The sequence below is a fragment of the Malus domestica genome, chromosome 15 (assembly GCF_042453785.1).
Source record: "Malus domestica chromosome 15, GDT2T_hap1".
NCBI lineage: Eukaryota > Viridiplantae > Streptophyta > Magnoliopsida > Rosales > Rosaceae > Malus > Malus domestica.
In genome coordinates this window covers 6110227-6230515 of record NC_091675.1, presented here as the reverse complement: position 1 = coordinate 6230515, position 120289 = coordinate 6110227, and the positions used below count along the sequence as shown (strand labels likewise).

Genomic DNA, 120289 nt, shown 5'->3' with positions numbered 1-120289 from the left:
TTTCTTTCCCCCCGATAATACCTCTGTAAACAAGCTATACTAGAGCAAGAATATCTCATATCATCAGGGTTAAAAGCAAGAATATCCCATATCATGCTTTTTCCCTGTCTTTTCCTTTGACCTTGTTCTTACCTGCAAGACAAGGAGAAAGAGAGCAATCAGTCAGCACTTGGAATCAAGCTTCCAGCCAGGAACTGACTGCCTGGAACCCCTTACCTGATTACTTACCTGGCATTGCTCTCGAGTACTCATCTTCAACATCTTATGCTTCAAGGGAAGATACCGCATCTGCCTGAGGAACAGATAGGGCAAGTGAGAAGGATACAAGGAAGCATGTGGAGACAAGCGTAACAGCACACGTGCCGATACATCCACTACTCTGTCAAAAGCAAAAGTATCCCATATCAGTAGGGTCGAACGTACTCTAGATTTGATGGACTTGTTTTGACCCTCAAATTCTTCAGTCGGCCTTATACTCTGGAGGAAACCAGAAAACCCTCCAGCCCGGTTCAAGAATAAGCATGTGGAAAGTTACTTCTTCAAAAGCAAAAGTATCCCATATCATCTCTTCTTATTTTTCTTCTCTTCATCCTTCATGCTGCCTGCAAGATAGGGAGAATGTGAACAATCAGCCGGAGCTCTAATTGCTTACCTTGTCTGTCACCTCTTTTAGCAGATCCCCTAGCCCGGCGACTTGGGGGACTCCTACTACATGGTTTGTATCGCGCTTGACCAAGCCTGAAACTACAAGTAAGCTTCAAGTGAAATTGATACATTACCTTGTGCATCTCCACCAGTTACAGATACCACCCCTGGATGGAGGAAGAGTACTTCCAGAGAAGATGCCACATTTACCTATGAGACAGATAAGGCAAGTCAAGACGATACCACACTCCGGTACTTAGAAGTTTCGTGGTTACGAGATCATTCTCCCACAATATTTCCTAATGTCATTTGTACTAAATCATTCACTTGTACTCACTAAAGGAGAGCTTGAACCTATGTACTTGTGTAAACCTTTCACAATTAATGAGAACTCCTCTATTTCGTGGACGTAGCCAATCTGGGTGAACCACGTACATCTTGTGTTTGCTTTCCTATCTCTATCCATTTATATATTTATCCACACTAATGACCGGAGCAATCTAGCGAAGATCACAAAAATTGACCGTTTTCGCTACCTAGGATCTATCTTGCAAGAGAACGGAGAATTAGATGGAGATCTCAACCATAGAATACAAGCTGGATGGATGAAGTGTAAGAGTGCATCCGGCGTGTTGTGTGACCGTCGTAGGCCACTGAAGCTCAAGGGAAAATTTTATAGGACGGCAATAAGGCCAGCGATGTTGTATGGCACAGAATGTTGGGCGGTGAAGCATCAACACGTACACAAAATGGGTGTAGCGGAGATGAGGATGCTTCGTGGGATGTATGGGCACACGATAAAGGATAAGATTGGGAATGAGGATATCCGAGGTAAAGTAGGAGTAGCCAAAATTGAAGGAAATATGAGAGAAAATCGGTTCCGGTGGTTTGGACATGTGCAAAGAAGGCCTACTGACGCTCCGATTCGAAAATGTGACTACGGGACAGAGGTTCAGGGCTGAAGGGGTAGAGGAAGATCTAGGAAAACTTTGGAAGAGACCCTAAGAAAAGACTTGAGTACTTGGATCTAACGGAGGACATGACACAAAACCGAGCGCAATGGCGTTCTAGGATTCATATAGCCGATCCCACTTAGTGGGAAAAGGCTTTGTTGTTGTTGTTGTTGTTGCTTGACAAGCCAAACTCTCCGATGAATAATAGAATAGAGTTCGTAAATGCTCTGCTTCATATAGTGCTTCTGGAATTCTAATTTCCCCATATGTATAAACTATAGATGAGTGTCGAATTTCTGATGGATAAAGTGGTGGAGTATCTCCTTCGAGTGTCACAAACTCTTGTCCAGCAACATGTCGTGCAAGATCATGAATCACATCAACCATTCTGTATCCAACTACGCCATCAGTATCAGAAATCTCTACTTCCTGAAAGAAAGACATCCACAATAAGTCGTCGAAGTACTCGTCACCAATGTCTTCTAGTCGCTTGCTCCCTTCTTGTAGAACGAAGCCTTCTGCCATCCATAGATGGATCAGCTTTTCCTTCTTGAATTCATAATATTTGGGAAATAATGAGCAAAAGGCAAAGCATTGTCTAAGATGCGATGGCAGATGAAGATAACTCAACATCAAGGCAGGGAATACTCTTTGTTGGCATACATCTAATTGCCAAAGTTCACTATTCTGCATAAACAACCAATGTGCTTCCTCTCATTTAAAGCGCAGTACACTTCCCAAGCTTTTTACTGCTAATGGCAACCCTCCACATTTTTTGACAATCTGCTTCCCAATCAGAACAAGGTGTGGATACTTTTCTTCTTCTCCTCTTCCAAAAGCCCTTTGATTAAACAAAGCCAAGCAATCACCAAACGGTAAACCGTTCAACTGATACTGAATTGAGCTGCCCATCATCAACGGGATCTTTCTGCTGCGAGTGGTGACAACGATCTTGCATCCATCAACTCCCTCTCTAAACAAAGGTGTTAGCTTTTCCCAATCATCCGGATCTTCAGTCCATACATCATCTAACACGAGGAGAAATTTTTTCTTGTGCAGGGAATTCCAAACCTGAGACTGAAGTTCGTCAATCCCGGTGATCTCACACTTACTCTTTGTTACAGATTCAATAATTCCTTTCATGATCTTTGTGATGTTGAAGTCAACAGAAACAAAAATCCACATCCTAACATCAAAGTGTTGCACTACCCTCTTATCATTGTATGCAAATTGAGCGAGAGTCGTCTTACCAATTCCTCCATGACCAATTATCGAAACGCAAGCTGCGTATCCTCCTTCAACCTGCTTAGCATCAGAAGATATCAACAGCTTGACTAACTCCTCCCCTTCTTCTTTCCTCCCATGTATTTCTGTGTCCTTAACAAAAGAGCTAGTCTCCCTTTTCATAGACCCTCGATCTACGATACTAGGCAGCAGCTGGGTAGGCTCTCTGATATTGAACATACGAAATCCCTCAGTTACAGTCCTTTCCAACTGCTGGAGCATCTTCCTGAGTTTTTCAGGTTTTATACTTGCATCATCTATTCCTGAAATACTAAAAGGACGAATCTTGAAGGTTTCGCGAGCGGCAAAGAAGTCGAGAACGTCCTGAGCATCGCAAACTGCCTTCTTGAGGTCCAACAACCACAGCTTAGCAGCTTTGTTGGTGAACTGCTGTTCTTCTGCAACTTCAAGGGTAGCTTGAGCTCGCACCAACGCATGCTGCAGGCTCTGGAAGTTGTCGTCGTAACCAAAGAGATCAGAAGCCTTTTGTAGGAGCGGTGACGCTAATCTGTCAAAGAGCACTTGCAAAGCCGGGGACAAAACAATGCCCGCAGCTGCTTCCATATCTGGGAGATCGCAGACAGTATACTAATTCAATTTGGTAGATGAGATTTGGAAGTGGAATGGATCTGCAGAAAGATCAATTTAGTCGATGGTCGATCAAACTTTGAAGGGTAGCTAGAGGGAAATTCTCAGATCCAGAATGTATGGTTCAAATTGAATCAACGTCCAGGTCTTTCATCTATAGTACTGGTCGTCACCATGGAAGTATGCATTCCAAACTACCAAGTTTGCTAAATGGCCGAATCGGATAAATGATCATCTGGTCATAAGTATTCGGAAGATAGTCCATGTGCTAAAAAAAACTCAAGATTTAAATCTTTGTGGTGTATTTCATTAGCAAATTTAGTCCAAAATGATATTTTTGTTAACTATCTGTTAATATATGGGTAAAATTGTACTTTGACGTGTAAATCCTATTATTTACCCTATTAAAAAAAAAAACCAAACAAACAAACAATAGGGTTTACACGTCAAAGTACAACTGTACCCATGTATTAACAAATAGTTAACGGAAATATCACTTTTGGATTAAATTTGCTAACAGAGTACACCACAGGAGTTTAAATTCGAGTTTTTTTTAGCACAGTGCTATCTTCCGAATACCTTATGACCACATGGATCATTTATCCGATTTGGCCTTACTAAATTACTAGTTGAATCCCTCTATGGAAAATTAGTATCTGATGGTGAAGTAAGATAATTTGTCTCTTAGTATTTATCTTACTTGTATTCTACGTTATTGCGTTTTGATTTGTTTCCTAGTCTTATTGTTCTCCTACAAATTCCTTCAAGTTGGAGAAGAGTAACATATTATGAATTATGTGAGATTCAGGTAGAGTTTTGAAAGTTAACCCCAAAACTTTTATTCTTAGAATTAGAGTATCCAATGGATGAAATTCCCATGAGGAAGAATCAGCGGAGCGGCTTTTCTGTCCAACCCAAAACGTTCGTTTGGAATTTTTTTCTTTTGTGATCGGAATACGGATGGTACACCACGTGCTTTTATACAAGATGTGAGAAATTGTATTTTTTAAGTTATTAACTTTTTAACACATATATCCTACTATTTGTATAATGACACGTGGTGTACCACCTCGTGTTCCCGTCACACTGAAAAATCTCTCGTTGGAGAGGATCAAAATTTTCCCGTTTTAATTAAATAGGTTTCCTAGTTGCTTGATTGAGGTTTTGATCCCATTGTTTGGGGCCTTTGTGCCTTCTATTAAAATTTCATGTAACATGAAAGCAGCCCTAACGTTGGATTTGAAACGTCAAGCCAGAAGTTCAACATTCAAAAAATACTTAAAAATTACAAAACAATGTACAAAAGAACAACATGATAAAGTTCAGATTTCTTGCAAATAAAAAATTGGGTTGATTTTAACGTAAAACCAATAAAACATAAAACATTATCATTACCTTAATCATTTTACTATTCGGAATCTCTCAATGTGAGTCAAAGGGAGACTCTTCGACATCTGTAATGTAGAGTATGGATACTAGCAAGAAACTTTATTGCGGTACAGCGTCGATTATTACAGTACATGTTACTGTATTAGTGTAATATCATTGCCGTCCCCGACTATCCAAAAGCCCTTCCTTCTGTTCGAGATTTCGAATATCTTGAGGGTGATCGGAGAGTGCGGTTAATCTGGCACCCTTTTCTTCATTTGGGTCTTCCAATATAGGTATGCAAGCAGGACACAAATTAAGGCAAAAGTATTGTTAATTAAGGCTCTATGCAAATATTACATGTTCAAACAAAACTGTAGTCCTAGCAAAATGCGGATTTGAAAGGTAAATATCACAACTAAGTAGATGCGTAATTTTGTTTATTTCTTATAACTATGCATATATAAGTTGTTCCGTCATTAGAGATATATACATCTCTAATGGCGAAACCAAGATTTTATGACAATGAAAGCGTAACAAAATTCTCATTTATATATTAATTGTTCACATTCACATATACTTTCAGTCATATACGCATGTCTGACAAAAATATATTTTTTTATCTCAAATTTAGTTTCATATATATCTGAGCCATCTTCCGATGCTTTTATATCCAATGTTTAATGTTGAAAGAAGTCAATTTTGAATCACGGCCTCACTGATTGAAAACAAAATTCTAGGTGCTCTAATTGATGTTAATTAATGTGCGTACCTAATTATTTGCAAAATAGTACCAAATGCACATGAGTTGTTGTTGGCCCTAAAAACTACCAAGCATACGTGGCGCGCAGGCCGAATAATTAATGAGCTAACTACGTCATTCGGTTGTATGCGGGTGTGCCAACTCGTCGGCCGAGCTCGGCTGAGGAGTAAAATGAGTTGATGTTGCGTTGAGGGCGTTACTGACTTCTAAATCTCGCGACGGCGGCTGAGAAAAGAACACACCTCGGCCTTCGGATTCTAGAGCCTGAAGACAAGGCTGCTAGTTCTACAAAGTTCAATATCAAATTCGGCTTTCAATGTGCCGAATGTAGTAACTTGTAACACCTTACCTCGCCAAAAAGGCTAATGAGATGACCTCTGCCAATAAGGATTCGAAAATCCTTCTCGATCGAAACTTAGATAGATAACCAGTCGGCCTCGACGCAGTGCTGTTTATCCAAACTGAATGTGCTCCGCAGTCGGTTGATTCTACGGCAACAGTGTTGTTTATCCAAACTAAAGATGTTCGTCGGTTGCCTTCACAGTGCTGTTTATCCAAACTGAAGATGTGTCGGCGAAAGAAGCAAAAAAAATCTCTAGGTTGTTGAGAGGTTTCGCGAAAGCGAGGGTTTGCACATGGCAGTTTGTGTGTTGAATTGGAGGTGGCCTCAACGCTGCTGATGCTCTTGTATTTATAGCAGTGCAGTCTGTTTGATGGCTTTGTAAAACTATTCACTGTGTAAATTGCCAATAATATTCTTATGAATATTACCTTCTGACCATCCGATTTGCATGCAATCCCATCTTTCGTGCTTGAAAGTCTCCTTATCCCGTCAGTCCACCCTTGCGGTATAATCCTATTTTAAATAGGACATCATTAATCTGGCTCTTGGATTCGATACTTATCTCGTTATTCAAACCACCCAACAATTTCATGTGGACCTCCCAGACATTTCAAGTTGCATTATCATCGTCACCATCCAAAAAGTCCACGTGTAGGCATGCATGGAAGGTAGTCTTCCACCAAATATCTTGTCAAACTCCATCCATCAGACTTTACAATTAGATAGGGGAGTATATGGCCCAAACACAATTCAACTAGAACTCATTTTCTTTTCAACCAACGCAGCTGGCACCAAATTAACCAAAAAACATGGCTAATCCTTCACGTTGGACTCCCCCTTATCTTCATACAATAAAGATTGCAGTGTGGTTTAGAGGAATAATCTCCAATCAATAAAAATCGTTCGCCATCACGTGTTAGGACTCTTCACATAATGCTCTGATGCTCCAATCCATACGTCTAAATGCGTCAAGATAATTCATTATTAAAATATAATTTTTATGATTAAAAACCATAATATTATCTCTTAACCATAACAAAATTATCTTAACTTTCTTATTTGACAGTTAAGAATCATGCTCACTCAACGGCCTTGATTACTCGGGTTGATGGTCTCAAATCGGGTCCAAACAGTTGTATTATCATGTGTATGAATTTCTTAGGGTCCGATATTAAAATTTAGTGGTATCTAAAGCATCCCGTTTGGGTTAGAGGCACCCACCTCCGTAATGCATATATTATGTATGTTTGTGTGTGTAGATATTGTATTTATGTAAATCCATTTTATGGAGTGTTTAAGATCGATATCGACGGAAATATCGATATGCAAATTTGTGGAAATATCAATGGATATATCGTGTCACATCCCAGTCTTGACTCCACTGTAGCACGATATTGGGCGCTTTGGGCTTACCATTCTCTCACAGTTTTGTTTCTGGGAACTCACGAGCAACTTCCCAGTGGATCACCCATCCTAAGATTGCTCTCACCCAAACTCGCTTAACTTCGGAGTTCCGATGGAATTTGAAGCCAGTGAGTTCCCTTTTTGTGCTATAGGGAGGAGAGTATCATATAAGGCACGTCACCCCCTCTCCGTTGGTCGATGTGGAATCTCACATATCGGATATCGATTTTGATATTAGTTGCTTTCAATGGAAATTCAAAATGAAACTTTAGGGATTGTCAAATATTGGTTTAGACGAAATATAAGAGTTTTTCCAATATTTAACAAATGTGTCAAAAATAACGATGATATCTGTCAATTTCAGCCTAAACTTAAAGAGTTTTTCTGATATGAGATGAAGTTTAGACTTCAACCCCCATTTTCATATCTTCTGATTTTTTGGATATTTCCATGAAATTAAATATCAATTGTATTAAAGAAATTTTAAACACTTATGTAAGCCTTTCTCCTGATTTAGATAGGCTTAAAATTCTGATCATATATTTAATATATAGTGAAAATGTTAATCACAACTGGGTGCATTCAAGAGTGGACATAAATATTTGGCCTTTCCTAATTACCTTACATGTTTCTATGACAAGGCTCAGCGTTAGACCTGAAGGAATTATTTTGTAAAACATGTTCATTTGAGCAACATCATATAGCATGCAATTAACAATTAAAGGCGGAATCATGCTTGCATGCACTCAAAAACAAAACATTACCATGAAATTCAAAGCCTAGTAGATTGGTGAACCAATAATCAACTCAAAACAAAGTGAGTTGAAATTAATACCTTTGTAGATTCCTCTTTGCATAAGCAAAGGCTAATCACCCAAAGAGATAGGGCCTTCATTCCTTGCTTCTTAGATCCATGGATTTGGATGGAAGAATAGGTTGCTCCAAGTTCCCAAAATAGGGAACCTCTAAGTCTCTTCACCAAGGTTTGATTGTAGAAGAAATGAGTGACCTTGAAGTAGTAGGATTGCTAGATGTACCCTCCAAGGTGTTGGCCTCTTTAGAGAGAAAATGGAGAGACAATTCTCACCCATTTTCACCCAAAATAAACCCTTAATCACCTTAATGAATATTTGGCTATAAAGTCCTTTATATAGTCCCTTCAAATAAGTGACCTAAAGAACAAAAACCCTAATTCATCTACATGGCAAGCCTACCTTAGGATTTTTGGGCTTTTGGGCCTTTGTAAATCTTTATTCATTAAGTTGTCATACAACTTAAGTCAATGGGCTTGACATTCGAAGCCCATTGGGCCTTAAGGTCCAAAATTATCCCGAGGTCTTTAACGAACTTATTCGTTTGATTAATTAACATATTAATTAATCCATGCCATAAATAAATGATTAAACCATTTAATCATTCTTACTCATTTCCGTTTAATCTTCAATCTCCACCTTTTATGGTGTGCGATCCATTAGGTTCCTTTTAGCGAGGCAGTGGGCGATTAAAATCATTTTACATCGATTGTGAATTGAAACTATTTTTCAATTCCCCCTTTAGTGATTACACACATTTAGGGCTTCCACAAACCATGAGTGACACCTAGCAGCATATCATGGTTACCCAAGCTAATCAGAAGAGGATAGAGAACCTATTCAGTTCGGGATTACAAATGCAATACGGTCCTTCTCTAATCTAATACTCTTGACCACATTGTTTGGTATGATAGTTTATTTACTCATGTCTACTATCCAATGTGAATCGTTTGCTTATATGATTTCCTTGAATGTGATTTGGAACGCATTCCACAATCTCATTCATACTCTGGCCAGAGATTCCAAATCATATCATAGAGTATTCTCCCTCAACTGTTTGAAGGTTAGAGATCCCTTGTTGCGCATTCACTTGTCTCCATAGCTAAGTGGCTTAACCCCAACGATGCCGTGAACACCCCGAGGGGGTGACTTAGACATAATCAAAGATTAAGGACTTAACCACAAGACAACTGTGATGCCTCAGGTCAAAGGACTACTTTGCATTATCCCAACCATGAGTTCTCATGTGACATGGAATATAAGAACTCTTCGTTGATCACGTTCAGTGAACTCATTCTCTTATTGAGCACCTATGTACTTGTCTTGATGTCACACACACCAATGACTCGAGACTAGTCACTCTCCCTGAGAGAAGACACAGTACGTACTGATCTTAACGGACTGTCAATGCCCAATTGGTAATCCTATGATCAGGAACATTTAGGATGTGTCTACGAAAGAATGGTCTCATTAATCTAACTTCATTAGATTGCATTCTCCCAATCACATATTCCTTGGACTTTATCGTTTAAGCATATAACATTTATATGAGACGGCTCAAACAATAATCTTTGCCCTTTATATGTTAAACTAGATTAGTTTAACATTTGAAATGTCCGTAAAGTATCATCATATGATTGGTTTTAGGGCACATTTCCAACAAGACCTGGTATTTTTCACCCGATCCGTTAACCCGATCTGATCCGACCTGTTAAAATTAGTATTCAGGTGGGTGATATATAAACGGGTCGGGTGGTTAATGGGTCATTTTGGGTGAACCCACGAAACCCGTTAACCATCCGTTAAGACCCGTTATTGAGGACTTTTGTGTAATTTCAACAGTTCTAATAGAAAACCCTCAGGTTCCTCATGTCTCTCTCTCGCACCATCACACAGCTTTGCTCTCCGCAAGTGTTGCCATTGTCGTCGGTACTAGCAATTCCTCCCCACGTTCTTCAAAACTTTAACCCCACAGCTCCTTTTCCATTTCTTCCCCACCTCTCTCTCTCTCTCTCCTCTCTCTCTCCCTCTCCCTACAAAACCTTCATCTTCGACGTTTCTGCTAATCAGTTCATGTTATTTCTAATATCAGGTAAGTCTCTCTCTATCTCTCATTTCTTTGCTTTAGAGTTCTTATGGAAGATTGTTGCAATTTTCGGTAGACCCTTATTGTTTTCTGGATTTTGTAGGCCATTTTGTGTATGAATCAATGAGGTTCCATTATTTGCTAATATGGGTTGATTTGTTTTGTCGTAAATATGTTGAATTGCAGTCTCATTTGTTATGTATGAGCTTAAAGGGAGCTTCTTTCCCCTTCCCAACCGCTCGCTTTGAATTTGTCAAAATGTTAATTTCGAAATGTTAGCCATAAATGTTTCGATTTGGGTTTGTTTTGGTTATTTGTTTATCCTTTATGCGATGAGGATACACTTCAAAAGTTATGAAAATTTGAAAATTGTAGTCATATTGTAGTTTCGAAGTATGAATTTTCTCGATTTTTCTGAAATATTGAAAGGGAGTTGGTTTTCCAGGTTCCAAAATAAAATGTAATTGATCCATTTGGATGAAATGTGTGAAAAAAAAAGGTTAACAGATGAAAAGGGTTGAAACGGGTGACCCGTTAGCTTAACGGGTTGGGTTCAGATGACCCGTTAAGCTTAACGGGTTGGATTCAGGTGACCCGCTAGCTTAACGGGCCGGGTTGAACCCGACCCAAACCCAATAAACCTGACCCGTTTACAGGTCTACTCAGTGTTACTATAACGCCTCCCTCCATCCGGCCTCCAAAAAGGATATGAATTTATGATTCCATGCAAAATTTGGTAGTCAATTAATACTTAGTTAAATCCAAAACATGATGCATTTAAAAAAATACTCATTTCCCAAAAACTGTGTGAAAGGAAGAGCTTCCGTAGGCAGTCATGGTGATCAGCACTACCAGTGTGATTGACCATGAATTTCAGAATGAATTATGTGAAAATGGTTTCAATCCTCCCAAAAATGTGGAAGAAGATTTAGCGATGACGGAAAATCGAAAAGAACTGGTATGCCCTTCTCTGCCATTTTTTTAAATCTCTTTTTCTCTATTTACTTGGCTTACATTCATTTTTTTCTTCAATTTGTCTCCTTTAATAAAATTAATCTCTTTTCTCCTTTAATAAAATTTCTGTACATTTTTTTTTCCTTTCAATCTTTGGGCTGTGGAGGACTGGGTGGAAACTGGCAATTATATATAAGAACTCCATTGAAATCAGAACTACCTAGAAGCAACAGTTCAGAATTATTTTTTTTTTTTAAAGTCTAGATTATTGCATCATTTTGCTGACAAAAAAATGAATTTTTTTCCATTTTCTTTAGGAGCAATTTAAATATTTACATGAAGTATTAAACTTATGATCAAACTAACACCATTTTGATTTAAAGATATTGTTTCCAGATATGCAATTTCAAGTATGTCTTGACTCTTGAACAATTTTAATTTCTAAGAAAAAGATGGTAAAAAAAAAACCTTGGAGTATCAATAATATACAGTCATTTTTTTCGCGGTCAACTGAAATATGGCTAATGCAACAAACTTCCTTTGGATACTACTATAATCGTCGGATTCTGTTTTTGTTTGAAAATAAAAATTAAATAACTCGCCTTTAGAATGTGTAATAATACGTGGATTAGGTTGCTTGGCTTGCGTTATACGGTTGCACCCAAGTTTAAAAATTTTTATCCGTTGATTAGAGTAGGTTAGAATTATAGATTTATCAAAAGATATTAATCTTCTTTTTATGTGACATATTTGCAGGGACAGTGTGGACTGCTTGTGCGCACATAATCACAACATCAGTTGGTGCTGGAGTGCTCTCTCTGGCATGGGCAATGGCTCAACTTGGCTGGCTTGGTGGCATTTCCATTCTCTTGTTTTGCACATTTGGTGCACTTTATGCTGCCACTCTCTTAGCAGATTGCTACAGATTTCCAGACCCAGTCACTGGCAAGAGAAATTACTCTTACATGGAGGCTGTCAAAGCCTATTTAGGTAAAATAATCATATGATTTGTAAACTCTCATGCAAATTTACCCAATTATTTTTGGGAAATGCTCTCCTCTACCACCATTACTATTCTTTAACCTTTTAGGTGGAACAATTTACAAGTTCTGTGGATGGATGATATATTTAAATCTTGCTACCATTGGAGTTGGCTTTACAATAACTACGGTAAAGAGCATGATGTAAGTTTTTCTTTATTTGTGGAGGAGGAATCGGGACATTAATATCACTAGACTAATAGCTAATATGAATTTTTACATGAATTTGAGTAATCAGTGCCATATAGAAACCGAATTGCCATCGCAAAAATGGTGGTGATGACCCATGCAAGTTCTCCAACATTCCTCATGTGATTGGATTTGGAATTGTAGAAATTTTCTTATCACAACTCCCAAACTTTCACAAGCTCTCTGGGCTCTCAAAGGTTGCAGCAATTATGTCTTTTGGGTATGCCTTTATCGGAATTGGACTTTCCATGACAAAAATCATATCGGGTAAGTAACTCCTTTCCACAAAATCTGAAACCTCACCTCCCAAAATGAAAAATGAGAACGACATGGAAAGGTATCGAACAATGGAGAAATTCTTATGCATGGACGTTCGTATAATGCACCATTCACACAAAAGGTGGGCTCCTTTGCATGCATGTTGGTTCCATTTGATCCCACTTTTTGTGTCAATAGTGCCGCTTACTGACGAACATAAGAATTCTCCACACTAGGTTTAAAGTATGATTTAAAATAAGAAAAAAAAAAATTTGCTTGAGCAGGGCATGGAGGAAAAACCTCTCTTGCAGGAGTGGACCTGCCTTTATCTGAAAAAAATTGGAGGATGTTTGCAGCAGCTGGAGACATGGCCTTTGCTTGCTCATATGCCCTAGTACTTTTGGATATCCAAGTAAGACATCCCAATTTCCAAGTCAATTAGTTCTTGCTTTTCTTACTTGTGGAAGTATATTGAGGGTTTTCTATTTTGTTTTAGTTTTAGACATCATATTGCATTTTACTAATTTTCAGGACACTCTAAAGTCATCGCCACCAGAAAACAAAGTGATGAAGAAGGCTGTGTCAATAAGGGGTTTGGTTATGTTAATATTATTCATGATGTGTGTGGTCCGTTGGGATATGCTGCATTTGGAGATAAGACCCCAGAAAACCTAATGGCTGGCGGTTTTGGAGATGATATAGCCTTCTGGCTCGTTGATACGTACGGCTAATGTTTTTATTGTGGTGCACATAGTTGGTGCATATCAGGTACATATGTTTACCTTTTCACCCAAATCATGCTTCTTAAGTCTGCTCAAACACTAAGACAACAATATCACATTAGAAGATTTTGTTTTTTTAGATAGTCTGACATGTTACGTTCTCGAACTGACGATCTAAACTCACTATAAAAATACATCTCAATAGTTTAGTGGCATAGAATGAAGCTGGTAAAAGCGCTTTAAGTGCCTAATAATAACATGCATGATTATCATTGACTAAAAGCTTTAACCACCTCATTATCCTATTCAACTTATATGTTAGTGACTGTTGACGGTGTTTTATTGACTATTGATTAAAATCTTGTATAAATATGTAGTCCAAAATTAACAATATGATAGCATAACGCATCATACTATTATAGTATAAAATATAACATCAGTTGTTATTCCTCATGAGCTAAGTGAAGCATTATCTAAATATGTTGTTTGAATTGATAGTCTAACAACATAAGATGTCAAACGTAAGGTCGGATGTTATTACTTCATTTGAGCAGGTACTTTGCCAACCAGTGTTTCGAGTTATTGAACTATTGGCTAGAAGGAGGTGGCCCAAGTCCAAGTTCATAAACAGGGAGATCCCAATCAGACTTGGGAAGGTAAAGTTGAACATGAACATGTTTAGGCTGTCATGGAGGACAGCCTATGGAGTGTTGGTCTCATTTCTTGCCATAGCTCTGCCATTCTTCTCCGACATGCTGGGCCTTCTTGGAGCCCTAGGTTACTGGCCACTCATAGTTTACATTCCAGTGGAGATGCACATTGTGCAAAACAAGATTGCAAAAGGTACAATTAGATGGTTTGAGCTCCAATTGCTGAGCCTTTTGTGCTTGATTCTTTCTTTGGCTGCAGCATCTGGTGCCATTCATGGTCTGTATAAGGGTCTCAAAGCCTACAAGGCCTTCCAAATTAAAGAGTGAAGTGACCCGAAAGTTAGCATATGCTTCGATATCGGCATATAGCTTATGTGTATTAGATAAAAGGATTTTGCTAAAAAAAAAAAAAAAAAAAAAGACATTTGCCTTCGCGAGTTACAATTGACTTAAGTGTTGTTAGTGGATACAATTTGAGAGACTTGTAAGAACAATCTCATTAGGCTCGTATATATGGTGTTCAAATTAACAATTATTTTCTTATTTTTAGTACATGGGAGACTTAATTATGCAGCCTTCATTTTCTACATTCACATATGCTTTTTTTCAAAGGTATTCTGCTTTTCTTCTTCTCTCTTCTTAAGCATTTCAAACTTTTAAAAGTGGTAGACTAGTACACTTGAGTTCCGTGACACACCCCGACCTAAATCGAGGCGTGATGGCCGTCACGTGAGGGTGATATAGCCAAGTGACAATGATATGAAAATGTGAGTAAATAAAAACCAAAACTAACTTACACTAGACAAATATATAAGTGCGAGTGAAGGTATTTAAAGTGTAGATACAAATAGCCAGAGCATAGGTAACCTAGATGCAGTCCAGCCAGCTAAATATTAATTATACAAGACATGAAAGAAATTCCTACATTATTTGAAGTCTGTCAGAACCGCCGTAGAATCCTCGTAAGCCACCAACATGAACATCTAACTAGAACCTAGAGGGGTGCAAAACAGAAAACATGAGTGGGCAAAAACAAAGCATTTTAAAACCATTTCTCTTTCCAAAAATAATAACTCCTCATCGTAAAACCCGTATAATTTCCCAGAAAATAGTAATACATACGTATGTAGAAATCATGCTAGAGAGTAATGAAAACCAAGTATATGCCATGTCAAGTATCTCAGCAATGAAATGAGTAAGCTAGGTGAAATAAATCAATGTAAACTGATATGTCAGCCGAAGTCACCTAACGTGACCTATACGACTAAGCCTATAGCTCATCTACCAATTCCTACACACGAGTCAGAACCACCTAATGTGGTCTGTACGATAGGTTAGGTGTAAATAAGTACGCTTAAGTGCTATGATCACATGAAGGCTATGCGAAGTATCGCAAGTCACCTACGAGTCAAAACCACCTAATGTGGTTTGTACGACAGGCTGACACCTACCTTGGATCCAAGGTGAGCGTGTGGTGCGGGAAGTGAACGATCACGTGAAGGCTGGGCCCTGGCCTCGGACAGAGCACTAACACCGGGGTGCAGGATAATGAACACTAAATGCATCTAAACATAACCATACACATTGTAATCACAATCATCAATATGCACTCACCTGAAGCTTACATGGGCGTCTGCAGCATCATGTAATAATATGCATATCTATGCTAATGCATATACTAAAATCTAATGCAATTGATATGGCATTTAAAAAACGTAAATCCATTTAAAACCATTTCTGGGAAAATGGAAAACATATATACATATATATAGAAAACCAAAAGCCCACTCACTGGTATGTAGCAGGGTCGTAACCCCCAAGTCTCGCCTGGCTACGCTCGTCCTCCGGAAACGTCTCACCTATATGTGAAACAACTAATTTAACATTAATTTGAAAGTACATAACCAAAATCGTATAATAACTTCTTATACGTTGCTCAATTGGGGTGTTTGAATATACCATTGTGGCCTACTCAACACCACAAGCATCCCCATATTTTTAGAAAAACTTTCTGGTGTCGCACGCGCCGGCCACGTGCTTGGCAGCGTTAGGGAATATTCCGTTAAATAGAAGCATGTTCCGTTAAATTTACCTGACACCGTTAGTATATCCGTCAAAGTTGACGGAATATTCTCTGTCTTCTCCAGTGGTCTTCGCCGGAGCCGCCGCCGGCCGCCGTCTGCAACGCCGGATTCTGGAAAATCTTAAAACCTTTGTTTTTACTTTGTTTTTCAACCAAATTTCACAAATCTTATATAGATTTGAAGCTCTCAACAAGGAGAACATAATCTTACCTATTTGGGGACCTAAAACCTTCAGGAACTGGTCGGAAAATAGCTCAACACAAACGGCCAAAATTGGAACTTGACAAACCCGAGTATACCGACGTTCGAAGCACTCCAAAACTAGCCTAGGATCCTTATAGAGTTGATTAAGACCCTTTTTTAGCCTTATAATCTCGTGAAATGTCCACGATCACGTTTGAGTAGCAGAGTACCTCGCCGGAGCCTATGGTTCTTCACGATTCCAACGTCCTTTCTTCTAACAAAGGGTATGGTTAGGCTTGCTAGCTTGCAAGGAACTCGAGGATGGTCCTTAGAAGTTCGATCTGTGAGGTTTTGATAGTGTTTGAAGATTGGAGGGTTCGGGTCGTACGGACGAGAAGGAAAGATAGTGAAGAGAAGAGAAGAGAGAAGAGGGTTGCACGTGTGTGTGTGTGTGTGTGTGTGGTCACGGGTTGGCCAAAAGAAGAACAAATCTCAGGCCCTAATTGGGCTATAGAATTTAGGGCTTAAGCAATTGAGTCCAAATGGAAATAAAACCAATCCCAATTCTACTTATTCATTTGTAACATTTCCGTTACGAACCCAATTTGGCCCTAACTCGCGTCAACACGCTCGTGATGACGCGTACAATTTAATTACGTCATCGAGAAAAATAATATAAAACTATACGCATACATCCACGTCACTAAGCCTCGAGGGCATTATCGTCACTTTACACTCTCGGGGAGGAAATATATACAATAATTTGGGACGGGTCGTCATATTCCGTCTCACCATTGTAAACAATGCAATTTTGTATAGGATCTACAAATCAATGTGGAAGCCCACTTAGGCACTTGCATCTCTTGTTCGAAATTTTAATATTATTATTATATATTAAAATTTTATTAATTGAATATTAGAAGTGGTATTTTTTTTAGTGGAGAGATGTGTCGGTCCTAATATGAGCAATTGTAATTTTTTACTTTTCATGAATACATACTTTCTAAAGAGGTATCTCAATTTCTATAAATAGGCTGTAACAAGAACATGATTGTTATATTCTGTGAGACAAACGCCGATCAACCATATCGTAATAAGGCGTAAACTTGTCTTAAGGATAAAATGTCTAAACATTTCGACCGTAATTTCAGGTTTTTTAATCCAATTTTCAAGTGTATTAGCACTGTGTTTTTATGAGTGTGCATTAAATAGTTTATATATTTGCATAAATAATTTCTTGTTTTTATATGTGTATGCATTAAATAGTTTATTTATTTGCGTAAATAATTTCTTGTTTTTTTATATGTGATTAACCCGATTTTTTCCACCATGTCAATGTGCCTATTATCAATGTTATCTGAGGTATCACCAGTGTAGTGACTTCTATTCATGAAGCATTACAGCAAATTCGAGTACAAAATTAGGCACCCATATCAAGTGCTCTAGTCTAAGATCTAAAGACATGCGTGATATATAATATATTCCAAATTTTTTTATAACATCACAAGGATCATCTAGTCTAGCAACACTTAGTAGTTCTGTTTTGTTAGGAAAAGTGCTGAGTTGAAATCTTATAGGGGACAAATTTTAATAAAAATGAAAAACTTTTATAGCTATCAAATGCGATAATTTAGACGACATTCTTCTGATTTGCCATCTCAACTTTCACGTGTCAATTAACCTCTGCATACTATTGTTTTGGTTATTCTAATATTTTAAATTCTCCCCATAAAAAAACAATATCAACCTATGACACAACAATGTTAGCTAGAGTGCAAGAGATTCCATAAGGTGATGCATGCTGCAACCAACTAATATATGTAAATGTTATATATAAAGGAAACCTGTATATGAAGCGCACGATGTTTGTTCTTTACCTCACCAACCAAATAAGTGCATCATTCCTTCTAGATGCATGGCCCATCATGTTTCTTTCTCTAAAGTATATGCTAAAAATTCGACCGTTTTGTTCAAGCGCTGTTTCTTTAAGACTATTCTGGGGGTACGGGGATATGGGTATGGGTAGGGGATTTGGTTTTCTAAACCGACTGAAAACTACATTATCAGCCGTCAAAAGAACATTCATTTTCTTCCGACTCGCCTAACCCACTGTTTATTATGTTGTACATAATTAGCTTGATATACGCTGTTAATTTACATGTTAACAGTCTTAAAAGTTCGGATTTCAGTTATTGTATCACTCGAAAAAGTTTTAGCTTTTAAGTTTTATATGTTTTTAGTCCATCTTGTTAAAGTGATTGGATCTTTGATTTCCCCACTCAACTGACTGACTGTCTGTTGAATGCAACAGTAGCATATATAGGCGGCCTACTGGAATGCCGACGAGTGTGTTCAAAAGTTGCGAAGTCCTTAACCTTTATGAAGTTCTTTTGAAAAGCGAGTATTAGGATTTGACTAACAGGCATATTAGTCAATGACCAGACCATATTATGATTTTAATACACAGATATTAGTATAAATACAGACGAATTATTACCAACTACGAAATTTCTGCTCACCTACCGTTATCTGGTTCGTGCCATTTGTACTCTTACTGACTTTTGTACTTAAAAACATAAACTGCAGTCACATAATATTATGGTTTAGTGGTATTTAAAATTGAGAGGTCTTAAGAGAATTTGAATCACATTATTGTTAGTTTTGAGGTTAAACTCACCTCGTCTACTTTAGTGTGCACATTATTGCTAACTCGTTGTTCAAAAATAAATAAACTGAATGAAGACATTGAAAATCTTTAATTTACAAAAATTAATATACATAATGGGATAATCTAATTAGAAATGCTTGATAACAAAACAATAAAGCAAAGGCCCATGTTCTTCACATATTCACAAATAGGGGTGTGATATTCACACACTATTTATTAATTTTTATCATTTAATTTTCTTCAATTTATTAGATCCGATAGTCAAGAATTAAAGTATGTGAAAAGTAAAAGGAGTGTAGCACACCCCTCACAAATATGCCCTCAATCACTTTCTGCAAGCTCGGGGATTATGGCTGAAAAGAATATTGCCACTCAGCTAATGACCATCACACTAAAAAGTTTCTCAGAAATGGCAAATTAATTCCTCCCTGTAAATTCTGATCGTGGAAGATGTGCACACGCTTGCTTCAAAGTTGTAGGATGTCCAATTTTGTTACATTCCTCGAGTTTGTAACGGCTCACCAATTAGCTCAACTGAGCTCATTTGAAAGTGTTTTAAAATGATTGTAAAAGCTTTCATTGAAAATATTTTTAAAATCATTCCTTAGTGAAAATGCAAGTAAATTTTGAAAGAAAAAAAAAATACTTGAAGTGCTTCCTGCAATAAGAACATAATAAAAATGCTTTCAAACATTTTAAAAACGCCTCCAAACAAACCATAAGGATGGTTTATCAATTAAAAGCTATTTAGTATGGTTTGAGGATCCTCCTGATGCAGTACGAGATATCCTCTACCAAAACTTATCTTTGTAAAACAGTTGCTTTTATCAATAATATATCGATTCCTTTCAAAAACTAAATTATGAATGTCTTATTTCAACATGTAAAATAAGCGATATTTCTAATATATTTCAAATTAAATGTCTTATTTCACCATGATTTAGGTTAATACATAAAATTTAAATGAAAAAGTCTACTGACATGCACACAACATGCTCACTCCCATGCCAAGAGACTAGTAAGACCCACTTCTAAAAACACCAAAACAAAGGCCGCAATCATGCAAACAAACCCACATAGGCAGTTTAGCATGAGTTCATTAATATTAGACTTTAAGTTTTGTAATCTATATTTCACAATCTACTAGTAACCGCCTTAGATCACCAAAATATTCAACCAAACACTTGTAATTAGAATATTCCTCAAAGTCTTAGATTATAATTAAATCTAACTGGATATAGATTAGCATCCCCTAGATTTTTATTTTTTTATTGCTTAATACTGTTAAACAATCCATATTTTCTTTAAACACAGAGATAAGAAAATGAAAACAAGAACATATTAAATAATTATGGACTCATTTGTAAGTGCTTTTAGTTAAATGTTATTGGAATTAATCATAATAAAAATGCAAATGAACTCTGAAAAACACTAACGATGCTTCTTAAATAAAGCATTTCATATGCTTTTAAAATCCATAAACATTTTCTTTAAAATCGTTCTTTAGTCATTTTCAAAACAATTCCAACGGGTTCTATTTTTCTCGATTTTCTACCTAAACTCGTGCTTTATTGGCTCCGGTTGATGCGTGTCAAAATAAACCTCTAAGTTGACAAAACGACAAATGCCATGGCTGCATCACTTTCAGTGGCACAATGTAATTTGGAGAAATTTTGGTGGTACTTTGACAATCAGAAACGCATATAATCCCAAACCAACCAAGTTTGAATGGCAGCCGTTACTTCTCCCGCGTTTCCCGGTAAAATATCCCAACCGGAGCAGACGAACCACATGAAATGTCGAAAACACCACCTCCACTCCGACTTTCCCTTCTCCTCTTCGTCCTCATCTCCCTACCCTTGATCGTAATTTCACAATCCACAGACCAGTCAATCCTCCTCAAGCTCAAAGCACAGTGGGGCAATCCACCGTCCATCCAATCCTGGAACCCCTCATCCTCACCGTGTGACTGGCCGGAGATCAACTGCACGAACGGTGCGGTCACGGGACTCTCCCTCCGCAATATGAACATAACGAAGAGAATCCCGGCGACCCTCTGCGAGCTCTTGAGCCTCACGGAGCTCGACCTCTCTTGGAATTACATTCCAGGCGGGTTCCCGAGCTTTCTCTACAACTGCTCGAATCTCAAAGTTCTTGACCTCTCGCAGAACTACTTTGTGGGCCCAATTCCGGCAGACATCGACCGGATGTCGCCTTCTCTAAAGTATTTGGACCTAGGAGGAAACAACTTCTCCGGCGACATTCCGGCGGCGATCGGACGGCTGACGGAGCTGAGGACAATCAGGCTTTATATGAACCTGTTCGATGGGAGTGTTCCTAGGGAGATTGGGAACTTATCAAATCTCGAAATATTCGAAATGCCTTATAACGGAAAACTGGCGGCGGCCAGAATCCCAACGGAGTTCGGGAATTTGAAGAATCTGAAAGGCTTGTGGATGACACAGACGAACTTGATCGGAGAGATCCCGGAGAGTTTTTCAGGTCTTTCGAGCCTCGAGCACTTGAATCTTGCGAGGAACAATCTGGAAGGGAAGATTCCAGGTGGGTTGTTTTTGTTGAAGAATTTGAGCGAGTTGTTTTTATTTCACAACAACTTTTCAGGGGAGATTCCAAAAGCCGTAGAGGCTTTGAGTTTGTCTCAGATTGATCTGGCTATGAACAATTTGAGCGGCTCTATCCCACAAGATTTTGGAAAGTTGAAGAATTTGACTGTTTTAAACCTGTATTCGAATCGATTAACCGGTGGGATTCCGCAGAGTTTAGGCCTAATTCCGGCGATGAGGGAATTTCGGGTTTTTAAGAACCTGTTAAACGGGAGTTTGCCGCCGGAATTAGGCCTTCACTCGGAGGTCGAAGCGTTCGAGGTCTCAGAGAATCAGCTGAGCGGCTCTCTGCCGGAACATTTGTGCAGCAGAGGAGTTTTGCAGGGAGCTGTTGCGTTCTCTAACAATCTAACCGGCGTGTTGCCGAAAGGGCTTGGAAATTGTGACTCTTTGAGGACTCTGCAGGTCTACAACAACCAATTTTCGGGTGAGGTCCCCTTCGGAGTTTGGACCGGGCTAAGTCTGTCGAGTTTGATGCTGAGTGACAATTCGTTTTCGGGTCAGCTTCCCGCCAGCAAGTTGGCCTGGAATCTGTCCAGGCTGGAAATTAGCAACAACAGATTTTCCGGTGACATTCCGGTTCAAGTTTCATCCTGGGAACGTATGGTTGTTTTTAAGGCGAGCGGGAATCTGTTCTCCGGGAAAATCCCAGTTGAACTAACTAATCTTTCTCGGCTGAACACTCTATTGCTTGACGGAAATCAACTTTCCGGTGACTTGCCATCTCAGATCATGTCATGGGAATCGCTGAATACTTTGAATCTCTCGAGAAACACGCTTTCGGGCTACATTCCTGCAGCGATTGGTTCTTTGCCGGACCTGCTTTACTTGGACTTGTCGGGGAACCAATTCACAGGCGAAATCCCAGCTGAGTTTGGCCGCTTGAGGCTCACTTCACTCAACTTGTCTTCCAACAAGCTTTCCGGAAAAATCCCAGATGTGTTCGATAATCTTGCGTTTGAAAACAGTTTCTTGAACAATCCGAATCTATGCGCAAGCACACAAATTCTAAACCTTCCCAGTTGTTACACCAACATGAGTGCATCCCACAAGCTGTCCTCGAAAGTGCTTGCCATGATTTTAGTCCTTTCGATCGCTGTGTTTGTTGTTATTGTTTTACTGACCTTTTTCATCGCCAGAGACTACCGTAGGAGAAAGTGCTGTCAGGACTTGTCAACATGGAAGCTCACCTCATTCCAGAGAATGGATCTCACACAATTCAGCTTGCTGGCGAATTTGACCGATAACAATCTCATTGGAAGTGGGGGATCGGGGAAAGTTTATCAGGTTAGCACCAACTGCCCAGGTGAATTTGTCGCGGTGAAGAGGATTTGGAACACCAACAAATTGGATGAGAGGCTTGAGAAAGAATTCGTTGCTGAGGTTGAGATACTAGGAACAATACGCCATTCCAACATTGTTAAGTTGCTGTGCTGCATATCAAGTGACAAATCGAAGCTTCTTGTGTATGAGTACATGGCGAATCAGAGCCTCGATAAGTGGCTACATGGGAAGAGGAGAAGGCTAGCAAAGGGCATGGGCATGGCTCATCATGTTGTTTTGGACTGGCCGACGAGGTTGCAGATTGCGATAGGGGCTGCACAAGGCTTGTGCTACATGCACCATGACTGCTTTCCGCCGATAATTCATAGAGATGTAAAGTCCAGCAATATATTGTTGGATTCTGAATTCAAGGCTCGGATAGCGGATTTTGGATTGGCGAAGATCTTGGCCAAGGTGGGAGATCAGCACACAATGTCCGCTATCGCAGGCTCCATCGGCTACATGGCACCAGGTAAGAGCTTAAGTTTGTCTGTTATTTTTTTTATTTTTTTTTTAACAAATGATATTATCTACACTAAATGGAAGGGGTGGGCTTAAACTCACAATGGGCTATCAATAATATGGTTCAAATTCGTCTTTGGCGATAATCGAACCTAAGACCTCTCACTTACAAGTAAAGAGGAATACCACTATATCGTAATAATAAGTGGCTAAATTTCTCTGTTTTGCATTCAATTTTGGTGCTGCATTCATATTTCGGGGACATTACTTTGACACATTGAATGATATTTTGCTTTTCAGAGTATTCTTATACAACGAAAATCAATGAAAAGATCGATGTCTACAGCTTCGGGGTAGTACTCCTGGAACTAACAACCGGGAGAGAACCCAACTGCGGAGATGAGCATACAGGCCTAGCAGAATGGGCGTGGCGGCTATACAGCGAGGGAAAGACCATAACTGATGCCCTCGATGAGGAGATAACAGAACCGTGTTACCTGGAAGAGATGGCTACCGTGCTAAAACTAGGACTCATTTGCACCAGCACGCTGCCTTCAACTCGGCCTTCAATGAAGGAAGTTCTGCACATTCTTCGCGGCTATGGTCCTTCGGAAGGTTTTGAAGTGAAAAAGGTGGGAAGAGACTTTGATATTTCTCCCCTCCTCGGCGCTGCCACCTACCTTTCTAGTTACAAACGCAGTAAAAAGGTGGACGATAGCTTAGTTTACAGTGTGTAATGTATATAATAATTGAGACGCAATCCAGCCGCGATTATACGCCGGCCGCAAAGCGTCGGTAGGGGTTCCATATAGATTTTCTAACTAGTTTTCAACTTTCAAGATCAGTATAGCTTTATGCATGAGAGACGGGAAGCATTGTAAACACTTTTGGAGTAAATGCTCAATTTGTTCTAGTGTTTCGATATAACATGTTTCGATATCGCAACCGAAACGAGCTCGTTTCTAGTGTGAGAGAGAGTAAATTGCTTAAAAACTGTTTTACAATGGAGGGATGTACAAACTACTAAAAGTTTGATTAGTGTTTATACAGAGGCATAATAAGAAAGCAAACCCGTCACAGCCTGCTCAGTTCAACTCTTGCTGAACTCTTTGCCCCGATTAAAGTGTCTTCCATGCAAATCTATACAGCTCAAATAATAGGGTTCTTGGCGACTGCAAAGGACACTCGTACTCTTCCATGAATTCATGATGCTTAAAACTTAGCAGGCCATTTTGAAGCCAAACATCCTGTGCCGACGCACCAAACCATGCGGAGTTCTTTGCATGGATGGAACTCCCCCGCCACTTTGCAAAGGCATCACATACAGGTCACACCTTGAAACCGTAATGAAATCCAGCAGTTAAAATGGCACTTACCCTTGTGCGAGCTCTTTTACTTGTGAAAGTGAGATTCCACCTATTCATCAGCGAAAGCTGAAAGGTTACACCATCGACCACCTGTCAGTCACCAAAGAGCCACCAAACCGGCCAGTATAAAGATATAATGATTTGGTTAAAAAACATATGAGTTTCAAACGCATGCCTTACTGTTGGCCTCTGCATAGATCCTGATTCCTGCCCTAGCTACATCTTCCAAATTGACAGTATCCCTGGTTGTGACAGTTGGCTCTACAATACAAGATCAAGGATAAAGACTTGTCAGGTTCCTAAAATTGTATTGGAGAAAAGAGACGAGATAGCCATGAAGGGTACACAAAACTAGCAAGGTATTAAGCACAGTTACTGGGAACAAATCACGTATAGTGGAGCAGAACCTGCCACCACAACATGCACCAGTTAGCACATTGTCTGTGCAAGAAAGGAAAGCATACAGAAAACATGTGTAAGAGAGTTTATGTTCAAAACCATAACCTCTTCTGACAAGGCATTTTGAAATACCCTATTCGCGTTTATAGAGCCATTTTTCCCAAGCGACTCTGGCAATACCAAAAGTGAATCATCCGGCAAATATCCCCTCTCACCATCTCCTCCAAGAACTTTCAGTTTTCTCACTTCCATCTGGTACAATTCCTAATCCAGAGTTCTAAAATGGAGAGTAACTCACTTTGCAATTTTCTGACTGCTAGAAGTGGATCCATCTCAATGCACAATCAGCATTCTCCACCCCCATCTTCCGACTACATGGTTTGACTAGTTATTGATCAACATCAATAGCATCTGCTGTCCAATTCAGTAGTCTCCCAGTAGAGTTGGCCTCCATATTCTGCAGTTCAGCCAACGTCACATTTCCAACTCTGTCCTTACTTACGCCATCTCACATGTTTCCTTGGACTCTGAGATAGATGCTGCGCATGGAATTACCAGCTCCTTCAAGGAAAGAGGTTTCTCCAACTGTTCAGATGGCTTTACGTCATGATCCTCTTGTGAAGGATTGACCTCATTTCTGACTCTAGGGATTTCAGGAACATGCATAGACGTGCACTCATTTGCAGTATTGGATTCATGCGCAATATTATCAACCATTCTCACGTCTCCAACACTTCCTTTTCACTCTCAAACTGTCCAACAGACAATCTATGATCAGATTTCTTTTCTGCATCTCCAGTTGCCAGACACTCTAATCTAATGCCATTACTGAAGCTGGTATCAGGTGCTCCACCTGTACTACTTTCTGGGGCCACAGACTCCATCAATTGTGAACTAACAGACGTCTGCTTCTCTAGTGTAGCTGGCCTCATATCCTCTGTTTTATGATCAATTTTCCTCCTGGTATGTCTTTCCACAGATCCAGAACTACAACCTGCAGAATCTTCATAGGTTCTTTCGTCCTGCTGACTTACATGCCTCGATAATCGAGGACGCTTACACCCATCAGGGAAAACAAAGGGAGGAAGCTGCCTCCGGCGAACATGAGAAACATATATATCCATCCCGGGTTTCCAGAACATGTACATGTTTATTCCTTCCCTGAACTCATCAACTGTTCCACGTATATCAAATTGCTGACCTTCTTTACCTCTCAATCCCTCTTTTCTCTGCAAACCCATAAAGAAAGCGCAGTGTGGGCATGGCTTGGTTACGTCAACATATTCCTTAGGATATGGATGGCACTGCAGCATCCCTTTTGTGTCTCGCTCTATCTGCACGGAGATAAAATGCAAAATGTAAACAGGAAAAACATTATAAGGCCTCATTTATTAGAGAGGATTGGCTTGGATAGGACTATTCACTACATTAAAGGCATTTTGAAGGAAAAAATGAATGACAACTTTCATATTTTGTTCAAGTTGAAGCTCATTCATGAAGAAAAGATATCCCTATTAATCCCCACAAAAATGGTAGGACTAAAAGGGACAACGTTTCTTCATGGTAACCTTCAACTTGTACAAAATAAGGAAGTTATCAGCCATTTATTACTTCGAAATGCCTTCAATATAGTGAATCTTTTCTAACAAATGAGTCATAAAAGCTTTCAAAACAACTATGGAAGAAACGTTTACCTTCAAGGTAAGCTGTCTAAACCGGGATTCCACCCATCCCTTCCAAGTTAGCAAGTCATCAACATCAGCTGCAACTATGTCCACTTGTAGATAATTTTTGTATGCCTCAAAGAAGAGATAAGGTTCAAAGAGAGCACTCCACTGGGCCTTATTCAGCTCAATCTCCTTTAATAAAACCAAAGGGGAAAACCCGTCAATAATGAAATAAAGCCTGCAAACACAGAAAAAAAAAAATTTATGCTCTCACCTGACATATCCTATTACCATGGTCGAACTGCTCTGCCATAACTCGTAAAGTACTTACTGAGACATTGTAACTAGAGTTCATGCAAGGGTATGCAGGAGTTATTATTGGCATATGATGAAGGCGGTCCCGAGGGTTTCTACGAGGGTCCCATGTATGGAACCCAAGTTCATTCTCTTCAATTGAACGTAGAATTACAGGATTTGGCCAACGCCACTGAGTATACACTCTGAAAAATCTGGAAACCAACATGCTAGGAATTGCATTGGGATAAAGCTGGCATATCCGAGCAACTAAGATAGCCCAATTCACACCACCAAGGAATCCAGTAACCTACACAGAATAGAAAAAAAATAAAGGAAATGTCATTTCGTAAGTGTAAAATTAATGAGTTAATAACAATGAAGATTCTGAACAGCTTTGAACACTGCCAAACTTACATTTGAATAAACACCACGTCTTTTAGCCCAAAACTTCAAACATCTGAGTGTCGTCCGGAAGTGCTACAGTTAAATAGAGTGTCACAAGTTGAGTCAATTCAACCTAGAAATAAACCAGGGTGAGAGATAAGACATGATCAACCTCAACATTGGGGACAAGTTTAAGAATTTGATCTGCAACCCTGCAGCCGTTCAGACTTCGAACAGTTTGCTCATCAACATCATATAGCACAGATCCATGTGAGATATCCAGATCCTGTTGACAAGCATGTTCCAACACCACATCAATATCAAAAAGGACACCAGGACCACATTTGTTGTCTCTATAATGATAGCAGCTTATGCATCTTCAAATGTTAGTAGTAAACCAATTTTCCACACTACTAATACCAGAACCTTAGATGGCCCAGCTGACAAAACAAGTGAGGAAGGAAGCAAGACAAAATTACATGGGCTTGGAAATGGCTCTTCATATATGGTCATATGATCACGAAACACAATGAAATGGATAAAAAGAACAAAAAGCAATAGATTTCAAGAAAATGAGTTTTGTACTCACATCTGGAACAACCAAAAGAGATATGCTTGCATACAAAAGATCTATTGATATTCCCTGGAACTTGAATTTCATGACGGGGACATGAGCATCAGGAACTGGTTGAAGTTCGGTAACCTCTTCCAATTCATCCAGGATATCATGCAATATAATAAAGAAATCTTCCTGCAGAACGAGTCAATTGTGAGGTAGAGCTGCAGGTTACAATTCTGGTCGAACAAATTAAGAAAGAATCGGGATTATATATATGAATGTGTGTGCATAAATCACCTCTCGATTCACATATGATGGCCCAACACACAAAGTGTCTATGTCAGCTCCAGGCCCATGAACCTGTCACAGAAAAACATAACATTTATAATACAGGTACGATGGCCATAATGCTACGGGGAACAAGTAGCGTAAATAGTTCTGGATTCAGTAGTTGGACCAAACAATCAAAGTAAGAACAACATCCAATCCTTTGTTAAGGTAAATTTGACTAAACAATCAAAACAGCAGCAAATTCTACAATAAGACTGATGACATAGGAGTGGTTATAAGACTGATGACATAGGAGTGGTTCACCGTTGTGGAACTAACTGTTCTCATAGACTGAAGCATTGATGATCCTCAGATGTTATAAATGTTGGCATGATCACATCCAATGGCAATGGCATCGGTTTCAAAGAACAAAGTCCAAATAAGGGCTTGTTATTCTTATCAGGTTTCATCATAAATGTGAACCATTCAGTTGGTTTTAATATCAGCTTATCCTTGGCTAATGGACATGTACCAGTTTTTTCATTGCAAAGCATGGATCCTTGCTTGCCATATCCAAGCATAAGAGTAGCAAATCAAATCACTAGAAACGGATAGCATACCATTCTGGATCATAACCCAAATCTGTTCGTGAAACTCCAGATGATGAAATTATCCCCCACCATATAACAGTAACATGGGTTAGAGGGTATAACTTGTAAACAGAGTTAAATAGAGAGAAAAATATGCAACTGTAGATCCACTTGCAAGTTCCAACAGAACATACCTACAACAATGATAATAGAAAGCAAAAGAAATTGATGGTGCACCACCACTAGAAGTAATCGTTGGAACTGATATTTACCCCAAGACGATAAGACCCAAAAGTAAAAATGACAGCATTCGCATCCTCCACCATCTGATCTGTGTAGCCTCTTCGACTTGTCAATTGCTTCACCCAGCCTTTCACAATCTACAGTAAAAATAAACTCAGTATTACCAATTACCTCATTGAACGAAAGTACCATGCAACCAAAGGGAAATGCAAGACTTCAAATGCATGGCGTATAAATGACGACAACAATGGTAAACATAAGCTAGGAGTCCAAAAGGAACCGACTTATTTTACTTTAGGTCACAGTTACACACAACTGACAGTAAGCACAGAACAACACCACATTGGTAATGCTTTAAACCAACCCGCTAATTGCGATAAAATTCTTAGTCATTTCCAATATCATCACATTACTGATTTTTCTCACAGCCTACAATAGAACAATGAACTATATATCTATACCTGATCAATGCGGCCAAGAACCTCTTCTCTCTTCGCAGCCTCGTCTTTGTTCTCATAAAGCCCCGAATCAATCAAGAACTACCAAAATCAATACAAAACAGATAAAATCAGCAACTTGCAAATCAAGCCAACCAAAAATAACCAATCTTTGACATCATAAAGCAGATTTATGCACGCATCCGTGTACCTTTTCGAGTTCGACATTTCGTTGAAGATCGTACTCGGTGGGACCCGAAAGGAAGATCGGCTTCGTGATGCCGTAGTGCTTTGGCGGCTGTTCAGCCGGGGAGGATGCATTTGGATCCTCGGAACTCGCCATTTCAGCACTCGACCTAGTGGGATTGACTATTTATCGAACCTAATTGAAGAAACTGTTTTGGAAAATGGGGATTAGAAGGCAATTCGAGTTGAGAGTGCGGGTTACTGAGACGATCGGAACCCTAATTCGTCGGCGGAGGAGAATCGGAAACTGAATTAATTGGCGGAGGAGGCTGGGAGAGACTGAGAGCGATCTGAATTGGGCTGTGGAAGAGAGAGAGAGAGAGAGAGAGAGAGAGGTCAGAAGAGGCGGTAGAGACGGTTAGGTTCTAGGTTTCCTTGTAGGCTGAACCGGATTGGATCAGACTGCGGACTCGATTAAATTAAAAGACCCAGTGCACGTTAAGTCCAGCTGGTCTTTTCCGTTTTCTAAAATTACATATAACTCCCCAAACTTTGATTTATTTTACTTTATGCACAAAAAGGTTTTGGAAAAATTGTAGAATTGGCATCCAATTTACCACTTCTTTGAAGTTATTGAACTAAAAGCTTTTGACATTTTACCACGCAAGCTTCGCAACTTGTTTGGCGCCTTGGTCCACATCCGTCTATTTATTATCAAATCATATAGCATGTGCCAAGCACGCGAGACTTGTCATTAGTGTTTTAGTAGTGTTTGAAAAATCGCTAAGCGGTAATCAGACGGCGCGTAAGGGCCTAGAGCTAAGAGGCCTAGTGCCTAAGGCCACGGAAGTTTTTTTATTTTATTTAAAATAAGTGTCTATTTATATTTAAAAATAATACATAATTATATAAAGAAACATAAATTGCAAAATAGAATGATAAATAAATTATAAAATACTATAACATATTAAAAAAATGGGAAACAAACATATAACAAATGTTCATTCAAATATTCAACAATTTTTTTACAATTGATTAATATCATAAATGTAAAATGGAAGTTATTTATTTTTGTCTAAGAGAAAGAGAATTGCAATCCTAAGCCATTTTCTTAAAAAAAAAAATTGAAGCAAAAAATGTCACAAATCGCCAGCTCGCCTAGATGGCTAGCCAGGTGCCTAGATCCGCCTAGAAGCCTTTTTTCCCTAAATACTTAAGAATTAATCGCATCGATGATTAGTCACCCAAGTGGAGCCTCTTAAAACACCTAGGCGGAGCCTCTTAAAACACTATGTTTTAGAGAAAATTACTACGCTATTTGGGGGAAAGAGCCAGCACATAAACACATATCTTGGGGGTAAATGATTCTAGTTACTATAGCCACGAGAATGACTTTGAAACAAGACCGTTGTATATTTTAGGTGGTTAATTGTCATAAACAATTAATTTAGCCACTAATTGTATAAAAGTGAACATATTTGGGTGACATCTGAAAATTTTCAAAAGTTTGTGGAGAATAAAAATCCTTCTAGCAGGTAACGTCACTGTCACTGTCCGTTTGCTACTCGCAAACCGCGAGGCAACCAACCAACCAATCCACTCACATTGCGAGCTCCGAAGGTCTACATGCTCCTCCACCTATCCTCCTCCTCCTCCGCCACTCAAATGGCGCGTTACATCCCACGCGCCGCCCTAATTTCCAGCCCATTGTTTCCATCTGCGCCGGGTTTAATCTCCCATCCGAAAGCGCACCTCTTTCAGGCCTCCGTGTCAACGGTATTCGTCCGCGGACTTCACGCGACGCGCGGAGACAGATGGAGATGTGCAGTCAGACCGCAACTGATCCGGGGGCGAATCTGCAGTTCGCAGAAGGGTGAAAGGAAGGTGAGGCGGCAATCCACGAAAATCAAGGAGAAGGAGCTGGAGCTCGATGTCAGTATTTCTATCGAAGAAGCATTGAACAGTCCCGAAATCTTGGTATGTAACAATCGCCAACTGTTTGTATAAATGTCTCTTCTGTAATACCAGTATAGCTGGTTTGATTGGCTGAAGTGAAATGGAGTTTGAAAATTGCAGAGAATTGCGGAATTGCTCCGGCTGGATGCTCCGGTGGCGGTGAAGCTAGCGTTTGATGGGCTGAAAGATTCAGTGTATAAAACAAGGGACAATGCTATAGGCGGTGTTGCGGGATATGAAAGCGTGGAGCTTTCGGTGCTTCTTTGCGACGACAAGTTTATCCGAAAACTCAACAAGGAATGGAGAGGAGAGGACCATGCTACTGATGTTATTTCCATGTCCCAGCATGTCCCTGATCTTAAGCTTCCCATGGTACTAGCTCGTTCGGTTTTATCTATCATTTTCTTCATTAGACTATAAGTAAAGGATGTAATTTTGGTGATATATGTTCGATGGCCATTGCATGTTTGCAGCTTATGTTGGGGGACATTGTGATTTCTGTTGAGACAGCGGCAAGACAAGCGGAGCAAAGAGGCCATACGCTTCTTGACGAGATGCGCATTCTCATGGTTGGTTTTAGAATATGATTATTAGTGTTTTATATGTTTTGAAGAGATAAGTGTTCTCTATGATGAATATTATTTGTCTGGAAGATGTGTGAACACTTATAAAAAGTAAAAAGGCATATTCAATTGAATGTGTTTTCTTCAAGTGTTACAGAGTTCCTATTTGTAATTCTCTACTGTAATTTGTTAACTTTAGTCACTGGACCTTTGTGTAGGTACATGGGTTGTTACATTTGTTAGGATTTGATCATGAAGTTAGCAAAGACGCTGAAGTAGAAATGGAGAAGGAGGAGGATCTTCTCTTAAAGAGTCTTGGGTGGAAGGTAAAAGGATTAATTCAGAGCGCATATGATGCTGAAACCCGTTCCGATGGGGTCAAACTAGATGGTAAATTTTATCTTCTTTTTTGTTCAGTTTCACTTTCACTTCTGTCTTCTATGGACCTTATTTTGATTTGTTAATCGTTTAAATTCTTCATTCAATCTGTAGCTGCGATTCACTTGGTTAAATTTGAACTTTGCAATGATATAATCTTACATCTGAGTTGTTAAAAGACAGGAAGAAAGAAGGCAGCCCTCAATACTATAAGCAAAAGTTCAGATATATCTTCTGTGATATGGATGGTAAGTTTGGCTTATTGTGTCTTACGCCTGTACTTTATTTTATTTAGCTTGTAGGTTATAGCCTTGTGTGGACTGTTTTTATATGTTTTTTTTTCTTGATACACAAGGCACCCTTCTCAACAGCAAAAGCCAACTGAGCTCCACGAACATCCAGGCTCTGAAAGAGGCCTCATCAAGGGGTGTGAAAATAGTGATAGCAACCGGAAAAGTGAGAACCTCTTTTTCTGTTCATTCTCAGGAGACATTATACTCAGAAATGTGTTATACTTTTTACTTATTCTTGTGTTCTACTGCTGGCCCGTGTTACCTCTTACATGATTTCTTGATTATTGAATAGGGTTGATTCAAAAAAGTTTCTGATTGTTGACAGCTCTTTGGAACAGGCTCGGCCAGCTGTGATTCGCATTTTTAAGGAGGTAGATTTAACTGGAAAAGACGGCATTGTTTCAGAATTTTCTCCTGGGGTTTTCTTGCAGGTTCTCTTTTTTCCTTTGAAAATTTCATCTAAGATTGTTGCCAAGTTACATGTGATGAACATGGAACTGCCTTCACTAAGATACATGATTACTCTTCTGTCCAGAGAGCTGCTATCTTAACATTTTAAGTTGCTTTGGGTAAATCTCATCTCATGGAAAAAATTTCTCACGTTTATCTGCCCTCGATCTACATGTGATACTCCCTGTTGTGAGCTTGATAAGGACAATAGAGGGAACCGCGATATCCACTCGTGTTCCCTCTTAAACATTTTCATGCTCTTTGTCACCGAACTTTTATGTAAATTCCCACCACCTCAAGTATGTAATGAGCGACTTGACCTCTGTAATGCTTGGTCAAACTTGTAAGAAACAGAATTCTCAGTGCTTGTTACATATATCATCTCTCCCTCTTACTCTTAGGATGATTTTTTTGTCCATCTCGAGTTGATAGTAGTACCTCTTGTCCTTATTGTCTGCCTCTGCTTGATTCCAGGGATTGCTTGTTTATGGTACACAAGGTCGGGAAATTTTTAGAATGAATTTGGATACAGATGTGTGCAGAGAGGTAATAGTTTGGTGAGCCATGCGTGAATATATTATTCATGGGCATGTAATGAAATAAATGACCAGATGGTCTTTATGTGCAGGCATGTCGCTACTCTCTGGAGAATGAGGTTCCTCTTATTGCATTCACCGAGGATCGTTGCTTATCTCTATATGATCACCCACTTGTCGATTCCATGCATACTGTATATCACGAGCAAAAGGTGCAAGTAGATTAATCTTTCATCATGGTCATAAATATTCTTTACTGCCTGAGGTTTCTTTTTGCGCCATTTTATATATAACCTACATGTAAAATATTTACAGGCAGAGATCATGCCTTCAGTTGAGCATCTTGTGGCTGCTGCTGGCATACAGGTACGCCCCTCAAGGAGGAACAATACTCTCCCCATCCCCCTGTAACAAAGAGAAGAAAAAAATGTTAAGCTTAGGGCTTTGCTATTAATTTCTGTTGATTCATAGAAGAATGAGGTTTCTGTCGGAAGGCCATTGTGTAGCGTCTCCGATTCATACCATTTGGTCTCATATGTAAAATATGATTGAGTTAACGTATTATCCTATAATTCTTGCTCCTTTTGGTTCTTGTAATGACGCACACCTTATCGATATACAGAAACTTGTCTTCATGGACACTGCTGAGGGAGTGACAACTGCTTTGAGGCCATACTGGTCCGAAGCAACTGGAGATAGTGCCACAGTTGTCCAAACCGTGCCCGACATGCTGGAAATTGTTCCCCCCGGAACCTCAAAAGGGAGTGGAGTAAACATGCTGCTTGATCATTTGGGAATCACTCTAAAGGAGGTATGGACAACAAAACTATTCTCCTATCTCGTTGTTTAATGGGCGTTTGATATTTCCCTGCAAATATAAGCATACATCGTGAAGGTTAAAAATTGGAGTCGTTCTTATTATGTTATAAGCAGCATTCGTTGTTCCAAGAATAGTTCAAATAGTATGTTTAACCGTCCGAATCCACAACTTAGCGATGTTGGCAGATGATAAGGCCACTGTCATTGACTTTCTGTACTTGTTGCATACAAATACCGATGTTATTCCTGATTGATTCTCTTAACTTATTTTTCAGATCATGGCTATTGGCGATGGGGAAAATGATATCGAGATGCTTGAGCTGGCTTCTTTAGGCATTGCTCTTAGCAACGGAGCAGAGAAGGCGAAAGCTGTGGCTAACGTAATTGGTCTCAGCAACGATGAAGATGGCGTAGCTGATGCAATCTACCGGTACGCATTGTGAGCTTCTCTTCAAGACAAAGAATAAGTAGAATACAGACAGCTTAATAACTATGAGTTTCTTTACCGATACAAAATTGATTGCAGAACTGCTGCCGAACTTAGCGAAAGAGCTGAAAATTGCCATTTTTACACAACATTTGTGGTAAATAATATTCATTTGTGGAGTCAATCCTCCATCCACAACGCTTGTCGATTATTTTGCCAAAGATAGAAATAAAAAGATTCCCAATATATTCTAAATGCAAACTGATAGGGTCTCATGGTTAATTATTCATTTGCCCCTCAACACTGATGAAAGATTTAAGTTCCAATTTTTGTGAACAGTGAGTTGTAAGTGGGGAGGTCTCGAGTCTGATTCCTTAGATTACAAGTTAGATAAAAAAAGAGTGACTTCTAAATGAAAAGTCTTGGGTCTAATTTCATAAATTAAAAGTTATATAAAAAAGATTACATTATGTTGGTCCATTGGGTTAGACTAACAAATTAAAAAATAGGGTAAATTACACTTAACCACTTCATCTTAGGTTTGAGGTCTATTACAACCTCATACAATATCTTCAAAACATTTGACTTTCATACCTCAAATACTATTTTATTTCAATATAATATATGCTATCTGGCAAAAAAATAATTTTTTATGCATTTAAAAATACTTAATTAAAGAAAAGTAAAAATAAAATAAAAAAATAAAAAAATAAAATTGAAGAGTGGGTTTGGTGGAGTGGGAGGGAAAGGAGGAGGCGGTGGGTGTGGCGAGGAGGCGGTGGGTGTGGCGAGGAGGTGAAAAGGGAAGAGTGGGAGAGAGGGGTGGGGAGGAGAAGTGGGTCGGGAAGATGGATCTTGGGTCTAATTCCATTAAATTAAAAGTATATAAAAAAGAGTATATTATGTTGGTCCATTGGGTTAGACTAACAAATTAAAAAATAGGGTAAATTACACTTAACCACCTCATCTCAAGTTTGAAGTCTGTTGATGCACAAAATCAGCGAAGACTTTGGTACAACAGAAAGTGTCAGGTTTTGTGACCTTCGCTTGGTTGCTTCGGTCACTAGTGAGGATAAGTACGTAAATGAATAGAGACAGAGAAGCAAACACAGGATGTACGTGGTTCACCCAGATTGGCTACGTCCACGGAGTAGAGGAGTTCTTATTAGTAGTGAAGGGCTTACACAAGTAAAAAGGATCAAGCTCTCAATTTAGTGAGTTCTTGTGAATGATTTAACACAAATGGCATTAGGCCATATTGTGGGGGAATGACCCCTATTTATAGAAAAACTTGTAGCTTTGTCACATTGACATGTGTCATGTTATGATTGGTTCTTGATGTCGACACGTGCTGCGCTCTGATTGGCTTCTAATCTTGACACGTGTCGAGTAGTGATTGGCCTCTTGGTCGGAGGGGAACTCTTCTGGGTCCTTGACAGTATAGCGTTGGCCGGTGCTCGGTAGTTTCGGGATTGGTCAAGTATGGTACAAACAGTGCTCCCCTAAGTTCCCGAGTGAGGGAAACTCCTCGGTTGGGGACTTGCAAGATCCAATCCCTTGAGTAATCACGAAACTTCTAAGTACCGAAGTGTGGTCTGATCTTCATCTGCCCTTCTCTGGAAGTACCTTTCCTCCATCCGGGAATGGTGTATTTAGCTTATAGTAGGAGTCCCCCAAGTCGCCGAGCTAGGAGATCTGCCGAAAGAGGTGACAGACAAGGTAAGCAGTCAAACTTCCAAGTAAGCAACCCAGGATCAGAGGTTTGACTTCGGCTTCCGGTTGATTGTTCTCCTTCTCCTTGTCTCTCATTCAACTGCCAGGATAAGGAGAAGCAAATGGATAAGAGATGATATGAGATACTTTTGCTTTTGAAGAAGTAACTTTCCACAGGCTTATTCTTGAATTGTGCTGGAGGGTTTTCTGGTGCCCTTCAGAGTATAAGGCCGATTCAAAAATTTGAGGGTCAAAACAAGTCCATCAAATCTAGAGTACGTTGGACCTTGATGATATGGGATACTTTTGCTGTTGACGGAATAATGAATGTGGTATGGAAAGGTGTCGTGCTGTAGTGATCTGTTTCAGCTCACCGTTGAACCTTCTGCTTCAATCTTTTGCATGGCAGAAGTGGTGTGCAACCTTTGCATTTAAATGGTCCTTCAGAACATTCCTTCATAGTGACTCATCCACGCTTGGCAGCTTCAGTGTAAATAGCCAATATCTGATCAACTGTCATGAGGTATTTGCCGGTGGAATTCGTGACCTTGACAGCAGTTGAGGATGAGTACTCGAGAGCAATGCTAAGTAAGCAACCAGGCAAAGGCTCCAGGCAGTCAGTTCCAAATTGGAGGTTTGATTTCAGGTTCCGACTGACTGCTCTCTTTCTCCTTGTCCTGCAGGTGTGGACAAGGACAAAGACAAAGACAGGGAGAAAGCATGATATGGGATACTCTTGCTTTCGATCCTGATGATATGAGATACTCTTGTTCTTGGTGTGGCTTATTTGCTGAGGTATTATCGGGGGGAAATAAAGCTGAGTATTTCGAGAGGTTATGTTGAGGGTGCCTTTTCGAATGCGAGAAAGGGTTGAGCATTTTTGCAGGTTTGCCTGTCCGTTGAGGAGGGAGGTCAATGTATATAGGGATTTCCCAATAACAAGTAGTAATGCTATTCCTTTACCCTTCTTGGTCACAGCAATGTAGTGGGAGCTGCCAGCTTCACGTGTTTTAATTTTGTCAGAGCACTTTGAAAAAGTGGTATGTGGTATCTGGAAAGCTGATGTTACGTGTGAAGATTACAGACAAGCTTTATCTAAGGAAATCTGGCTCTCGAAGTTCTGAGAGTTGTGCCTCTTCGGTTTTCGAACAAGCAATCCCGTCGAGGATCTGACTCTCGAGATTCGGAAAGCGGTGCTACTCCGGTTTTTGAGAAAGTAATTATGTTGGGAGTCTTTTCTCGAATGTGAGTAAAGGTTGGACGTTCTTGCCAACCTGTCTTGCCGCAAAACACGGAGGTCGACACACATAGGGACTTTCCAGTTGTCAAGCAGTGGTGCTGTTCCTTTACCCTTATGGGTAATAGTAGGGTAGCTGGAACTTCGAAATTCTCGTGCCTAAACTTTGTCAGAGATCTTTGACAAAGTTATATGTGGTACCCGAGGAGTTGATGGTGCATATGGAGAGCGGTGATTGAACAGTAAGATTCACGTGCTTTCTACTTCACCAGAAATCTTCGACAGATTGCCCGTAATTTCCGCAAAGCTGAGTGTGCATGTGACAGGTGCTGACGAGGCTGAAAAAGCAGGTGTTTCTTCGATTTCTGAGATCGGCTCTCGTGGTCTCTGAGCAGCCCAGCTTTTGAGAAAGCAAACGCCTCTTCGATTTCTGAAGCTCCGTCGAGTGCAGATTTTTATAGAGGCTGGCATTAAGTTCCACAGCACACTTGAATCTCTACCAGTAGAAGCTCATTTCTTGCACTTCTAAGATCTTGATTTGTCTGACCTCTTCCCTCTTCAACACATTTGAAAATGTCTGGACCCTCCGACCGTCGTTTTGACTTGAACCTTGGAGAAGAGACAGCCACGCCTTCTCCAGACAACATATGGCGCCCATCCTTCATATCCCCTACTGGTCCTCTTACCGTTGGGGATTCTGTGATGAAGAATGATATGACCGCTGCAGTGGTGGCCAGGAACCTTCTCACTCCCAAAGATAACAGACTACTTTCCAAACGGTCTGATGAGTTGGCTGTTAAGGACTCTCTGGCTCTTAGTGTTCAGTGTGCAGGTTCTGTGTCTAATATGGCCCAACGCCTATTTGCTAGAACCCGCCAAGTTGAATCATTGGCTGCTGAAGTGATGAGTCTCAAACAGGAGATTAGAGGGCTCAAGCATGAGAATAAGCAGTTGCACCGGCTCGCCCATGACTATGCTACAAACATGAAGAGGAAGCTTGACCAGATGAAGGAATCTGATGGTAAGGTTTTACTTGATCATCAGCGGTTTGTGGGTTTGTTCCAAAGGCATTTATTGCCTTCGTCCTCTGGGGCTGTACCTGGTAATGAAGCTTCAAATGATGAACCTCTAATGCCTCCTCCTTCTGGGGTTTTGTCAAGTACTGAGGCTCCGGATAACCACCCTCCGGTGCTTTCTCTTTCTGGGGCTCTACCGACTGCTGAGACTTCCCCTAAGCAACCTTTGTGAAGGCTCCCTTTTGTTTGTTTATTTTGACTCATGTATATGTACATATTTGTGGCTTATCGAAAATATTAATAAATAAGCTTTGCTTCATTTCAACATATTGTGTTAAATACACCAAAGCCTTCTTCATAAAGTTCTTTGAATTTTTGCTTTTGTTGAAACTTGTATTGTTGAAGCTTTGTGAGTGAAGCATGTAGTTTGAGGTAGTGTTCCCTTAATTTCCCGAGTGAGGAAAACTTCTCGGTTGGAGACTTGAAAAATCCAAGTCACTGAGTGGTTGTGAGACTGCCGAGTATCAAGGTGCAGTAGCATATGGTGGGAGTCCCCCAAGTCTTCAGGCGAAGAGAGTTGCCGAATGAGGTGTCTAGCTAGTAGTCAATGTCATGAGTAGGAAAACTTCACTTGTTTCTTTTCGAAGTGGTAACCCAGGGCTCTTTCTTCATATACTGTTTTTTGTTATGAAGATGTGTTAGGCCCAAAGAAGTGGAGGCCTAGGCCCTTTTTTTTTTTTTTTTTTTTTTTTTTTTTTTTTTTTGTAATGTTTGTACAGATATCTATAATGTGGCCTTTGTCATGATTTTGGAGGATGGGTGTATTCGAATCCAATGAGGGGTAGGGTATGACTCATTATCATGTGCCATGATTTTGTCTTCCTTTAGCTTTTCTTTTGCTTTGCTTTACCATTTTTGCTTTCCTTTAGTCTTCCTTTAGCTTTTCTTCAATATAACACCATTTTCTGTGGCTCAGATCGCAAAACCATCTTCATGAAAGTTGTTCCTTAGCTCGTGAACTACAACATATCCGAATTGGAGATCCATCGGAGCAGTACAACTCCAGAAATTCAGGTATGATGAGTGATTGTTCGTCATTTGTATATCAACGCGTCAGACTTGTTGTGAGCTTCAAAAACTCCATTTTCTCTTGCTCAGATCAACATACTTTCTTCATCGAAGTTGTTCCTTAACTTGTGAACTACAACATATCCAAATTTGAGGTCCCTCGGAGCAGTATAACTCCAGAAATCCAAGTATGATGAGTGACTGGTTATTATTTTTCTGTCAACCCGTCAGATTTGTTGTGAGCTTCGAAACTCCATTTTCTATTGTTCAGATCAGCATGCTTTCTTCATTGAAGTTGTTCCTCATCGTCTCTTTCATAACATATCAAAAATTCAGAATGAACTAATGGTTAAATACTTCCAGATCTTCGAAACATCACAGCAGCTTCGAAATCTGCAAGAATCCGACTGTCATGTTTGGAGCTTCAACACTTTAATTTCCGTCGCTCAAACAGAAATGGTTCCTTCTTGAAAGTTGTTCATATGCTCAAGAACTATAGGGTGTCCAAAATTCAGCTCCATTGGAGAAGAGCAGAGGTTGCAGAAATTTGATAGATGAAAGGAGGCGGAAGAGGGAGAGAGAGAAAAAGTCTCTTGGGTTGGATTTCTATTTTGGGGCAGATTCCAATTTTTGTAGCACCTTCATTATTGATGAATTGCTTGTACTTTTGTCCATTATGAAACTTGGGACTTTGGCTTGTTGTTGGATCTATTATAATATGTTTGGGAACATATATAAGTGAATAAATAAGAAGGAAAATTTTGGGCCCTTGTGGGTGTAAAACAAAAAATGTTTATGTTTACCCAAGTGTTTTTGTACAAGTTCAAGGGCATCTTGGGTTTTGTGAACAAAATTTGTTTATTTGGAGCAAGGTTTTGTGTTGAAGTTTTGTAGGTGAAGCTTTGGTGTTGAAGCTTTGTAGGTGAAGCTTTGGTGTTGAAGCTTTGTAGGTGAAGCTTTGATGGTGAAGCTTTCTAGGTGAAGCTTTGATGGTGAAGCTTTGTAGATGAAGCTTTGTAGATGAAGCTTTCTAGGTGAAGCTTTGATGGTGAAGCTTTGTAGATGAAGCTTTGTAGATGAAGCTTTCGAGGTGAAGCTTTGATGGTGAAGCTTTCTGGGTGAAGCTTTGATGGTGAAGCTTTGTAGATGAAGCTTTGATGATGAAGCTTTGTAGATGAAGCTTTCTGGGTGAAGCTTTGTAGATGAAGCTTTCTAGGTGAAGCTTTGATGGTGAAGCTTTCTGGGTGAAGCTACGTAGGTGAAGCTTTGTAGATGAAACTTTCTGGGTGAAACTTTTTGGATGAAGCTTTTTTTTTTTTTTTTGGGTGAAGCTGTTTTAAGTGAAGTTTTTTGGATGTGTATGAATAGATCTATTGTTTGGATATAAGCCATTGTTTGGTTGTTCCTTTCTTTGTATAGTCTTGTCGACACATACTTAGATTTTGTTTCGTGTTGGATATATCTGCTTTGAGGTTTCAACACTTGAGTGTTCCATTGCTAGGAATGTAAAAGAGTGAGGGCCAAGTTGGCTAAATTGCCTCTTTAGTGAATTCATTGCCAAATGGCCTTCATTACATAGGATGCCGAACGGCTATAGCTCAACACTTGTACATCGTGAGTCTATTTGTAGTAGTACTTCAAGTGATCAGCGTTCCATGGATGGCCAAGGGTCTTGCCATCGGAGCTTCTAAGTGTGTAAGAGCCAGGGCGACTGATGCCAATGACTTCATACGGTCCATCCCAGTTTGGACTAAGTGTGCCTTCACTCGGGACTCTGTCGCAGAGTAATCTTTTCTTTAAGACCCAGTCTCCTATTTTGAAAGAACGAGGCTTGACCCTAGAGTCATAATAGTTGGAGATGCGCTGCTTGTAGGCAACATTCCTCAAGTGAGCTTGGTTTCTGTGTTCCTCGACTAAATCCAAGTTGAGGGTGAGTTGTTTGTCATTTTCACTTTGAATGTAGTTTTGGACTCGGAATGTTGCTTGCTCGAGCTCAACAGGGACAACCGCCTCTGTGCCAAAGGCAAGTGAGAATGGAGTTTCTCCTGTTGAAGTCCGATATGAAGTGCGATATGACCAAAGAACTTGGGGTACAAATTCTGGCCAACAGCCTTTAGCTTTGTCCAAGCTGGTTTTCAAAGTGCGCTTGATTATTTTGTTGATGGCCTCAACTTGTCCATTAGACTGGGGATGAGCTGGAGAGGCAAAGCATAAGTTGATGTTGAACTTATAGCAGAACAACCTGAACTTCTTGTTGTCAAACTGTCGCCCATTGTCAGTGACTATCGCATTGGGAATGCCGAATCTACAAAGGATGTTCTTCCACACGAAGTCTTCTATCTTTGCCTCAGTAATGGTTGCCAAGGGTTCTACTTCGGCCCACTTTGTGAAGTAGTCCACTGCAACGACTGCGTAACAGACTTTGCCCTTCCCTGCCGGCATTGGGCCGATCAAATCAAGTCCCCACTGGGCGAAGGGCCAAGGGCTGATCATAGGAGTAAGAGGCTCTGGAGGGGAATGAGGAATAGTCGCATATCGTTGACATTTGTCACATGAGCGGGATACTTTGATGACATCCTGGTGGAGTGTTGGCCAGTAATATCCTTGGCGAAAAGTCTTGTGTGCTAGGGACCGAGATCCAGCATGATCTCCACAGACTCCCTCATGTATTTCCCGAATGACGATTTCCGCCTCGGCAGGCGTAAGACACCTTAAGTATGGCAGGCTAAAACCTCGCTTATAGAGTTGATCATTGATGATCAGGTAGCGGGTAGACTTGTATCGAATTTGCTTAGCCTGGACTTTATCATTTGAGAGGGTGCCATGAGCAAGGAAATTATAGATCGGGGTGATCCAACTATCCCCCTGTTGTAAGTTGCATACTTCTGCGGCCATGGTGCTTGGTGTTGCCAACAGTTCGACATGAATTTTTCTTCCAATCTTGTCTTCCACAGCTGAGGCGAGGCGAGCCAGGGCGTCTGCATGACTGTTTACCGCTCGAGGAACTTGGGTGATCTGGTAGTGGAAGTGCTTGAGCAAAAGTTGTGTTTGCGCAAGATATGCTGCCATGGAGCTGTCCTTAGCATCAAAGTTGTTGGTAACCTGGTTGACCACTAATTGGGAGTCACTGAAAATATCAATTTGTTTAACCCCGAGGTGTTTGGCCAAACGTAATCCTGCTAGAAGGGTTTCATACTCGGCCTCATTGTTTGATGCCTTGAATTTGAAACGAAGAGCATACTCCATTGCTACTTTGTCGGGCGTAGTCAAGACTAGTCCCGCTCCACAGCCCTGTTGGTTGGATGAGCCATCAACATACAGACTCCATGCTGGGGTTGTTGGTTCTATCTTCTGAGCTTCCGGGGGTAATGAAGCCACTGCTTCAGGTGTAGAAGCAATGTCAACCGGATATGTGAAGTCGGCAATGAAGTCTGCCACTGCTTGGCCCTTCTCAGCTGGCTTTGGTTGGTAGGAGATGTCAAACTCACCCAACGCTATTGCCCATTTGATCATTCGCCCTGAAGTGTCAGGACTTTGGAGTATCTGTCGAAGAGGATAATTGGTAAGCACGATGATGGAGTGCGCTTGGAAGTAAGGGCGGAGTTTTCGAGCAGACATGACCAATGCTAGAGCTAATTTCTCAATGTTGGAGTATCGTGTCTCCGCATCTTGTAGGGCCTTGCTAGCGTAGTAGACGGGCCGTTCGACACCACTGTCCATTCGAATAAGAACAGAACTGACTGCTGAAGCCGAAACCGATAGATAGATGATGAGAGTGTCACCAACTTCTGGTTTGGAGAGCAGAGGGGCTTTACTCATGTACTCTTTGAGGTTCCTGAATGCCTTGGCACATTCCTCCGTCCATGTAATGTACTTCTTATTTCCCTTGAGTGCTTTGAAGAAAGGAGCACATCTGTCTGTGGCCTTAGAGATGAATCTGGTTAAGGCTGCCACCTTGCCAGTAAGGCTTTGGATGTCTTTTGAAGTTATTGGCTCTTTCATGTCGAGGATTGCTTTGATCTTTTCAGGGTTAGCTTCAATGCCTCGTTGGCTAATCATGAAGCCTAAGAATTTGCCAGAGCCCACGCCGAAGGCACATTTGTTGGGGTTCAACCTCATTCGATACCTCTTTAGAATGGTGAAAGTTTCAAATAGGTTGGTGATGTGTTGGTCAGCATGTTTGCTTTTGACTAGCATATCATCAACGTAAACTTCCATGTTCCTCCCAATTTGTTCGGCGAACATTGAATTGACCAGTCTCTGATAAGTTGCTCCTGCATTCTTTAGGCCGAAAGGCATGACTTTATAGCAATATAGTCCCCTGTCAGTAGTGAAGGCCGTGTGTTCTTGGTCTGAGGGGTTCATGAGGATTTGGTTGTATCCTGAATAAGCGTCCATAAAGCTCAAGAGCTCACACCCTGCCGTAGAGTCTATAAGCCTGTCAATAAGAGGAAGAGGGAAACTATCTTTCGGACACCCTTTGTTTAGGTCGGTGTAGTCAACACACATCCTCCACAAGACCCTTTGAAGCAAAAGACTTTCTTTGGTCGGATTTTTCCTAACAAGGACCACATTTGCTACCCATGTCGGGTAATTGACTTCGCGGACAAAGCCTATGCCTTTGAGTTTTTCAACTTCTGCTTTCATTGCCTCGTATCGTTCAGCGTCATAAGATCTTCGCTTCTGTCTCACCGGCTTGATCTTGGGGTCAATACTCAAACGATGACAGATGACATCGGGAGAGATGCCTGGCATGTCCTCGTATGACCAGGCGAAGACTTCAGTGTTCTCTTTCAAAAAAGATATCAATGCTAACCGAAGGGGTGGTGACAATGTGGTGCCAATATTCACCATGCGGTCTGGATGGTCTTTGGAGATAGAGATCTTCTCTAACTCTTCAGCGGGTTGTGCTTGCTGGGTGAATGAGTCATCTCGAGGGTCGTCGGGTTGACTGTTGCCATCCTTAAGACCCGAGTTGGATTCATCTGGACTGGTCTTTACGACTTGGTTATGTATAAAGAGAGTCTCATTGGGGACAGGCAGGTGTTGTTGTTTGACTGAAGTGTTGTAACATGATCGAGCACTAAGTTGATCTCCCCTGATGTACCCATTGCCGAAAGGGGTTGGAAACTTCATCAACAACATATGTGTGGATACCATGGCCTTGAGATCATTGATGCATGTGCGCCCAAAGATGACATTGTATGCCGTCGGGCAGTTGACCACTAGGAAGTTAGTGGTAATGGTAGCCGTGTAAGGGCCTGTACCAATAGTAAAGGGTAAATGTATGCTCCCTAAGGGTTGCACGATATCACCGGAGAAGCTTATCAGAGGAGAAATCGAGCGATCGAGCAAGTGTTCATCTACACTGAGTGCCCTGAAAGCTTCGGCAAACATGATATTGACCGAAGCCCCTGTGTCTACGAGGATTCGTCGAACATCAAAGTTGGCTATGTGAGCCTCCACGATCAATGGGTCGTTATGAGGGTAGATGATGCCTCTTTCTTCCTCAGGGTAGAAACATATCGGATCCCAGTTAGGCTTTTGATACTTCCCTCCCCTGATGTCTTCCACGTGAAACACTTGGTGACCAGGCCTCAGAATTCGTTCACTGTTTTTCATGGCCCTATTGGAAGATTCAGATATGGGTGTGCCGCCGCTTATGGAATATATGACATTCACCTGGCGCTGGTTACGGTTATCCCTTTGAGGGTGAAGAAGGAATTGATCAATTTTTCCTTCTCGTGCCAAAGCTTCAATACGATCACGGAGGATGATACATTTCTCGCTATTATGGCCGTTATGCTCATGGTAGCAACAAAACATGCCCGCGTTATTCGGGGGCGTGTAATCTGGGTGCCTCGGCTTTAGCTTTGGTATCAGGTGAGCTATGCTGGGGTAAATGGCCGCGCATGTGGCATTCAAGGGCGTGTATGTCTCATACCTTGGGGTAGGGGGTATCTTGACGCGGGTTTGACCCACTGCATTGACTGCCTGGGGGCGAGCGTTATTGTGGCGATGCCCTTGGTTATCGGGATAGTGTCCCTTACTCTTTTTACTGAAAGGAGAGTGGTGAGGATGGAAATCCTTCCTCTTGCCTTGAAATTGATATGTCTGTTGATTCGGCGAAGCATTATGCAAGGCATGGGGAGGTGCCACTGCTGTTTGGAAAGTCGAGGTCTTCTCATTTAGGTGAGTCTGGCTTCCACCTCCCACTTGTTGATAAAGGATAGTTGTAGGGGGTTTCTCCTGATATGTCTTTGCCTCGGCGGAGGCATGGTTATAAGCCTGCGCCATCACCTCAAAGTAAGTCTTCCAAGTATTGGCATTGATCATGTATTTAAAGAAACAATCACGTAGGCCTGCCGTGAAGGCTTTGAGGGCAGTCTTGTCGTCTGCCTCGGCACACCGGGAGTATTCATGGCTGAAGCGGCCAGCATACATACGTAATGACTCGTCTGGCTTCTGGCGGATAGTGTACAAGTCATCTGCAGAGTGCAAGCGATCGGTTTGGAAAATGTGTTGGGAAACAAATAGTTTCCTCAATTCCTCAAATGAGTCTACCGTCTCAGGTGTAAGACGACAATACCAATTTAGAGCTCCACCAGAGAGGGTGGAGGGGAAGAGAAGACATCGCTCTTCGTCGGTGTGCATCCGGTATGCCATGGTGGACTCAAAGAGGTTAAGGTGCTCAATCGGGTCCTCTTTTCCAGTATAAAGTTGCAAGCCAAGCTTTTGCTTTGTCTTTGCTTGAAGGGGGGTGTTGAGGATCCTCCTTGTAAGAGGGCCAGGCCTGGGTTGGTTCTAGTCAGGTATTTCAGCCTGACGTTCAGCCTTCAACTTGTTTACTTCCTCAAGAAGTTGTAGGACAAGGGGGTCCTGAGCGGAGTTATGTGTCACTGGAGCTTTCTTTCGTAAATCTCCATCTCCTCTTGGAATTAGGAAGGTTTGATCAAGGGCATGTGATTTTTCCCTGGACTCGCTGTACTGGCTTCCAGGGTATGTCTGTCGGAACACCTCTGAGTCCCCTGTACCCTCATGTCTCTCTAGGACTTGTTGCCCCTTCCCCAAATTGGTGGCCGACTTGGGCCGTGGCAGGGGACCGAGTCTCTCAGAAATCCTTGGGTCATTAATCTTTGAGCTTATATGGATGGAATTCTCTCGACGTTGCTTCAGGAAATCCCGACAATCGCGAAAGACGGCTTTCGATCCTTCTGCCCCTTCAGCAAAGAGGTGTCTCCCTCCACTTCTCATGGTTCGGGTCGAAGCAACTGGGTTAAGAGAAGCCTCATGTTGATTATCAAGTCGAGGGGTAATCTGTTCCCTATCAGGGATATCTATGTCGAATGCATGTGACCCTCCATGTTGGAGGGCACCCAGTTGATGGTTGACTTCCACGGGGGCAACAAGCTCGCGTGTCTGAGCTTGCCTAGCTTCGTGGAGTGTCTCGAAGAGCTTCTCATATTGCTCCTGGAGGACCTCATTCCTCATTGCTATCTTGTTGTTCTGAGCTTCCAACTCATCGACTTTAGCTTGAAGAAGAACTCGTTTTCCTTCCTTCTTTCGTTGTTTCGCACTATGTGCAAGGGGGGTGTCATTCTGTGTGATGTGGCTTCCTTCGCTTCCCATGTTGGAGAGGGATGCCTGGTCAAAAGAAAGTGTACGAATGATAGAAACCAGCTTGACACAGCTGAAGAGAGTAGGAATAAGTGTCGTTTCCCACAGACGGCGCCAAATGTTGATGCACAAAATCAGCGAAGACTTTGGTACAACAGAAAGTGTCAGGTTTTGTGACCTTCGCTTGGTTGCTTCGGTCACTAGTGAGGATAAGTACGTAAATGAATAGAGACAGAGAAGCAAACACAGGATGTACGTGGTTCACCCAGATTGGCTACGTCCACGGAGTAGAGGAGTTCTTATTAGTAGTGAAGGGCTTACACAAGTAAAAAGGATCAAGCTCTCAATTTAGTGAGTTCTTGTGAATGATTTAACACAAATGGCATTAGGCCATATTGTGGGGGAATGACCCCTATTTATAGAAAAACTTGTAGCTTTGTCACATTGACATGTGTCATGTTATGATTGGTTCTTGATGTCGACACGTGCTGCGCTCTGATTGGCTTCTAATCTTGACACGTGTCGAGTAGTGATTGGCCTCCTGGTCGGAGGGGAACTCTTCTGGGTCCTTGACAGTATAACGTTGGCCGGTGCTCGGTAGTTTCGGGATTGGTCAAGTATGGTACAAACAAAGTCTATTATAACCTCATACAATATCTTCAAAACATTTCACTTTCATACCTCAAGTACTATTTTATTTCAATATAATATATCCGTTACATTTTCTATTAATTGTTCCATTAAAAGCTGACGTTGCTGCCACATTTGTGCTACCTGGCAAAACAATAATTTTTTATGCATTTAAAAATACTTAATTAAAGAAAAGTAAAAAAAAATTTAAAAAAAAATCCCAGAAACTCATCCCTTTCCCTTCCCCGCAATCCCCCCCCAACCCATCTCCTTCACTCGCTTCACCTCCCCCAACTAATCCCTTCCCCTTCCCCGTAACCCAAAGCCCCTAATCCCGCCTCCCCCGTAACGCCCCCACCCCACCCCAGCGCACCCCCATCTCCCCCGCAACGCCCTCACCCCACCCCAGCGCACCCCCATCTCCCCCGCAACCCCCTACCCCACCTCACCCCAGCGCACCCCCATCTCCCCTGCAACCCCCTACCCCACCTAGATTACCCAGCTTTCCCATCAATTTTTCCTCGTTTTCTCGGCAACCAAATAGTAAATAACTCAAAAAATTCAATGGATTCCAACCCTAATTTTCCAGAATCCGAACCCAAGAACAAAAATTCAAAAAATTCAATTTTTTGCAGAAGATTAAAACTTAAAATATTTGGACCCAATGCCAAACAACTCCTAGTCAATTACCCCATCCTCCATCTCTTCACCTTCTCATTCACATCGAACTCCGTCTTCTCTTCCACGATGGCAGGGCCTCGCCCGCTTCTGGCGCAATGGTCACGGCGACGGTTGAAGCAAGGGCAGCGGCGGAGACGCCGAGCTTGTCTTGGAGGTAGTCGACGAGGATGCAGGCTTCCTCGAGGATGAGGCTGGAGATGTCGGTGTCAAGCTTCTCGATCTTTTCTGGGGCTTCAACGGCAGTGAGGGGGCAAATGTGGGTGGTACGGTGGGTGAGGGTAAGGGTTTGGGGGTTGAAGGGGAATTGAAGAGTGGGTTTGGTGGAGTGGGAGGGAAAGGAGGAGGCGATGGGTGTGGCGGGGAGCTGAAGAGGGAGGAGTAGGAGAGAGAAGGGTGGGGAGGAGAAGTGGGTCGGGAAGATGGATTTTAAGGTGTTTTTTTTTGTTTTTACTTTTCTTTAATTAATTATTTTTTTACCACGTGGCACAAATGTGGCAGCCACGTCAGCTTTTAACGGAACAATGAATGGAAAATGTAACGGATGTATTATAATGAAATAAAATAGTACTTGAGGTATGAAAGTGAAATGTTTTGAAAATGTTATATGATGTTGTAATAGACCTTAAACCTGATATGGTAAAGTGTAATTTACCCTAAAAAAATATGACAAAAGAGGATATAAGTTCGAATTCGTGGTGTCTCCATTAGATTGTTGCTCACTCACAAGTTCTACTCATTCCCAAACCCTAACAATATGTTTGGATGAAGAAATTTAAGATTACTAAAGAATTTTTAAATGAAGGAAATTGAATTAACGAGATTTTATTTTTTAGAAATTGTGAACTTTCTTGTTTGGTTAACCTAAAGAACAATGTAATTGATTATGAAATTTGTTATTTTTAAGCTTTCAATTATATAAATTGGGAAATGACACATATTTACATGAAATTTAAACTTAAGAATTAGAAATCCCAAATTCAAGTTTTTTTTTCAAGCGAAAATTCTAAATTCCTATATTTATGAATCCAAATAAAGAAATTTGTGCATATCAATTTACAAATTCTGATTTTTATTTATTTCATCGTCCAAACACAGTGCAACGTTTCTTTTCCAAAATCCCCTACCGTTTCTTTAACGTTCTCCATGAAGAGCAGCATCCAACCTCCCCTTCTCATTCCGCCGATCCCTTTCCAACGCTCTGAATTTCTCCCCTCCCCAGTCTGACGCCTCCAACCTTTCCTTCGCAGTCCATAATTCCACGAAACAAGCAGTCGCAGAAATGGCGCCTCCCATGTCTCGTCGTCGAAGCGCCACCGCCGCCAACAACTCACGGCCAATTGTGGGATCCTTCAGAAGTTTTATTTTCTTCAGATGGTTGTCCAGGTCTCCATTCAAGAACTCGAAGACCACGAAGAAGAATAAGTCGTCGGCGGATGATACAAGTGGTCATCGTCTCCATCAGTCCTACAGAACTCGGAAGAGCGACCTGGCCACCACCGTGTTTCAGTATCTACCTGAAGCAAAAACCACCTGCTTCAAATTCGGAGGGGAGTTTCAATACTGCTGCGACTTATTCCCCGAAGAAATCCTACGGGAAATCCTGTTGAGGTTGCCGTCAGTCAAATCTATAATCAAGTGCAGCGCCGTGTGCAGGTCATGGAGATATTTGATCCAAACCCCGTCCTTCATCGCCGCCCATCTCCGCTGCCGGCTCAGCCTCAACGGTGACTGTAGTCTCCATCTAGTAAGAAACCGCTCCCACATTGGTGGTTACTTGTTGTATTGGGATAAGCCCGCTGCTTCTGCTTCTGGTGATTCTTCCGGATTTGTTGGTGGTGAGTCTTCCGGTTCCTTTAGCATTAACAGTAGCAATACCAAGATTATAACTCCTTTGACTTACAAATCGACTACTCGCGGTCGCGGAATCGAAGAAATTACTTGTTCACAACCATGTTACGATCTGGTGGGGACTTGCAACGGCCTCATATGCCTTGCTAATGACGCCCACTTCTCCCCCGAAGTCCCCACATTAATTTGGAACCCTTCGGTTAGAAAGTTTGTGACTTTACCCCTTCCAAGCATTGCCATCCCCGATACTGTTTATGACACAGACAGTGATCATTGGGTTATACCCACTTCGGCGTTTGGCTACGATTCCCGCACCGGTGACTATAAGGTCTTGAGAATTTTCAGTAATTTTTACTGTGGCGGTGCTGCCGGGGACACCCCATTTGGGGTTGAGGTTTTCTCCTTGGCAAGGGGCTCCTGGAAGACTCTTAGTCCTTGTGTTTCTATTCCTGGCTGCTTTGCTCTGTGTCGCAGGAACCCCCGTCCTAGACATGTTTTCGTCAACGGTGCTGTGCATTGGCTTCTACCCCGCGGCCGACACTCTGACCAATTTGTCATTGTGTCGTTTGATATGCTCACGGAATCATTCGGCGAGGTAGAGATGCCCGAACCTCTGAGAAATCCACCAGGCCCCCCACCCAGTCCCATTATTTCAGTGCATGAGGAGGATTCCCTTGCCTTGCTTGAGGCCGACTGGGATCTCACAAGATCGGGAGTAGAAGTTTGCCATCTCACGTTATGGGTCATGCAACGGTATGGTATGGTGGACTCGTGGACTAATTTAACCGTAACCCTGCACGAGCCAGACTCTTGTCCCATCCCCATTGGTTCTAAAAGCAATGGCGAACAAGTGTTCAGCATGACGACCAAGAGTGGTTGTGCTCTGTTAACGGTGGACTTCAAGACCAAACGAGTTAGTTATTCTGGAGTTGAAGAGGGATGGAAATACAATTCCATGGATCCTTTTGTGGAGAGCCTAGTCTTACTTGGCCAATCCAATGCTCATTCTTTCTAAGTAGCAGCAGCAAGCAAGAAAGAACAACAGGGATATAATCTATGAATTTTAGTTGCACACTTGTACTTATTTCTTCTGCTTGCGTGCAGTATCCCTTCAAGTTTATCGATATGTCTTATGGTTTTATCATTGATTCGAGAAGTCACATTATATGGAAGAACAACGGTATGAGTAATCGAGTCCCTGCTTTTAACCTTATGTTATAGTTTAGGCTTTCTATTTCGTTGTTGTAGGATCTCTTTTGTTGCACATTCATCCTACTTTAAGAGTAATTTTACTACTCGCGACATTTCTATCACAGTCTTTTGTCCGACTCATGCCTGTTTGGTTTTTAATGGATTATATGTTGTGTTTGAAGTTATGGCAGAGAATGCCGTGATAGGCTGTCAGGGGAATCGGTAATATTTTGGATGTAAATGACTGCTTCCTTTCCGAAATGTGGCGATGGACTCTGGGAAGGAAGACGAAGGATGGCTATGCAGTAATGGGGACTCAGCGGGTGGGTAACAGCCTAGCTGCTCTTGCTTTCGGAAGACGCTAAGGCGGGAGCTTCCTTGTATCCTAACTCTATTCGTCGTTCGGTATTCATTTCTTGAAAATAACTCATAGTCATAGAGAAATCATGTTCAATGGGGACCTTGCCCATCAAAAGAACTCGTATTCATATCCATACAAAGCTAGCTGGACCGATCCGGGTAAACGCTGTGCTGAAACATTTCTTGAAAATCGGTTTTCTAAAGGGATATTTCATGTGGAAATTTTTCTGGTCGAAACATATGGAGTTATACATATGTTTAGATATGGAGGAATTCTGTGATACTGTTGACCACGAGTGCAATTAACTGCATCAAGGAGAGGGGCAATACTTACGATTATGTGTTTGTGTGTGCGCGCGCGCGCGCAGGCCGGTTCAAGAGTGAACTTTGGCAGCGTGACTCCGTGTTCTTTTGTGTTGTCTATCAGTCGTCAGCCACGGCTGATTCTTTTATTGCGGCTAGCGCACGACTACATGGGCGTGCGTTCCAAACTTAAAAAAGAAAAAGTTAGAATCTCACCATTGGCCATGTGTCCACTTTTGAGATATTGGATTTCAACATTTTTGAACAAGCTCATTTTTTAGGGATGGAGATGTACTTAGCCAATTAATGTTCAATCAAGTCAATCACTATTCGTTTAGGTGAATTAAATAGACTTTGGACCAACTCATTTTTTAGGGGTGGACCTGCTCTAATGAAGTATGCCGAATTTATTTCTGTTCATCAAATAAATTAAAATGTCAAACATTCCGTGGCCCTTACAATTAAAGTTAGAATCTATGTACAAGGCATGCAAGAAAATAAATATATAGGTCATACTAGCACAGATGATGAGCGCTAAAGCAGTGTAGTTGAGGTTATACTTTGCCCAAGGAACCTTACGATTATAGGTACAAATCGGGCAACATGAACACATTAGAGCAACTCCAGCCTTCGTTTTTGGACGGGGGACGGGCTGCAGGAAGGGGCCCGAGGGCCTGTTGATTCTTCTCCAGTCATGGAGGGCCCGAGTGAGAGTGGGGGCCCGAGCACAAGGGGGGTGGATAGTTGACAGGCCTGCAGCCCGAGGGCTAAGGTATTTTTTTATTGTTTTTTGTGTCAGCCTGAGGACCTACAGTCCCATTTCCCTGTTTTTTTTTATTTTATATTATTTAAACAAACAAAAAAAACTACTATTTTATTACCTATTGCCAGGGGGAGGGCTCCAAGGATGGAGATGCAAAAGGTAATTACTGTTCATTAATGGTAGTTACTATTAATTAAAGGCAATTACTGTTCAATAGGGTAGATTCAATAGTGGATTGTCAGGGGGATAGCTCCAAGGGTAGAGTTGCTCTTATAGATACAAAATGAGTCGAGTTGAGTCGAGTTCGAAAAAGGTAAAGTCTTTACTTTGTTTTAATTTCATGAAATAGAATTGTAGCATCCATGTACGAATATTTAGTTTTCGTAATGTTATAAAAGATTCTGAGTTCAAATCTTATAAACGACAATCCATTAGGCTTTGAATATAGGCCTAGGATGAAATTTTGATAGAATACAGGCTTTAGGCCCTAGGTTCGCAGGCAGGTTAGATTGGTTTCACCATCTTTTTCGGTTCCAAAAACATAACGGTCGTCTTCTCCGAAAGTTAGCAAGTCAGTCCGAACTCACGCTGGCTATTCTCTACCCGCACAACCACCCCAAGCTCACCAACCTCCTGCTAAGATGCGCCGCCCAGCTTACAATGCGCCACCTCTACCAAATCCAAGCCCAACTCCTCACCAACCCAATACCCTCCATCGACCCAAACATCATCGCCGTCAAGCTCATCGCCGTCTCCGCCGCCCACGCCAACCCCCGCCACGCGGCGCTCTTATTCAACCATCACCTCAAAACCCCGAACATCTTCTCCTACAATGCCCTCCTCAAAGCATTCGCCCAAAACAATGACTGGCAAAACACGATATATTTTTTCAATCGGCAATTGGGTTCGCCGGATGCTCCGGATCCGGACGAGTACACCTTCACTTCGGTGCTCAAAGCCTGCGCCGGGATTGCACGAGTGGCGGAGGGCGAGAAAGTTCACTGCTTTGTTTCGAAATACGGGTGTGAATCCAATCTGTTTGTTAGAAATTCGCTTACTGATATGTATTTCAAGGTGGGTAATTTTGGGATTGCCCAGAAGCTATTTGATGAAATGTCTGTGAGAGATGTTGTTTCTTGGAACACTTTGGTTTCTGGGTATTGTTCGAGTGGGCAGGTTGAGAAGGCTAGGTGGGTGTTTGATGGGATGGAAGAGAAGACTTTGTTCTCTTGGTCGACTATGATCAGTGCGTATGCGAAGGCAGGTGAGTTGGAGGTGGCTCGGAGGCTTTTTGATGAGATGCCGGAGAGGAATGTGGTTTCTTGGAATGCAATGATTGCGGGGTATGCACAGAATGAGAAGTATGCTGAGGCTATTGAGATGTTTAGGCAAATGCAGCAATGTGGGGTGACGCCAAATGATGTTACGCTGATCAGTGTGCTGTCTGCTTGCGCTCACCTTGGTGCTCTTGACTTGGGGAAGTGGATTGATCGGTTTATAAGACGGAATGGGATGGAATTAGGTCTGTTTTTGGGGAATGCATTGGCGGATATGTATGCGAAGTGCGGCTGCATAATTGAGGCCAAACGCGTTTTTAACAAGATGCATGAGAGAGATGTGATATCTTGGAGCATTATCATCACTGGATTGGCCATGAATGGCCATGCTGATGAAGCTTTCGGGTGTTTCGACAAAATGATTGAGTATGAGGTGAAGCCGAATGACATTACTTTTATGGGATTACTGACAGCATGCACACACGCTGGCTTGATCGATAAGGGGCTTGAGTATTTTGATTTGATGGCCAAAGCATACGGGATCATTCCCAAGGTTGAGCATTATGGATGTGTGGTTGATCTTCTCAGTCGTGCCGGCCGCCTTATTGAAGCAGAGGATATGATCAACACAATGCCGATGCGGCCTAATGTTATAGTCTGGGGAGCATTGCTAGGTGGTTGCCGGATTTATAAAGATAGTGAGAGAGGGGAACGTGTAGTTCAGCGTATTCTTGAACTAGATTCCGATCATTCTGGAAGCTATGTTTATCTTGCTAATGTATATACGTCAATGGGTAGGCTAGACGATGCAGCAAGCTGTAGGCTGCAAATGCGAGATAAAGGCGTATCGAAAACACCTGGATGCAGCTGGATAGAGGTGGACAACATAGTTCATGAGTTCTTCATGGGAGACCTGTCGCATCCTCAGATGGACAAGATATATTCGATGATTAGAGAACTAAGGAGGAAAATGAAGCTAGCTGGGTACAAACCGAAGACGGATTTAGTCCTACATAATATCGATGAAGAAGAGAAAGAGGATGCGTTATTGGTTCATAGCGAGAGGCTAGCAATTGCATTCGGGCTGATTAGTACCAGTCCTGGAACCACAATTCGAATCGTGAAGAATTTGCGAGTTTGTAACGACTGCCACGATGCAACGAAACTAATCTCTAAAATTGTTGAGCGAGAGATTGTTGTGCGCGATCGCAGTCGGTTCCACCATTTCAAAGATGGGAAATGCTCTTGCAATGACTACTGGTAGCAAGTGTTGAGCGGAGATTGTTAAGCAGTACCAGGTTCTCTAGATTTTGGAATTTTTTCAGATTTCGAAATATCGGTTTTGGATTCGAATCTGAACGGCTTCCAAAGCTTGATGTATACGGGAACAGCTTGAGTAGCCGGCTTCCTTAAGGCAGGCAGAAAATAGCTTTCCATTGATAACGACACCAATTACATATGGTTTCCGGTGAAAGGAAGAAAATAGCTTTATGGGATAATAATTGCAAAATTAAAACGCTATCATTCACGACAATCCATATCCAGAGATCCCAGAACGCAAAGACAAACGGTTTTCATACATAAAATCCATCACATCCCAAGCAGCAACAACTTTGTTTTCAAACCAAGTTCACCATAACTTCAAATAAACTAGCTACTGCCGAACAAAAGATGAAAACAATGTCCAATCGCGGTTGATGCAAGCCCCGTCTCCAAAAACCTAGAAATGAAAACAGCAAGAGCAGACGATTGGGGAGAGAATCAACTCACCGAAGCAATTAGAGACCCTGCTCAATAAGGTAATCGCCCAGCCTCTCCACAACTATGTTGCACTGCCCAGGAGTCAAAGGCTCATCGTATATACCGATTAACAGGGCCTGGCTGGTCTTCTTAATGGTAATTCCACCCGAACCCTGACATATATTAGACACATCACGTCAACAGAAATATCACAGAGAAAAACAAATCAAACATCTGCACCTATAAAGCGGCATTATGTGGTTTCCATATCCCCATCTTCGACGCAAAATTTTATAGTCAGTAGCGACACTCAACCGCAATCAATCAAAACGACATTCATGGGACCAAGGAGTTCTGCGTAATAGTATCTATGGCATCACATAAGAGCAGGATTCTAAAACCTCCTCACCTTCTTTCCTCGAATGACAGCGCCCGGTTCACCTTGGATCACCATATACTTCGTCCCGCCAAGGAATAATCCGGTTGGGGCAAGCGTTCCGGGTTGGTCGAAATCTTTCAGAATTGCAGCAATCTCCTCAGGCTTAAACTATAACAACAATCAATAATAAATTCAGAAAACTAACAAAAAAAAATCGACCAATTTGTTCTGAGCATTTCGATTACACTCTAATCCAAACAGTAATACTGTAAAAGTAAATCGATCAAGCATCTGAACTGATTCAAATTAAGGACCGATTACTCCAAATTAATCACATCAAAAACCACATAAACACTTCAATTAAGTTCATCAATTCTTTATCAAGTACAAATCATACGCATGTCGTCGATCGGATCAGACACCGATTGACCGAACCAGTCGGTGCTCAAGCTACCTTTCGAAATCGATCAGATCCAGTGAACGAAGTAAATCTAGAACTTAAACAGCGAAATAAACACGAAGGAAAGAAAGAGGGTCGAACCGCGGGGAAAGTAGCGCTCTGAGCCCAAACGCTGCCGTCTTGGCCGAGGATAGCGGCGGCGGTGAGGCTGTTGCCGTCGATATCGCACATCAAGTGGTCGTCGACGTACTGCTGCCAAGACATCGTTCCGTGCTTCTGATTGATCTTCTTCTTCTGTGTTCTGGCGTTGAATGCTTTTGCGGTGGAAAGGAGGGAAGGTTGTGGAATCCAACGGGAATGGAAGATAAATAGCTGGCTGCCTCCCTCACTATCTGAAGCGGGTATGTCAAAAAAGGTTACACGTGGCGCGATGTGAGTTGTCTGTTAGTGTATTATATCGATTTCTTGCCGAATCCAGTGTGAACCGGGTCCACGCCTTTTCTCTTGGGCTTACGTCCATCTTATTTTTGTCGGTCTAATGATGTTGGTGGGCCAAATTAATTAATTTTGGAGTATATAAAGGCCACCGACGTTGTTTGCTTTTTTTCTTCTTTGTTTATATCTTTTTTTTTTTTAATATATGTAAAATACAGTGTCCCGTACCACATGAGGATGCTGAGATCGGAATTCCTATGTAGATTTTTGTGGGTAAAAAGTTAAAAACTAGTAATTCTTTTTTCTTTTCTTTTCTTCTATAAGAAATTAGATGGTTAACTTGCTTTGACCGCGGTAAAAGAAAATCAACTTTTTTTTAATTATTTTGAGTTTGAATTCCTCCTTTTAAAACGTATTAATTGAAAAAACTCAGAACAAAAAAAAATTTAACCTAATAAGAAAAGACAATATCTTATTTCTGTATTAAATAATATTGTAATTGAGTTTTATGAAATTTAGTTGTTTGGTTTTTTTTCTTGACAAACGATATAATAATATACACTAAATTCATCTAAACTACGAAAAGGCAGATTCAAACACAAGACATCAAGTGCATAAACGAATACTCTTAACCAATTGAGCCATAAACTACTTGCTCAAACTCCAGTTGAATATCAGAATGCGCAACGAACGAGACTAACAAAATAATAGAAATATTATTAAACAAACGAAAATGCCGAAATGACTACAAAACCCTAAGAGACTACATTGTGACTGACTTATTAAAACTAACTAATACAAACACTACTATATATAGTGAAAACTAAAGCAAAATCCTAATCCTTAAAGGATATAGAAAACTCTAATAAACCCTAAATCCTAACCATTAAAGGATATAAAAAATTCTAATATCCTTGTCCCAAAAAAAAAGCATAAACAAAAATAAACTAATAAATAATATTCCAACAACTCCAGTATTAACTTTTTTTAAAAATATGATAATTATACATTACTCCCTGGCCACTAAATTTTGTACCGTGTCTAATTTATACACCATTTAAAAACCACCCAGTTCAAAACCAGGTGCCGAAAGTGGACAATTACCGCCAACTAAACCCGCCACCCGTTTTCGTACGGAAAACCTGGTATCGGATCCTCGCATAAACCTCCGGCCCAAAAAAAAAATACGCCACTAAAATCGCGCCCCTGTTTCTGCTTACCGGAAACTGCATCGCTCGTGTTGACCGCGACGCCGTCGCTTTCCCCGTAACGAGTCGTCAACACATTTCCGAAATTGTTTTACTACCCGCTCCCTCCCTCACGGGCCAAATCATTGCGGAATATAAATACCCCTCCACACGCTCCAATTTACCATATCAACCCCAATCTCCTTCCCTCCTTCCTCTGTTCGTCAACACATTTCTGATATTTTTTTCTGCTTCCTTCGAATTACATACGTTTTCCGTCACAGAATAAAAGGATAAAAAATTTACAAATGGGCGATTCGAATCCAGCCGGAAACGTGCAGATGAAGGTGGTCAAGGGCGACTTCGGCTACGTTCTCGAAGACGTCCCCCATCTCTCCGATTACTTGTCCGATCTTCCTGTAAAGCTTCCTCGCTCGCCCTTTTTTCTAAATTCAATTTTTTTTATCTGCATTTCGTTTTAAAATTTTTTTTTTTAATTAATTGATTTTTTGGGTGTTTGGTTGCGGGTGCAGACTTATCCCAATCCGTTGCGATTCAATCCTGCTTATTCAGTTGTAAAGTACGTAAATTTAATACATCCCATGATTTCTGTTTCTGTTTGGTATTTGATTCAATGCAAAAGACTGACTCTTTTATGATCTTACTTTTTTTAGGCAGTATTTTGTTAACGTGGATGACACCGTTGCTCAAAAGGTAATTACCCTTTTTTTTTAGTTTAATACATTATTCATATTTCTCAAATTTATTTTTTGTAATTTTATATAGAGTGTAGGGTAGATCAGATTGTGTTAAAATTTTGTATTTTTATTAATCATGCAATTTTAATTAATTTTTTGTAATTTTATATTTATTTAATAGTTTTTGGCGCTCTGTTGTTATTTGTGTATGTGAGCTTGAAATGCTATGGTTTTCCTCTGGTTTACAGATTGTTGTTCACACGGATAGTCCGAGAGGGACACACTTCCGGCGGGCAGGACCACGCCAGAAGGTATTACATTTTTAGCTGTCTGAACTGCTGCTGAAGTAACAGTATTAAGAAATGTGCATTGTATTTGAGTGACATGGATTTGTGTTGTGGTTTGGTTCAGGTTTATTTCAACCCGGCTGAAGTACATGCTTGTATTGTAACATGTGGTGGTTTGTGCCCGGGGCTCAACACGGTTATCAGGGAAATTGTGTGTGGACTTTATCACATGTATGGTGTCTCGAAAGTACTTGGGATAGACGTGAGTGTTTACATTGATAGAGTCTCGAGGTTCAATATGTTTTTTGACATTGAGAAAGGAAATAGCCTGAAACTGCTTCTGTAAAACAGATAGGAGTTTAATGTCTCACTAACAAATTCTACATTGACATATATCAGGGAGGATACAAGGGTTTCTATGCCAGAAACACCGTTACCTTGACACCCAAGGTTGTCAATGACATCCACAAGCGTGGTGGTACCATCATTGGTACGTCGCGAGGAGGACATGATACTGCAAAGATAGTTGACAGCATTCAGGATCGTGGAATTAATCATGTACGGATTTGTTCTTTTTAACTATCGTTCTGCATCGTATTAACTTTATATAGTAACTTCAAACATAAAATCACACAGCCAAGGTGCTGAGACGAATTCTCATGGCATACGTTTTGTGATACAGGTTTACATAATTGGAGGTGATGGAACTCAAAAAGGAGCAGCTGTCATATATGAGGTAAAACTACTGTCCCCAAAACGATGAAAGTTTGATATATTCGCAGAAAGGTGCAGCCTTGAATTTTATAACCGGGGCCAATGTTAAATGATCGTGGCTTCTCTTACAAAAGAATAACTCCATGCGTAACTGTATCTGACTTGTCTTGATGATCTGTGTGTTACAATCTCTTTTGTTTCTTTGCTATTGAAGTTTAAGTTGTATGGAATTTACTCGTCATTGTTCTCAAGTCACAACTATTTCTTTAGCAGTTTAGTTCTAATTGTGCAGGAAATTAGGCGGCGTGGCCTCAAAGTTTCTGTTGCAGGAATTCCAAAAACCATAGACAATGACATTCCGGTACTTGTTATACAGAACATATGATTCTAACTTTGGTTTCTGCTTTTGTTGTTTCAGGTAGTAATTTTATTTTCTTCATTCAGGTTATAGACAGATCTTTTGGCTTTGATACTGCGGTTGAGGAGGCTCAACGTGCCATTAATTCAGCTCATGTTGAAGCTGAAAGTATTGAGAATGGTATTGGTGTTGTGAAGCTAATGGGACGCTACAGTGGTAAATATTCTCATTCTGTGCCTATAGATGTTTCAATATCACAGACTCATGCAGATGCAGATCCTAATGGATGAAATTTAATTGGGATCGTACTAGTTATGTTTTGGTACCAGCCTTATACAGCTTTTCACTTAAACTGGACTTCCTGATGCAGGTTTCATAGCTATGTATGCTACACTTGCCAGTCGAGATGTCGACTGTTGTTTGATTCCGGAGTCCCCCTTCTATCTTGAAGGAAAAGGTGGACTTTTTGAGTACATTGAAAAACGACTCAAAGAAAATGGACATATGGTTATTGTGATAGCTGAGGGTGCAGGACAAGATCTTCTGTCAGAGAGCTTGCAATCTATGAACCAGCAGGATGCTTCAGGAAACAAGCAACTTAAAGATGTTGGGTTATGGATTTCTGAGAGGATAAAGGTATCCCTTGCAATCTTTTCTCGGTTTTATTTTCTCTCCCTGTTTTCTTTTCTGCACATCATATCAACTCTCTCTTGACCATCTGAGAATCTACTGTCATAAAAGTTCCTCGTCACTCTCCATTTGCAAGTAAAATCTCATCCCCGACTGGCAACTGAGGAGTTCAGGGCTGATGCAGATATCTTACTGATGAATCTATTTACATATCCTTTGTTTGGTTAACCGTTGTTTGCTTACGTTTCAGAGTCACTTTGGAAGGCAGCAAAAGCTCGCCATTAATCTTAAGTATATAGGTCAGCGGTGCTAGATTTGCCTCCTTTAGTTGTTTCTGTTTCCCCATTCAAAAATTCAGCAAAAGTAAGTTTGAAATAGCATCTAACCAGTCAAATTGTTTTTCCAGATCCTACGTACATGATCCGGGCTATTCCAAGCAATGCAGCCGACAACGTCTACTGCACACTCCTTGCTCAAAGTGCGGTTCATGGAGCAATGGCAGGGTACACGGGCTTTATATGTGGGCCTGTCAATGGAAGGCATTCTTATATTCCTTTCAATGTAGGTTTCTCATCTCTTACATTGTCGTCGTTTCTTTATTTTCGCCTTCAACTGCATCTTAAATTTCATGCTCTTTATCTCAATAGAAACCGACAGTTTGAAATTAAGACCCATCAGTGATTGATCTGTTTGATTTTCGATGTGCAGCATATTACAGAGAAGCAGAACAAGGTTGTGATTACTGACAGGATGTGGGCGCGACTCCTTTCTTCAACCAACCAGCCGAGCTTCTTGAACCCCAAAGATGTCACCGAAATCCAAGATGAAGATCCTCCAACCCAGATGCTGGATGGGGAAAACTGTAAAGATAGCAAGTTCGCAACAAAAGACATCCCAAGCATGTCTTGAAAACACGCGTGGCTCTTCCCTTTACCATCCCCAGATTTCGGATGATGTAGGTTTCTGTTTCCACGATTTGCGTATATCAGAACTTATTTTTGCTAGATCAGTATTGTACTCGAATTTTATTTACTTTCATTTCCAAAAATCTATCGGACCGTCTCTACTACATGGCAAGCGTAGAAATCGTTGGGCAGTGACTTCCTTTACATGCAAGTTTTAGTGAGCAGTTTCAATGCCAACATACAAACCTCTGAGTTCACCGGCAAGCATCGGAGAAACTGAGCAAGCGAAAATGGAAGCAAAAATGTTAACAAATCGTGGGGCATTTAACTTACTTATCAGCTAAATTAACTCACAGGAACTATTGTTGCGCAAAGCAAAGAATTTTTATTAACAAACAAATTATATCAATGGATTCATACAAGGAAGTATTACATCACATGGTTGGCCGACTAGAAAAAAATGTTTAGATGCTCAAGGAACATAAAAATCGACTGCCATTATCTCCTCAGTTGGAAAATTATATCCTATATACGCCAGAGGGCTCAGCATTCTGAACAATCCATGGATGTTCAAGAAGCTTGTGTAACGGCAGGCGTTCAGCAGAATCCTTGACAAGCATCTGCATTTCAAAGCAAAACAATTCAGGCATTACTAATAACCCCTTTATTTTGAAGCAACAAAGAATACCAAGTACTCGGATTGAAGTGCAAAGAATGAGGGCAAAAACCTGACTAATGAGGTCCTTTGCCTGAGCAGAGACAATTGGTTTAGGAGGAAACTTCAGGTCCACTTGTACAATCCTGTGAAGACAAATAGCAGAGCCATATTAACAATGTGAATAGGATATTCGGTGATGACAAACGTTATTTTGTGAACTTAAATCATTTTGCAGTCACCTTACCTTCTATATGTGTCCGAATGCTCCTTGGCCTCGAAAGGTGGGACTCCGTATAGGAACTCATAGCAGAGGACGCCAAGGCTCCAGATATCCACACTAGCATCATGCTCTACACTCTCCACTGTATTATGACAAGTTTCATAACCCCAGAAGTGTTAGTAAGGTATAATGGTGAAAGATGATCAGTTTGGACCTATTTCTAAAGCATGAAATCAAACATATGGTAACATAAGCAAGTGAAATCAATAAAGACAAGTCCTCTAAGATTTTGCATAACAACATAAAGTCTCTTTTATTAGCATACCCATTTCTGGAGGGAGGTAATCAAGGGTGCCACACATGGTCCGCCTGCGGTTGAATGTGTGTACTGACCACCCAAAATCTGCTATCTTGAGTTCACCCTATCAAAGGAGATCCACATTGATTTGAGAAACACCAAATATGCAATACTAAAAAAATGAAAGGAAGCATACAATAGCATGAATGGGAATCACCACCTGAGCACCAATTAGGAGGTTTTCTGGTTTGATATCTCTATGAATTACGTGCTTTCCATGGCAGTATATAAGGGCCCTGGCTAATGATACAACATACTGCCAATGCAATAAATGGACACCCGTCAGTAAGTCCAGATTTTCATAAATAAATAACATAGCACTGTAAATTATTTGTGTTCTGAGAAACACTGCATAAAAACAACTTACAGTGGCAGCACGCCTTTCGCTGAAGTATTTACACTTCTGTAGTTCCTTGTATAGTTCACCTTTGGCAGCATATTCTAATATCAAATAAACTCGTTTCTGCAAAAAATACATTTCCAGAGAAAGGTAAATGACCGTTCCTTCCATTGAGTATACAAGTTTAAGGTGTTAAGATATGAGTAGGACCTTAAGAGAAAAATACCTGATCGTAAAAGTAGCCATAGAGGCGTAGGATATTGGGATGTCGGAGATGACTTTGTATTTCAACTTCGCGACGAAGCTGATGTTCAACCTGAGACTGTTGCAGCTGGCTCTTGAAGAGGACTTTAAGTGCCACAATGTGATTGCTCTGTTCAAGGGATACACATAGATCAAATTAGGTCACAGCTGAAGGGAAGCAAGCAAAGAAGAATACGTATAAATAAACCAAAATCTCTCTAAGGTAGTTCCTTTTGTGGCACATAAACATAACTTCCCAAATTAGACTTACCTATTCATGCCAATCTTCATAACAAACAAAGAAACGACATATCAAGAACAAGGCAACCTAAAGCGTACATATCGAAGTTCCCATGAAATGAGCACAATTACCAGAGGATTAAATTATATAGCAGCCCAGAAAAGCGCAAAATTTGCAAAATGCATACCCATAATAAAGAAGAAAAGAGCATACCCTTTTCTCTCTTGCCAAATAGACGTGACCAAACTTTCCTCGTCCGAGAGGCTTTCCGATGTCGAAGTCATTGAGCGTCCATCTTCTTGTCTCCGTCGCTGAAACCTCCGAAGAAGCCTGCTGAAAACGAACCCATTTTATAAAATCATCTTAAAAACAAACAAAACAAATTAATTAAATAAAAGTTCAAAAAATTAGCAGAGGCTAACATTGAATTCTTGAACTCTAGAAAAATGAAGCTAATTGACCGACCCCAGATTTCTAAATCTTCGAATTCGAATCTCAAAAGTGCGATCTAAAAATTCACATAAACCTAAAGAAACCACAATCTTCTTAAAAAAAATTCATGCAAATATCATTCTCAGAGGAAAACCAAAGAATCGAAATGAAATGGAAACCCTAGAATTCGAAATGGGGAACTCAATAATCCCTAACTGCTACAAAAATTGAAACTGGCTTTTCTTTGATTCTCACCTTCTCTTGGGGGGCCTGGTTCTCAGCAGCAATCGCCATGAGAGAGAGAAGAGAGAGAGGAAGAAAGATGGAGAGGGAGAGAAAGCGAGGGCGAAAGAACGAAGGAAAAGGGAATGCTAAAGAAGGGATTGAATAAGCACTTCGCAACGGTCGAATTCCCAGCTGTCGCCACGTGGTCTCCCGCTCTGGACTTGTGCCTGAGTTTTTCAAAATTCAGGGCGTAATTACCTGTTGCCGTGTAGATTTATAGGATTGTGAATCTCAGCGGACCTACGAAAATCGACGGTCCAGGAAAGTTGGTGTTTTCTAGTAAAAGCAGGAGATCCATACCCGGTTTCTTTTTATTCGGGTGAGGAGCGTATTTGGCATGAGATTGCTAGTGTCACTGACCGTGAAGGTTGGAACGTCACAACCACCCCAGGTGGCAATTTCGGACAGATCAGAACATTCGGAGATTTGAAGGTCGGAACTTGAATAAAAAGCCGGAAGAAATTTAAAAATTAATCGTTCAATGCGTGGGAAAATTTTAATATTAAATACAGGTAAGTATTATAGTCAGTCTTTTAATATTATTTTTGTATCAAAATTCATTAATTAAAACGAAATTAGATTACAGTAATCCGTCAGCATTTTGGTAAATCCAGAAGAAGGATCGATGAGCGGCTGCAATTACGAATCCCGCGGTTACCAGAGCGCATATTTATTTTCTCAGGAACCAATCAGTCAGCAGCACCTCTCAACAACGATTGCTGTTAACCGTCTTCCAACCGGAATCTCCCCCGCCAGGAGCCAGCTCTAATCAAATTATTTTTGGGGTTAAATTTCTAATCAAATTACACTTGGAAAAGTCAGGGCTGAAGAACCAAGTAGTGGAGAAAGGGCGTATAATTATTATTTACAACAACAAAAACCGACTTGCCAGAAGTGGTTACGTAAATAACTCCCTTCTCTCCTCTATTTCCTTTTTACTTTCACCAGCGTCTCTTCATATTTCAACATATTTTCTTTCTTTTCTTTTTTCTAACCTATGTCAAATTGTCACTCCCTCACCTACAAAACAAATATGTCTTACAAAAAAAAGAGCCAAAAGAACATGTTAATTGTGGAAAATAAATTATCTTCTCCTTAAACACGGCCATCACGACTGCCAGAAGAGCTCAAAATCATTGCTGTACAACGAACGGTCTTGAATCTCCAGATTCGCAACATGCCAATTGATTAGCTGCGACTGAAAAGCTTTACAAAGCAGCAGACCGGCAGGAAAAATCCACCATTCACTATCGTCCCTGCACCCACCACCAACCCGACAACACAAACACAAACTGTTAGTTGACTGTTGTGTCGGATATAACTTACAATCTCTCAACTAATCAAGTGTTTGGCACAGAGAGATCCCCTCACATGCTAACACTCCAGGGTTGAAAGGGATGTTTTCTACTTGATGATTGAGTGTTATAATGAACGTAACCACAAACAAAAGCAACCACCTGCCAAAATAACACATGACCAACACACAATACAAATTAGTGGACCCAGATTCGAGTAACCAGACAAGAAGCTTTCGAATCCAAAGATGTTACTAGGAGAACAAAGACTTGAAGCAGAGGGTTAAAAATAGCAACTTACAACATTAATCAAGGATGTAAGGTTCCACAAAGCATGTAGACGTGCAAGGCCAGCAGAACGTCTGGGTCCATGACTGAATAGAGCATTGATACCAGCAGGAAACGGGAGAAGAATGCCAAGGGGTAAAATAAATAGAACCAGAAAGACGTCCACCAATGAAAATGAATACAGCTGGAGTAATGTAAGCAAGGCTAAGCTAAAATCTCCTAAAAGAAGCATTGAGATAACTAAACCAACAAGATCCTGCAGTTCGTAAAAGTATATGTTTAGAATGAGAAATTTGAAATCTCCAAGACAAATTAATATAAGCACGAGAGATACCTGGTGTCCAACAGGTTTGGTATTATGAAGTATAAAAGAGAGAAGATAAAACATATCTCTCTTTTCCTCAAGCTTTTGTATGTTGTTGGCATCTATAATCCCTCCACATGCTCTTTTTGGCCTCATAAAATTTTCACTTCTGTGAGACTGGTTTAGGAGTGATTGTCTCAAATGACCAGATGAATCTTCTATGTAATTTGCACTGAAAGTCAGAGGAAAGACAGACTCAGCTCGCCTCCAACTGTATTGAATACAAAAGTACTCGAACCAGAGCTTTATACTACTTAAATCCCTTCAAATATTATCACACAGGCATGCGGACTTATCAATTTGATGCTATGCCTATACCATTATTTTTGTATTTCTCATACCAAAACATCACTGTGTTTGCATGTTCATGCATGCTATCTTTGTTCCAAGTTTCCTCTTATCTTTTAATCTGTGGTATGCTTCTTTACATCCCTATCCAGAGATTCCCAACCCCTACTTAAAGGTATCAAACCATAATGACAATATTGTAAGACGAGTGTGTGTGTATTTACCCCTAATCATGCACAGAATTTTCACTACACCACAATCAGTTCATACAATTATCTAATACAAGAACGAAGTAGGAAGGGGTCTAAATGAAAAGGAGTAAATAAGTATATACTTTTCTAAACATTAGAAGCCATTACCGTGATTCTTCAGTTCGTATTGCTCCATCAATGCTTCCAACAGAGGCAGGTTCACTGTCTTCTTCAAAAGCATCCACCACGAGCCCATAATGACAATAACCACAAGATGTAGCCTGAAACCAGGCAAGATCAACACGTACACCATAAATCTTCAAAGCAGGATTGGCATAATTTTCTAGCCACCTAAGGACAGGCTGAAGTGTAACTCTTAGCCGCCCACGGCAAACTAAGCGCAACTGTGCATTCAAACCAGCAACCATACGGTACCATGAGGTCGGCGGGACTGCCTGCACACAAAAAGCATTAATATTAATAAACTACTTTAGAAGCTAGAGCATAAAAATATCAGTTTAGCCGGCTGAGATTTGGATTCGTCAGCATCAATCAACAAACCTGACTCATGAGGCTTGTAACAATGTTATCACTGTGAAGTGAGAAAGGGGCCATATAACTTCCATCACCTCCAAAAGGTAATGAAATCGGAAACCTTTGATGTAAACGAGGGGGAAGATCAGTTCTCTTTTCATCACCACCAAGGAAGAAGTCCATATATGCTAGCATTAAATCAGAAGTTGCAGCTACCTGACAGTATTTACATCAAAGGTTACAGGATGTAAAACCAACTCCACATAATGCACATAAATTAGTTTGAAGCACCCTTCTATCATATGAAGGGAATTAATCACAGACAATGTATACAGTTAATTCATGACCCTCAACACTGAACCCATAATGAAATTCAAACCTTAATCCCTTCATATAAAGCACGCGAACGGCAAGACCTTAAGCAGGCATGATCATACTCTGATCGAACGAATTCACGCAGACGTTGCAGTTTCAATCTTCGGCGCCACTGCTGCCATGACCATGCAAGGGGGTATGCAAGAACAGAGAGAATGCTGTGCATTGCTCCCTCCCACCATTGATATGTGGCTATGGAATTAATCTCATCGACAAATGTATTGAATGGCCCCTCATATCTGCCAGAGGGAATGCTATATTTCAAACTATAATCTTTCCGATTTGTTATAATGCAGACTAAGATCAATAATTTATATTAAGAAAATGGCCATAACTTAAACGTTCCTTGAAATTCCAAGTGGATACCAAAATGACAGTATATAGATGATATATAAAACTTAAACTCACACAATCTCTTTTATTTGTTCTGGAGGAGTGTGAGTCAAATGCCAAGGATCCCCAAAAGTATTAGGACCCATAAAATACATCCGGTGCACATGGCTCTGTGACTCCTCAGCCCTGTTTGTTTCTAAAACCTATAATATGAATACCACCTTATTAATCTCAAAAGTGAGGCAAGAGAGAGAAAGAGATAGAGGGACAGAAAGAGAAGGGTTCTATTATACAAGATAAAACCTCATTCAATGACTCCAGGAAAGGGAAAGAGTGGTCTATTTGTGAGCCATGTTGAGTGGGAGCAGGGCCTGGTAATTCATCAACACCAACCAATTTCATACGTGCAACACTGAGCACCAAAGCCAACAGGATGAGGAGCCCAATCAGAAGAAGACCAAACAGCCAAGGCCCACCAAATGTGTAAATCAATTCTTCAAGAGCAGTATAACAGTGTGGCATGTGATATCTGTCTGAAATGCATTTGTAAGGACAAGGAGCCTCTGCAACACCACCTGATAAAAGAACAAAGAATGGTTTCATGATTAGATACCAGAAGTTGCAAACATTTTGGACGTGATTTCCGCAAGTAATGACTAATAGGGTACGGGAGACAAAATTCAACAGACTACAAATCAAAGGACGCAATGCCATTAGAAACTCAAAGGCAGTAGGTATTCTGGCTCCTAATAAAGTAATAAATCACTAATGTTATAGAAGTACCTCGGACAGATATATAAATTGCACGAGGGGGAAGCTCAGTAGCAGGACAATGATGACAAAGTGCTCTATCTGACCCAATAGCATTCTTATAAGTGCCAACTGGACATGCCTAAAAAAGAAAGATATAAGAGTAGCGATCATTAACATTCAAAGTGCAATAATATCACTGCCTACCGTACGACTCATTTCTTACTTATAGACTTACAATGCGTGCACGTGCGTGTGTGCGTGAGAGAGACAGAGAGAGAGAGAGAGAAAGAGAGAGAATACCCCACAAAAGGTCCCATAAAGACCTTTTGGGCAAGCTTTACCCGTCACTGTTCCATTTTCTCCAGCACCACCCTGGTCTCCACCCACCCCTCCCCTGCAGTATAGTTGAAAACCAATAAATTATTTGTTCCTTTCCCTTCCTTTTTTTCTTCCTCAGATAGTTGATCACAAAATAATACCCTTCCAAAATTGTTTTAAAGTGGCGTCCTAATCATAATAGTCCGTAAGTAAATAAGAGCAAACTAGACAATACAAACCCTGCAAGGATGCTTCCGTCCACACTTGCAATGGGCTGATACACATCTCCAGTGGGAATATCTGACCAATGAAAGTGAATCCTTCCACCACCACCTCCACCACCGCCAATTGAACTACCATATCCCCCAACACTTGAAAGAATGGCAGTCTCACCAAGGTCTAGTGTTCGCAAGAACAAAAGTATAGTTCCACCAGACCCACCACCAGGGCCTCCAGTTGTATTATCAGCAAGGGCAAACTTTTCCTTCACAGCAGTCCCTTCAAAACTTTCACCATCAGCTGTCAGCGAGCCTTCAACAGACAAACTTGACAAGGGATGTTCTAAAGAACCCATTACTGTTTGGAAAATACAATGTATTACAATGGGAAAAAGAATTGGAAATGGTAACTTTAACTTAATTGAAGTGTAAAAATATACAAGTCAAACATAAGCTTACCGATAATACCACCACCAGCAGTTAAGCCAGCTGAAAAGTCATATCCACTTCCACTACCAAGTTCACAAGGCAACTTCACATTCCCATATGAGATTCCACCCTCAACACAACTGTCATTATAACATGCAGCCCCACCTTTACCTCCATGCCCCCCACCACTGCCAATTCCATTGCCTAATATGTTGCCACTGCCAATACCACCAGTACAACCTGCATGTATATGTAATTCAAGAAGGATTATTGTTTCCAAGCATTAAAACTTTGCATCATGTATTCTGGGGTTGGAATTGGGATAGGACGGTGGGATCCCAAAATCTTACCCATTCCTGATGCACTTATTTCTCCAGAAGAATGGATAGCAATGGTCCTTGCCCGGTGAAAATGAACAACAGATCCTTCTATGAGGCCTTCAATAATGATATCTTCAACTCGGCATACCTGACAAAGAAAAGTAACAAGACTGTGAAGCTTGAATACACAAATTAACTACTGAGCCCCATTACTGCATCACTCAAATGATACGCACCATAAGAGTAAAGGACAGGGATGAGTTCACATTGCAATCTTCAGGTGGATGAAGTAGCTCATAGGGACAATCTTCGTTTTCACAATAAAGCTTTGGTGTCCTATGAAAAATGAAAATTGAAAAATCTAGTGACTAAAGGACCATATAAATTTCCCCATTTATTTTTGGGGGTTGGGGAAGAAGATTCAACAACAATAACCCGAGTCAAACTTACACAGAATCAGTTGTGGCATTCTCTAAAGGACCACGCAAAACAGATCCAGGCCCAACCTTCATAAAGAAAAAGAAGTAATAAATAATTATGTATTGGGGGGAAATGGAATTTGCTGGCATGCTACAGCACATAAATGATCCAAGATGATGGCTTATCAAATCCCATGATATATTTCTATTCAAAATGTCATGATTAGATTAAACAACCGACTGATAAAACAGAACGTAGTCCATTTACATAAGGAAAAAGTATGAGAGGAACAAGCATCCATAAGCGCTCGCATGACCAGAACTGCTAATCAATTTTAGAACAAAAGAATAAACAGTTCAACGACGTACGTGTAAACAGAAGATTAGACATTGAGGGTCCAACATCAAGGAAAACAACTCACATGAATACTGTAGAATAGCGATAGAACCAGACGTTGTGCTTGAATCCCATCTCCAGGTCCTGATAAGTTCAATAAACCTTGTCCATGAACTCCCAGATTTGCATTAGAGTGTATCACAGATGATCCCTATTATAAAGAAAGATTACTTGCCATGAACGAAGACATACTTCACAAAATGCAAAGAGATAGTAAGCAACTTACCCTGAGAACAACTAAGTTGCTAGCCTCGAGCAAGGATGTCTCAACAGCTTCTTCCCCCCCACCATCTATAAGTATCTTGGAATTCCACATCAAGAACATTTTTACAGTCATACGTAAGGCCCCATACACCTGAAATTAGAAAAGGAGGGGATACAAAGGCGTCAAGTTCAAAAATCAGAATACCATAGCATCATATGAAGTTCAAAATAAAAGATAAATAAAAATATGGCTTTGTACAAGGTGAAATTAAATTAAATCAGAATACCATAGCATCATATGAAGTTCAAAATAAAAGATAAATAAAAATATGGCTTCGTACAAGGTGAAATTAAATTATCTGAAGGAATTGAAAAAAATTGTCAACAAGATTGCATCTAATATAACAAGGAACTGCAAACAATGAAATCCATAAATTTGCAAGTTACCTTAATTACAGAGTCGCTCATCAACAATTCTTCAGCCAATAACTCAAATTCTGATGAAGCATAATGTTCAAGTCCAAAGCTTAACATACCGTCACTCAAAAGGCTTATCTGTCCTTGCACCTGTACAGTGCATAAACAATGGATGACTGAATCTTTTCCTCAAATTTTAATTTTTTATGGTATCGACACCTGTATTCTCTCGAACTTTTAAACCAGATCAAAATCTATATGAAAGTAAGGAAAGGGATATTAAATAGAAAACACCCTTTATCCAACAAAAGTGTTTTTACATAAACCATACACAAAGCTGGGAATTGTAATGAGGAGGAAGAAAAATTCTAGGTTACACATTTTAAGTTACAAACCTGGACACGACTCCAAAGCAATGGGACAGTGGCCCTAGCCTTATTCTGAATATAAACATTTGTCCAAAGAGGCTGATAAGGAAACTCCAAAAGAAGTGTTTCTGTATCTGTTGACTTGTTATGATTGCTAACAATGAGGCTTCGAGGAACTGCATCATATAAAGTCCCAGCCCCGCCTGCATTTTCTGGACAAGCATAGCTATTTCCTCCTGAAAATGAGATAATTAACGTCACATCCCCTCATTCCACATCAAGAACTAATCACCACCGAAACAACTTTTTTAACTTCTTCAGGAGGGCTTTCATAAAAGCTGATACAATTACATTTTAAGATTATCATAACTTAAATTAACATAACTTAAATTAATATAAAAATAAATAATAATTTATCTTCTGATAGATGACCCAACATTTTAAGGATAAAAGCCCAATTGAACTGAGTTACTAGAACAGAATCTGTCTTTGACAAATAACTAACAAGATCAATGAACAATTATGAACACTAAAAATACTCTTCAAAGACATTTATTTTGAAATCAGAACAGTATATTACGATACAAGAGAAACTACTGATAGAATATCATAAAATGCTAAAAAACAGGTCAAGAAAATCTCAAACATTGAATTGCACATGAGATTGGTCCAAAACCTCTATAGAAATGACAATACAACTAGCCATGTCAGGCAAAACACATGGTGTCTCACCATGCACAAAAATTTGGGGGTCATCATGCCTGCTATAGACATCAACTGACACTCTTCCACCACCACCACCAGCATAACCATCACCACCACAAGCACTTATCCTGCCAATACCAGTCCTGCACTTCATAACAACAGAATTCTTTAGAAGGCATATAGGTCACACAGCATAAGATTCACATAGTAATATCTGTAGTGATAAAACTTTGATGCAGATGTAAAGCACAATCATACCAACAGTCACATGGACTTGGGACATGAGAACAATTAGATGAAACATGGTGGCACATTTACAAGCACCTGTGCACACATAAGAATCACACCTGAATAATATATATTGCTTATGTTTTGATTCACAAACCATGTACACCCGTTGTTACTTTTCTAGCATTTTTTTGTCACCGGCGTAGAAAACAACAATCAAAACACAAATTCAAACATATAACTAAAATTTAAGATCAAGCATCATTCTCCATCACTTTACTTATCCACAAAAACTCCATTCCAAAAGACAAGGAAGTGGATGTAGACTAAACAAGAGTTTTAGAATGCATGTCAAGACTCAAAAGTACAACCAATGTGTGACTGAAACATGCACATATATCTGCCCGGACATCTATAAGCAAAATCTGGGTGAATACAATGTAGCATTGTAAAATTTTACTCCAACCTATCAAAATTTATGTTCTGTCAGTTCTTTCAATGTTCCACTCTATTTGTCTTGCCTCAACGAACTAAAAACTCAACCAAACCAAGGATATAATCATGTTAGGTATCAAAGTATATCGTACATAACTTTTATGTTCCCTTGCATTTCTGTAACATTCTCAATATGAACAAATAAATTCAAACTCGTCTTAACCACAGTAAGCTTATATCTACTCTCTCCTACAATTCTCATCAACATATGAATAAAAACATAAAATGCTCATTTAACAGAAAAAACCAATACCGAATTTAAATATAGGAGAATTGATGATGAACATTACATTTTATAAGCCTTAATGAAGATGCTGCCACCAGAACCACCGCCACCTCTATTCCCTCCGCCACCTCCTTCAGCCAAAACCCTCCCCTCCACCACCAGAAATTCCCTCACTTGCAGCCTAACCCTCCCTCCCCCTAAACCTCCATAATCTACCTCCCTACTGGTCGAACCGCCTCGGCTCCCAAAACTAGCCGGCCTTTGCAGTGACGACCACGAGTACGCATCCCCTCCCCACACGTCCTCGGGAAGCTTCCTCTTGTCCACCAAACAAGACGCCCCCCGCCCTCCATGTCCCCCTCCCGCCCCATCTATCCCCTGCGGAGTCCCACTCGTCTGAGGCGGCGGCTTTCCCGCCAACGCCGTCGTGTTCAGCGCCGAGCCCTCGAGAAAGCTGGCATTGTGCGCCGTGAGCTCGAAAGCCCCAGCCAAAAGCGACGCGTTGCTGCCTAAGCTAAAGTTACCGGTAATGTTAATAATTATCGCGCAGCCAGGAATCGCGCAGCTGAATCTCACTCCGGGCAAGATATAAAAGCTGCCCTTCCCTGTTATGTACACGTCGCTGGTGAGGTTCGAATCGGAGACTATCTGACACGTGGCGTCCAGAGAGCCGACGCCACCGAGGTCATCGGTGCACGATACCGACGGCGGGCGCGGCGGCGGAGGTGGCGGAGCCGGCGGCGAGTAGTCTTGGTGGAAGAGATAGGAATCGGAGGTGGAGGAATCGGTTATCGTAAACTCATCGTCTACGGAAGCGAGGAGGAGGTGGCTAGGGTTTGCAGTTAAGGCTATCAGGGCGGAGAGGAATGCGATGAGGAGGGTGGGAAGGCCGAGGCGAGCCATTCACTGGTGGCGACAGTCATTACTCATCAGATTGAATCGGGAAATTTCTGGGAAGCGAATTGGAATACAGGGAATTTTCGAATGCACTAAAACGCAGAATTCAGCGTGTGAATTTTTGCGTTTTGGTGTGTGAATTGGCCTGAAGAAATCCCACTGGCAACCCTAGCAATTGCTTCAGCAACACTGAGAGAGAAAGAGGGGACAGGGTGGGGAACAGGAACCTCATTGATTTTTGGGAAGGTTGAGGAGGTAGGGGAAATGATAACCTACATCAGGTTCCACATAAATCTTGTTCGTGGAAGGCAACTATTGGTTATTGTGTACGAGTCTTTTGTGACCGACTTACTGGCATTGGTGCACCCACTTAGCGTTTCGTAGGGTTGAGCGCAGGCGATCACACGATCGGATGGATCTCACGCTGCTAGAGAGAACGTTAAACACACTCTCCGGGATAACGGAGATAGAAAACGAGTAAGCGGGAAAACGACGGCGTTTACTGTTGCTTGCCGCCAGTGGCGGTCCGCAGGCAAGAAATTCGGCTGTTAAAAAGGTAATGGCTGCTCACCCGCGGGGGAGCGAGCTACGTGACCGGCGGAAAGACGTTCTGCCAGCGTGGCAGCTACCCTGAAATTTGACTTATTTTTCAAAGGGAAACAGAGAATTGATTGGTTTGTGACGTCGTCAAAGGGTAAGGCAGGTGAGGGAGTCGTTTTCTTAGCAGAATGGGTTAGGTAGGTTCTTGAGGGATTTGGATCCTCTCCAAGGTAATTGGTCGGGATCCTCCTGATCAGTGTCTGTGGACCGTTGAATTTTTATCCAACAACTATAAGCAGGGGATCGTCCAAAAATTATAAAAATTGTAGCCGTTGAATAAAAAACGACCCACAGACACCGGTCAGGATGATCCCGATCAATTGCCTCATAGAGGATCCAAATCTGCTCCTGAGGATTTAAGGGGAGGAGGCGTGTCCAGCTGGGGTGAAAGCCAATCGACTGAAAGATTACTCTCTCTCACATACTTAAGGGCGTGTTTGGTTGCGGGGCTTTGCGTGGTTGGTTGGGAGGATTGGGATTTTCTAACTAATTTATTTCCTTTTATAATAATATGTTTTTTGGGGTATTTGTTGACGAATGAATGGTCACTAAAGTTGTAAATTTTGGTGGTTTGTGAGTTTATTATTTTGTGCCAAAAACGGAGCCGGTAGTGAAGTTTGAAGTTTTATGATATTGTTGGGAGTCAGTTTTAAGGCATATGAGTAGCATATGCTCATATGCTCTCTTTTCAAAATTAGTCTTTGTTCTAATAAAAAATAAAAATAAAAAACTTACAATCTAATTAGAGCCGATGAACTATAATATTTTGTAACATTGTCTTATAAATTATATATATCGGAATTTATATGCGAAACAAAATTATTAATTTGTTACATGGTTGAGCAAGATTCATACGCACTGTTAAATGAATTAATTTTATTAAAATAAAGTAAGCAAAATTTGAGTTGTAAATTGTTATATGTTGTACCATAGATGGGGTTTTAATATTTGGACCTGACTCCTTAGTCCCATGATGTATGTAGGAGAGGAAAACTCTTGTTCTATAAAGGAATCTTCACCCTCATTTTAGGAGATGGCAAACTCTAACCTCTTTAGCAACAAGCCTCCATGTAAAATGTAAACTTCATTTTACATAGTGAAATTGAATCTACACCAATGTGGATGTAGCCCAAACTTGGGGTGAACCACGATATATCGTTGTGTTTTTGTGCGTATGTGTGATTTATGATCGGATTTAGTTGGCCCAAGATCAACCCGATTTTGTGCATTAACATAATACAAAGATGAGTATTAACCCAAATTGCGAAAATTTAGTTACAGATCTTAACCTTTCCACAAATCAGGTGCTCGATAGAGAAACCATAAGATTCATAATAATAATAATAATAAAGGGGTAGGGTTGTTTCATGCAACGACGAAGTTGGAAATAACGTTCATAAGGGATGCACAACTAAGAATGGCGGATGTAGATCTTTGTGAAATTCTTAAAAGACCGCACACAATGCCAAACTTTTTTTTATTTTCAATTTTAAGTGAGGCATTTCGTTTAGCACTTGACCAACCTATACCCATCGTGTGCTTAGGGTACATTACACCCTTTGTGCCATTTTAATTGGATCTTTAGGGCTAATTATTTACACATAGGGTTTTGAGGTCAAATTTATTAGACGTATGGGAGGAGGAAATTCTTCTTCTTGAGGTGCAAAAATCAACTCTACAACTAAACATTTTTGTGTTATATCTGCATCCTAGTAGTTTTTTTTTATGAGAAGCGAGTGATAGAGTTAGTGATGGCAGTGAGGAGAGAGAATCCTCATCCAAAAGATATATTAAAAAAAAAGAGAAGAGTGGCATCTCCTAAAGCGAGTGGTGTAGAGAAAATATCAAAGAGGGAAAAGTGACATCTCTAAGGATGGGTTTTGCAAGAAAAATATCTTAATGAGTCATACTATTATACAACAATGTACAATGGGCAGCCCGTTAAATTCTGTCATACGCATTTAAGTTATTTGAAAACCTGATTTTCTGCGCGTTTAAGCACTGTTTTCATGTTTAAGTGACAGAAAACCGGTCATGGGAGTTGAAGGTATGAGGTGAACAAGTCCAAGCTTTCTGGTTTCTATGGCACACAACATCCTTATCCAAGAAATCAAGCTACTTTGTAATCACGGCCTTCAAATGGCTACGTAAGCCTCATTGCGTGGAGGGTGAGACAGAACACAAAAGATCTGGAGGGAGAAGATGCACACAAATGTCAATTTAGCATTCAGCAAGCAAGCCTGATTCACGGAGTTTAACCGCATGACTGGTGTATAAACAGTAGTTCATACCATTTATATGTACAGGAGACAAATATGCAAGAAGCAGCATCCTCCCACCTCTAAACTATACAATCGCACCAACGAAAATGAAAGAATGATAAGCATACAATACAACATTATGATCCTTACATGAAAGAACCAAAAAATTCCCACGGTAGAGTTGAGCTGAAATTTTGGCGGGGAACAAACCGAAGGTCACCCATGATTCTGCGTATCCTTTAATCTTTATCAGAAAGAAGCGATGGTTGTCAGTGTATGATGACTAATTCTCCCGGCCTACTACTTCTGATAGAGAAGCTCAGAATGACTTGCTCTTTTTCGTATTACTCTGAATCTACTAGTTTTTCAAGTAATGGCTTAAACTTCTGTGTGTTTCATCGTCCCTTAGCTTCGTGAGAGCTTTCTTTTCTATCTTCCGTATCCATTCCTTGCTCACATCGAAAAGCTTTCCAATCTCCTCAAGTGAATTGGGGTCGTAGTTGTTTAACCCATATCGCAGCACCAACACTTGCCTCTCCTTCGAGTTCAAGCATTTCAGCAGATCATGGATGTCTTTTTTCATGTGCTGTCTTGTGACAGTTTCTTCAGGGCTCTTTATTGATGCGTCCGGCGTACATTCCTGAATCATTAACACAGAACAGGTTTTATAGTTACAAAATAACCCCACTGCTTTCAACAATTTATTGCAGGTCTACAGGATTTTGCATATTTTACAAGGTTAGCTTCCCAAACTATAGAAGCTTCGGTCGCTGACATGTAAAGAATAAGATAACTGAAGTGTACAAACTACAACATGAGTCTAACGACAATGATCTTCATTTCGCTCTTTCAGTTACTATTCGCCCAACTAAGCCTTAGAAAGAAAGAAATATGAGTTTAAAATGGGAATGAAAGAGAGAGATGGAGAAGATTAGTTGGATCATTACCATAAAAGTCCCAGGAGAGTTGTCCCACATCTTGTCATCTACCGAACCCACAACTCTCAGACATGTGCTAGCTGATCTGATTCTCACCAACGAAAGACCTGTAATCTTTGCAATTTCGTCATCATCTGGGTATCTCATGTGTCTGTTGTAAGTGGCTTTGCGAGCTTTCGTTATCTGATTTATTGCCTTGCTTAGCGTGAACTAAAACAAAAACAACTCGAGGAGTAAACACCATCACTCACCGAGACGATATTGTATTGAGTTTTTCAAAGAAGGGAGGAACATACAGGAATTTGGATTTCCCTAGCATGCCGTGCCACCAATCTTGACATTGATTTCTTTATCCAGTATCGGACATAGGTTGAGAATCGGTAACCCCTCGAGTGATCATACCTTTCTGCACCTTGCAGGAGACCCTGGTTTCCAGCCTGTGAAATAGGGGTAACTCAAGAGATAGACTAATAAATTGAGAGTAAATAAGCGTAGTAGTAAGAGTGTCAAGAAAAAAAATTTGAATTTATGCGCTGAGTTTTGACATCTGATGAAAAGTGGTTTTCAGTGATCAACAACGAACTGTCTCGAACATAATCACATGTAAATTATATCACAAAAAGTTTACTTAGATTTCACAAACCTGCAGTAAATCATCCATGGCTACTCCTAGCCCTCTATAGCTTCTAGCAAGGTATAGAACTAAGGAACGAGTGCTCCTTATAAGCTCATCCTGGCAGTACCAACCAAAATGCAATTTCTGTAACAGCACCTTCTCGTGAACTCCCGCTGCTTCCGCCCAACAACTTAAGGTAGCTACGGTGCCAGTTTCCTTTTCCAAAGTTGCTTTAATTCTCTCCAAATTGGCAATCACCTGTTATGAAACAAAAGTATAGCTGGTAAATACATCCTTCAAGGAGAGGAAGCAAAGTTTTGTTTTAATCTATATATTTGAAGACAAGTCCAACCTTAACCCCGGTTGACATTTCTGCCTCATTTTTAGCAATTTTAAGTCTACTCTTTCGATACTTTGATGCTCTTTTCGCCGATGAAACAATAGGATGATTGAAACCTTCCAAAGTTGATTTAGGAGGCAATGAGTCAGAAGAAACTCTGGCATTATCTAATGCTCTTTTTCTTGATCTTTTTTCTTCCTTTTTCCCAGAACGTACAATAACCTTACCTCTGTTGTTATCTACCTTCTTATCTATCTTATGCTCTTCAATCGGTACAGTAGGTATGTCAGACAAATAAAAAAAGCTTGAGGATGTAAGAGTTCTCGACAAACAGGCATCGAATAACTGTAGAGCTCCAAGCCTTCCTAATTGCAGAAGTATCTCTTTTTCCAACTTTAACACATCTGAATTAGCAAAAGTCTCCTCCAGAGCATCGAGATTTTTCAGTAACAAACTAAAATGAGCTGCACTGCAAGATTCTAAGGTGTTAACGGATCTAAAGTTTCCGTCTGCAACAGGCATCTGGTTATTCCCAGTCGTGTTGGACGAACTACTCCTAAAGCTTGTCTGAGAGGCAAAAAGTCATGATAAGATTTTCATCTACTGAAACAAAGAAAACGTTGTGTGAATAAAAATTGTGAAGCTTTTAAGCAACAATTCAATAAAGACAAACATTCACCTGTTCCATTTCTGAGACGCCATCCTCTAAGATCTGCGGCGAAGCAGATGAAAAAGAGCACACTTTCAGAGTATCTTTACCGGAAATCTCGCCTTCCTCAGAGATAATGGACAGGAATGACAGCCTTGCCGAGTTGAAAGAGCCCTCCCTGCCTCTAACTGTATCATCATTTTATATCGAATATCATAAATATAAAAAAAATTGACAGCAAATATCAATGTGCATTACTTATGGCAGATGGAACTTCAACATCGCAAAGATTGAATTTTTTAAATTTTAATTTTTTGTTGACAATACGATATTCTAAACTACTCTACTTTATGGGGAGGATTTGAACTTGGGTGCAACGGAACGGGCACACTACCCTAGCCAACTAGCCTAACCCCGTCTGCCCTTGATTGAAAACTTCAAGTCCCAATTCTTAAACATGCATTTTGATCATCTCAAAAATTCGCTTTGGCAGCATGATTCTTTCAGGGTTTTACTTAACAACATACTTCAACGTGTATCAGATTACAAAAAGCATATGCAATTATGCAATGCAGGATAGTAGTTCAAACAAAAACCCAACCCAAAGATGAAAGTCAAAAGCAAAAGAAACATTCTTTTCTCCGAAGCAGAAGCAGGAAATCAGCTGGGGAAAAAAGCCAATCAAAACAAACTCACCAGAAGTAAAAGAGAGCTTGGAAGGAGAAGCAGCAGCTTGACAGTGAGAGTGATGAAGTGGAAAGCCAGACTTGAGGACGTTGAGCCTAAAACCAAAACCCATTGTCCTTCAGCACCGAAAGAGGCAGCGGAGCAATTGAGTCCATACAAAAAATCTTCATGGAGTTTTGTTTCGACGACAGGTTTCAAATTCCCCAACCTCCACCACCGATTCTTCATCTCTTTAAACGTTTGGGTGAACTCTGTTTTTTTCACCTGTTTGTTTCTTTGGGCTTCCTCGCTTGCTGGGCTTTTGGATCAAGGACGACAAGAAAGCCCGGGAACTTGTGAGACCCGTGGCCCTAATTAAGGAAAATGGTTGGTATTATTTATAATACCAATTTCAAGTCAAAACCATCAATCCCATTTTATTTTTCATCTAATTAATCAAAATGAAATATAACGGACAAACAACGTATCTGTACGGCTACACACATAAAATCGAGACAATACATATACCATCACTCTCACTCGTGGAAAAATGGCACATCCGACGAATTTATACAAAAATTAATTTTAAATAAGAGATACTCTCATGTAATCGGTGACGTCACATGACAAACATTTAAAAGAATTGGTAACGTTATTAAAATTATACATAAACAGAGTCTCTCTCTCTCGAAGGTACAAACCAAAGCACCATGATTTATGTCCTATCGTTAAGCGAGCAAAAAAATTGTTTTTATTCAGTTTTTATTGCATAATTAATCTAAAATCTTTCTAAAGAATCATGGCAATTGGCCATTAAGATGCAAGAAAGCGAAGGGTTAAAACTTTTTGGTCACAGTGTTTATACTTAAAATTTTTTATGACAATTGGTAGCACTTCAAAAATCTCATTTTACACTTCTCATAAATGTTTTTTTTTTTCTAATTATAAAAGATTTATATTGCAAAATGAGATTTTTGAAATGCTAATAATAATTTATTTTTTAATTTAATCAATTTAATTACTGTGTTTACAAAGTTTGCAATATTAGTCACTTTAGTAAATTTTTATTAAAATGTGTTAAAATATTTGTTTATCAGTAAAAATTAATAATATTAAAGATATTTATCTAAAAATAACTCTAAAACCAAAACAAAAATAGATAAAATAATACAAAATAAATATGGTAATTTTTTCAAAAAATATAACACGTGCAGGAGAATTCACTGTCAAACTGTCAAAGTCGCTAGCTTCCCACAAGAGCCGAAGCTTCTCGTTAACCACCAACCCCGTCAGCAATGGCAGCTCCAGTTTGCGGTGCGGACCATCTACCCGAAGTCAAAGTCACGAATCGATAGCGAAAGATCGCAAAAACCCACATTTCATATTGCGATTCCCCAGCGTATGCAACTGCTGAATGTTCAAACCTCTCATTGACCGAAGATTCTGCGGATTTGCAGAGCATGGCGGCAATGGAGGTGGAGATCGGGGGCGATGGGGTCGTACTGAAAGAGGAGCCGTCAAGCGTGATCAAACACAGAGGCGGCAAGAAAAACGCGAGGAAAAAGAAAAGGAGCAAAAGCAAGGGGACGATGACGACAAGCGGGAAAAAAGAAACGTTTTTTCACATGCCGAAGCTTCGGTGCTTCAGCTCGAAACCCGAAACGGATACGAAGGGGGGTTTCAAGGGGGGTTTCGATATGGAGGTGGAGGATGAAACGGGTGGAAAAAGGAGCCCGACCCATTTGATTATTTTGGTGAATGGTCTCATAGGCAGGTCAGTGGAAATTGTACTCTATTTTTTAAGTCTCTGTTTGGTTAATTTGAATGTGGGTTAGGCCAGTTGGCGAGGGCGGTGGGCCCGAGGCCTTGCACTCGAGTTCTCATCTCCGTTCTTGTGTATTAGAATAGTTCAGAATATCGCTTATCGAAAGATAAAAAAAATGAATGTGGGTTAGTTGAGGGTTGAGCTGATTTTGTGCATTTTTGGTGCAGTGCTGAGAATTGGAAATATGCAGCAAAGCAGTTTCTGAAGAGATACCCAGAAGATGTTATTGCTCACTGTGAGTCCTTTTCTTGTAAAAGTTGCTTGCTTTAGCAATTATTTTCAAAGTAGTCCACTTGGTAACTCATGAAATTAGAGGGCAGTGCACCAATTAAATTTCCAAGTAATGAAATGAATTTGCAATGCAGGTAGTGAATGCAATCACTCAATGTTGACCTTTGATGGTGTTGATGTAATGGGAGAGAGATTAGCAGAAGAGGTGGGTTATTTCTTTTTTTGGATTTGTTCAGTTGGAACCTACTTGTTTATCATTTTCCATTTAAATTAGAATCATGGGTTTTGATTTCGTATTCGTTGGCTGGGTTCGTATATGAAAGCGTTGTTTGAGTTGATTGATATCATAATCGTTTTGATTTTCAGGTTATTTCTGTGATAAAACGTCACCCTAGTGTTCAGAAGATCTCGTTTGTTGGTCATTCGTTAGGCGGGCTTATTGCAAGGTATGCCATTGGAAGGCTTTATGAACGAGACATCACTGAAGAACTGTCTCAAGAAAATGGAGAATATAGGAGAAATGGAGTTGAGAATCCGTTGCTGGAACACAAAGTCAAAGGCAAAATTGCTGGACTGGAGCCTGTGAATTTTATAACGTCTGCCACTCCGCACCTTGGTTCCAGAGGGCATAATCAGGTGAATCAAGTTCGTTATGAACTCATAATCGTATGCTTATTAGAACATCCGTTTAGACATTAAAGTATTACTTTTTTGGTGCCATTTCAATGTAAAATCATGAGAGTTTGTTCTAGTTGAATAAAGAATCCGGCATTTATTCACACAAGTACTAACATAAGAGAATGAATAACGATTGGCGTTCCCCCGCCCAACTCCCACCCCTGCGAAAATTGTGTCATTTTTTCTAAACAACCAAGACTTTCGGGAGGGTGTAATTGATTGAATTGTCATATTCTAATCAATACATGAAAGTTTGAAGCTTTTTAATTAGATTTTATGAGGAGAGAATTAGTACAAGCGAATGTTTGCTTGATCTGCGTACAAGTTAGGTTCCATTTTCTATACTTCTTGATTATGTGTTGGTTTGATGTTTCAGGTTCCACTGTTTTGTGGCGTAAAACCCCTTGAAAAAGTAGCAGCTCGTGCTTCATGGTGTCTAGGTAGAAGTGGAAAACATCTGTTTTTAACTGATAAGAAGGATGGAAAACCTCCCCTTCTTCTTCAGATGGTCAATGATTCTGAAGATCTTAAATTCATGTGAGTCCTTACAGAGAATTACATCTTCTTCTTCTTTTGTGTAGTATATGGTCGGCTATTGTCGTTGATGATTCTAGAACTTGCCATCATATCTCTTCTTGTCTCTGCAGATCTGCACTGCAGTCTTTCAAGCGCTGTGTTACCTATGCAAATGTTCGTTTTGACTGTATCCTTTTCATATTTGTGTGTTTGTGTTACTTTTGTACTTTTATTATTTATTAATCTTCATTGTTGAAGCAGACATGTAGGATAAGATAATTTGGTGTTCTGGTCTTCGAATGTAAGTAAAAGTTTGAGTTAGTCGAACTTTGAATTTGACACTTACAAATATGTTTATTACTATGTCCATCTTTCATGCGAAGCACTTAACAACTGTTATAGCCCTTGTCGGATGGAGTACATCATCTCTACGGCGTAAGAACGAGCTGCCAAAGGTATTTCTGAAGCTACTCATGGGTGCTTTGTTTGTGTCTGGAGTTAATCTTAACATGAACTTTTCTATCAGCTTAAACATTTATCTAGAGAAGAAAACTATCCACATATTATAAATGTGGAGACAATTCAAAGTTCAAGTTCCCGAGAAGAATTACCGTTGGAAGCCATACCCAGTGGGCGCAAGAAAATTGACTTCGAAGGTTTGCTAGTTGTGTATCTTAATTAACTAAAAACTTATTCCCAGTGGTTCATTGCTCTCTGAAGCTTATTCCAGCTTTAGCATGAAGGAATTTTTACTCTCAGAGTTCCATGACCCAACGGATTATATAGGAATCGAACATGCACTAGTTGTAGACAGATTGAAAGAAAACCGTTGGGAATTCTGAATTTTAATATTTGTGAGCCGATTAGTAGTTCTATGATAAATTGACGATAATAGTAGTGATTATAAAGTTGGAGGGAGAAAAAGTTTCTGTTGTGGGAGGCATCCAATATGCTGGTTTCGTTTTGAACAGAACTAGTTGGTATTTTCTCTCTGTAGTTGTCACATTCATCTGATAACTCATTTTTATGATTCGACCCCATGATTGCCATATTATGAGCTCGTAATTCTTAGCTCCTTGGCATTTTATTCACTAACTTCACGACACGATTACAGAGGAAATGATCAGAAACTTGACCAAAATAAGCTGGGAACGGGTGGATGTGAACTTCAGAGGAAGTAAACAAAGATACCTTGCGCATGGTACCATTCAGGCAAGTCGATGTTTTTCCTTGAAATTCGTCGTGTTTAATAAAAAAATTCTTGTAATGTTGTTGGAAAGATTAATCAAATGCCTACAGAAATTAACCCTTGTCCTTTTTCTTATTCGTTTCACAATGCATGCTGTTCCATCCTCAAAGCTATGTAATTAAAGAAGCAGCTCGATGTGAATGCATTAAGGTTTTTATTGTCTTTTTGTGGGACAGGTGCAAAACGATTGTCTATACTCTGATGGGGCTGATGTGATCCAACACATGGTCGACAATTTTCTTGTGTGAAATGTGCCAATTTGTTATCAACTCAAACTCAAAGCCAGCAGAATTGCATGCCCTATGGCAACATTGGCTTCGGAAGAGAGAAGCGAAGGATCAAGATTCTGGGCCGTGCTTTGAGCGTGTGTTGTGAAGATTTCAAGCCATAGGTATCTTATCTCAGACTTGGAATTGAAGCCTCGGGATCTGAAATGGACATCAACGGAGTATGCATAAAGGCGGCCGGAAAGGGAGAGAGGCAATGTGAACTTCCTGAGGCAGGTAGTAAGATCGATGTGGATGTGACATTACGAGCTATCTTCTTGTATTAACATCATTCATAGAACTCAAGTGCTTCTAATTTTTCAGAAATGAGAACAAATTAAGTGCTATGATGTCATTGGTTAGTGTTTAGTTGATGAGAAATGAGTACGAAGCTGTTCATACGTACGTACACACTTAAGTATGTTGTAATTGAGAGAGAGATGAGATTTAGTTGGTCATTTTTTACATCAGTAAAAGTAGCCAGAATCAGTTTTTTGTTCTTCCTGCTAGGGTTCTCCAAATTAAGTCTAGTAGTTTCGTTTCCATATGTTTGTTGCATGCGTGCACCGCACGTAGGAAATCCGAAATCCTACAGTTTAAATTAGAAATACATTGTTTTGGTTTAGGATTCTCCTAGTCAACTCTATAAGTTTGTTTCCTACGTGCGGTGCACGCATGCAACATGTAGGATTTCCAGTCTTGGTTTTAAACTATGCTTTTGAACACTTGTTCGCCGTTACTTATAAAACCAACATGGCAGACTGTGGAAAAGCAACTTGGTTTTATAAGTAACGGCGAACAAGTGTTCAAAAGCACAAGAAGATAGCAGACTTGTAATGGTGGATTTTAAGACCAAACAAGTTAGGTATTCTGGAGTTGGAGAGGGACGGAATTACGAGTCCATGGATTCTTTTGTAGAGAGCCTTGTGTTACTTGATCAATCCAATGCTTGTTCTTACCAAGTAGCAGGAACAAGCAAACCAACAAGTCTGGTGGATTGTAGTTGGCACTTTCTTTTCACTTGTTAATAACATTCCTTCAGTCTGTGTTACGTTCCTTCAAATGTATGGATTTGGAATTATAAAGTGTTGATGATGATTACATATAACATGTTTCTTTTATCATATATGTTTCATGAATAATTCCTTGTAACCGAAAAGAAAAGGAAAATGTACTCCTTTTTTATAGTAAAAATAACAGTTTTGGAGGAACGTAAACAAAATTATTTCAAACTCAAATGGTAAGGCAGTTGACTATTATTGCACCAGATATTTAACTAGATTTTTTATAGTTTGAGCTTTGAAGCGTTTTTCGCTAAGATAAATAGTTGAAGAGAATTAAGTAGAATAATAGTAATTTTGCTTTTGGACTGCAACGGATTAAACACCCCTTTCCAACTTGCTGTGATTAATAGTTCTACTGTGATCAACGGAAGGTATAAGATTAAAATTCTTGTAATGTCATTGGAAAGTTAACGTAATGCATGCGATCAACGTCTATGTTAGATGCAATTCAGAGATCTGAGATTTGTTTGGAGTTTTAAACTAACTAGCTAGCCTGTAACATATTTTCATAATAAATTCGAAGTATGCATGAGATGAGAGGAGAGTAAGAGTTTCTGTGCATACAGAGAACGAAAAATAACTTACACAAATCGGGATCACTGTTATTATCTGTGGCGTCGTACTTATGATATACAAATTATGCTATCAGGAGAAGTGAATCAATATGGTCACCCACTCAACACGCAAAGACTCAATTCTCAAATGCTTTTGGATTGTGGAAGCTGCCAATTTTCACTGGGCCGTAACTTTTTGAGCATTTGCCACAATTTCTTTTAGACTTGACCTGTGGCTAAAAGTTTGTTACTATTCAATGTATTCTTGCATGTTATTGTTTTGGAGAGATACGGAATGACTCTCTCAGTCTGTCACGGTTCTGTATGAAAGGGCTCTAACATATTAATTTTCTGAACTGAGGACCAACACAAACTGTAGGTGAGGCCTCATTGTTTTGGATATACATATTAATGGCTTGTTTATGTAACAGTAATCAAAATAAGAGGAATTAGATTAAGGAGAAATTGAATTAAAAAAGAGTTGAAACAAGGAGGACTCATATTAAATAAATTTGTACACAGTCACTGTTTAATGTGTCAAATTATATTAATGAATGGGTAATGCTATGGAGACTAAATTTTGTAAACAAAATTTGCAAACCAAATGATGAGTCACCAATAAAAATATGAACACGTTTATCAACGCTTAAGTAATAATCCGGTTATTAACTTCCTTGTCATTAGTTTACAAAATTTTGTTTATAAATTTAGTCGCCCCATTGCTCTTAATGGACAGATCGAGAATCTTAAAATAATGGGTTGTGAAACCAGGCACGCGTGCAAGCAAGTTATGCTTTGAAAAACAATACCGTGCACGGTTAAACAATATCTTTATTAATACTACACATTTTTCACCTTCGGCACACTTCTATTATTTTTGAACCTTAATTATCCTTTCATTTGTTCAAATTTAGTAGGTAAAAAAAGATAGAAGTGTGCATGAAGTGAAATAATCAGTGTGCGAAAAACATATTTCTCAAATCGTTGTTGTATAACATATAAAGTATCCTATTTAATTAAGCACTTAAACGCGCTATATTGTAATTGAGCTCAACACTCGAAACCATCAAACCACTCAAACCAAACTACTTAGCTTGATTTTCTCCTACTAATTGCTCCGGATGAACCAAAACACATCACTTAGCGGTTAACTGATTTGGCTACGACTATAGTAAAATTGAATCAAACCAGACCCGGTCTAATCTTACTATGAACCCCATCATAATCATATGAGTTGAATACATGCATCATAATCATATGTGGTGAAAACGTGGAAATGCAAAATATGCATTGATTGATAGTCACGAAAGATGACAGCTTTTGAAGGTGTTTTACTTTTACGGATCCCCCAGTTCTTGTCAAAATTTAAGGGTCCGATCCGGATCAGTGTTTTCCAACTCCAGCACGTGTCCCTCAGATTTTTGGCTTAAAAGCAAGCAACCGTCTGATTTGACGACGCAGGCTTCTTTTCCATACACGGCTGCTTGGGAACTTATGAATAACTAACTAATCTCATTGCGCACGAGGTACAAATCGAATCCCAATCCAACGGCATAGATTCGATCAAGGAAGAGTGTTGTCAGAATTTGATGGAAATAAACTTGCCTAAGCAATTTTTTGGGTGTCCCCAAAATCCATCTTCCTCTATGCACACCCATGAATAGTAGCTTTCTGGGGATATCCATGAACAGTATCTTTCTGGGGATATCCATGAATATTATCTTACTGGGGATTTCCATGGAATCCGACGTCCATGCATGTACTGTTTTGAAGAAATAAGAAACAAACAAAGCACTCTTGCACGTTAAAATGGAGCACCCCAGATCCTCCCAATCCCTAAAACAAACAAACAAAATGTGCTATATTGCACTAGTAGTCCTCGTATGTTACTTAGATTTTCGATTTCGTCTTTGTTAGTTTCTTTTCTTGCATTTTCAACCTTATAAAATCATTCGCTATAGATGTTAGTCAAACGAGGCAAGGTTCATTCCAAATTGAGTTTTTTAGGGGTGGGCAAAAGACCTTTGCAATGATAAATTGGAAAGAATAAACCCGTGTTTGAAAGAGTCAACTTTGATTCAAAAGTTGAATTGAAACAGTTTGGACCAGTGTGATTCTTAATTATTGCTTTAAAATGGCTAAGATCCAAAACTGAATGGAACCAGTCGAACCAAAGTAGAATAGTTTAGGTTCGGATTAGTTTGGTTTCAATTTAGTTCACGTTTTTTTTTTATAATCAAATTAGATTACGACAAGACAAGATGTGCACTAAACTGGATTAAACGATCACATTAGTTGAAGTGCCAACATAACAAAACTACAAGGATGAAACTGCAAAAACAAGACTTACAGAGAAGAAAATGAAAACTCGAATAAATTACACATACACAGAGTATCTTTCATGTGGCTCTATCTTGTTGCTATTTGTACAGAACACAGGGCCTCCCACTCCGTGGTCCTCTTTTTTTCTTTTCTGCATGCAAAGCTCATAAAGTTTCTGTTTTGCTTTCGAATCATAATTCATAAATTGTACGAATTACCTGGTCTTTCGGAGGCCCATCACTCGAGGTCGCGGCTGAGGTCCTTCCCTTCTCGCTTTGATCTCACCGTTGTCCTCCTCTGCCCTCCACGTTCCCACCGTATACATATATACATATATATACATACATGTATAGATATATCTTCAGTCATCGTTCTGACCGATGGAGCTGGCATTCAATTTCTGAAACTTCTCTCTCTCTCTCTCTCTCTCTCTCTCTCTCTCTCTCTCTCTCTCTGCTTTTTCATATTTTAATTGTATCCCACTTGTCTCCTCCCATCAAGGTTTTTTACTTTTCACATTCTGAAACTTTCACACCCTGCAAAAATAAACTAATCTTGTTTCTGTCAAGCTTGTTCATATAATCATAATTACCATCGTCTTCTGAGAAATGGGCAGCTCTCAAAATTGCATCTTTTGCCAGAGAAATAGAAATATTTGCATTTCCATCCTCCTGTTCCTGGTTTCGAGCTCGACCCATCTGATTTTCATGGCTGAAGGTCAGTAAATCCTATCCCTTTATTCAAATTTATGGGAAAAAAAATTAAGGAAAAAACCAATTTCTTCGAAACAAGAAGCAACTCACATTGGTTTTGTTTAATTTGTAAATTAATTTTTGGGTTTTTCACTTTTTGTTTCTCAGGTGGTAGACCAATTTCCAGCAAGCTAAGTGAGTTGGCTCGGGCAAGAGTTCTTCAGGAAAATAAAGAAGGGGTGGTGGTCAACGCTCGTCAAATAGGGTCAGTGCGGCCGAGCTGCGAGCGGAGGTGCAGCGTTTGCGGGCGTTGCGTGGCGGTTCAGGTTCCAGTTACTCCTCAAGTTGATAAAATCAGAAGCCATGGAAGCAGCTCCTCTGTTTCTTTTTCCAGAACTGCCCCAAAGAACGTAGCCTACTCCAGAGGAGATGACATTACAAATTATAAGCCAATGAGCTGGAAATGCAAGTGTGGGAATTTGCTCTTCAATCCTTAAATTTTTTCATGAACTTTTCCATTATTAATGTTTTTTTTTTTTAACTTTTCTTGTATTTTGGTATTTTTGGTATGAATGTGGTCTGTGCAGCAGTAACATTTGTTTATTTTTGCCCTTTTTGCATAGCTGACATTTTTTAGTTCTGAATTTCAGAAGAAAATATATTTTAAATTCAACCATGTTTTTCCTAACCCTGTTTCTTGGAATTTAAGGCATTATCGAATGATGTAATAACTAAGCGAGCATTTTTGCTCACCATTATATTAATCATCGTTATATGAGTTTGAATTTCGAGATTCGTATCGTGGATAAACACAAATCTCAAAATTTAAACTTATTTAATGATGATAAATAGGATGATGAACATACACTACATTAAATAATGGTGACAAAAAATGCACTCTAATAACTAATACCTACTGACTTCATCATTTTTGTTATTAACATTATCTTATGAATGCATAAGGCAATTTTATTACAGTGCTCCAAGGTATCGAATATTTTAAGATTTGTAGTTATTGAATTCTTGATTGAAGATACAATACGCACAATTTAGCGGTTACAAACCTTAAGAGTATAAAATACTTTGGAACATCATTTTTGAACACCATAAAATCTTCCTATCATAAGAAGAAAAATAATATAAAATTAGAAATAGGGATACAACGAAACCATCACTTGAGAACTTCCCTCAAACCACACGAACTTAAGCTATAATTTAGTAAGTCACTTAGTATCTCGGTCTAATAGTATTTCTATTGTCTTATAAGTAAGCAATCTTATGTTCGAATATCAAGTATGACAAATTAGCAACCAATTTATTCCTTCATTCCTTTAATATAACTATATCATTTTATTAAAGGGAACTTTCATGAAAAGGGCTTGGACTAAGTTTATTTTAATAAAAAATCATGTTATAACTTTATTTAATTAAAAAGACTTAAATTTTAAAGAAAACCCCTTAAATTTTAATAAAAATGACAAAAGAACTTAAATTTTAATGAAAAAGACATAATTTTAATAAAAATGACAAAAAATCTGACGCGAAGACTCACGATACACTGTTTATGAAATTTATTACACTGTTTATGAAACCTTACTACACTGTTTATGAAAACTTACGACACCATTTATGAAACTTACGATATTGTTTATGAAAATTTACTAAAATGTAACTCTGAATGGTCCTCTCTTTCTGCACATAAATTCTTCTCCCCTACATTCTTCTCCCTCTTTGAATCAGATTGCTCAACACCGAAGAAGAGTTTTTGAGTTTTCCAATAAGTGGTAGGAAACTAAAATATTACAATATAGAAACTTTAGGTGCAAGTAATCTAAACTATATATGGGGTTACCGTAAATATGTCTCTAACAGTGTGCTTAAAGAACCAAGTGCACAATTTTGGATTTCGCATTCTTTTGACATAGTTGAGCCTCAACCTTCGGCCCTACCACCCATGTTTAATCCATTAGCTACAAAGGCAGCTACAATTTGTCTCTCAATCTTTGGTCCTGGATGGCCATTCAGTTTCGATGCATGGAAGAAACAGCAAAGGAAATCTAATTCCTCTAAATAAGATTCTAATCACAAGGCATTGGGTAATGAGTGGCTGCAATCTGGAAGTTGTCCGATAGCAAAGTCATACGGTGCTGTTAGCAGTGTCATTCTACTAGTCGCAAAGGTTTTGTAGCCCCCTCCAGGAATGAAACTCAAGTGCCCGCCAGCAGCCTTGTTGCAAACTGCATTTGCAAAAAACCTTCGCCCACAACCCCTTCCAGCAAAAGTGCTTGTGATCCAATCAATGGGCATGGCAGCCAATGTTCCTTTAGGGATCACACTAAAAAATTCTCACTATCTTGGTAGAAAAAAAAATAAAAAAAATCTATTAAGGAAAAAGATGGAGTGTTTGAAGTTTTTTTTTGGGGGGGGGGGGGGAGCGCAAGTTGGATGTGTTAGTTTTTTTATTTTTTTAGTCTTTTGTCCTTATTATTAAATAAAGTTTGTGGGTGGTTTTTTATTAAAATGTAAAGATTTGAAACTCTTTTCATTAGTTTTCCTTTTATTAAATCATAGAGAAATGCTAAGGAGACTCTCAAAGTGCACCTCACAGTTTAGCATTAACTCGCGTGTCAACATTATAAAATATAATATTGTATAAAAATTATGAGATGGTAGAAAATTCTACTTTTAAGCGAGTTTATTTAGTATTTCTCTAAATCATAATTTAGCCTGAAACTCCAAGAAAAGTTATAACTTTGTTGTGACTATAAAAGCAAAAAATTTGAAAGAAGTAAGCTGAAATAAAAATACTAAAATATATGAAAGAATATCCTCCTTTTCTTGGTAAGCGATATACAAAATGAATAAAAATAAGGATACTTTAACGAAAAGTTATCGGTACTGTTCACTTTAATGAAAAATCATATTTTTACACTAAAAAGACAATTATAATACTATTCATTTTACCCTTTATTTTGTCATTAACTTTAAAACTCAACATTTTCAAGTTATTTTTATTAGTTTTCCTTAAAAATAATGGTACCTCACAAGATAAAGTCATGGATTTTTATTTACAATTTAATTTAATTTTAGGGTTTTAGGTAGTTTTGTGAAGAGAAAATTGTAGCAATAGTTTCTCAACTCTAAACCCTTAACTTATCAAAAAGTGCAACTATAGTCATTTTCGTTAACTCTATCATAATTCCATTAAAACGAGTTATGTTAGAAGCTTCATTGCTACAATTGGATAAAAGTTGAAGGACCATTGCATCAATTGGGTTAAAGTTAAGGGACTATTTATCCAATTGGGTTAAAGTTGAGGGACTATTGCTACAATTTTTCTTATTTGGTTTTCCATATTTGTCCCTCGATTCAACCTCTTGTGCGTGACACGTAACTCATTTTGATAGAAGTTTTAACAAAATTGAAGAAAGGATCATAGCTGCACGTTTTGACGAATTAAGGGATTAATGGTTATACCTTTTTAGTTGAAAACTATTATTTTAATTTAGTAAAAATTAAAGGAGTATTGCTACAACTTTTCTTTTTGTGGAACAGAATATGGGAGGGAGGGAAGGAGGGAAGGAATGTGAAATTGGAATTGGATGGAGGCAACTGGCACGTGACGACATGGAGTAAGATAATAAATGAGTTGGAAGAAGATGGTGAGGTGTCAGTCTCGACACAGGATTCAGGCCACCACCTCTGTAACTTCTGTTGCGTATCCTACAAGATACTCTCTTTTCCCTTCACCGTCTTTTCTCTTTGCATTTGCTTGCAACGCAAATGACTCTCTCCTCAATGAGAGAGAGAGAGAGAAAGAGAGAGAGGGAGCTGCCTGAAAGCCTCTGCCATTTGTTAGACAATCAACAGTCACACAGCCCACCACCACCCCCACCTCCACCTCGAATCTATAAACGTTAAACCCTACCTACGCCTTTTTTCTAATTTTCTTTTCTTTTCCTTTTTAACCACCACCCTATTTACTTTCTTTTCCTTCTCATAAGTTACGTAAAAATTGTCGTGGCACGAGTATTTTGTTACTGTGGCTCAGAATATTCTTCTACGAAACAAAATATGTGTAAATTTTTTTCTTCATCTGGCGTCGTACCATTCACAATAAAACTTCAATGATGGTGTTCCAATACCATGTACGTTACCCTTCAAACTTATGATGATTATGTATGTTGTGTCAATCATAAAAAAAAAGTGGAATTAATTCTTTAGGAGTGCTTTTTTTACAAGCACTTTTTATTTCTTCGACCAAGCGCTATCAAAGGCTTTCAGCCAGTTTAAAATTGTTTATGGAATGACTCAAACTGATTCCTGACCACTAAAAACGCTTTTGATGGTATAGAAATGCATTTTGAAGAAACACCTACAAAGTACTTCTTCAAAAAGCACTTGAATTTGTAGATAAAATATCAACATGCTTACAATAAAAGCATTTCGAGCAAAAGGACTCGTGAAAAAATAATGAAAAAGAAATTCACATACAGGGACGATTTTCGTTCTCATTCCCTCGTTAAGGTTCACAATTTAATAAAGCATTAGCGCTGCATTACATCAATAGAAACACAGTAAGCGCAAAAGTTCGGCGATCCAGTCTGATTAGGCCTAACTACGACTGGGAAAAGGAGTCTGGCATCAAACAACAACATGAAATTATGACAAAAGAAACAAGATTAGTCTAATATTCAACGAGGTGCAGCAGCATACATTTGGCTCGAGTCGTACTGGGGATAACCAGGCTGAGGAGACACCGTCTTCCCATAACCAGCTGATGCAGCTGGTGGTGCAGCTCCATAACCGGCGGACTGGGGGATTGACTGATCATAATTTTGTTGAGCTGCCGATTGAGTATAACCTGGCTGCGCAGCCGCTGGTGCACCATATGATGCTGCAGGGGCAGCTCCATATCCAGGGTCTTGAGACCCCTGGTACCCGTAACCTGCTGCATTTGGAGCAGCCTGCTCAGCGTAACCTTGTTGAGAAGATGGGTATTGTGCGTACCCTGCAGTAGGAGCTGCCTGTCCATAGCCGCCAGCTGCCTGCTGTGCACCAGGCTGGCCATAGCTAACAGGTTGCCCGCCTTGTTGTGGATAACCTGAGCCAGAAGCGGGTGGTGGCTGACTGTACCCATCAGCAGCTGGTGCAGAACCATATGCAGGATACGTCTGCTGAGCAGGTCCACTGGATGCATATGGATATGACTGTTGAGCTAGAACATTCGGACCATATGAGTGAGGTGGTGCAGAACCCTGATAAACTGCATCTCCTGGTTGATTAGCCCTAGGAGGGCCATAAGACTGAGGAGTTGGAGCTTGTGATGGCATGCCGTATGGTGGTGGCTTGCTGTAATGCTGCTGTGGACCATAACCTGGATGAGCTCCAGTTTGTGGATATTGCTGGGAAGGTGCATATCCTGCATAAGGGTGCTGCGTTGGAGCATGATTATCATATTTTGGTTCTTCGTATCCATGCCCATAGTTATGCTGAGGAGGTGCAGCCTGGGAATAAGGTGCCGGATGACCATAATCTGGACCATGTGGCTGCCCATAATTGTAATTTGCTTGGGACGGTGCACCCATTGCAGGGTTAGGAGATGGGCCAGGAGCATGAGAAGGAACGGGAGCAGAATGTTGGGCAGATACTGGGGCATCAGCTACTTGTCCACCATAGTAATTATAACCACCACCATGTGGCATGCTAGAAGGTGGCCTTTGCTCCCAACCAGAACCATAGCCACTTCTTGGACCCATATGTTGAGGATAACCCCCATAAGCAGGAGGGTACTGAGGATTATGGGATGGATAAGGTCCTCGTTGCGGATAATCATACGAAGATGGCTGAGGTAGATGAGGCCCTCGCGGAGCCCATTGGGAACCACCTGGTCCATGGGGGCGATAACCCTGATGATTAAAACCACTGGAGAGAGCTGATGGCCTCACAGTCTATTCAAATCAAATCACAAAATGCATTAATTAGTACATATAAACAACAAATCTACAATTAATTAAGAAAATAAATACAGAAGTTGCTCTTCTAGCCGCATCTCGCGTTCTTTAAACTTGAGGGGCTCCTGTGCATTGTCTTGACTGAATGCAATGAATGGATACAAGGAACAAGGGCTACTATAGCAAGAGATACAATGTGAAATTGCCATTAACAAACCATACCAGAAAATAATGTCTGAGACTACACATAGCAGAGAACTGTTCCCTAAATGGATACAAACTACTTTAAAGGGTTGCTAAAATAAATAGTAGGCCATCAAACTCGTAGAAAGTATGTTCAACAAAACGTATACTCAGCGTATTTCTATATTTATCCGGCTATCACAGTCCCTGTCTTATCAAACAAACAAAAAATATATATGTTGACATGCTAAGAATCAAACTCATGTCCAGGTGCCTCGGCAAAGTCATCCATGTATCATTTCCCAGTCAAAAAGTAAACTACTCGCCATACTCGGATACAACACAAAGTTGATATCTAATGCAACAGTCACAAATCTGGTTTTCTATGCTTGAGTTAACCCTATAACAATCCTTCCAAACTCAAATAGCAGAGATAACCAAGTGCTGCTAAAATTCTCTCACTGCTTTAGAGTAATGACAGCCCTTTCTTTTTTTGTTCTCCCCAGTCAATATGCAGCAAAGAAAATTAGCTGATATTGATGACTCCAATTTTTAAGGCATCATCTAAAATGCAATGAAGAATGAATTTCTAGCAAAGCCACAACATTGAATTACAGGCACATCAGGCATTCAAAGTATCAAGCAAGAAACATCATGTTGATTTCAACTCTTTGAGAAGTATGTTAATTCTACTTGACGTATGTGTGCTACATGCTTCAGCATCAGATCAAGTCGATTCAAATAGGTAACAAGTAATAGACGTATGCTAATGTTTTATTATAGAATTGACCCTAGCCTAAGAAATGCCTATACCTTAATTGATGCATATCAGAAGACATGTACCACATGTTTGAGTGCATTAGCATAGGTCAAACGCTAACTCTTAGACTATGGGTTTCATACAGATTCTTTTTAAACATCAAGTCACCAGGAATATCAATTTTTTTCCAGGGACGTGTCATGCATAGAATACTGGAGGTGCTTATGTGCACTAAGGCTAATGCAATATAGTCTTGCTGAATTAGGATTTTCAACTTTCAGATCTCAAAGCAATCTTACCAACTATAAACATCCTGCAATCGCGAAATTAAATGCCTGATACCTTTCTTCGGTGGATGACAGTGAATAGTGGTTGTCTAGGCAATGCTGACCCCATGGAAAATGCAATAGCCAAATCTGCATTTTTAAAGCCAACCAATTCGAAATCGGCACCTTCAACACAAATAAATCATGGCAACCGGCATCTTTGATTGAATACATGATCTTCCTAACAGCAATTAAGTGACGTTGGCATGGTTCATTCATCAATATTGCAAACTCTTGGGGGCAAAAGGTCTTGCTCTCATTCCCATGGAAAAATATGGTAATAATTCTTTCCTCAAATGGACCAAAAGTTGTCACAGGCATGCAAATATATTTCATTGGACATCTAATCATAACATAACCATAAAATTATGTTGCTCAATGTCAAAATATGCAGAATTTCTATTTAACCGGCCTTCTGAGAAAACTACTTGACAATTGAATAGGACATACAATACAAATATGTAATTGTACTTGTTTATCGGCGTCTTAAAAAACAATAGACAAGAATCAAAACATCCAAATACCTCAGTTCATTTTTACTCAAGACATCTAAATAATAACACTTGTCTATCTTAAATCTTGACGAGCATAGGATATGGTTGACGACATATCAACTAAGTGGGGACAACCATTAAGCCGGCACATGTCAAATAGAATTAAAAAAGAAATGCATCCAATCATTTGTAGCATAGAATATGACGTGTATGAGATCAGAAATAGGTATAAGAAACAAAACAACTCAACCAGCATACAGTGACAATGGTCCAATGAAGAAGAAACCACAGTAGCAACCACAATACCGCTCGCACAAAATATAATAACCACAAAAGTAACAACCTCTGTATAAGCAATCACAAATTAAAAACCCAAAAGAAAAATATTTCAAGGAGTAGGTCAAAAAATAACCTGATTCATAACTTCCTTTATCAATTCTCTTGCAACTTCAATCTGCTTCTTATCACCAGTAACTCGGACAGTCCTTTCTTTAGATTCATCCCCCTCCGGAAGATGTTGGGGTATCAACTAAATGACAGGAAAAAGGTCCGGCCAGTAAGGACACATTGCAGTCAGAAAAAAGTGCACCATTCTGTTCCCATGCATAAAGGCAAGGCATACATTATCAACTACCTGGATGCGTGCCCCTGATCGGGTCTGCAGACCTTTAATGGTCTCTCCACCTCTGCCAATTATCAAACCAACCTGGCAGAAGAAAAGTTCGGACTTTTATAAAGTATTATGGAATGCAAAGGCACATGCCATGTAAACATGGAAGCAAAGGCAATCACCTTCTCATTCGGAACTTGAATCTGAATTTGTTCTGCTGCTGCAACAGCCAGTGCAGTAGCAACGCCTCTAGCAACCAAAGAAGGAGAACCCCCTGCATCAGCCTGAAAAAAAAAAGAGCGTAAACCTTATTCAGCTTGAAAAAAAAAACTCCAGACTCCAACTGTGAAAACACAAACGACGAACAAGATTCTTGGAAAGCAGAACAAGAAAGTCAGCGAGAGCAAAAAACCTCGGCAATAACAGCATTTATCAGTTTCTCTGCTTTGCTTATATTATCCAAAGTTCCTATTATCTCCACTGGCCTGGTTGCAGAATATGGATCTGCATCGGAATCCCTTGTGATTTGAATCTTTGCTCCAGAATTGTATTGCAAGTACCGTATAGTATCCCCCGACTTGCCAATTAAAACCCCAACCTGCACATTTTTATACAATACTTTAGGCCACTTTTTTCTTTCCGACTAATATTTACAAATGAATTCCAAATAAGTCATAGGTGGAATTTGAACCAACTGGAGCTCAGAGCTCCCAGTTACATAATATGAATATAAGCAGCAGACCTTATTATTAGGAACCTCCATTTTGTGCGTCACAGTCTCACTCACAGAAGGCTGTTCTTGTTGCGCAGAGTAAGCATCACCTTGCTGAGGTTCCTCTGCATAGTGTGGTTGAGACTCCCCTTGAGAGGGTTCCTCAGCTTTTTCCGCCACAGAATTCTCAGCATGATTTTGGGTGTCACTCGGCTCACTATTCATGCCATTCTGTAGTTCATTAACTTCAGACTTTTGCTCGTCGGTCACTGCTTCGGTAACTTCCACAGACGCAGGTTGGGGGACCTCCAAGTCACCGCTATCTACACTTGGCTGATCCTCATTCTCCTTTTTGGGCTCATCTACCTTCTCCTCTTGGTGGCCATTCTCACTAGCTGTTATCATCAAGGAAGATGCCACATTAAAAAAAAGGGTACAAAAATCCTTTTTTTTTTTGGTGCAAACCAATCCTCAAGAACAATTACGACCTTGTTTGGACGTATTTTTAAAATGACTGAAAGCGCTTTTGGTGAAAATGTTTTTGGAAATAATCCTTAGTAAAAATACAAGTAAATCCTAAAAAAGCACTTTCTAACTGGTGCTTCTTGCAGAAAGTATTTGGAATCCATAAAATTTTCTCTAAAAGTGCATTCATCCATTTTAAAAGTACATCCAAACAAGCCCTAAATTACCTCATTTTACAAATTCTGACTATATTTTACCCAAAAAAGATTATAATCTAAAAAATAGCAAAAAAAAGAGACCTAATTACTAAATAAATAAATAAACAACGAATGTCAGCTAAAAACTAGAAGAACTCGCAACAAATTCACACCCAAAAGAGATGAGAAAAACCCTAGAATTCAAAATCAACAGCAAAATTACCTATTCCGTCGGGCTTGTCATCAAGGCGAGGCCTCTTCGCTTCTGATTTATCGGACGGCGATACATCGACTTCTTCGGTGCAATCAGGCTCTGCATTCGCGTCATCGGGACCGTTGGAGTCGAGCTCAACTATTTCCGGTGCTGCTTTAGGCTCCAAATCCTCGAGCTTGCGCTTGTGATCCGACGGCATAGGGCTCTCCGCGGCTACCACAACCTCCTCCTCCGCCATAAGGCACTTGATTAGTCCGGTTGGGTTTTGGCGAATCTAGGGTTTGGGATGAATGTGAGGGTTAGAGTTTTGAGTGGGTGGGAGCTATGGAGGGACTTGATCGGAACGGATACGACTGTGTCTCTGAGTGTGATGAAAGGGTTTTAAGGCCTTATATAGAGTGGGGCCCTAAGATATTTTAATATTCAACCACCCAAAACAATTTTTAGGGTTAGGGTGTATTGGGCCTTTTGGGCCCTTTTCAATACTTTACCTATGGGCTGTTAGGCCCTCTTTATTTTACTGTTTGGTTCGGTCCGCTTTGCTCGTCATTAAAATTATATTCCTTATTGATATGGTAGTATGTATTTTGCATCATAACAAAGTGTATTGGTTTGTTTTCGGCTCAATTTATTTATTTTTTAATTTATTATTATTAAGGGGAAGGGGGAGATTCGAAACTGTTACAATAATTTAGAAAATAGAGGAATTTCGGTTCAATTTAATTAATTTTGTTATATTTGGAGGAAACATCGGAAGAGAGGCGATAAGAAGGTAATGAGACTCATGTTACCAGTTAGAGTATTAATGTATTAAAATTGGTTAGAGTTGTAAGTGAAAAAATCAAGAACCAAACGATTATGACTCAAATCGCTATTTAACCAGTTCAAACTCTCATTCCTAGTTTTACTTGGTTACTATGGCTCAAGAGAAAGAAGATATAATCACAAAAGTATCGTATGAAGTTTAGTGGTTGTTTCATGCCTCAATTTTTTCATGTCCCAAGTCCATTCTCCTTAACTTTTAAGAGTGTGTAACCACAAGGTGTGGTGCGAGTGGCAAATTGCCACCTTTCTGGCAAGGGCCGAAACCAAATGAAAGCACTTTGTGGCAAGAGGCAAGCCGAACATCAAACGAAGATTAGTCTCATCTATCGGATGTGTCGACACTTCATGGTCTTTACCAAAAAAAAGTGACAAATTGTGAATTTAGAATAACAGTGACAACAGTTATAAAAGTTAGCATAATTGATGGTGAATGCAATTCAATTCGATGAATACAAGTATGTAGCATGTGATCACGAAACGTTCACTAAAGCGACGTAATTAACTTTAGCAAGTAGACATGAGAGAGAAGAAATAAATAAGAAAAAATAAAAAATGCTGGGCCAATAAGTCCAATTGGATACTTGCCAAGGGCCCATCACTGGGCTTTCTTGCCGAAGGAGAAATCGAGTAAAAAATATGAAAAAAAATACAGGAAAGAAAGAGAAAGGCACGCATCCGCCATTTGTAACGGTGGTGCAGTCGTTGCAATCCACCTGCCATTCAACACCGACCGAACGGTCGTTCTTCTTCCGAACAACAACCCCCTCTCCTTCCCTCCGCACCTTCTCGGTCATGATTTTTCCACGTTCCCACTTTGAAATTGGAGCAACCATTTCGGTTTTGCATTCCACTTCCTCGCGCTCCTCCGGCTCCCACAAACTCTCTAATTCCCAATTCCACTCCAAAATCCCGGCCCACTTCCGCTGTTTCTGATCGCGTTTCCGGCGCCGGCGATTAGGGTTTTGGGATGAATTGAAAAAGGGGAGTCTTTGAGTTGGGGATTTGAAAAGAGGGGAGAGCTTTGTTGTTGGGCATGGCGGATTCGGAGGCGAAGCGTGTGGCGGAAGAAACGTTTCCGGATTTGCTGAAGAACACGCCGAGTAATATCGCGAGATTGGAGGATGAGATTGGACATTGTAAGGGACACAAGAAGTATTTGGCTCAGACTAGAAGCCCGTCCGACGGCGGCGATGTCCGGTGGTACTTTTGCAAAGTCCCATTGGCGGAGAATGGTAATTCGAATCTCAAGAGCATTGGAGTTTTGAGTTCTAGTGTGCGTTTTTACTTCTCAATTCACAATTGGCAATTTTCTGCTTCTGTGATTGTGCAGAGATGGCTGCTTCAGTCCCAAAGAGTGAGATGGTGGGGAAAGGGGAGTATTTTCGGTTCGGTATGAGGGACTCTCTAGCAATTGAGGCATCGTTTTTGCAGGTGGGTTTGGTTTGTTAAGTGATAAAGTTGCGTTATTTGTGTTTGAATTGGTCTAATTACTTGAGGGTTGGATTTGCATGCATGCAGAGGGAGGAAGAGTTGCTTTCTTGGTGGTGGAAGGAGTACGCAGAATGTAGCGAAGGCCCGAAAGAGCGGCCTAGTTCAAGTAAGAAGGTGGCTCCGCGGCAGAGTTCATTTTCTTTAGAGAGGGGTCGGTCGGTTGAGTTAGATCAAGTGGATGAAGAAAGAGTTGGTGTCCCTGTTAAGGGAGGGCTTTATGAGGTAAGCCTTCTTTTTTCAAGGTTTTCATTGTCAGTGTAAAGAGTAGAGAAATACATGTGGGCCTGAAAATGTAGCTATCCAGTACCAATCAACTCCTTTGCATGCGTTGGCAAGTCTTTCTTGATGTTCTCTTAAGTAGTCGTTGTTGATGAATCCATTTGAGTTGATGCAGGGAAAATTTTGTATGATTTTCAGTAAAAATCTCATGATGTTAGCATCGTAAGATACTTCGTTGGTTACTAGTCTGAAGTGTATCAAGTGAAATGACCCGACTCCAACTATTTTCTGGATAAAGGCATGATTGATTTGAGTTGACATAGTCATGTAATTGCTGCAGGTAGATTTAGTGAAGCGGCATTCTTTCCCTGTCTATTGGGATGGAGAAAACCTGCGTGTGTTAAGAGGTCACTGGTTTGCTTGTAAAGGGGCCGATTGGCTCCCACTTCGTGAAGATGTTTCTGAACAATTAGAGGTTGCATATCGTAATCAGGTTAGCTTCAGTATTAATATGGGTGACTTTAAACAATCATGTATCTGATTAGTTGGAGTGTGCATATCCTGATCATTGTCTATTTGGTAACCTTTATCCAGATTCTGTGTCAGAAAGTTTGATAACTCCCCTTACTTTATGTTGATTCAGAGGATTGTTTTTATGTTCAAAACATACCAAAATGTAGATTTATGGAATGATTTTTAAGACTGCTTCAGTCTGCCTCTTGTACATGTGCTCTTCTGTTTGGACTCATGTTCTAAATCTCTTTTGGTATACACGGTATAAGCACATGTTGGTGAAGTTGGACTTTTTCTCTCCAGGTTTGGCACCGGAGAACGTTTCAGCCCTCTGGACTTTTTGCAGCTCGAGTTGAATTGCAAGGCTCTACACCTGTATGTGTATTGCTATTTGGAAAAGACATTTTATAATTTTATTATTGTATTCTTAAACACATCCTGGGGATGTACTTTTAGGGACTGCATGCGCTTTTCACAGGAGAAGATAACACTTGGGAGGCTTGGCTAAATATAGATGCTTCTGGTTTTTCTAGTGTCATTACGTTAGGTGGAAATGGCATGAAATTAAGGCGTGGATATTCCACATCGCACTCTCCGAAACCCACACAGGTATCTATTTGATAAATTCTTTGATGGGATAAGTTCTGACACTGCCTTCAATACCTTTTTTTTTCAACATTTTACCTTTTTCGGTTGTGGTGAGTCAAATTTTTGGAATTTATTTGAGCAAGTTTGTCATTGATGCCGGATTTGTTGTTTCTTTTTGGTACTCGTGAAATTATACTTGTTGCTATGTGAACTTTTCCGTCATATCATCTTAATCTGATGGTGTCTATGCTTTGGATTCTAATGGATGTTTGAAGATGGAAAAGGATGATCTGAAGTTTGGTGGAAGTCTGCATCTAGTCACTAGCTGGTGTATTTGTAAATTTCAGATAATTTTTAACTTTTAAACAGAAAAAGAAACTTGCTTCTCAGCTTTACTGAAACCATTTAAGCAAGGTACGCGTGGTATTTTGCTCCTAGATTTTAATTTTTATCATAGTCTTTTAGGTGTAATAATGATAACTAGAGGAAAGGGAAAGGACAACAAAAACAACAGGAACAATTAGTTGCTACAATGATAGTAGGTTTCATGTGGCATTGCATGTCTCGATGGGTTTGGTTTGGTTGGGCGGTTACATTCAAATCTCTAGTGTTAGCACTTAAACAATTGTCATTGGTTTCTTAATTGTATGTCCGCTTCACCCCCAGAGTTGTCTTATTTGTCCGGTTCTGTTATGATTTCTAACATGAGAATTTCAATTATTTTCAGCATAAGAAAGTCTTGTTTGAGCATTAAAATTAAACAAAAAAGAATAAATTATCATCTTTCTCACAATCATTTTCTATTATAGAATGAATTGCGCCAGCAGAAGGAGGAGGAAATGGATGATTATTGCTCGCAGGTATGCATTTTAACATATCAAATAAAAATGTTGTTTTTAGTTTTGTACTTATTATTTTCATATATTCCTTCCTTCATACAACTTGTACCAACGTGTTCTTCCATGCCCAATGTCTTCTTCCAGCTCTTAGTGACTAGTTGGTAACAAGTTCTTTATAATGTCAATCTTTAAGGCTGTTCACGAACAAGAAGATCTTGTGGCCCATGCTTTTAGGATAAATCCTGCCTTTTGCCTATTAGATTTTTTGAAGGTTAATCTATACCTTTTTGGTTTCGATACTCGGTTTCAAGGTGACAAATGTATGATAATAATTTTGCTAGGAAAGTGAAGGGTGGTTGCTCTGATATATAACTGGCGTAACTGAAAGAAACCCAAAATCTAATTCGTCCAAAACTTATGTTTGAGATTCTCCAGAGTCCATAATTTTTGTTTTCCAAAAACCGTCTGTTTGCAGCATTAAGATTTCCTTTCATTTAAGTTTTTTATTTTTTTGAAAGTGATAAGATTGACGTTGCATATTTGATTTAGGTTCCTGTTCGACACCTTGTGTTCATGGTTCATGGAATTGGTCAAAGATTGGAGAAATCAAATTTAGTTGATGATGTTGCTAATTTTCACCTTATAACAGCAAGTCTTGCCGAAACACACCTTACTTCACACCAACGTGATTCTCAAAGGGTTCTTTTTATCCCATGCCAGGTAAGCAATCTCTTTTGTATGCTATTCATCCCATTTTCTTTCTACTTTTTTTTTTAATTATCGCAAAACTCTTCTGTTTCATACTTTATGAAATAAAATGGATCACCACTCCTGTGATGCTGGTGAAACTAGCTTGTGTCGTTTGAGTATTATATACAGGGAGGTAAGAGAGTACCCACAGTGTTGGACGTGGTTGTCTATCATAATGATGATCACCATTCTTCTCCTTAAATATGGTTGAACATTCGTTTCCTAGAGTAAAAATATTTCGTGGTCATCATTCTTTTCCTTAAATATGACTTGCTAATCATCTCCTTACTTTAACAGTCTGGTCTATTTAAATTACTTCTATTTAAGAGGTCTGGTCTAGTCCTTTAGATTTAATCTTTGTTGGTGGATTCCTTATCAACTTTTTGTAAGTCTTCCCGTTAATAAAAAATCTGTTTCTTGTCAAAAGAATAGAAATAAAAATCTTCTTACATTAAAGCTTGTTAGGCTCCTCACTTCCCTGGAATGTATAATTTGAAATATTATGGAGATTTTAGAAACATGAATTTGAATTTGGCGATCACTGGGAGATACCATGATATGACAATACTTCTTTACATGAAGAAAAATTAGCTAAGGTGGCTGATTTGTTGCAGACTGCAGTGTGTGCTGCATTCTGTTCTGATATTTTGTGTGCCTCTGTTTAATGTCATTTTGGATTTATATGTTTCCTTTTCAAACAAATAATTTGGTTTTGTTTCTTCCTCATCTTCACGTTTTCATTACTCATTTTTCTTTCCTTTTTTTTTTTTTTTTGTTTCATTGCTTTTACAAACTGATTGATATTTTGATTTCAGTGGAGAAAAGGTTTGAAGCTTAGTGGTGAAACTGCAGTCGAAAAATGCACTTTAGATGGTGTTAAGGGTTTACGTGTCATGCTGAGTGCAACTGTTCATGATGTGTTATACTACATGAGTCCCATATATTGTCAGGACATCATCAACTCGGTAGTGCATACTTATTCTTTAAATTTCTGTGTCTACTTTTATGATACTGTTGGGATGATTTCACTTTTCCAATTCTTTTGCATTCTTGGATGTGAATGGCATCTTAATTGCACACAATTTTTCCCAACAGGTATCCAACCAATTAAATCTGTTATATTTGAAATTTCTTCGGAGGAATCCAGGTTATGATGGAAAGGTATGCGGTTAAAAAGCATTTTACTATTTTCTTTAGTCACACTTTGTCCATATAAGTTTATATTTAAACTGAGTGCTTTCATCTCACATCCGTATAGGTTTCCATATATGGTCATTCTTTGGGAAGTGTCCTCTCCTATGATATCCTTTGTCATCAGGAGAATTTGTCCTCCCCATTTCCAATGGATTGGGCGTTCAAAGAACATGCTAGAGATGGAAAATCTTCTCCTGATAATCAATCTACGTACAACACTCCAACTAATTTGGGAGATGCAATTGCCTTTGTAAACAATCAAACTGATGACACAATGGGTTCAATTCATGACGGCAATATGAGTGCGCAACCAACTCTTTTGATACATGAGGATGGAAATGCTGAAGATGCCTTGAATGTTGTTGGTCGCAACACATCAGATTCTAATGAATTTGTTGCAAGGTCTATGGACTCGAAACAACCACATGGTGATAAATATGTTAATGAATCAGTTTGCAAATCAAATGACATGCTTAAATGCGATGGGTTGGATGAAACCAGAACCATAAACTGTGGAGTCCGGGTTGATGGTGCTGATGATGTGGTAGAAAAAGTATGCGAAGAAACGAGCAATAAAGACCAAGTAGTCAAATTGCTGAGGGAAGAGGTGAGAATATATAATTGGATAGGCTGTTCTGCCTAGCCTTTTGTGGGCACCATTTATATAAAATGCATATATTCAATGAATTCTCTATTTTCAGATTGATTCACTCAAGTCCAAAATATCAGAATTGGAAGCCAAATGTGGTGATAGAGATCATAGTCCAGGATTGCATCAAGGTGCTCTATGATATGTGGATTTTATTGTTTTTTTTCATTTAATTTTTTGTTTTCAGTGTATAAAAGGAGCTCTTATGCGTCCATATATAAAATCTGAACAGAAAATGAAGAGGTTCCTGCAACTGTGGCAAAGCAACCCATTTCTGTGGAATTGCCTGTTGCACAAGATGGTTCACCCAAGAATTATACCCCTTATATCACATACACAAAACTTGAATTCAAGGTGCAAGAAAGTTGTCCATTTGTTGTATATCCTTCTTCCATTTTGACAGTAGCATTTGCCAAATTAAAATTTTGAATTTTTGTATCTAAAAAAATACGGCTTGGATTCTTTCATATTTCTATGAATGCAAACAGGAGAAATAGTTTGTTTTGGATTTCGCCACTCATTAATTGTAAATCTTCATATTTCAGGTTGATACATTCTTTGCAGTTGGATCACCCCTTGGGGTTTTTCTTGCCCTTCGTAATATTCGTATTGGGATTGGTAATGATCGATGATTATGTGTTAATATGCTTTGCATGTTGATGCTTTTCATTCTTTGCAGTTGGATCACCCAAATTCCTAAATTTTCTCTATGAAGGATCTTTTGATGCTCTTGTATGCTTATACAATTTCGAGGCACATGCATGCTGTGTCCAGTTATATTGGGCTCTTAACAATTTAATTTTGTTACCATGTCTATTGGTGTTTGGTGACATCTGCGCTGATTCTGCTGAGTGGGTTTTTTCTGTAATTGAAATAATACATGTCATTTTTCTACTGCATATCGGTATGCTGGTGGGGATCTGTGTTTAAGGTGTTTTGTTGCTTTGTGCATTTGTCTACTCACTTTGTATATCTTTCCCTCTTCAATAAATTTAAGATCTGCCAGGAGATTTATTTTTAGATATGCTTGTTTTTGCTTTTGATGTGAGACCTAAATCTGAATTTAATATATGGTATCATTTCATTTTCAGGAAAGGGGACAGAATATTGGGAAGAGGAAAATATAAGTGAGGAGATGCCAGCCTGTCGGCAGATGTTCAATATATTTCATCCCTTTGATCCCGTTGCATATAGGTCTGTTGCAATCCAGCTCTCGTGATGCTAGTATTTAATATGAAATCCAATTTGAGTTGAAGAATTACCGCATCATTTCTCTGAGGGATGTGGTGCATACGGTGCATGACATGATACCTTTTGTTGAATAGATTCCACTTAGTTTGCTGAAAGTGCAAAATATTTAATGATATAATCTGGAAATTCTTATATATACATATAACAACTTTATGTTTATCGCTCGTATTGCTTTATCTTTTCGTGTTGTCTTGTTTGTTGATCTAGGAGCACAGCACATGATAGAACTTTTTTCATATTGAAATGCAGGATAGAACCACTTGTGTGTAAAGAATACCTCAGCAAGCGACCTGTTATCATACCCTATCACAAAGGTGGAAAGAGGTTGCATATTGGATTTCAGGTAAAGCATTTTTAACATACATGATTGTGGATCGCCTACCTTAGCTCTCTCTCTTCCGCCCTCCCCCACCCATACACGCACGCGTTCTCTCTCTCTCTCTCTCTCACACTCGTGCACTGCTGTGATGCAGGAATTTACTGAAGATTTAGCTGCTCGTTCTCAAGCAATGATGGATCGTCTAAACTTCGTAAAGGTGGGCGTGGTTAGACTCCTAGAAGTTGATATAACTTTCTAATCTGTTATAGGCGTACATCAGCTGCATCTATACTAATTGTATGTACGTTAAGATACTCTTTTAAGTAAACTAGGGTTTTGAACTTTGAATATGTGAATCCCCTTTCTCTGTCCAAATTAGTTTTTTAAGTTTCAAGGTTGAGTGTCAACTTATAGGTTATTTATAAGTTCAAGTTAAAAGGTCGTACCCAGTGCACAAGGCTCCCGCTTTACGCAGGGTCTGGAAGAGGTGAATGTCGGCTAGCCTTACCCCATTTTATGGAGAGGCTGCTCCCAAGTCTCGAACCCGAGACCTACCGTTATGGGCGAAGGCACTTGCCATCGCACCAAGTGCGACCTCTTATTTATAAGTTCAAGTTGCGACAAAAAAAAAAAAAAAATCGTAATATGAGACTCTGCAAGGATGAGTGGTTTGAATTGAAACCCTCCATGCTTTGGTTCCTATATTATGTTAGAAGTTATTCTAATATCAAGGTTTTGTTATACGTTTGAACACAGATTAAAGTGCTGACAGTTTGCCAGTCAAGAAATGCAGACAGCCTAGAAGGTAGTATATTTTGTCTTTTGATCCTTCACTCTGTATCCTCCTCTTCTTAATGATACGGATATCAGAGAACAAATTTTTAACAAAAGTGGTCCTCTGTAGTGATCTTGTTTTCATATAGAAAAAAGAAAGAACAGTCTGGGGTTTGGAAGTATAAACGACCCTAGGCCCTAAATATGAAAACATAATTCAATACAGTTTCTTTTCCGTCACATCTTTCATAAAGCTCCTACATATTTCTTATATTTGTTAATTTTGTTACATGGTAGAAGCAGCAGAAACAGCCCCAGAAATGGAAGAGAGATCATATGGCTCTGGTATGATGGAAAGAGTAACAGGAAGTGAAGAAGGGCGGATTGATCATGTGCTTCAAGTGCGTACATATGCCCACTACCTCATTCACTCCACAGACATACACAGACACACAAGAATTCACACTTGTGCACACTCGTACCTGTGCATACCTGAGTCTCATTTATTTTCCTTTCAAAAATATGCCTGCAACTGCTTGCCTTATAGCCTTGTTACTTTTACTCAGTTAGACACATAACAATTACTGACCTTATGCCATTAGTACCAGCTCATTTCTTTGATTCCTCAGTGAGATTTTTTGTTGATCATGCAGGATAAGACATTTGAACATCCGTATCTTTCTGCAATTGGGGCACATACGTACGTACTCACTTCAAATGTTTCCTCATACATGCAATTAGAATTGTTATCCATCATTTGTTATCAAGTGAACTATTACTACTGTAAACTGTTGACGCAAATTGTCGTGTATGCCTAAGCCATATTTGTTTATTTAGTTGCTGAGATTTTTCTTGCAATTGTTTAACGACCATATTAATTCAGCTCTTCTTGCCTTTATCTGCTACCAGAATGTTCCTCGTTTTCATTTAAAAGCTTAACTGAGTCTTGTTGTGCAGAAACTATTGGAGGGATTATGATACTGCCCTTTTCATATTGAAACACTTGTACCAAGAAATACACAATGAGAGCTCACTTGAGGAATCTAGTAGGCGAAACTCAAAAACTGAGACTGGTTTCACAGGCTGGTCTGATCAAAGAGAGACGGCAGAGGAGGAGCATCCTTTGACATTCTCTGAAAGTACGGTCAGAAATTTCTCAAAGAATGCTAACAAGTTTCCGAAAAACTCCATAGTTATAACATAGCTTTCCATTCATTTGTGGTTGCAGGATGAGGATGCTAAATTAGGTGGTTGCGGCAGGGATTGAAACCATTTGGAGTTATATAACCTTAAGTCTTTTTTCCTACAAACAATTGCTGCACGGCAGGATGTCCAAGCTATCCCAGCTTCCATAGGACCGTGGCAGACTGGAACTAGTTAAAAAACCTCAAGTTACGATATGAAGGTTGGCGGGCGCAGGGAGCGGGGAGCAGCGGGGGGTTGCGTGCTGGTGTTAATTCATATAGGTGCACATACAAGATATCTTGTTTTATGTATATCTGTGTAAAGAAACACAAATGTGGTCTTATATGCTGAATGAAATTAGTTTTAGATTTCAGAGTTGAGAATGTTTGTAGAATATTTGGTCAAGAATTATAAATCCTTGAATAGTTATTCCTAACATATGATTTTAATTTGGCTAAAGTGCTTTGACATATGTATATAGGGGCGTAAGGTATGTGTAAAAATAATACGTACCAAATGAAAAACACACAAAATTATATCTGCAGTGCTAGTTACCGCGGTTTGTTCAATGGTAGACTCTTGTTCTTTTAGTTATTTGGTGACCAATGATTCATGGTCATATGCATTCTTGATTTTGATATTAAGAGTTGAAATTAAAATAGTAAAGCACGTCCATATATTATCCACCATTAATAACAAATCCAAGAGTAAGTAACCATACATTTCTTGGTCACTTGTTAGTATCATGACCAAGAGAGAATTTGTGTTCAATCCACGGCAGTCTGCAGAGGAGGATCCCAGCTTCCTTCGACGTTCTCTGAAACAAGTTTACGGTCATAAATTTCTCAACGAACGAATGCTAACAAGATTCTTCAAAACTCAAGAGTTATAACATAGCTTTTGCGAGCTTATTGGTAAAAATTATATTTTTATTGTTTTTACTTTTCGTACTTAATTACGAGCTAAGGAAATAATATTAAAAAAAAACAAGTTTCTAATCAGGGACATAAATTTTACCCCACATAATAAAGAAGAAAGAAAACAAAAGAGAAATAGAGATTGAGGACATAAAACCTAATTCCTAGCCCCTCTAAACCAAAACTTGGTAGGTCTAAATCTACAAAACATGTTGAGAAACACCAAAATGTTAGGAAAAAACAAGGAAAGTCTACAATGTTTTTGTTAAGTGGAGGAGTTGTTTTAACAAAAATATCCTTAAAATGGTGGTCACGTAGTAGTTCATGTGACAATTTAACGAGGATATTTGATAAATTTTTCACGGAAATATCAAGATGATTTACGATAAACAAACTCAGGGAAATGCTATCAATTTTCTTTGTCAGAGATCAAAATGAGAAGTTATATCAGTCTTGAGAATCCTTTTAGCTAAAAAGCCAAAAAAACAAAAGGTGGAAAACTACATTTCAAAATCCATCCAAGGATATCCAAAGGGGTTTGAACTGGTAAGATTTGTAAGATAGCAACAGCTCCGGTGGCTGACTGCAAAGTCACTGTATGGACAAAGTATGAAGTTTGTTATTTTGTTCAAAGACAAAATGTACGAAGTTAAGTCCAACGATTCTTTAAAACCAACTTTCCACGGAACATGTACACCGAGAAAATTCTATCCACGTGTCTTTGATATGGACGATGAGTTTCCATGAAAAATCAAAGACAACGACAAGAGTAATTCTAAAGATCATATATCTTGCCGTGCTAATAATGTGTCCATTATAATCAATTAATATAATAAAAATGAAGGAAGTTGAAGATTTACTATAAAACTAATTAGTAATATAGAAAGTAGTTTAAATTAATTTTTTAAGCATAGCACGTGAACAACACAAAGCAGTCGTGGAGCATGTGTGGCCGTTAGGCTTCACACGCGAGACAACCTACTATGATACCATGAAGAAAGTTGAGGTTTTACTATTAAATCAATTGGCAAAATGAAAATAATAACCCAACATTTAAGCCAATGCAAAAAAAAAAAATTTATTAATGAAAGATTCATTCTTAAAAAAAAGAAAAAACACATCAAATGCGTACAATCAATTGATATAATTGGAAAATATAATCGCTTGAAATATTTTCTTAACAACAATGAGGCACGAGATGATTCACTAAAAAAAAGAAACTTTAACGAATAGCTTATGATATTGTTCACTTTAACGAAAAATCATATTTTTACTCTAAAAAGTCAATCTTGGTACTATTCACTTACAACATCTTTTTATCATTTTTGTTAAAACTCAAAGTTTTCAAGTCATTTTCATTTGTTTTTCTTAAAAAAAAAAAAACATTTGGAAGATTCACACCATAATATAATAGTCATCATGACAGCAGACTCATCACCGAACATTCTTTTTTTTTCTTTTCCATCTTCTTCATATCGTTGGTGGCATTTTCTCCTTTACTGATCCGATTCACATTTGTGGCAAAGATTCTTCGTGGAAAGTTAGTGCGAACTGGAATGGAACTGGTTGTCGTTGAGTTATACATGTGACTAGTCGTATCTTTCCGTCACACGTTAAAAAGAAAGAGAAACGCTAAGGGTATTCTCTCAAAAGTGAAACTTTTTATGGACTTTTTGCTAATTTCTGTGTCAATATTATAAAATATTGTGCACACAAAAAAAGATGGTAGAGAGTCTATAAAAAATTTCAGTTTTGAAAAAGTTAGTTAACATTTCTCTAAAAAGAACAAATAAGAAGAAAAAAAAAAGGAGGACCACTAGACCCAATTGTATGATCATATAATAATTGTCTTTTGTGATCACTGATTAGGATGGATGGCTTAACGAAATTCACAAAGTCCAGTCTCCGGGAAATAGTCGGTCTTCTTCCTATCTGGCTATGATCTATCAACAAAAGGACCAAATGGATATCTCATTTCAGAAACAAACCAACACCTCAAAAAATTTCATAAATAGCACGAGTCTGATGAACCTGCAAAACAGCAGAAAATCTTCAAAGAGTTCAGCGGGCACCAGTGTGGTTCCGAACACACAAACATTAATGCTCATGCAACTCACCTTAATAGAGCTACTGCTACTAGCAGCAGCCACTTCATCCCAAGCCACACAATTCATCCCTCCTCCTCCGTCGTCTCCGCCCCTTGATCAAGTTGGAGTCAAGCCGGGTTGCCAAGCCAAATGTGGGAATGTTAGCATCCCATATCCATTTGGTACAACCCCAGATTGTTACTACAACGAGGATTTCCTTATTACTTGCAATGACACACACTACAACCCTCCAAAGCCATTTCTTGGAGATAGTAACATTGACGTCACAAACATATCTGTCGACGGGAAGCTGCATATTCTACAATATATAGCCAAAGATTGTTACAACGAATCAGGTGTGTCCACGGAAAGCAACACTCCTTATATCCAACTGCCCAACTTCTTCATATCTGACACCGATAACGTGTTTGTGGTGGTTGGTTGCGACACCACCGCTGAAATTGTGGTTTTCCAAGGAGAAGATTATGGGTACACAGGTGGGTGCATTACAAAATGTGACAGCATTAATTTTGTTGCCAATGATTCGTGCTCCGGTGTAGGCTGTTGCCAAACATCGATCGCTAAAAATACGGATTATTATCAAATAAGCGTGAATAGTTATAATAATCACAAGGGTGTGTGGGACTTCAATCCCTGCAGCTATGCCTTTGTTGTCGAACAGAGCAAGTTCAACTTCTCTTCGAATCTGCTGACCGATTTGAACGACGTGGAAGAGCTTCCGGTGGTTCTAGATTGGTCAATTGGGAATGAGACATGCAGCAAGGTTGTTGGAAACAAACAAGTGATGAATTACGCATGTCATGGGAACGAAACATGTATCGATGTCAAGAATGGTGGGGGTTATCGCTGCGAGTGCCAAAACGGTTACCGAGGGAATCCATACCTTGAGGGATGCCATGGTAATTTTCCTAGCTTAAGCTTGTTTTTTGTATATCTTTCGTCTTTGTATTGTCATTAATTTGCTTTCAAAACTGTAGGACTACTACTAATTAATACAACTTGCTTTCTGAAAATTATGGGTCATGTTATTTTTGCAGACATTAATGAATGTGAGGATGCAAAACTCAATAACTGCGAACAGATATGTACTAATACAGATGGAAGCTATGCTTGTTCTTGCCGCAAGGGGTACTATGGCGATGGTAGAGTAGACGGAGAAGGTTGCACCCATAAACCAACATTACATATTCAGATTATCATTGGTAAGTACGAAGATATATATTTGTTGCAGTCAACAAAACGTAGCAACACATTATGTTGAAAATATTAATAAGTTAATGATGATGCGTTTAATTTTCTTAATAAACAATGGAAGCCTTGCACATAGATGTTATAATTCATACTTAATTTGTTGGCAATGTAGGAATCGGGGTTGGCCTCATAGCCTTGCTAATGGGAAGCTCTTGGTTGTATTTGGGCTACAAAAGATGGAAGCTCATAAGGCTGAAGGAGAAGTTCTTCAGGCAAAATGGAGGACTAATGCTACAACAACAACTTTCAGAACGACAGGGATCCACTCGCGAAACAGCCAAAATCTTCACAGCAGAAGAACTTGAGAAGGCCACAAATAATTACAATGAGTCTAAAATCATTGGCAGAGGAGGTTCCGGTACAGTGTACAAAGGAATTTTAGTAGACGGCCGAGTGGTTGCTATCAAGAAGTCCAAAATGATGGATCAAAGCCAAATAGAGCAATTCATAAATGAGGTACTGGTGCTTTCACAGATCAACCATAGGAATGTGGTTAAGCTTTTAGGTTGTTGTTTCGAGACACAAGTTCCACTGCTAGTCTATGAGTATGTAACAAATGGAACACTCTCTGACTACATCCATAATACAACCAAGGAATCCAAACCAAACACCTCGTGGGAAATCCATCTAAAGATAGCTTCAGAAACAGCTGGAGTGCTGTCATACTTGCACTCTGCGGCTTCTGTTCCTATCATTCACAGAGATGTCAAGTCTACAAACATACTCTTAGATGAAAACCTCACAGCCAAAGTGTCTGACTTTGGAGCCTCGAGATTGGTTCCGTTAGGCCAAGATCAGTTGTCCACAATGGTGCAAGGAACTATGGGGTATTTAGACCCCGAATACATGCAGACAAGCCAATTGACTGAGAAAAGCGATGTCTATAGTTTCGGGGTTGTCCTCGTAGAGCTATTGACAAGAAAGAAGGCGGTTTTCTTTGACAAGCCGCAGGAAAAGATAAATTTGGCTATGTATTTTCTGTCAGCATTGAAAGATGACCGATTGCTGCAAGTTCTAGATGATTGGATTGTGACTGAGGCAAACATTGAGCAGCTTAAAGAAGTTTCTAAACTTGCAATGAGGTGTTTGAGAGTAAAAGGGGAAGAAAGACCAACGATGCAGGAAGTTGCTATGGAACTAGAGGGACTGAGAAGGATGGTATTGCATCCATGGGTGAATGATGAATTCATTTCAGAAGAGACTCAGCACTTGCTTGGTGGAATATCAATGGAAACTATTAGTTATGAAGGAGGTGGCGATTCAGGTTTAGGGTATGATACAATGAGGAACCACGTCGCATTACCAGTTAATGGTGGGAGATGATTGTGCCAGTGAACAGGTCTGTTTTATAATTTTATTGTGGGTGTTTGTGTGCTTGTTTTGCCTAATGTTCGATGGAGTGATATCTATCAGTTAATTAATTTTAATTACCTTGTATAGTTTGGAGTAAATGTAACTTTATAGTGAATGGAAAAAAAGTTGTACTTAATGATTTGTATCCCATGGACTTTTTTTTTTCACCCCTTCTCAAACTACGTTCTTTGTTTTATTTATTTATTTATGCACACTTAACTTAAAAATGAATCATCAAAATCAAACAATTATGTAACACCAGGGTTTTTCCTAATTGAGCATTAAGAATTAACTAATTCAAATTTTGGAAAATGATTCTAACGCATCCCTTTGAACTTCTCATATTTTATTTTTATTTTTAATAATTGGATTGAATAAAATAAAAGAACCAACGGGCCATGATTAAACAGTTTTTACATTTTGACAGGACAAAGGGATCAAATAAGCAGGCCTTGGTTGACACACCGGACCCAGAATATCCACCTAAACACCTGAAAGATAAAAAAATCTTAAAAGTGTAATAATGTAGAAAATCTGAATAAGTTAAAACTTAAAAGCGACTAATTTAAAATGCGCATGTGAGAGGAATTGAACCCATATCACACAAATGATGTTAGAGCATAAATAATTTGCAATAAAAGAAGAGTAAGAACATTTATATCGAACGGAGAAGTCTCATACCAAACAACTTTTATCAACAATTATTGTCGTCACGAAACCTCCACCACTAAAAATCCTGGAGGGGGGGTGGAAACAAGAGTGGGTAGGCATAAAAATAAAGTTTTGTAAAAAATTTTCGAAAAGTGTAAAAACAAGTATATAGTTTCTAAAAAATATTATAATAATAATATGTAATAAATATCCTGCAACAGAAGTGAGTCAAAGATGTAGGATACAACAAGGTATCTGAACATTAAATCTCAAACTATTATTATAAGAAATCAATGCTCATTAATTTATGCAGGCACACAAGTCCACTAGAGAGATATTCAAACAATGGAACAGCCTAGGGATAGGTTTTACATTCTAATTCTACATCATGTGAGTTGCGCTAATTACATTACATACGAGTCCAAAACATCACACAAAATGACAGTCTGACCCCAAACTATGGATCCAAAGTGAAAGTAAACGATACATGTGAATTCCCCGTGAAGCTAGTCCTTGTCCCAAGACAGTACAAATAGTTAAGAAACACCGTGCATACATGTAAAACTGAGCAAATAAAATGCAGAAATGTCATGTCACAAGTTTATGCTCACAAATAATATTCAAAACATAAAGTACGAAAAATCTATTCGTAAACCAAGCATAACATGTCACATCATAGTAATGAAAGCAATTGACACATACATATATATATATATATATATAAACGAAAGACCCATTCACATATCCTTGCGATGTCACATCCTTTCAAGCTAAAGAAAGTCGAAGTCTCTAATCAACGTAAACGGTCAAATTTGAGGAAACGGAGTGCTCGGATTTAGAATCAGAATATCTAAATACGCTAATAAGAGGGATCCGAGCAAATTTTGTAAAAAATCTACACAGAATATTCTAAAGAATAATCCAGGGAATATTCCATATGCATTTTAGAACCTGGCCGGGCCGGATTTCGGGTTCGGATACGGATCCGGGTCGCGGATCTGGGCTTCCCTTCTTTCTTTTTTTCTTCTTCTCCGGCCGGTTTCCGCTGCGGCAGCCGGATGACGATTTGGCCGGGAAACTTCAAATGGTCATAACGGGTTCATTTCTCAACCAAATTCAAAGATTCAAAAGCCAAAATGAAGATCAAGAGGTAAGGAACAAAACTATACCTAAGTGGTACATGATTTGTGTCCAAAACTAGCCGAAAATGGCCTGCAATTCCGCGGTCCTTCGCCGGAAACTGGGGAAAAGAGTATAAACATGCATGCAGGGGTTAGAGCTTGAGATTGAGTTCAACAATTTACCCAATCTATCACAGAGACATAGAGGGAGAGATTTGATGTGTTGGGAACACCCACCAACTTTGAACTCGACGGCATTTAGCCGGAGTTCATCGTCGGGGATGAGTTCGAAGCACAGATGCTGATAGAGAGTAAACCTTCAATTTAAACATATAATTCACCATCACATAGGTTAAAATATCATCCATAAACCCAGAAATTTAGAGAAGAAGGCATAGTTCAACTGGGTTCAAGCTTTGAGAGCTATGGAGCTCTCATCTTCAATGGTGCCGAGGTCCTCACTGCAGCGATCTCACATGCAAGACCACCAATGTGATCCTTGCATCCCACAGACTTCGAATATGTAGAAAATAGGGCTTAGTTGTGAAGGTAAGTGGGAGAGTGAGAGCTCTCTTCTCTCGGGTTTAGAGAGAGTGAGGTTTTCAGAAAAATGAGGAAGTGCAATGGAGAGAGGTTGAGACAGATGAGTGAAATGAAAGTGGAAATTAATTGTTGAGTGAGTGGGTAGAGAGAGACAGAGAGGGTTGTGAACTTGTGAGTGAGTGAATGAAGTGAAAAGGGGAAGAGTGAGAGATGTGACGTGAGAGAGGGGAGAGAGAGGAACCGGATCCCTTCCGGACCCAAATAAGTTGAATCATCTGAGCTAATGATCTGAATCGTTAAAATTTGATTAAATAGCTAAAAAAGGAATTCTCAAAAAATTATAATAATTATAATTGTTGAATCAAATTTTAATAGTAATCATTTGCTCAGAAAACTCAATTTATTTGGATCCGGAGAGGATCCGGTTTCAGGGAGAAAGAAAGCAACGGGTGAGAGAATGAGAGACCGGCCAAAAAAAGGAAGAAAATTATGGTGATGTGTGTGATGGAACAAGTGTGGGTTTTCAAAATCCAAAAGAAATATTATTTTAATAGCACACTTGTCCACAACCCATGTGATGTTCAATTTTTCAAACCCATGCATTTAGTCTGCACCAGGGTTATCAGATAGACAAGACTGAGGCAGCCTACTGCCGGAAGCCACAGTACAAGTTTTGAAATTATCCCGGTAATTTTACTTAGTTTTGAACATAACGAGTTCGTCACAACTTCGAATTAAGTTCTGCTTATACCTACACGTTTGTAAAAATAAGTAGTATTTAAAAATAGTAAAATAAGAGTGAAAAAGTGAAGGAAAAATTAAGGTTGTGTGGAAGGCTTATGCGGCATCTCATGGGCAATTTGATA

At 39.6% G+C, this 120289-nt stretch overlaps 15 protein-coding genes and 2 long non-coding RNA genes across 69 annotated transcripts; 10 read left to right on the top strand and 7 right to left on the bottom strand.

The window, feature by feature from the left end:
- Positions 1-1855: 1855 nt before the first annotated feature.
- LOC139192158 (disease resistance protein RGA2-like) lies at positions 1856-3644 on the bottom strand. Its single transcript, XM_070813628.1, has 2 exons — positions 2849-3644; positions 1856-2669 (listed from the first exon to the last, which is right to left on the bottom strand). The coding sequence occupies exons 1-2, from the start codon at positions 3444-3446 to the stop codon at positions 2623-2625; spliced, it is 645 nt and encodes a 214-aa protein (XP_070669729.1). The 5' UTR covers positions 3447-3644; the 3' UTR covers positions 1856-2622.
- Positions 3645-10056: 6412 nt separating this feature from the next.
- On the top strand, positions 10057-14632 carry LOC103431416 (uncharacterized). 7 transcript variants are annotated; one of them, XR_011576074.1, is made up of 5 exons: positions 10057-10252; positions 11065-11204; positions 11957-13099; positions 13219-13455; positions 13980-14632. It is a non-coding gene; the product is annotated as an uncharacterized lncRNA (long non-coding RNA). The 7 variants fall into 7 exon arrangements; XR_011576073.1 differs by having other exon boundaries at positions 11061-11204; XR_011576072.1 differs by lacking the exon at positions 10057-10252 and having other exon boundaries at positions 11025-11204; positions 11957-12190; positions 12291-13099.
- A 6085-nt stretch (positions 14633-20717) lies between these two features.
- Positions 20718-24330, top strand: LOC103441049 (receptor-like protein kinase HSL1). The gene is made up of 2 exons (XM_008379745.4): positions 20718-23413; positions 23704-24330. The coding sequence occupies exons 1-2, from the start codon at positions 20791-20793 to the stop codon at positions 24138-24140; spliced, it is 3060 nt and encodes a 1019-aa protein (XP_008377967.3). The 5' UTR covers positions 20718-20790; the 3' UTR covers positions 24141-24330.
- On the bottom strand, positions 24289-30274 carry LOC139192156 (nuclear poly(A) polymerase 4-like). Of its 31 annotated transcripts, XR_011576063.1 has the most exons (14): positions 29828-30274; positions 29641-29718; positions 29209-29316; positions 28374-28436; positions 28107-28268; positions 27690-27803; positions 27548-27610; positions 27111-27440; positions 26864-27028; positions 25275-26503; positions 25147-25177; positions 24946-25031; positions 24780-24860; positions 24289-24707 (listed from the first exon to the last, which is right to left on the bottom strand). XR_011576063.1 is itself a non-coding variant. In XM_070813620.1 (10 exons), the coding sequence occupies exons 1-10, from the start codon at positions 29957-29959 to the stop codon at positions 25889-25891; spliced, it is 1830 nt and encodes a 609-aa protein (XP_070669721.1). In that variant the 5' UTR covers positions 29960-30274; the 3' UTR covers positions 24289-25888. The 31 variants fall into 31 exon arrangements, 2 of the variants coding, with proteins under 2 accessions (XP_070669721.1, XP_070669722.1); XR_011576056.1 differs by having other exon boundaries at positions 24780-24836; positions 24946-25177; XR_011576054.1 differs by having other exon boundaries at positions 24951-25177.
- Positions 30275-31354: 1080 nt separating this feature from the next.
- Positions 31355-35485, top strand: LOC103441296 (endoribonuclease YBEY, chloroplastic-like). The gene is made up of 12 exons (XM_070813622.1): positions 31355-31779; positions 31879-32130; positions 32232-32327; positions 32540-32711; positions 32879-32947; positions 33055-33155; positions 33331-33423; positions 33917-33988; positions 34071-34190; positions 34294-34344; positions 34601-34789; positions 35073-35485. Exons 1-12 carry the CDS (start codon positions 31429-31431, stop codon positions 35238-35240), a joined length of 1734 nt encoding a protein of 577 aa, XP_070669723.1. The 5' UTR covers positions 31355-31428; the 3' UTR covers positions 35241-35485.
- A 4597-nt stretch (positions 35486-40082) lies between these two features.
- On the top strand, positions 40083-40955 carry LOC139192157 (uncharacterized). Of its 2 annotated transcripts, none has more exons than XR_011576069.1 (3): positions 40083-40264; positions 40349-40446; positions 40622-40955. It is a non-coding gene; the product is annotated as an uncharacterized lncRNA (long non-coding RNA). The 2 variants fall into 2 exon arrangements; XR_011576070.1 differs by having other exon boundaries at positions 40349-40496.
- A 13175-nt stretch (positions 40956-54130) lies between these two features.
- Positions 54131-56371, top strand: LOC103424827 (pentatricopeptide repeat-containing protein At3g62890-like). The gene has a single exon (XM_008362921.3). It carries the CDS (start codon positions 54312-54314, stop codon positions 56190-56192), a length of 1881 nt encoding a protein of 626 aa, XP_008361143.2. The 5' UTR covers positions 54131-54311; the 3' UTR covers positions 56193-56371.
- A 59-nt stretch (positions 56372-56430) lies between these two features.
- On the bottom strand, positions 56431-57940 carry LOC114821828 (profilin-3-like). 2 transcript variants are annotated; one of them, XM_070813626.1, is made up of 4 exons: positions 57589-57868; positions 57078-57215; positions 56699-56841; positions 56431-56585 (listed from the first exon to the last, which is right to left on the bottom strand). In XM_070813626.1, exons 1-3 carry the CDS (start codon positions 57709-57711, stop codon positions 56707-56709), a joined length of 396 nt encoding a protein of 131 aa, XP_070669727.1. In that variant the 5' UTR covers positions 57712-57868; the 3' UTR covers positions 56431-56585; positions 56699-56706. The 2 variants fall into 2 exon arrangements, with proteins under 2 accessions (XP_070669727.1, XP_028951117.1); XM_029095284.2 differs by having other exon boundaries at positions 56431-56841; positions 57589-57940.
- Positions 57941-58957: 1017 nt separating this feature from the next.
- Positions 58958-62825, top strand: LOC103400183 (ATP-dependent 6-phosphofructokinase 6-like). The gene is made up of 13 exons (XM_029095282.2): positions 58958-59488; positions 59603-59649; positions 59744-59783; positions 60016-60078; positions 60179-60316; positions 60454-60612; positions 60737-60790; positions 61061-61129; positions 61213-61342; positions 61497-61762; positions 62007-62055; positions 62163-62317; positions 62465-62825. The coding sequence occupies exons 1-13, from the start codon at positions 59378-59380 to the stop codon at positions 62663-62665; spliced, it is 1482 nt and encodes a 493-aa protein (XP_028951115.1). The 5' UTR covers positions 58958-59377; the 3' UTR covers positions 62666-62825.
- Positions 62826-63021: 196 nt separating this feature from the next.
- Positions 63022-65628, bottom strand: LOC103456004 (serine/threonine-protein kinase Aurora-1). Of its 2 annotated transcripts, none has more exons than XM_008395625.4 (9): positions 65409-65628; positions 64935-65054; positions 64464-64610; positions 64265-64360; positions 64058-64153; positions 63865-63961; positions 63564-63681; positions 63390-63462; positions 63022-63281 (listed from the first exon to the last, which is right to left on the bottom strand). In XM_008395625.4, exons 1-9 carry the CDS (start codon positions 65445-65447, stop codon positions 63180-63182), a joined length of 888 nt encoding a protein of 295 aa, XP_008393847.2. In that variant the 5' UTR covers positions 65448-65628; the 3' UTR covers positions 63022-63179. The 2 variants fall into 2 exon arrangements, with proteins under 2 accessions (XP_008393847.2, XP_008393848.2); XM_008395626.4 differs by having other exon boundaries at positions 64935-65051; positions 65409-65617.
- A 576-nt stretch (positions 65629-66204) lies between these two features.
- Positions 66205-75721, bottom strand: LOC103428815 (uncharacterized). Of its 2 annotated transcripts, XM_029095280.2 has the most exons (22): positions 74668-75721; positions 73682-73797; positions 72977-73185; positions 72612-72731; positions 72187-72315; positions 71986-72111; positions 71595-71650; positions 71381-71480; positions 71175-71292; positions 70855-71064; positions 70417-70753; positions 70160-70253; positions 69890-69998; positions 69410-69681; positions 69182-69309; positions 68778-69012; positions 68426-68614; positions 68033-68319; positions 67356-67557; positions 67035-67277; positions 66810-66895; positions 66205-66694 (listed from the first exon to the last, which is right to left on the bottom strand). In XM_029095280.2, the coding sequence occupies exons 1-22, from the start codon at positions 75504-75506 to the stop codon at positions 66547-66549; spliced, it is 4353 nt and encodes a 1450-aa protein (XP_028951113.1). In that variant the 5' UTR covers positions 75507-75721; the 3' UTR covers positions 66205-66546. The 2 variants fall into 2 exon arrangements, with proteins under 2 accessions (XP_028951113.1, XP_028951114.1); XM_029095281.2 differs by lacking the exons at positions 71381-71480; positions 71595-71650.
- A 2257-nt stretch (positions 75722-77978) lies between these two features.
- On the bottom strand, positions 77979-81880 carry LOC103415614 (RNA polymerase sigma factor sigC). 8 transcript variants are annotated; one of them, XR_003769509.2, is made up of 8 exons: positions 81601-81880; positions 80935-81092; positions 80268-80822; positions 79943-80173; positions 79596-79736; positions 79309-79509; positions 78512-79001; positions 77979-78289 (listed from the first exon to the last, which is right to left on the bottom strand). XR_003769509.2 is itself a non-coding variant. In XM_029094972.2 (7 exons), exons 1-7 carry the CDS (start codon positions 81701-81703, stop codon positions 78720-78722), a joined length of 1671 nt encoding a protein of 556 aa, XP_028950805.1. In that variant the 5' UTR covers positions 81704-81880; the 3' UTR covers positions 78304-78719. The 8 variants fall into 8 exon arrangements, 6 of the variants coding, with proteins under 6 accessions (XP_028950805.1, XP_028950808.1, XP_070669725.1 ...); XR_011576068.1 differs by having other exon boundaries at positions 80935-81082; positions 81601-81876; XM_029094972.2 differs by lacking the exon at positions 77979-78289 and having other exon boundaries at positions 78304-79001.
- Positions 81881-82776: 896 nt separating this feature from the next.
- LOC103424697 (putative lipase C4A8.10) lies at positions 82777-86682 on the top strand. Its single transcript, XM_008362794.4, has 10 exons — positions 82777-83344; positions 83563-83630; positions 83761-83831; positions 83993-84262; positions 84681-84841; positions 84952-85007; positions 85223-85275; positions 85347-85476; positions 85935-86032; positions 86246-86682. Exons 1-10 carry the CDS (start codon positions 83031-83033, stop codon positions 86315-86317), a joined length of 1293 nt encoding a protein of 430 aa, XP_008361016.2. The 5' UTR covers positions 82777-83030; the 3' UTR covers positions 86318-86682.
- Positions 86683-90407: 3725 nt separating this feature from the next.
- Positions 90408-91570, top strand: LOC103424824 (EPIDERMAL PATTERNING FACTOR-like protein 2). The gene is made up of 2 exons (XM_008362917.3): positions 90408-90992; positions 91136-91570. The coding sequence occupies exons 1-2, from the start codon at positions 90884-90886 to the stop codon at positions 91462-91464; spliced, it is 438 nt and encodes a 145-aa protein (XP_008361139.2). The 5' UTR covers positions 90408-90883; the 3' UTR covers positions 91465-91570.
- A 3888-nt stretch (positions 91571-95458) lies between these two features.
- LOC103431310 (flowering locus K homology domain) lies at positions 95459-101254 on the bottom strand. 2 transcript variants are annotated; one of them, XM_008369454.4, is made up of 7 exons: positions 100892-101254; positions 100037-100401; positions 99707-99892; positions 99477-99578; positions 99316-99390; positions 99097-99213; positions 95459-96918 (listed from the first exon to the last, which is right to left on the bottom strand). In XM_008369454.4, the coding sequence occupies exons 1-7, from the start codon at positions 101118-101120 to the stop codon at positions 95662-95664; spliced, it is 2331 nt and encodes a 776-aa protein (XP_008367676.2). In that variant the 5' UTR covers positions 101121-101254; the 3' UTR covers positions 95459-95661. The 2 variants fall into 2 exon arrangements, with proteins under 2 accessions (XP_008367676.2, XP_008367677.2); XM_008369455.4 differs by having other exon boundaries at positions 99319-99390; positions 100892-101246.
- Positions 101255-102301: 1047 nt separating this feature from the next.
- LOC103431412 (phospholipase SGR2-like) lies at positions 102302-111915 on the top strand. 5 transcript variants are annotated; one of them, XM_070813619.1, is made up of 22 exons: positions 102302-102939; positions 103038-103138; positions 103226-103420; positions 103758-103910; positions 104234-104305; positions 104387-104539; positions 105328-105378; positions 105907-106077; positions 106923-107072; positions 107203-107268; positions 107366-107908; positions 108003-108081; positions 108183-108304; positions 108496-108568; positions 109042-109144; positions 109451-109544; positions 109675-109737; positions 110277-110325; positions 110595-110695; positions 110948-110994; positions 111252-111433; positions 111523-111915. In XM_070813619.1, exons 1-22 carry the CDS (start codon positions 102741-102743, stop codon positions 111525-111527), a joined length of 2772 nt encoding a protein of 923 aa, XP_070669720.1. In that variant the 5' UTR covers positions 102302-102740; the 3' UTR covers positions 111528-111915. The 5 variants fall into 5 exon arrangements, with proteins under 5 accessions (XP_070669720.1, XP_028950570.1, XP_028950569.1 ...); XM_029094737.2 differs by having other exon boundaries at positions 110592-110695; XM_029094736.2 differs by lacking the exon at positions 111523-111915 and having other exon boundaries at positions 110598-110695; positions 111252-111513.
- Positions 111916-114349: 2434 nt separating this feature from the next.
- Positions 114350-117253, top strand: LOC103400178 (putative wall-associated receptor kinase-like 16). Its single transcript, XM_029095022.2, has 3 exons — positions 114350-115403; positions 115542-115706; positions 115868-117253. The coding sequence occupies exons 1-3, from the start codon at positions 114359-114361 to the stop codon at positions 117076-117078; spliced, it is 2421 nt and encodes an 806-aa protein (XP_028950855.2). The 5' UTR covers positions 114350-114358; the 3' UTR covers positions 117079-117253.
- Positions 117254-120289: the final 3036 nt, after the last annotated feature.

Bases quoted from the DNA above. Each gene is read 5' to 3' on its own strand.
- LOC139192158 (XM_070813628.1), bottom strand. From the start codon at position 3,446: ATGGAAGCAGCTGCGGGCATTGTTTTGTCCCCGGCTTTGCAAGTGCTC. The intron at 2,670-2,848 runs GTAAGACGACTC...CTTCAGTCTCAG, and splicing joins AATTGGTCATGGAGGAATTG to GTTTGGAATTCCCTGCACAA.
- LOC103441049 (XM_008379745.4), top strand. From the start codon at position 20,791: ATGTCGAAAACACCACCTCCACTCCGACTTTCCCTTCTCCTCTTCGTC. The intron at 23,414-23,703 runs GTAAGAGCTTAA...TTTGCTTTTCAG, and splicing joins CATCGGCTACATGGCACCAG to AGTATTCTTATACAACGAAA.
- LOC139192156 (XM_070813620.1), bottom strand. From the start codon at position 29,959: ATGGCGAGTTCCGAGGATCCAAATGCATCCTCCCCGGCTGAACAGCCG. The intron at 28,269-28,373 runs GTGATTTATGCA...CTCGTTCTGCAG, and splicing joins CATCATATGTGAATCGAGAG to GAAGATTTCTTTATTATATT. The intron at 27,804-28,106 runs GTGAGTACAAAA...GCTTGTCAACAG, and splicing joins CTCTTTTGGTTGTTCCAGAT to GATCTGGATATCTCACATGG.
- LOC103441296 (XM_070813622.1), top strand. From the start codon at position 31,429: ATGCTCCTCCACCTATCCTCCTCCTCCTCCGCCACTCAAATGGCGCGT. The intron at 32,131-32,231 runs GTACTAGCTCGT...GCATGTTTGCAG, and splicing joins CTGATCTTAAGCTTCCCATG to CTTATGTTGGGGGACATTGT. The intron at 34,345-34,600 runs GTACGCCCCTCA...ATCGATATACAG, and splicing joins TGGCTGCTGCTGGCATACAG to AAACTTGTCTTCATGGACAC.
- LOC103424827 (XM_008362921.3), top strand. From the start codon at position 54,312: ATGCGCCACCTCTACCAAATCCAAGCCCAACTCCTCACCAACCCAATA.
- LOC114821828 (XM_029095284.2), bottom strand. From the start codon at position 57,711: ATGTCTTGGCAGCAGTACGTCGACGACCACTTGATGTGCGATATCGAC. The intron at 57,216-57,588 runs GTTCGACCCTCT...TTGTTGTTATAG, and splicing joins AGAGCGCTACTTTCCCCGCG to TTTAAGCCTGAGGAGATTGC. The intron at 56,842-57,077 runs GTGAGGAGGTTT...AATATATGTCAG, and splicing joins CTGTCATTCGAGGAAAGAAG to GGTTCGGGTGGAATTACCAT.
- LOC103400183 (XM_029095282.2), top strand. From the start codon at position 59,378: ATGGGCGATTCGAATCCAGCCGGAAACGTGCAGATGAAGGTGGTCAAG. The intron at 60,317-60,453 runs GTGAGTGTTTAC...GACATATATCAG, and splicing joins CGAAAGTACTTGGGATAGAC to GGAGGATACAAGGGTTTCTA. The intron at 60,613-60,736 runs GTACGGATTTGT...TTTGTGATACAG, and splicing joins AGGATCGTGGAATTAATCAT to GTTTACATAATTGGAGGTGA.
- LOC103456004 (XM_008395625.4), bottom strand. From the start codon at position 65,447: ATGGCGATTGCTGCTGAGAACCAGGCCCCCCAAGAGAAG. The intron at 63,962-64,057 runs GTGGTGATTCCC...CTCCTTTGATAG, and splicing joins ACCTCCTAATTGGTGCTCAG to GGTGAACTCAAGATAGCAGA. The intron at 63,682-63,864 runs GTATGCTAATAA...GTCATAATACAG, and splicing joins TTACCTCCCTCCAGAAATGG to TGGAGAGTGTAGAGCATGAT.
- LOC103428815 (XM_029095280.2), bottom strand. From the start codon at position 75,506: ATGGCTCGCCTCGGCCTTCCCACCCTCCTCATCGCATTCCTCTCCGCC. The intron at 69,682-69,889 runs GTACTTCTATAA...TTCTTTTATCAG, and splicing joins AATTTATATATCTGTCCGAG to GTGGTGTTGCAGAGGCTCCT. The intron at 66,896-67,034 runs GTAAGTTGCTAT...TTATTTTGGCAG, and splicing joins TTACATCCTTGATTAATGTT to GTGGTTGCTTTTGTTTGTGG.
- LOC103415614 (XM_029094972.2), bottom strand. From the start codon at position 81,703: ATGGGTTTTGGTTTTAGGCTCAACGTCCTCAAGTCTGGCTTTCCACTT. The intron at 80,823-80,934 runs GTGAATGTTTGT...TTTGCCTCTCAG, and splicing joins GCGTCTCAGAAATGGAACAG to ACAAGCTTTAGGAGTAGTTC. The intron at 80,174-80,267 runs GTTGGACTTGTC...GTTTCATAACAG, and splicing joins AAATGTCAACCGGGGTTAAG to GTGATTGCCAATTTGGAGAG.
- LOC103424697 (XM_008362794.4), top strand. From the start codon at position 83,031: ATGGCGGCAATGGAGGTGGAGATCGGGGGCGATGGGGTCGTACTGAAA. The intron at 83,832-83,992 runs GTGGGTTATTTC...TTTGATTTTCAG, and splicing joins GAGAGAGATTAGCAGAAGAG to GTTATTTCTGTGATAAAACG. The intron at 84,842-84,951 runs GTGAGTCCTTAC...TTGTCTCTGCAG, and splicing joins TCTGAAGATCTTAAATTCAT to ATCTGCACTGCAGTCTTTCA.
- LOC103424824 (XM_008362917.3), top strand. From the start codon at position 90,884: ATGGGCAGCTCTCAAAATTGCATCTTTTGCCAGAGAAATAGAAATATT. The intron at 90,993-91,135 runs GTCAGTAAATCC...TTTGTTTCTCAG, and splicing joins TCTGATTTTCATGGCTGAAG to GTGGTAGACCAATTTCCAGC.
- LOC103431310 (XM_008369454.4), bottom strand. From the start codon at position 101,120: ATGGCGGAGGAGGAGGTTGTGGTAGCCGCGGAGAGCCCTATGCCGTCG. The intron at 100,402-100,891 runs GTAATTTTGCTG...TGATGATAACAG, and splicing joins TGACAAGCCCGACGGAATAG to CTAGTGAGAATGGCCACCAA. The intron at 99,579-99,706 runs GTTTTTTGCTCT...TTTTTTTTTCAG, and splicing joins TAAATGCTGTTATTGCCGAG to GCTGATGCAGGGGGTTCTCC.
- LOC103431412 (XM_029094734.2), top strand. From the start codon at position 102,741: ATGGCGGATTCGGAGGCGAAGCGTGTGGCGGAAGAAACGTTTCCGGAT. The intron at 108,305-108,495 runs GTGCAAGAAAGT...TTCATATTTCAG, and splicing joins ACACAAAACTTGAATTCAAG to GTTGATACATTCTTTGCAGT. The intron at 110,696-110,947 runs GTGCGTACATAT...TTGATCATGCAG, and splicing joins GGATTGATCATGTGCTTCAA to GATAAGACATTTGAACATCC.
- LOC103400178 (XM_029095022.2), top strand. From the start codon at position 114,359: ATGGATATCTCATTTCAGAAACAAACCAACACCTCAAAAAATTTCATA. The intron at 115,404-115,541 runs GTAATTTTCCTA...TTATTTTTGCAG, and splicing joins ATACCTTGAGGGATGCCATG to ACATTAATGAATGTGAGGAT. The intron at 115,707-115,867 runs GTAAGTACGAAG...TTGGCAATGTAG, and splicing joins ACATATTCAGATTATCATTG to GAATCGGGGTTGGCCTCATA.